General features: G+C 51.4%; 3 protein-coding genes across 7 annotated transcripts in view; 1 reads left to right on the top strand and 2 right to left on the bottom strand.

Moving 5' to 3' along the window:
* Positions 1–2,217: 2,217 nt before the first annotated feature.
* On the top strand, positions 2,218–79,594 carry CAMK2A (calcium/calmodulin dependent protein kinase II alpha). Of its 3 annotated transcripts, XM_038740313.1 has the most exons (19): positions 2,218–2,466; positions 18,488–18,582; positions 31,062–31,121; positions 38,729–38,783; positions 39,593–39,658; positions 40,104–40,176; positions 45,139–45,241; positions 46,756–46,839; positions 48,569–48,663; positions 49,444–49,566; positions 50,041–50,124; positions 51,725–51,767; positions 56,219–56,259; positions 60,971–61,003; positions 62,201–62,249; positions 69,392–69,467; positions 73,137–73,231; positions 75,566–75,794; positions 77,528–79,594. In XM_038740313.1, the coding sequence occupies exons 1-19, from the start codon at positions 2,405–2,407 to the stop codon at positions 77,529–77,531; spliced, it is 1,470 nt and encodes a 489-aa protein (XP_038596241.1). In that variant the 5' UTR covers positions 2,218–2,404; the 3' UTR covers positions 77,532–79,594. The 3 variants fall into 3 exon arrangements, with proteins under 3 accessions (XP_038596241.1, XP_038596242.1, XP_038596244.1); XM_038740314.1 differs by lacking the exon at positions 60,971–61,003 and having other exon boundaries at positions 2,220–2,466; XM_038740316.1 differs by lacking the exons at positions 60,971–61,003; positions 77,528–79,594 and having other exon boundaries at positions 2,220–2,466; positions 75,566–75,798.
* Positions 79,595–98,025: 18,431 nt separating this feature from the next.
* Positions 98,026–121,351, bottom strand: SLC6A7 (solute carrier family 6 member 7). 3 transcript variants are annotated; one of them, XM_038740735.1, is made up of 16 exons: positions 120,950–120,982; positions 114,352–114,535; positions 113,903–114,034; positions 112,795–113,029; positions 111,906–112,044; positions 111,149–111,283; positions 109,847–109,950; positions 109,301–109,425; positions 106,291–106,403; positions 106,037–106,168; positions 105,497–105,596; positions 105,302–105,402; positions 104,172–104,339; positions 99,720–99,925; positions 98,968–99,044; positions 98,026–98,370 (listed from the first exon to the last, which is right to left on the bottom strand). In XM_038740735.1, exons 1-15 carry the CDS (start codon positions 120,980–120,982, stop codon positions 98,972–98,974), a joined length of 1,980 nt encoding a protein of 659 aa, XP_038596663.1. In that variant the 3' UTR covers positions 98,026–98,370; positions 98,968–98,971. The 3 variants fall into 3 exon arrangements, with proteins under 3 accessions (XP_038596663.1, XP_038596666.1, XP_038596665.1); XM_038740738.1 differs by lacking the exon at positions 114,352–114,535 and having other exon boundaries at positions 120,950–121,351; XM_038740737.1 differs by lacking the exons at positions 98,026–98,370; positions 98,968–99,044 and having other exon boundaries at positions 99,716–99,925.
* Positions 121,352–132,351: 11,000 nt separating this feature from the next.
* CDX1 (caudal type homeobox 1) overlaps positions 132,352–141,442 on the bottom strand; it is a 37,270-nt gene continuing 28,179 nt past the window's right edge. The window contains exons 3-4 of the mRNA XM_038772265.1: positions 134,916–135,061; positions 132,352–132,668 (exon numbers count right to left, since the gene is read on the bottom strand). Of these exons, the coding sequence (XP_038628193.1) occupies positions 132,462–132,668; positions 134,916–135,061 (353 nt within the window). The 3' untranslated portion in view covers positions 132,352–132,461. The remainder of the gene's footprint in view (positions 132,669–134,915; positions 135,062–141,442) is intronic.

Here is a 141,442-nt window from a genome sequence, read left to right on the forward strand (position 1 = left end):
GCAAAGGTGACGTCTTCCAGACTTGAAAGAAGTGCCTGGGAGTTAAGAGCAGGGTCGTCTTATCTGGGGCTCACCATGCCCGTTCCGGGCTTCATTTTGCCCAGGTATTAAAAGAGGAAATTGCACTCATTTTCCCAGCTCAGCTTTATCACACCACCTCTGTCCCCCTCCTGCCCGATTCCATCAAAGCTCTCCCCAAAAGCCACCTCCTCCAGGCTGATTAGCTCTGCTTCTTTTCCAGGCTCACCAGCCCCCTCAGAACTCCATCCTGGGAAAGCAGCATGGCATAGCTGATAGAGAACAGGCTTGTGAATCAGAAGGTCATAGGTTCTAATTCTGGCTCTGCCACTTGTCTGCTGTGTGACCTTGGGCAAGTCACTTCACTTGTCTGGGCCTCAGTTATCTGTAAAATCTCATCTGTAAAATAACTCATCTGTAAATGGGGATTGAGACTGTGAGCCTCATGTGGGACACAGACTGTATCTAACCTGATTTGCTTGTATCCACCCCAGTGCTTAGCACTGTGCCTGGCACATAGTAAGCACTTAAAAAATAGCATAATTAAATATGCCCTTATCATGCCATTATGGCTTATTTATGCCCCTTATGCTTTTGTTGTTTATTTATTTGTTATTCATACATTATACAAAAGGGTATAATTGACATCTAGTCTCCCTCTCTCTTTGCTAGGGCATAGTCATAATTTTATGCCTCTTGTTTCTCCCATTTGATTTGATTGCCTGTGGGCAGGAAGCACATCTTCAGGTTGTTCCCTCCCAAGCACTTGGTGTTCAGGCCATGCTGTTTCTGCTGCTGGGACTGATATTGAGAAGGGAAATTCTTTCCTCCGGGTGATGATGACCCACCCAGGTCAGTGGCATCTTCAACAGCTTCCTGGGCCTGGGTCCTACCAGAGTCTAGGGTTAGAGGTCACAGGGCTCCCAGCCCATGGTACTACAGTTGATGTGGCAGTGGGCTAAACAAGCCTGGCACTGGCGGGGCTGAGTTCTAATCGTGGTTCAGCTGCTCACATGCTTTGTGATCCGGACAAGTCAAGAGCCTGCACCTCCCTGCAGCCGGGTGAATGAGCCAGGGTCAAGGGGTGAGTGGGAAACCAAGAGTGAGACTTTTGGACTGGTCGGGGCCTGAAATCAATCAATCATCAATCAGTGGTATTTTCTGAGCACTTCTATTATGTGCAGATTACTGCATTAAAAGTGCACAGAGAGTACAACGGAATTAGCGGACACAGTTTGTCAGTTTGTGGGGTCAGCCCCTGCCCCTGCCTCAATCCAGACAGAGGCTCTGATCCCGCCTGCATCAGCGGCTCCAACCTTTTCCCCTTTTCCCTCTGCTCTGGTTGTTTGCACACCCGAGGCTTTTGCAGATCTGAGCTCACCACAGAAGCGGAAACTAGGGCAGGGACCCCACGGGGAACAGAGCTGAATGGTTCCCGTAGGCAAGGGGCTGGTGGAGGGGGTGTGGAGTTGGAATCCCCCAAAGGATCAGGAAGGGGCCCAGCTTCGAAGTTTCAAAATTGCTCCTCCATTACATTCCGATGGAGAGACAAGTTTCACTCTTCCCAACCCCCTTTATCTCACGGTCTTCGCCTCCTCGAGGGCTGAACAGCCCTTGAGCGAACGGCACCTTAATAAAGCAGAAATCCAGAGAAAAGAAATGTGGGTCTGGATGAATTAGACATCGTCTCCCTCTAAAATGGAACTACGCGGTTGCCAGGGCAACCGGGCACTACCTGTCTTTCTGGAGGAAGAGCTGCGGTTGCCAGGGTAACGGCATCCTGTCTTTTTCCAAGGACCGTCCCAGAATGGGGGAATTGTCATTGCCATGGTAACTTCTATTGTCTCTCCCTCTCCCCTGCCCCCTCCACACCCCCTTTAAAATCCCACGGTCCGTTCTAATAGCTGCAGATCGAGAGGAGGTGGGTGCGTTGAGTGGGGCCGGCGGGGGCGGGGTGGGGAAGGGGCGGGTGTCATTTCTTTCTTATTTAGGACTCAACTTCCCCATCGTTCCCCTCCCCCTCGAGCGTTTGTTCGGGCAGAGTGGTCCTGCTGCAGTATCTCGAGCGGCAGAATCAGGGCGGCAGAGAGCAGGTTGCAGCAGAAGGCAGGTGTTTGGGTAGCAGTTGCCGGGGCAACGGAAACAGGGCGTTTCAGAGGTGGTTGCCATGGAGACCTGGATGCTGACGAAGGCTTGCGAGGCTGAGGAGACAAATTGCCCTCATCATTATCTCCAAGCTTGCCAATCAAACCGATCCCCTCATTTACCTCTCCGAGAAGAACGGCCCCCGGGTGCCCGAAGGGACGGCAGAGCAGAGAGCGCCAGCCGACCCCGAGCCCACTCCGAGCTGCTTGCCCCATAGGGACGCCCCCCGCCGCTGCCCAGGATGGCCACGATCACCTGTACCCGCTTCACGGAGGAGTACCAGCTCTTCGAAGAACTGGGCAAGTGAGTGGACGGGCCGGGGGCAGCGCAGAGGGTCTGGGGAGAAAAGTGCCCGGGCGCGGCGGGGGGCGGGAGGATGCCCAGCTGGGCGGCTGGTGGTGCAGAGGTACCCAGCTGGGCGGCGAAGGGAGCCTCGGGCTGCCAGGGAGGGCGGCGAGGAGCCCAGGATGGGATGTACTGGAGGAGGAGATGAGGGCAGAGGCGGCGGAGAGCGAGGGACCAAGTTTCAAGCTAGGACTCTTCCCCCCGTTTCCCCCGTCCTTCCATCCCCAATCCACTCCCTCCAGTCCCCCCGGGCAGAGTTTCCAGAGAGAGAGGCCGGGGCGTCTCCTTGGTAACGGGAAGGTACGCCCGGAGCGGGTTGGAAAGCACCCCAAAAGTCCAGCCACAGTGGTCTCCTCGGGATCACCTCCGACTGGGGCTGTCCCGGACTGGGGCTGGGGTCAGGGACGGGGCAGGATTGAGACGAGGGCATTTCTGGGGCAGGGAAGGGGCTGGGGAAATGGCCAAGGAACCCGCGGGAACTGTAGGAAGTTGTGCCGGCCCTTGGGATTTCGCGGCTCTGGGAGGGAACAGGGGGAGGACACGTGGCAGTCCTTGGTGGCGTCTGCCCCGAGGGCCCGGACAATCTGGGGTCCCCCCTCCACCAACCCCAAACTCTCCGGAGGAAGTAGCCCAGGTGGATTGGCCCTCACAGGACCTGGGGAGAGCGGGTCGGCTGCAGAGGTGCTGGGGAGCGAGGACGCTTGGTCATCTCGGGGCTCGGCTCCCCGGACAGGGTCCCGGGGAAAGGAAGCCTTGCTTTGTACACGTTTGGGTGCTGATTCTGGGGCTAGGGGCCGAGGGGCACCCGGTGGCCAGAAACCCCTTCCAGCTGAGAGAACTGGATGGGGGAGAGAGCGAGAGAAAGAGAGAAAGAGAGAGAGGGGAGTGAGCATGGACTTGGTGTGTCCAAATGAGTACATGTGTCTTTGTATGTAACCTCTCTTGTGTGTGCTGGTTTTGGACCTTCAGATGTGAGGAGCATTTGTGGATGAATGAGTGGGCTTTATCTGTATGTGTGAATATGGGCTCCGTCGGGGCTGAGTGTACGTATGTGGAAAGGTGGGCTCTGCCTGGCTATATGTGGAAGTGAAGGTCCAGTATGAAATGTAGGAGCGAGCCTTGTGCGGGCTTGATATGTGTGTGAAGGCAAGTGTGGGGAAGTGCAGGATGTGAGTGAAGGAGAGAAGGTGGAAAAAGTGCCGGGGTGGGGGGGTAGTGCACAGATCGCAGGGTGAGTGTGCAAGTCTATGAGAGGGGAAGCGTCTGCATGCATGTGCTTGTGTGTGTGTGTGTGTGTGTGTGTGTGTTTGTGTGGTGAGTCTGGTTATGCCTGCAGATCCTGTGCCCGCTCGTGTTTCGCTTGTTGGGGGGGGGAGGAAGTCCCTCTCTGCATCTTGCTTGGCTTTCATTCATTCATTCATTCACTCAATCGTATTTATTGAGCGCTATCCGTGCGCAGAGCACTGTACTAAGCGCTTGGGAGAGTGCAATACAACAATAAACAGACACATTCCCTGCTCACAGCGAGGGCAGCCCCACAGTCCCCAGGAACGACAAGCCTGCTCTGGTCTCCGACTTGACCGTAGGTAGCCTCAAAGTCTTTCCTCAAAGTCTTCAGCTTGGAGGAAGGGGAAGCTGGTAGGAGGAAAGTCGATCCTTTACTGTCTATTAATAAACAGATGAAATAATACAGCTATTAATAAGCAAATGCCTTTTGGGGTGCACTCCATATTTAATTTCCCTGAGTTTGATGGCTGCGTCATGAATAAATAGTGAAATGAAAACGGAGATGTGACTCAGTCACTCTAAGTGAAAGTAAAAGTGTTTGGCCCCAAGAGGAGATGGATATTATTTAATCCTGGGCGTCTGTGGGGGTGTTCTGGGAGGCTTCTAGAGACTTCTTTTTTTCTGGTCGCTGGCGTCCGGGGGCGGGAGCCTGATGTGTGGGAGCGACTGGGTGAAGGGGATGGCTGGGGAGCTGGGAATGCAGAGAGGATGGGTTTGGGGATGGGAAGAGCTGGACGGGGCTTCAAAGCAGGTTGTGAGGATAGGGAGGAGGCCAGGATGACAGGCGACAACTCAAGCTGGGGCAAGGCTGGCAGTGAGCGGTCTGAGTTGCTGGCCAGGACACTGACTTCCCCGCTGGGTTTCCTCCCGAAGGGACACCCCAATCTCTTGGGTAAACAGGAGGAATTTCATAACCTTCTGCGCAGAACACCAGAGGTTATTTTTCTGTTTGCATCCAGCTGCATCCAGCTGCATCCCTGACATCTCCCAAGAGACCGATTCCCTGCGGCTGGTCAACCCTCACCCCGACTTTGTCCAAGACCTCATGAGGCAGAGGGCTTTAGGGGAAGGGTGAATGTGACGGAGGGGGGTGGGGGAGGTGTCGCATGGAGGAAATAATCTGGGTTTTCTTGGGAATTCCGGAAGGCATTTCAGAGAGGTGATCGATTCCACGCTCCCAGGGAGGCCCAGTGAAGCCCAGCCCGCTTAGCTTGTCCAGCTCAGGAGGCCCTGATGGCATTTCTCTCTGGGATCCCCTTGCCAGGGTCTGAGTGAATCCCACCTATTGTCCTGCAAGGAGAGACACAACCATCAAGGCCGGCCCTGGTGCCAAACCACTTGGGCTCCAGAGGATGAGGAAGTTCAGCCCCTGCCCCTGGCTGGGTTTGGCGGGGGCTCCTGTCCTGGAAGGGGTGCTGCAGTACAGCCTCCAGGCACAGCTGACAGACAGGAGGTAACAGCCTCAATGAGAAAGAGCGCCCACGCCGGGCTGGCCAAACTGTTGTGGTTTGGCCCCTCAGAATGGCAGAGGGTGCTGCAGGAGCTGGAGGCGGGGAGGAGCAGAGGATGCCTCCTGTTAATCACAATGGACCAATCAGGAGATGCAGGTGGGGCAGCCTGGGGACAGAGAAAAAGCCAGGTGGACTTGTCCAGGATTTCCACGCAGAATGGAGGAATGATCTGGGGGGAAACTGAGGAAAGGCTGGTCACTCCCTCTCTTTCTTTCCTCCACTTGAACACTAGTGATTCCCTAGGTGGCCAACGATGACACTCCAAAAAACCAGAGCCGTAGGCCCAGGCGAGGTCGCATATACTGCGCCAGGGATCAGGGTGATGAGATGATGTCACATGGTAGCCATTTTGCGAAAGTCGGCTTGATCCGGACTGAACCTAGAGCGTTTCTCTTGGTTGTCCTGAACACCCTCCCCACCACTTCCAATGCTCTAGAATACCACGACTGTGTAGTCCCACACAGTGCCTGAGATATGGAACTTGATAGCTGAGAGTGGCTCACTCCTCAACTAAAATAATGGCATAAACCTGCCTGGGGTCATATCAGACATGGAGACAGGACAGTCCAGCTCAAAACTGCACTGTCCAGGATAATAACAGATGCTGCCAACCTAGTGATCCCCCTCAGCTCTCTTGCCACCGCCTCCCTCCATCTCTGGTTTCATTATTGAGCGTGAGCTGTGGGCAGAGCGTGGTAGAAGCCTGTTGGAAACCTACAGCAGAAGTAAGACACAGTTTCTGCCCTCATGGAACTTAGGATCTAATGGGCTCGAGGTCCCTAGGAAAGAGCCATTCCCCCGCCAATAGACCTAGGTAAAGTCAGACTAGAGCAGTGCCAGTGGTAGGGGATGGGAAAACCTAGAGCGAGGTCAGAGGCCAGTAATACCACCCACTCCCAGTCCAGTGGGTAAGTGAGGCTTCCCCAGGGAACCTGGACTTCTTGAGAGTGGTAGGAGGGAGAGCTAATCTTTCCCAATCTTGGGGCCTGCCAGTGGGCAGCTTCTGCTCTCCAGACTGGAGAAGCAACAGCAGCCCAAGCTACTTTGGTGATCACTTCTCCCTTCCACTTCTCCTGCTCAAGTTCTTAGGGGACTGTCCATCCTGCACCGCTGGCATGCAAACCTGCCATCCTGCAGAGACTTCAAGGGCATGGCTAGGTTGACTGGTGGAGCCGGGAAGGGGCTGGGGAAGAGCAGAGGGGAAGGAGGCGCAGTCAGGACAGGGTGGGGAAGTTGGGGGGGGGGGGGCAGGGAAAGGACCGCAGTAGGAGGGATGCTGGGAAGCTGGAAAATTAGAGTGAGATGGATGACAGGAACGCCTCCTTCTGGCTCTGAGATTCTCTGGGGCTCTCGAATCCACCCCCACGGCAGGTTAAGGGAGGGACGGAGGAAATTATCATGCAGTACTGTATAATCATCAGCGCTTCTCCAAAAGATCTTCAGAAGTGGATTTTATTTAAGAGAGAAAAAAAAATACAACCCACACTTTTCTCTCTAGAAACAAGAGATTCTTAAACCGACGGGGCGGAGGTGGGAAGGGGAGGGAGCATCTGCAGGGGCTGCCGTTGGCTGGGAAGGTGGGAAAGAGAAGCAGAAAACGTGGATTTCCTTATGGCGAGAGGCGGAGGGGAGGGGGTGTCTTTCCACTGTGAGGCTTGGTGCCAGCTCTCCTCCCCCAGCCTCAACATATTGGCATCCAGGATGCTCCTCCCCCGCCCGGGGACACTCAGTTTCTAACTTTCAAGCTCAGGTCAGTGGGTGGGAGGAGGATTGAGAGAAGAGCCTACTGATCTGGGAATTAGAAGACCTGGATTGCAAGGTCAGCTGTGTCTCCGACCTGCTAGGGACCTTGACTCTCTCTGCCTCAATTTCCCCATCAAAATGGGAGGATAGTCCCTGTGAAAATGGGACATTAGCACTTCAGAACCACATGCGGTACAAACCTTGGATAGAATTATGATCTTCCGGCTGCCAAGAGAAGACAAATGGACTGAGGATAGGAGAACTGTCCAGTGCCCCTTGCCCATTGGACTCTAAGCCAGTCTCCTTCCTGGGTTTCATGTGGTTTGAGCTCCGGACCCTGGAGGAGAAAATTGACTTGGGTATGGGCAGAGTGGGAGGATAGGGGATGAGAGGGCTATATACGGATTTCTGTTCCCATTCCCCAGGTTCGGAGCCATAAAAGACCGGGTCACATTAACTCTCTTTCTAATGGGCTCTTGGGGAGGCTGCACAAGTGAAGAATGGAGAGACCCCAAAGATGCAATCAGTTAAGGCTGTGGGTATCTTGGCAGAGTACACAGCTTGGGCTAATTCAACGCTACTTCGCAGGGACTTGGACAGAACTAGGGATTTTCTACTTCCTAAAAGGAAACCAATCCTGGTTTCCACTGGTCAAGAGCTAGGATGGAAAGGAGAAGGGCCTGGGGCAAGGGCGGACCTGGGGTTCGTTTTGCCTGCTGACAGAAAACCAATCCTGGTTTCCACCGGTTATGAGCTTGGACATTTTTCTTTAGCAATGGGCCTAAAGTTTGCAGGGCAGCAAAATGGATTAAGACTTTGTCTCTTCCTCCTCCTCCTGTCCAGCCCAGGGGGACTTAAGTGACTTTTTTTTATGGTATTTGTTAAGTGCTTACTATGTGCCAGGCACTCTACTAAGCACTAGGGTATATACAAGACACAGTCCCCATCCCTCGTGGGGCTCACAGGCTTCAGAAGCAAGTTCTCCACTCACTCTGGAGGTGGGCATCCTGTGGGCTTGAACCGGTTTGGGCGTTTGTTGAATGCGGCTTATCCCTAGACCATTTGGCAGCCTGGGACTCTGGCCTGTCATGGCCCCTACTCGATGCCCATGTGGTGGTGAGGAGCTGGGGAGGTTGAGGGGTGGTGGGAAAGGCAGAGGGAAATCGTTCCAAAGGAAAAGACATGTTTCCTCTCAAGCTGTGCACATGCTCTGGTATGTGCACAAAGGCCCAGGACCCACTCAGCCACCCACACACAGACTGAAACACACTGACACTCTGCAGATCCCCCGCAAAACACACACACACACACAAACACACACACACACACACACACACACACTGGCACCACTGCCAACCCCCTCTGCAATCTGGGACACCCAGACCGCTCCCCCTGCTAGAAGCACATGCTAGGTGCCTCTGACAACACACTCTAGTTGTACCTCATGGGGCATCTGAGAAGGGTATGTGCAGTGTGGGACCACTGACAACCTGCACCAGAGACAAACAGCCCTAACACTTCTAGCACACTTGTAATACTGGGAGTCATCCCCACCCCTAACCCTCCTTGCTACAAAGCAAGAAACACCACTCGCCGAACTCTGTACGCACAGCCACAGAGTGGCACCCCTCCCCTCGCACACCCATTAAAGAGCCCCCCTCATCACTGTTGGTAGATACAGCCTGTCCTGCATAGGAGGGGGCTAGGTGATGGAGAGCCTTGAAGCCGAGAGTGAGGAGTTTTTGCTTGATTCAAAGGTTGACAGCAACCACTGGAGATTTTTGAGGAGGGGAGTGACATGCCCAGGGCGTTTCTGTACAGAGATAATCTGGGCAGCAGAGTGAAGTATAGACTGAAGTGGGGAGAGACAGGAGGATGGGAGATCAGAGAGGAGGCTGATGCGGTAATCCAGTTGGGATAAGATGAGAGATTGAACCAGCAAGGTAGCGGTTTGGAAGGAAAGGAAAGGGCGGATCTTGGCATGTTGTGGAGGTGAGACCGGCAGGTTTTGGTGACGGATTGGATGTGTGGGGTGAATGAGAGAGCGGAGTCAAGGATGACACAAAGGTTGCAGGCTTGTGAGACGGGAAGGATGGTAGTGCCATCACTTCGCCCCCTCCTACCTCACCTCCCTCCTCTCCTTCTACAGCCCAGACCGTACACTCCGCTCTTCTGCCGCCGCTAACCTCCTCACTGTGCTTCGTTCTCATCTGTCCTTTTATCGACCCCTGGCCCATGTCCTTCCTCTGGCCTGGAATGCCCTCCCTCCACACACCCGCCAAACTAGCTCTCTTCCTCCCTTCAAAGCCCTGCTGAGAGCTCATCTCCTCCAGGAGGCCTTCCCAGACTGAGCCCCCCCTTTCCCTCCTTCTCCTCCTCCCCTCCCCATCGCCCCCACCACCTCCTTCCCCTCCCCACAGCACTTGTATATATTTGTACATATTTATTACTCTATTTTATTTGTACATATTTACTATATTTATTTTACTAATGATGAATATATAGCTACATTTCTATTTATTCTGATGGTATGGACACCTATCTACTTGTTTTGTTTTGTTGTCTGTCTCCCCCTTCTAGACTGTGAGCTCACTGTTGGGTAGGGACTGTCTCTATATGTTGCTGATTTGTACTTCCCAAGCACTTAGTGCAATGCTCTGCACACAGTAAGCGCTCAATAAATACGACTGAATGAATGAATTCAGCTGAGTGATATGGAATGCAATCCAGGTGGATGCTTAGGGTCAGGGAGTAGAGATCCTGTATATAGTTGACTCCCTGTAAAATGGTGAGTGCAGTATTTGCCGCAGTAAGTACATTTCAGGGGGTAGCAAACGTCATTTCCTATGTGCGTGGTGCGCAGAGAAAAATGGCTTCATCGCACTCACACACCCAACCCAGACACAACACACACTCCCCAAGCCTTGATTCTCTGAATATCGTCTCTTTCACTCGTTCTCATTCTCTGGTGAAAGATCTGTGTATTTTGGGGGTCCCGAGACCCCCATTTAGCCAGAGACTTATCTCTGGCTAACTGACTTCCTTCCTCTGGGTGTCAGATTCCTTTCCTGTCAGATGGGGTAAAGAATACCCTTCCAGATGGGGCTGAGTTTGGATCTGGGCTCTGCCTCTTGGTCCAGAGGAAAGAGCATGGCTCTGGGATACCTAGGTTCTAGCCGTTCAGTCAATTGCACTTCTTGTGCGCTTACCGGGTGCAGAACTCTGTACTAAGCACTTGGGAGAGTACGCTATAACAATATAAGAGACATATTTGTTGCCGACTTGTACTTCCCAAGTGCTTAGTACGGTGCTCTGCACGCAGTAAGTGCTCCATAAATATGATTGAATAAATGAATGGATGAATATTCCCTGTCCACAAGGAGCTTACAGCCTAGAGGAGAAGACAGACATTAATATAGATCAATAAATTACAGATATGTATGTAAGTGCTTTGGGGCTGGAAGGGGACATGAATAAAGAGAGCAAGTCAGGGTGATGCAGAAGGGAATTGAAGAAAGGGAAAAGAGGGCTTAGTCCAGGAAGGTCTCTTGGAGAAGATGGAGGAGATGGTCCAAATTCTATCCTTTGGGGCTGTTAGTGGTGAAGGGGTCTGGCCCAAACCATAGAGGGTGTTGGGTGAGGTGATCAGGGCCGGCAGGAACCCCAAAAGACAACGGGCTAATGCAGACGGCACAGATCAGTGTGGCTTCAGGGCAACTCCTGGCCCGGGCCGTGGCTCCTTGGCTCAGTGTCGGCACTCTGCTTTGGCTGTAAGCCAGTCAAACACCCGAGAGTGCACTTTGTGATGTGCGTGCTGCACCTCAGGAGGAACATAGGGCTGGAAGGAGAGAGGCTCATCCTTCATTTTCAATGGACATTTGTCAGCATCTGTTAGCATCGTTTAGATCTATCTATATGACACTTGGGGCTCACAGACCTGGAGACAGAGAGCTATTTTCTCCCCCAAGGACACGTCCCCTTATCACAGAAACCCTGGACACTGTGGCCATTGAGAAAAAGCATAAACATTCATTAGGAAACAAGCTGAGATCTTGCACTCAGTACTTAAAATGACTTTTACCTTAGTAACCCCTCCACTTTACCTTCTGCGTCTCCCTGAGACCTTGCAATTTTTTTGCCCTTTTGCAAATTTTTTTTTAGTCTGTTCAAAGAAAACCAACAGCAGCCAAAATCTAGAATATGTTGAAGCTTCTGTTGGTTCAATGTTCTTCCCAACAAAACAGAATATTCCGTCTTCCTGGCTTCTGCTCCAGCACCTCCTGTGTACCCCCAGGCTTCTGTTGTTTTTGGCATTTGGGACGCCTGGGGCTTCTGCAGTCACAGCCTACCTCATCCTAGTGGCCTCTCCTGCTGATTCTGGAGCCTCAGGGCCGAGGCTGAAGTGGGGTCCTGGGGGGGGCCAAAGGTTATAGCCTGAAAGATCAGCAAGAGGAGGCTTTGGAGACAATTCAAAGCCAAGTTTCAAATATACAATGCATTGAATGCCAGTGGGGGCTCAGAAAATTCCATCCCCACTATTCAGGTGAAGGAGGATCCCGGACTGGTCCTCCACTTCTGGGGCATGGATAATAATAATGATGGCATTTGTTAAGCACTTACTATGTGCCAAGCACTGTTCTAAGCACTGGATGGACCACGTTTGCTCTGAAAACCCCACTGTCTTGGCCAAGCTGGGGGCAGGCCAGTGGGGAGAGTGTGGAAATTGGGCAGTGTGGCCCATGTTCCCGGGAGCTCAGTGAGGGGATGATGGAGGAGTGGTCTGGTGGGTGGCAGCTAAGGTGTCCTTTCCCTGACCTGCGGAGGATGGTGAGGAATATCATGTTGCCAACTTGTACTTCCCAAGCGCTTAGTACAGTGCTCTGCACACAGTAAGCGCTCAATAAATACGATTGAATGAATGAATGAATGAACGAATGTTCCTTTTCCCCGTCACCTCTCATCTCCCAGGCCCCAGGCTGCCCCTCTCCTCTGTGGCTCTCTGGCCACATCATCTGCACCATAGCACTGTGGTGAGGGGCCTCCAATGCTGTCATTTCCATTAGTGTGACAGCTGCTCGCATTCCCTGGCCTCTCTCTTCCCATCCTGCCACCCCTACCCCAGCCTTCTTGGCCGTTGCATCCCTTTTCCAAGCCCTTGCTCCTCATCTCCCAGGGAAATGTCAGTCATTCCCCTTCCATCTCAGAGTGGTGGTCACCACCCGGTGTTCTAGGGCAGGGGGAAAGTGCAGTGAGTGGAAGGTGGGGTTTGAAAGTAGGGTGGGCTGGGAGTGCGGCAGCTCCCTACCCCTACTTCGTTGTAGAGGGAGCAGGAAGGAGACTAGACCCTGGGCAAGCGTCTCAGACCGCCTGGGGGATGAATTCAATAGAGATTGTGTTGTCAGGCTAGTGTATTCTCCCTGCAGGGAGAACCACAGGGAGACCCTCGATGGGAGGAAGGATGGGGGCGAGTTGGGCGCTGGAGCAGGCTGCCAGATGCTGTGTGGGGTGGGTGGGTGGGGTGGGTGTATATGGGATTGTCCCTAATTTCATCATCGGGTTCTTTCTGCCCAATCAATAATAATAATAGTCGTGACATTTATTAAGCATTTTCTATGTTTCAAGCACTGTGCTAAAATCAATCAATAGCATTTATTAGAGCGCTTGCTCTGTGCGGAGGAGGGTACTAAATGCTTAGAAAGTACAATAGACTTAGTAGACAGGATCTCCGCCCTGGAGGAGTTTACTGTAGTGGAGACAGAGAGCGGTGTCCAGTTTCTGAGTGCCAAGCCTGCCCATTGACTCCCTACCCACCCAGGAGCAAGCTGAGTCAAGCTGGTATGAGCTGGGTCCCCTCATCCCAGTTGGAAAACTGTGAGCTCCATGTGGGACAGGGCTCGGGTCTGATCCGATTATCTTGTACCTACCCCAGTGCTTAGAACAGTGCTTGGCACAGAGTAAGTGCTTAATGAATGCCACAATTATTAATTATTTATTATTAGAATAATAATGATGGCATTTGTTAAGCGCTTAGTATGTGCAAAGCACTGTTTTAAGCGCTGGGAGGAATACAAGGTGATCAGGTTGTCCCACGTGGGGCTCACAGTCTTAATCCTCATTTTACAGATGAGGTAACTGAGGCTCAGAAAAGTGAAGTGACTTGCCCCCGGTCACACAGCAGACATGTGGCGGAGCTGGGATTAGAACCCATGACCTCTGACTCTGCTTGAGGAAGTCCTTGGCCCGTGGGCTTTGATAGGTGGGTGGGGTTGGGCCCAGTCGGCTACCCACCCGCTCCCTTCATGTGCTGCCATTGGCACCAGGCCCCTGCCAGGAGTCCTGAGCAGGCCGACCTAGTCTTAGATAATTATCCACGCACACTGACTGGGTACAGAAGCTGTCAGAGAAGTCCTCACCCACTCCAATTCCTTCCCTGATGGCGGGAGAGAGGGAGCCAGCCCTGCCTTGATTCTACCCCTGGATCTTTACTGTCCAAAGTCTTTTGTACTCCAGGCCACTGGTGCTTGGCCGCCTCCGCTGAAACCTCGTTGGAACTGGGCTTTCATTCATTCATTCGTTCATTCAGTCGTATTTATTGAGCGTTTACTGTGTGCAGAGCACTGTACTAAGCGCTTGGAAAGTGCAATTCAGCAGCAAATAGAGACAGTCCCTACCCAACAACGGGCTCACAGTCTAGAAGGGGGAGGCAGGCAGCAAAACAAAACAGATCGACAGGTGTCAATACCATCAAAATAAATAGAATTATAGATATATAACACAGTTCCTGATGCCCTTCTGCCATTCACCAAGGGTATATGTCGGGGCGGGAGGGGACAGGTTTGTACACACTGCATACATACATGGGGTGGGAGGGTTGGAGGGTCTGCAGAGGAGGTGCAGGGCCTGAGATACGCAAGGTTAAGACAGCAGATAGGTGGGGGGGTGGCGGGGTTGCGGGGAGGAGGAACTCATTCCAAGAGACTGGAGAGCAAGTTTCCCGATGAATTGCTCCTGCACAAGTGCAGATGTTTGTCACATTTCACAGGCCATTAGCAGGTTCCCACCTTCTCAGCTTAATTACCTGCCATCTGTCTGGGCCTGGCCTTCTCTAGGGCAACTAAGGAAACCATCCTCATCCCCAGTGGATATGGAGGAAGGAGTGGAACCAGGGCATGGGGGACTTCAGGTCCCACAGAATCTGCAGGTGCCACACTGCAACAGGAACTTTCTCATTCCTTGTTCCTCACCTCCCTCTTCCCCTTTCGTTCTCTGTCTTCCAGCCAGCCCCTCTGGCTCTCTGTCCCCTGGTTCTCCACCCCTACCCCAGATCCTCCACCTCTCCCCTTTCTCCTTTTCTCCCAAGCTCTGCACACTGTAAACGCTCAATCAATACCATTGATTGATCAATTCGTTCCCCTTTTTGCCCAGTCCCTGCATGGATCAATTACCCCAAAGCCAATGCAGCTTTCCCTAATGATCGCTTCCCCACTTCTCTGAGCTCATCCCAGCAACATCATCTTCCAGATTGTCTCTTGGCAGTGAGACCGTCCCCAAAGGTGTACATGCAGGAAAACACCCACGCAAACTCAACTAGGCCGACCAGGCTAACTAGACTCTGACCTCTAACTTCCACAATTACCCTCAGTTGTCCTCACATCCCTAATAATTAATAATAATAACTGTGGTATTTGTTAAGCCTCCACTATGTGCCAAGCACTGTACTCAGCCCCGGGGTAATAATAATAATAATAATGTTGGTATTTGTTAAGCGCTGGGGTAGATACAAGGCAATTAGGTTGTCCCACATGGGGCTCACAGTCTTAATCCCCATTTTACAGATGAGGTAACTGAAGCACAGAGAAGTGAAGTGACTTGTCCAAAGTCTCACAGCTGACAAGTGGTGGAGCCAGGATTAGAACCCACAACCTCTGGCTCCTAAGCCCAGGCTCTTTCCACCAAGCCACACTGTTTCTCTGGGTAGATATCTGTTAGGTCAGACACAGTCCCTGTCCCACAAGAAGCAGCATGGCTCAGTGGAAGAAGCAGCGTGCCTCAGTGGAAAAGAGCATGGGCTTTGGAGTCAGAGGTCATGGGTTCAAATCCCAGCCCTGCCAATTGTCAGCTGTGTGACTTTGGGCAAGTCACTTAACTTCTCTGTGCCTCAGTTACCTCATCTGTAAAAGGGGATTAAGACTGTGAGCCCCCCATGGGACAACCTGATCACCTTGTAACCTCCCCTGTGCTTAGAACAGTGCTTTGCACATAGCAAGCGCTTAATGAATGCCATTATTATTAAGGAGTCACAATCTAAAGGGAAAGAATGACAGGTATTGAACCCCCATTTTAAAGATGAGGCAGCAGAGGCACAGAGTCGTTAAGTGACTTGCCCAAGGCCACACAGCAGACAAGTGGCAGAGCTGAGATTAGAACCCAAGTCCTCTGACTCCCAAGCCAATGCACTTTCCACTAGGCATGCTGTTTCCGGTGCTCCCTCCTCTGATTTCTTGACTCCCCCAGTCTTCATTCGGAGTCTTTGGCCCTTTCCTCCCTAGGACCTTTCTCTCTGGCCACCTTGTGAGGCGGGCCCAATCCCCACCCCCGCTCCTTCGCTAGATCCTGGGCTCCCGCGGGCCATCTGCTCCTCTGCCAGTGAGGAGGAGGGGGCTGAGTGTTCTGCTTTCCATGGCCTCCGTGCCGCAGACTCGGTTGCTCGGAGAAAAGGCAGTAAACACGCCTTTTTTTAAACAAAGAAGGAAAAAAAAAAGTGAGAACCTGAGAAGAAGGTTCCAAGGGCTCCATTATTCTTGCATGAGAAGCATTGTCTTTACACAGTTTTGCTTTTTACGCTCTGCCACGCAGCCCACCGCCTCCGTCAGACAACTTTCTCAACTCCATCCACCCAGGCAACCCGTTGACAGAGCCTGGGGAAGGAGCCAGGGCTCTCACTGCCTTGGGGATTGGATTGTAAGCTCCTGGAGGGCAGGGACCTAGTCAGTCCTAGGTGCCGTCTCCCTACTTCCCCGTTAGACCTCAGCTCCTAGCACAGGACTGGGCCACCAGAAACATTCCCAAAAATATTCATTTTAGAGTGTAAGTACAGAGAGGACCAATCAGTCCGTCAGTCAGTCATATTTATTGCACTCTTACTGTGTGCAGAGCACTGTACCACGCGGTTGGGAGAGTACAATATAATAATATAACAATATAACGTTCCCTGCCCACAACAAGCTTACAATCCAGAGGGGGAGACAGACATAAAGGGTGGGACCCAGGCCTATTCCGCTTGCAGGCAAAGCTCCCTCAGCGTGGGATACTCTTGGGAATACTTGCCCCAGTGGAAACGATGATGTCTTGACCTCCATCTATAATGTGATTTACTTTTTATTTTACTTTATTTTTATCTACCAGATAGGAAAGAAAATGTCAACAGTTTCCCCTTGTCTGCCTCCAGGGCCCTTTCCAGCTTTAGCAATGTCCAAACCTCTCTGCTCTCTGCCATGAGAATCATAACTGAGTTTAAACCGAGTCAAGCCCCAAAGTCCTGGTGGTATCAACTTCCAGGCGTCAACCAAACCCAGCCTGCTGGGACTTGCTGTGGATTACTGGAACTAGAGAGTCCATGAAGCTCCTAGGGATTTCTGCTCTTCTTTCACCAATGCCCAGGCTTCCCCAGGGACACTAGTTCCCTGTGGCTTGGAGGAGGTCTGAAGCAAGGGTCAAAATCACTGAATCCAGTCCTTGCCTCGGCACAGTGTGGCAGCCAGCCTGAAAAATTGTCCATCTCCTGAAGCACTCCAGAGAGGGGGATTCTATGGAGTCCCTTGAGAGCCCACATTGCAGCCACTGTCTGAAAGTCCTTTGTCTAAACTAATTCCTTTCTGTTGCAGTTGGACCTATTTCTTCCTCCTCCATTCCCCCTGATGGAGAACACACAACAACCTTTGAGACACTTAAAGGCAGTTCTGGAGAACATACAACAACCTTTGAGACACTTAAAGGCAGTTCTACTAAAGTCTCCAGTCAATCTGCCAATAGCATTCATTAAGCGCCTCCTGAGTGCCGAGCCCCGTACTGAATGCTTGAAGCTCTTCCTCTTCTCTAGGCTGAAATCATTCCAGTTCCTGCAACTCCTGGACCGTCTCTATATGTTGCCAACTTGTCCTTCCCAAGCGCTTAGTACAGTGCTCTGCACACAGTAAGCGCTCAATAAATACGATTGAATGAATGAATGAATGAATTTTCCCATCCTCTAGTCATGTTCACTGGGAATTTTTCTGCATCGCTTCTCAGTTTCCTCATACATTTTTCCCAGTAGACTGTGAGTCCCAACTGGGACAGGGACTGGGTCTGATCTGATTGTATTTTATCCACCCCAGCATTTAGTACAGTGCTTGATACATAGTAAGTACTTAACAATACCACAGTTATTATTATTGTTATGGATGGACCTCTCAGTGGCTAAGAACAGGACCACATTTTGATCTACTGAAGCAGAGGGGCTCAGTGGAAAGAGCAGGGGCTTTAGCATCAGAGGTCATGGGTTCAAATCCCGGCTCCACCAATTGTCAGCTGTGTGACTTTGGGCAAGCCACTTCACTTGTTTGTGCCTCAGTTACCTCATCCGTAAAATGGGGATTAAAAAAAAACTGTGAGCTCCCCGTGGGACAACCTGATCGCCTTGTAACCTCCCCAGCACTTAGAACAGTGCTTTGCACATAGTAAGTGCTTAATAAATGCCATTATTATTATTATCCATGGCCCTGGAAGTCAGAAGGTCATGGGTTCTAAGCCCTGCTCTGCTACTTGTATGCTGTGTGACCTTGGGCAAGTCACTTCACTTCTCTGGTCCTCAGTTACCTCATCTGTAAAATGGGGATTTTTAAATGGTATTTGTTAAGCGCTTACTATGTGCAAAGCACTGTTCTAAGCGCTGGAGGGATACAAGGTGATCAGGTTGTCCCACGTGGGGCTCACAGTCTTAATCCCCATTTTACAGATGAGGGAACTGGGGCCCAGAGAATTGAAGTGACTTGCTCAAAGTCACACAGCTGACAATTGGCGAAGCTAGGACTTGAACCCATGACCTCTGACTCCAAAGCCCAGGCTCTTTCCACTGAGCCACGCTGCTTCTCACTCAAAGTGGGACAGAGACTGTGTCCAACCTGATTTGTTTGTAATCACCCCAGTGCTTAGTAGAGTGCCCGGCACATAGTAAGGTCTTAACAAATACCATTATTATTATTGTTATTACGCAGCCTTATGTCAGTTCATTGTCCCAGTAACACTTCCTTGATTCAGTTATTGCCTCTAGCACATTTTCATGAGCCTTGGACTACTAAATCCTTTCCCTCTCTTGCCCTTCCTAGGCTCCTGGAGCTTCTTGAGCTGGGTTTTGGCACCTGAACCTCTCACACCTCTCTGGGTTTTCTTCTCATTCTCAGGGGCGCCTTTTCCATCGTGCGCAGGTGCGTGAAGGTGCTTGCAGGGCAGGAATATGCTGCCAAGATCATCAACACCAAGAAGTTGTCTGCTAGAGGTGAGTGACCCCCTCCCCACCCCGCTTCATCCTGACTCCCTCTCTCTCCTTTCTCTTAGGATCTGCCCTTTCGTGGGCCTGCTGGGATTGGTCCATGACAACGACTGGGCAAGCAAAAGGGAGCTCAGGGGATTGTAAGGGAATGTATCGGGATGACTCTCCTGGGGCTTCCTGATTCCCTCTCTACCTTCCACCCAGGGTACCTCTGCAGGGGTTTGGGGAAAGAGGCGGGCTCCCCTGTAACCAGAGCCTGACACTGCCCAGGCCTCAGAGTTGCCTCCGAGCTGTGGGCAGGGTGGAAAAGGGAGTGTGGGAAGACCCGACAGAATCTGTGTTACGGTCACCGGGGCAACGGATCTGCTGCTGCTCTCGGGAGCACAGAGATGACTGCCAAGGTCGGCATCAGCCTCCAGGCACAGGCACCATGGCACCAGAGTGGCCATAGCTCTGGCCTGAGAACTAGAAGACTCTTCGTGGATGTGCCCTGAGGCCTTCAGACACCCTGGGGCAGGCCGCGTCTCTGCCAGCCTCTGCGTATACACCTGTGGCCCTAGGTTGGGCTGGTGGCCCCTCAGTGGGTTTACGTGAAGTACTGAGCGTCAGTCACACAATGTGTGATTTCACAATAGCATTCAATAACCATGCTATGGTGTTTGATAGAGCACGGGTCATGGGTTCTAATGCAGGATCCTCCATTTGTCCGCTGCATGGCCTTGGGCAAGTCACTTTACTTCTCTGTGCCTCAGTTACTTCATCTGTAAAATGGGAATGAGCCCTATGCAGGGCAGGGGGTGTGTCCAACTCCATTTGCTTGTATCCACTCAAGGGCTTACTACAATACCTGCCACATAGTAGGCGTTTTACAAATATCATAATAATTATTATTATTGTTGTTCAGATGGGACACATGCTGCACCCCAGAGAGGCTGGGCTTCGACTCTCATGGGCCAAAACAGCATTTGTGTTGGGCAGAGTGGAAGGGTGGGCCAGGATGAATCTGACGATGAGTGGATGTGGTCCTTGGCTGTATTCATGCACCTGGCCTTGGCCTGTGTGTCTTGGGGCTTGAAAGACCCAAACGGCTCAGGTCTCCACAAGCAAAGCCACCTGTGCTTGCTCTGGCCACCCCTAGGCCCATTCCTCCGCTGGCACCCCTCCCACTCCCTACCCCCAGTGCCCCGATTAGGTCCATCCTGAAGGTTGAGCACCCGGTCCACAGCATGCCTGCTGCAGAGAGACAAGTGGTCTGCTTCCCCTGTCCTTGAGGGAGTGACTGCCTCCAAAAATTGGTGGCTCTGCCCCTGGCTGTGCCCTCAGCTGTGCCCTCGGCTGTCTTTAGAGCCCCAGCCTGCCTTCCGGCCCGGTTGCTCAGTCAGCCCCAAAGCCGTCAGGAGAGATACAGGTCCCAACCAGCTGCTGCCTGAAGGCCGTGTCTTCCCCGGGCAGGTGCAAAGCTTGGGTGAAGAACTTTCCTGCCAAAGTCACATCTCGGCTCTAAATCTGCATGGAGTACTGCTGGTGACGGAGGGGTTTCTCTGGATAGCTGCAGCTCAGTGGAGTCAGGATGCGGACAACGGCTCATGGGCCTGACTGGACTGTGTCAGACCTCTCTATCCCCCCTGCTCTGTTCTCTGCCTTCCGTCCTCTGATGGCATCCTAAGGGTGGGCACTTTGGACACCCTCCAGAGAATGGGTGGGCTGGTGATGAGGCAGTTTAAGGGGGTGGTGTGGAGCCTCTAGCACTCTGGCTATCACAGCTGCGAACTGAACCAGTGAGGAGGTCGGTTCACGTAGCATCCTTAACCCAACACTCTCGTCTGCCCGGCCTGGATGGTGATGGACTATTAACATTTTGTTAGCCTCCTGACGAGAGTGATGTTTTTAGCCCTATTGAAAGCGAGACACAATCAGTGACCCGGGTTCAACCCACGTCAACTGGCCCCATGCCAATATAGACTGGGCTCACACTCTCTCCCCCACCTTTCCCCTCCAGCTTGACCGCTTGTTTCCCCTGCGGTTTCCTGGAGTTCGACTCTCAGTTGTGGTTTGGCACTCAGCTCTCTTTCTCTTCATCAGGCTTCCTGATCTACAAATGTGGCTTTTTCTTGCCTCTGGACCCATTGCAGTATGAGAGGGCATTCTGAGTTGAATCAACGCTTGCTAGGATAATAATGATGGTATTTGTTAAGTGCTTACTATGTGCAAAGCACTGTTCTAAGCGCTGGGGAGGTTACAAGGTGATCAGGTTGTCCCACGGGGGGCTCACAGTCTTCATCCCCATTTTACAGATGAGGTAACTGAGGCACAGAGAAGTGAAGTGACTTGCCTAAAGTCACACAGCTGACAATTGGCAGAGCCGGGATTTGAACCCATGACCTCTGACTCCAAAGCCCGTGCCCTTTCCCCTGAGCCACGCTGCTTCTCGGCTCTCCCCCGATCTCTGGGATATGTCCTCCCCCGATCTCTGGTGGTGACAAAAAGGGTTAGACTTGGTACCTTTTGATACTGATGTCTAATGCTCACCGCCAAGGTAGAAACACAGGTATTTGCTCCCTTGACTGGCTTGGAACAGCCTTGCACATAAGGATAAATATTTGCCGGGCTAATCTCCCCATCCGAAGGATTAAATCCAAAATCACCTCCATGTGCTCTATCACTATTTGTGTGGATGAAATTGTGTTGGTCCTCGGCACCTGGGCACGAAAGGACATGTTCCCTCTAAAATCTCTAACAGAGCCAGATGGGACTCATAAGGGTGGGAAAGGAGCAGGTAGACTGAACTTACTTTAAACAGCACCATGTGGGTGGTTCACAGATGCTGTCATCGGAGGATTTTGCTTCATAGGAATGGAGGGGCCAGGAGCCCAGAGTGAACTGAAATTAAGATCATGTTATCTGGCTGGTTATTCTCCATCTGAGTGACAGTCAACCCTTCCTTTCCATTGTGGCACCCCAGACCTGCACCCTGCATGACAGCAGAAGCTTGCCCATCCCAGTTCCAAGACATTATTAATAATAATAATAATGGCATTTATTAAGTGCTTACAATGTGCAAAGCACTTTTCTAAGAGCCGGAGAGGTTACAAGGTGATCAGGTTGTCCCACGGGGGCTCACTATTAATATTAACTTATTAATATTAACTGTGGTATTTGTTAAGTAATTGCTCTGTGGCAAACACTGTGCTAACATAGAATGATTCAACATAGGATCTGACTTCCAGGCGTGTGTTCTTTCCACAGGGCCATGTGCTTTCTGGGCAAATCACTTCACTTTTTTATGCCTCAGTTTTGTTTTCTGTAAAATGAGGATTCAATGTCTGTTCTACCCCCCCTACTTAAATTGAGAGACCCATGTGGGACAGAGGCTGTGTCTGACTGACAGCATTACCTAGTGGAAAGAGCCTGAGCATCAGAGGACATGGGTTCTAATCCTAACTCTGCCACATGTCTGCTATTTGACCCTAGGCAAGTCTTTTCACTTCTCTGTACCTCAGTCCCCTCATCTGTAAAATGGGGATCAAAACTGTGAGCCCCATGTGGGACAGGGACTGTGTCCAACCTGATTACCTTGTATCTATCCCAGTGCTTAAAACAGTGCTTGGCACATAGTAAGTGCTTAACAAATACCACAATTATTATTATTATTAACTTGTATCTACCCTAGCACTTATAGCAGTGCTTGACACATAGTAAGCACTTAACAACAACAAGAACAATAATAATAATAAATGTGTTATAATAATGATAATGGTAATAATAATAAATGTGCTAGGTTACAGCATCAGCATTGTCCTGTGGACACTTGGGCTGAAAATGGTCTTGAATTAAAATTCAGAGTGCAAGTGTCCCTGTGCAAACAAATCCCCAGAACCATCAGCATCACCTTCACCGTTAGAAGATCAGTTCCTCCCGAAGACTGTGAGCTCCTGGAGGGCAGGGTATATACCTCTTGCTTCTGTTGTAAGAGATGTGTTCTCTTCTACTGGGGAGACAGAGTGGTAGAGTAGGTGTGCACCATTCTGGACCTGGGTTTGAGTCTGAGCTCTGCCACCAGCCAGGTGTGTGATCTTGGGCAAATCACTTAACCTTGTTGAAAATCAGTTTCCTCATCTGCAAAATGGGGATAATAATACCTGCCCTTCCTATCTACCTCACAGGATTGTTGTGAGGGCAAAAATGAGATAATTAACACAAGAGCACTTTGGGAATAAAAATGCTATGCAAGAACCAAGGCATCATTGTAGTTTTCCAACAGTGCACTAACCCAGTTGGAGCCCAATACCTACCAATAGTACCACTCTGAGACAGAGACTGAGACAGAGTCTGGATGCCTATTTATTTATTTTATTTGTACATATTTATTCTATTTATTTTATTTTGTTAATATGTTTTGTTTTGTTGTCTGTCTCCCCCTTCTAGACTGTGAGCCCATTGTTGGGTAGGGACAGTCTCTATATGTTGTCAACTTGTACTTCCCAAGCACTTAGTACAGTGCTCTGCACACAGTAAGCACTCAATAAATATAATTAATGAATGAATGCCTAAAAGGAACAGCATGGCCTGGTGACTAGAGCACAGGCTTGGGAGTTAAAAGGACTTGGGTTCCCATCCTGGCCCTGCCACTTGTCTTCTGTGTGACCTTGAGCAAGTCACTTCTCTGTATCTTAGTTACCTTATCTGTAAAATGGGAATTAAGACTTCAAGCCTCATTTGGGACATGGACTGTGTCCAACCTGATTAGCTTGTATCTATCTCATGTTTAGTATAGTGTCTGACACACAGTAAAGCACTTAACAAATACCTTGAAAAAAAGTCAAAGTCTCCATGTCTGGATTGAAGCTTACTGTCATTTGTGGCAGGAGACTCCATCTTCAAACTTGTCAGGTAGTCTTTAAGCTGTTAGTCTGGCCTCTCTGGGCCACGATGCCCCGTCTACAGCTCTGAGATCCCCAGGTGAGTAAGTCTTCACTAATGCGAAGGGTTGGAGCTTACCGGGCTCTCCAGCCTAAGAGACTTGACGTGAGCCCTCGACTCAGGTGTTTCAGACCCAGAAGCTTCAGCTGCTGGGCCGCCTTTCATTCATTCATTCATTCAATCATATTCATTGAGCGCATATTGTGGGCAGACAGCTGGGGGGCTCTTCTCTCCTCTCTGAGGCAGAGTAGGGCCCAAAACTGTCCCCGGATTCCACTCCCCTGGCATTTGTTCTGGCTTCCTTTACCTTGACTCTGTGCCAAGGGCCTCTGACAAGTGGCAGGTAAGGCTTTGGATACTCCTGCCCTCTTGGCAGTCTTCCCCAGGTGGGGCTGACCTGAGGGTGATGAGGTGGTAAGAAGAGGGGAGGAGACCAGGGATGGGGTTTCCCTGGTCAACCGCTACACCCAGCTGCTCTTATCCAGGGATTCGACCTCTTACAAATGACATTTTTGGGTGGCCGGAGAGAGGACCCTCAGGACTTCTGCCATCAGCCGTTATCTAGACTTGTAAGCTCATTGTGAGCAGCAAATGTGTCTACCAACTCTGTTGCACTGTACCCTGCCAATGATAATAATAATAATAATAATAATAATAATAATAATAATAATAACTGTGGTATTGTTCCAGGCACTTTACTAAGTGCTGGGGTGGTTACAAGCAAATCAGGTTGGATACAGTCCCTATCCATTGTGAGATTTATAGTTTCAAGGCCAGATGAGGTAACTGAGGCCCAGAGAAGTGAAGTGACTGTAAAATGTGTATTAAATCCTCCTCCCTCCAATTTAGACTGTGAGCTCTATGTGAGACAGGGACTGTGTTCAGCCTGATAAACTGCTCGACACACAGTAAATGCTTAAAAAATACCATTTAAAAAATAAGATCGGCGGACACTCTCCCTCTCCTTCCCTTCAAATAGACCCATCACTAAGTCACCTTCAAGTTCTCCTCTAGTTGGGTGAAGGGGAATGGATTCTAATTTTAACAGATTCTTTGATTTGCCAGGGGCTTTCGATGCTGCATATTTGGCAGCAACCAAAAAAGATTCTCCACGTTGAGTTTTAAACAATTCTCAAGCATTATCCATCTCCCATCACACATGCACAAACACACCAACACGCAAACACAACCACACTCTGAGAGCAGCCCAGGTGTTGGCACAGTTGCGTACAAGCGTCATGCCAATCAGTCAGTCAGTCAATCGTATTTATTGAGCACTTACTGTGTGCAAGAGCGCTGTACTAAGCACTTGGGAGAGGACAATCATGACTGCCGCAGACACCCATTTAAGGGAGCGGATGGCTCAGAAGAGGGTCATGGGTGATGATGAGCCTCACTCACTACCTCCCAGCAGGTTAGCAGCAGTCCTGTGCAGTGATGGAGAAAGTCCTTCCCAGTGCAGTGACATGCCCGGGCTTCCTCCCATGACCCGGGCTTGCATTCAGGAAACGTTCGCCTCGATGCCGTTCACCGGAACCATCTGAGCAGTTGTACACTGCAACGATGGCTGTCTTCCATCCCTGAAGTGGTGGCACTTCAGAGAGGTCAACCTCTGCTTGCAAGGAGCCTCCCGAGTCTACTTGCCCCCGCAAAACGGAAGTGCTGATAATGCTCTTACGCTCAGCCTCACCCACAGAGCGGGAAAAGGATCGGAACCATGTAGAAAGAGGAAATGGGGCTTGGGCGGAAGGACCCTAATGGGGTTGGATCCAAGAAAGACCAACGAGTCCAGTCCCAGTTCTGCTTTTGAGTCTGGTTAGCTCTAGGCAAGGCCCCTCCTGTGCCACCTGCCCTCTGGGCAAGTGACGGCCAAACCTAATAATAATCGTGGTATTCATTAAGCACCTACTATGTTCCAAGCACTGTTCTGAGCACTTGGGTAGACACAAGCTAATCAAGTCCCACGTGGGGTTCACAGTCTAAGTAGGAGGGAGAACAGGTATTGGATCCCCATTTTGCAGATGAGGCCACTGAGGCGCAGAGAAGCTAAGTGACTTGCCCAAGGTCACACAACAGGAAAGTGATGGAGCCAGAATTAGAACCCAGAGCCTCTGATTCCCAGGTTCCTGCTCTTTCCACAAAGCCGGGGTGCTTCCCGCCTCTCTCAATCAGAATAGAAGACCTCTAAAACTGTAGGCTCATTATTAGCAGGGAACATTGATGCTGATTCTGTTGTGTTGTACTCTCCCAAGCACTTAGTACAGTGCTCTGCACATGATAATCACTCAATAAATAAATGATAAGTAAATAAATAAATACACCCCCCCCCCCCCCCGTCATGCACTGAAGCATCACCAGAACAGCCTCATCTAAAAAAGGTGGTGAATGTCTTGATAGGTTTGAAGAGTTAATTCCCAGGGCTGGGTTAATATCTGGAGGCAACACAGGAAATGAGTGACCTCACAAAGCCTCTCCGCTCCCCTCCTCTCCTCTCCCTCTCTGGGCCTTCTCTGAGGCAGGCTCTCTGACTAAAAAAGTGACTTTGTCTCCTGTCCTCGTTAGAAGTCCCTTCCCTCTCCTTTGGCAGTTCCGCCTCCCCCCCAGCCAAGCATTAAAGAAAGCAGCTCCAAATAGAGACTTTTTTCCTTGCACATTGCACTGAAATGCCACCCAGATGGAGAGAGGCAGGAGGAAGGAAGGCAGGGAGGGAGGGGGCGAGGGAGGGAGGAAGGGGCAGTGGTGATGTCTCTGGGTTCCGTTAATCATATGCCGACGAGCCCCAAGCCTGCGACATTGTCGCAACGACACATTTGCTCCCAAAATGAGTCATTTAAATAGCATCAACATTCCGAAAGCGTTTGTATTTGCCAACAAGCGGCCATGGCGAGGGGGCTGCTATGTGTCGCTTGTGGGGTTTGTGGCTGAACTCACAGAAAAAGGGCCCAGAGAGGCCGGACATGCATGAGCCTGTGCCAGCCGCAGGCTCACTGGAGCAGCACGTGGTTCGGTCGCTAGTTTCTGCATTGGGGGCGAATCAGGACGGGCTTCCTCCTTGGGAAAAATCAGCAGGCTGGGCAGAGGTCTAACACGACTGTTCACTTCTTCCCTGGGGCTGGGGTTCAGAGACTCACCCAGAGTGGGCACCTCCCTAAGGGAAGCGGGTTGGGGAGCGCTCCATGCAGGGGGCAGAGAGGTCTGGGCTCTCATTCCCACATTGTTCAGCCAGGATTTGCCTCAGGGAAGAAGGAAAGGAAGCTTGTCTCAATTCCTGGGTATGTGGCCGGAGTTCGTGTGTCCACCGGCCATTCTTGAGGCGATGATTTCCTCTTCCACTGTGGCTTAGGCAGGGACAGGAGGGAAGCTGTGGGTTGTTGCATCATGGATCAACTTCTGCGATAAAGCCTTTTCCCGCTGCCTCCTTGTGGATCTCCTGGGGGCTCTCAGCCTCCCTCCCTTTCTCTCTCCCCACTTTTTGCCACCCACAAACAAGCTTGCGGCCTCTCAGTACAACAGTGCTCACAGTGATGTGGGCTCTAGAACCCCCAGGAGCAGTCCAGCGTGCCTTAGTGGAAAGAGCTCGGGCTTGGGAGTCAGAGGTCGTGGGTTCTAATCCCGGCTCCGTTACTTGTCAGCTGTGTGACTCTGGTCAAGTCACTTAACTTCTCTGTGCCTCAGTTACCTCACCTGTAAAACGGGAATGAAGACTGTGAGCCCCACGTGGAACAACCTGATTACCTTGTATCTACACCAGCGCTTAGAACGGGCACATAGTAAGTGCTTAACAAATTCCATCATTATTATTAATATAATAACTGGACCAAATTTATGTTTATGTCTATCTCCTCCACCAGACTATATTAATAATAATAATAATGGCATTTATTAAGTGCTTACTATGGGCAAAGCACTGTTCTAAGCGCTGGGGAGGTTACAAGGTAATCAGGTTGTTCCATGTGGGGCTCACAGTCTTAACCCCCATTTTACAGATGAGGTAACTGGGGCACAGAGAAGTTAAGTGACTTGCCCAAAGTCACACAGCTGACAATTGGCGGAGAAGGGATTTGAACCTATGACCCCTGACTCCAAAGCCCCAGCTCTTTCCACTGAGCCATGCTGCTTCTCCAGCTTGTGATGAGCAGGGAATGTGTCTGTTTACTGTTATATTCTACTCTCCCAAACGCTTAGTACAGTACTCTGCCCACAGTTAGCCATCAATAAATACCATGACTGACTGACTGACAAGTTAAAGTGGCCAGATTCCTCAATTTTGGGGGGTGAGGATGGAGTGGGAGGCCATAAAGGAGGGAGCGGAGAGAAGTGGGGCAAGGAGAGGAGGAAGAAAGAGGAAGAAAGGGAAGAAGAAGAAAAAGAAGAGAAGAAGGGGCAAAGGAGAGAGTACTTAGTTTCGCTGTTGCTCTCGTTCACTGATGTCAACCCCAGGATGGACTTATGGGGCTGAGGTCACCAACACTGCTGCTGCCACCTGGGAAGAAGTGGCAATAATTGTCCCTCGTAGGACAGGCTGTCCAGTCAAACCAACCAAGGCCGAGCCCACTCGAAGGGGAAATCTGAGGTGGCCGATCATTCTGCAGGTCCTTAGATACCAGGGAAGAGGGAGGATGGGGGCAGGAGGCAATGAGAAACAACGCAGACCTCAAAAGACAGCCTCACATGGGACATCCCTCTCCCCCAAGGCCTTTCCCCACCGGGCCTCTCTGTGTCCCGAGCCTTGGGAGCTCAGGGGGTTGCTGTGGAAGCTCTTCCTCTCTCTAGGAAGTTGCCTTCTCAGGAAGTTACCAAAGGCAGTACAGAGGGGATGCCCAGAGGAGACATCCCCTCCCTCTGAGCAACACCTCCTCCCCTCAAATGGAGAGTTCATTCGCAGGAAACATAATTAGCTGTAATTGCTTTACTGGTGAAAAGGCAACATCTCAATATCGATCCACATTCAACCAGAAACCAGAGGGAAGCCAGCTGGCAGGGCTACTGCCTGGGTGGCTGCAGGGAATGGATGGTTTGGAGGGGAAGGGGAAAGGGAAGGGGCAGGGGTCCTTTCTGGGAAAAGGAGAAGCAGCATGGCCTAGTGGATAGGGTATAGGCACGGGAGTCAGAAGGACCTGAGTTGAAAACCCAGCTCTACCACTTGTCTGCCACCTGACCTAGGGCAAGTTACTTACCTTCTCTGTGTCTCAGTTACCTTATCTGTAAAATGGGGATTAAGTCTGTGAGCCCCATGAGGAATAGGGACTGTGTCCAACCTGATTAGCTTGTTTTTACCCCAGCACTTAGTAAAGTGCACACAGTAAGCACTTAACAAATACCACAAAAAGAAAAGGAGCGGGAGAGGAGACAGAGCTGCCTCTCCCAAGCCTCTTCCCCAATTCCAGTTTCCCTGTGCCTGGGGCTAGGAGTCAGTCCCCAGAGGACTGCTAGGAGAAGATGAGCTGTCTGAATAAGCCATGGCTGACATGTGTCACAGTCATTCATTCATTCATTCATTCATTCATTCATTCATATTTATTGAGCGCTTACTGTGTGCAGAGCACTGTACTAAGCGCTTGGGAAGTACAAGTTGGCAATATATAGAGATGGTCCCTACCCAACAGCGGGCTCACAGTCTAGAAGGGGGAGACAGACAACAGAACAAAACATATTAACAAAATAAAACAAATACAATAAATATGTACAAATAAATAAATAAATAAATAAATAAATAGAGTAATAAATACGTCAGACAGGGCCTCTGACAGGGCACTGGAGGAGTGGCTATCCTGGAAAACTAATGGTCTAGCAGAATAAGCACCAGGCTGGGAGCCAAGAGACTCAGGTTCTAGCCCTGGCTCGGCCACTTTGATCCATCAGTGAGAAGCAGCATGGTGTAATGGATAGAGCATGAGCGTGGACATCAGAAGGTCATGGGTTCTAATCCCGGCTCCACCACTTGTCTGCTGTGTGAACATGGGCAAGTCATTTCACTTCCCTGTGCCTCAGTTCCCTTATCTGTAAAATGGGGGTAGAGACTGAGAGTCCCATGTGGGACAAGGGGCTGTGTCCAGCCCAATTTACTTAGATCCACCCCAGTGCTTAGTACAGTGCTTGGCACATGGTAAGTGCTTTACAAAAAACATAATTATTATTATAATCAATCACATTTAACTTGTACTTCCCAAGCGCTTAGTACAGTGCTCTGCACACAGTAAGCGCTCAATAAATGTGATTGAATGAATGAATGAATGAATGAGCATTTACTGTATGCAGAGCACTGTACTCAGGACTTACAGTATAACAGAATTGGTAGGCACGCTCCCTGGCCACAAAGAGTTTACAGTCTAGAAAAGGAGACAGACATTAAAATCAATTATGGATTAAAGCTGAGGGAGGGGAGAATAAAGCATTCAGATCGACGTGCAAGGGTGACACAGAAGGGAGTGAAAGTAGGGGAAATGAGGGCTTGGTCATGCAAAGCCTCTTGGAGGAGATGTGATATTAAGGTCTCATGGATTGGGTCTTGCTTTGCCACTTGCCTCCTGCGGGACTTCGGGCAAGTCGCTTAACTTCTCTGGGCCTCAGTTTATTCATCTGTAAAGTTGGAATTCCATTCCTATCCTCCCTCCCCTTTCGACTGTGAGCCCCATTTGGAGCAAAGACTTTCTGATCCGATTGTATTATATTGACCCCAGTTTCTTGGCACATAACAAGTACTTAACGAACACAATTATGATTATGGATGTTAACCAGCTTGGTACTACAGCTCAGGCCAAGCTGTTCTGTCCCCATCCCATTTCCCAGTTAAAGGAACAAGATCTCTGTTTACTTTACCATCCCGAGGAAGCAGTGCGGTCTAGTGGAGACAGCATGGGTCTGAGCCAGAGGAGATAATAATAATAATGATGGCATTTATTAAGCGCTTACTATGTGCAAAGCACTGTTCTAAGCGCTGGGGAGGTTACAAGGTGATCAAGTTGTCCCACAGGGGGCTCACAGTCTTTGTCCCCATTTTACAGATGAGGGAACCGAGGCACAGAAAAGTTAAATGACTTGCCCAAAGTCACACACCTGACAAGTGGCAGAGCTGGGATTTGAACCCATGACCTCTGACTCCAAAGCCCGGGCTCTTCCCACTGAGCCACGCTGCTTCCCATTAAGAGATGGGTTCTAATCCTGGCTCCTCCACTTGCCTGTTGTGTGATCTCGGGCAAGTCGCCTAACTTCTTTGTGCCTCAGTTTCCTCAACCACAAAATGGGGATTCAATGCCTGTTCTCCCTCCTACTTGACTGTGAGCCCCATGTGGGACAGGGACTGTATCTGGTCTGATTAACTTGTCTGTACCCCAATGCTTAGAACAGTACTTGACACACAGTCAGCACTTAACAAATACCATTTTAAAAAAGGGGCCCCAAATTCTGCTCCCCAGGGCCTCAACTGGCTCCTGCTACTGCCATGTCTCTGCCCCACAGTCCCCGGGTGCTGCCTTCTTTGACTGGGTAGGTGGGAATGAGCAGGAGTCATCAACTTGCAGGAGGGCTCACCTTTCCACTCTGACCTGTGACCTTGTGTGTTTCAGATCATCAGAAGCTGGAGCGAGAGGCCCGGATCTGCCGCCTTCTGAAGCACCCCAACATAGGTAGGGAAATTCACCTTCCGTCTTGGGAGCTGGAGAGCGCAGACACAGGAGGGAGGGAGGCAGGGCTGGCCATGGCCATCACTCCTCTTGCAGACTGGGGGCTTGAGAGTGAGGCAGAGGGGGACAAGAAGGTGAGTCTTACCCCTTGCAGGTTGGTTGGGAGACAGAAGAGCAGGCTCGGGGATTGTGCAGTGGCCAGAGGATGCTTGGAGAGGCCCCTGGGTGATTGCTGTCCCCCTTGGCGTCCATCCCCATCCCTAATTTTCCCACTGGTTTTCCATTACGGACCACTCAATCAGGAATTCATTCAAATCCTTCTTGAACCCCCCCGCCCTTATTTTCTTCCTGCCCAACCTTCCACAGGAATGAATTCCATATGCTTATTCCCCACTATGAGAAGAAATGGCTCAGTCAGTCAGTCAATCATATTTATTGAGGGCTGACTGTGCCCAGAGCACTGTATTAAGTACTTGGGAGAGTACACTATACCAAAATAAGGGGCGCCCCTTATCACCTCAGTTCCATTCCGTTCCATCTCCAGATCTTTTATGTCCTCCCTTAGATGAAGTGACCAGAACTACACATAGTATTCCAGGAGCTTTCACAGAGGGGCAAGTCGAGACCATCATTTGGTTTTCATTTTGCTTCCCTCTTCCTGTCCTGGAATTCCCTGATCCAGGCCGAGGGGGTGGCATATTGGAAAAGGTCTTTGGTTTCCTCAGGGGTCAGAGAGGATTGGAAAAGGGGAAATGTCTCTCCAAGGGGCTCCACACCTCTTAGGGACCAGCTGTGGGGAAAGGGAGAGGCAAGGGAGGGAGATGGGAAGAGGAGGGGGAAGAGAACTTTTCCACCCATCCCCCGTCCACTGGTAGCCTCCTTCGGAAAAGCTGTTTCAGGAGAACTCCTGAAGCTTCAAGAGAGATAAAAATAGTCCAGAAGGGAAGAAGAAAACACACACACATGCACACACACACACACACACACACACACACACATATGTCAAATCCACTGACAGCAGTGCTGATTTAATCTGTAATCTCACTCTTGTCTTCCCAAGGTGGGAGACCCCTAATCATGGAGAAGGACCCAGGAAAGGAGAGCAACCCTGGGGAAAATGGGGGAAACTAGCATCCTTTCAAATAGTGATCCAAAGTGGCAAACGGTAGGGGATCTTTTCCCCTGGAGGGAGGAAAATCAAGAAAATTCATTATTATTATTATTATTGTTACTATGATTATTAATAATAATATATACTTAACAATAATAATAATAATATTTGTTAAACACTTACAATGTGCTCAGCACTTGGGTGGATATGAGATAATCAGGTTGGCCACAATCCCTGTGTCATTAGGGGCTTCAGTCTCAGTGGGAGGGAGAACAGGTATTTCAATCTCACTTTACAGATGAGGAAACTGAGTCCCAGAGAAGTTGAGTCACTTCCTCAGGCCGCACAAAACTCAAGTGGTGGAACTGGGATTAGAATGCAGGTCTCCAGACTCTCAGACCAGTGCTCTTTCGATTTGGTCACACTGCTTCCCAAGCTGCTTCAAGATTTGTATCTCCCAAATGCCATTTGCTCCTTTGGTTCTTATCCTCAGCAGGGTCAGAGACCTGCCCCGGTCTGTCATGGGGCATCCCTAGACCCTAGAACACCAGACACCCCTGAGCAGAGCCTCTCTCACACAGTACCAGGCAGGGGACAGGTCAGCTGGAAGTCAGACTGCCCAGTATAAAACCAGATGAATGCCCCCTCCTCCCACCTCAGACAGTCGGCCTTCTATCCTGGGACATGAAGCTTTCTTTGGCTGATGAGGAGGGCAGGGAGTCCCATTGACCTGGGGGCTGGCTACTCAGCAGGGTGTCCATCTCCCAGGAAGTCCTGTCCTGGGTCACTTTTGGAAGGCTGAAGCCGTTTCCAAAGGTAGAGGAGAGGACTGCCCTCCAGTCCATAGTCTGGCCCCTATCAGGCTCTGCTTTTTGTACCTTGGTCTCTGCCAGTCCCCGACACCTTCCCACTCACCCAGGACTCCCTCCACCCCTGGATTCATCAGGTTTCCAGCTCATGGAGCACTCTGTCAGGTTTAATCCCAGTTATTAAAGCCACCGGCCCCACAGAAATGGGCCTGTTCTGGAATGCTGGAGGCGCCCACTGCCCTGGACCAAACTATTGCCATGGCAACAGAGGTCTTGCTTTTTCTTCCCCCCTTTTCTCCTCTTCCTCTTTTCAGACTGGCTTGAACTGTGTCCCTACCTCAGAGATAGATGAAAAAAAAAACCCTTTCATTCTCTCCTTTGGCCAGGATGGAGAGGAACAGTAGAATCGTGTAGCGAGCATGTGGGGATGGGGATGGAGAGAGCAGTATGGGTGGAGGGGCAGGGAAGGGGCACAGAGCAGCTGGCGGAGCAGCCAAGCGCCTTGCAGACTGCGGGCTGAGACGTGCTGCACTCACGGAACATCTCTCATGGAACAGGGAGCTTCTCCTTACAAAAGAGGATTCCCTCCCTCCCAGGCCACCCAAGTCTCTACCGGCCCAGCCCTCTCCCATCTGTGACATAATAATAATAATGATGGTATTTGTTAAGCGCTTGTTATGTGCAAAGCACTGTTCTAAGCGCTGGGGGGATACAAGGTGATCAGGTTGCCCCACATGGGGCTCACAATCTTAATCCCCATTTTCCATCTAAGGGAACCGAGGGCCAGAGAAGTGAAGTGACCAGCCCAAAGTCACACAGCTGACCATTAGCGGAGCCGGGATTTGAACCCACGGCTTCTGACTCCAAAGCCCGGGTTCTTTCCACTAAGCCACACTACTTCTCTAGCAGTTCCCTCTAGGCGGAACACACCCGTGGGAAAAATCGTCCTTCCCTCCCCTTCCCTGTCCCGCTCTGTGGGGCCTGACTCCATCCACTCTCTCCTTTGATTCTCCCCATTCTCTCACCCCAGGCCCCCAGCATCCCACCTGCCCCATCCCTCTTCCCCAATTCCTATAAGGAACGTCCTGACTAGTGGGCAGGCATCTGAAGCGGGAGGAGGAGGGAAGTGCGAACTAAGGAGCTAAGAAGGGTTAACCGCCTGCAATGTTCAACTGAGACAACTCTGGCTGCTATTTTTACCCAGAATGCACTGCCCCCTCTCCTTACCACCCCCCTTTCCCTCCCCCCCCAACTGTTCCCTGCTGCTTGGAAACTGGGGAGCGCAGTTTCCCTGAATGCAGCACAAACAGGCTAATTACCCATTGATGATCTGGAAGCAGCAGAGATGCCACAGACTGGAATTAAAGAGGACAAGAAAGAATCGAGACTGTCAGGAGGGCAAGGAAGAGAGACCTGGATGCGACAAGTCCCTTGCAGGGCGGGGAGGAGGGGTAGGGATCCCCTGTGGTTTCGGGAAGGCTGGCCCAGAAGGGGCCGGATGCAGGGACTTCAACCAGAAGTGCTCGTACTCTTCATTGGATCCACTTGGAGTGGCGGAGCCGGGATTAAAATCCAGATTTCCTCCCTCCCAGTGTTAATAATAATAACACTTTTAGTACTTGTTAAGCTTGCTCATTATGCGCCAAGCACTGTTCTAAGCTCTGGTGCACGTACAAGTTAATCAGGTTGGACAATTTCCCTGCCCACTGAGCAGAGTCTAATAATCAGGGTTCTGAATTCTTGCCCCAGCTCCAACACAGCCCCTAAGCAGAGTCTAATAATCAGGATTCTGAATTCTTGCCCCAGCTCCAACACAGCCTTGGAGCTAAATACCATCCTTGCCCCTATGCCTTTACTGCCTGGATACCCAGAATCAATCAATCAATCAATCAATCATATTTATTGAGCACTTACTGTGTGCAGAGCACTGTACTAAGCGCTTGGGAAGTACAAGTTGGCAACATATAGAGACAGTCCCTACCCAACAGTGGGCTCACAGTCTAAAAGGGCCACAGAATAGAGGCTTAGGTTAGATACAAAATCCACCGGGGCATGGACCGTATCCAGGCACTAGATAGAGCTTAATAAAAATTGTTGACTTGGGGGGTAAAAGGATTAGGAAGTGGGGAAATAGTGAGTGGAACAGGGGGCTGCTTCTAGACTGTGAGCCCGCTGTTGGGTAGGGACCGTCTCCATATGTTGCAAGCGCTTAGTACAGTGCTCTGCACACAGTAAGTGCTCAATAAGTACGATTGAATGAATGAATGAATGAAAAAGTAGCAGTGCCAGTGGGCCTCAAATGTTTTGTCCCATGGGGTAGAATTTCTTCAGTGTGGAGGTTAGATTCAGGGTGTACTGGATAAGAAGCAAGTCTGGGGTGGATGAAGAGGTTTAGAGGGTCTGCTCTCTTGCTGGAAAGGCAGATAGAGAAAGCACTCCTTCCCCCTTTACTGGGAGGCCAGAGCGCCGAGAAAAATGCAGCAGTGAATCCTTCTACTTCTCTGGGTTTCTGGGCTGGACTGGGAGCAGCGCCATTTTAACTTGCCAAACCAGGTCAGGACTAAATGATAGGAAGGCAGGCTAAGGGCTGGAAAAGAGTTTGCTGAGCTGGGAGGGCTGGAGAGAGGGACAGACAAAGGAATGGGTCTGGGGTGAGAAATGGCCAGTGGAATGCAGGGGAGTTGGAGAACGAGGCAGGCCAAGCCCTCCCCTGCCGCAGCACCTAGGTAATTTGTTCCTGCCACTCACTCCAGTGAGCTGGCAGCATGGAGACTCCATGCAGTTGTGCTTTCCAAAGGAGTCACAGGGATTGGAGAGATTAGCGGCAGCTGGAGTCCCCCAAGAGAGGGCAAGACAAAGCAGCCAGAATCTCCTTTAGAGGAGGCTAGCCCAGCATCTGAAAGGAAAATGTTCTTGGCTAAGGTTTAAATGAGATAACTGAACCGCTAGTCATCTAAACACACTCACACCCTCTCATTCTCCCTCTCTCTCCTTAGCTCCCTTTCTCTCTCTCTCTCTCTCTCTCTCTCTCTCTCTCTCTCACACACACACACACACACGAGCGCACACACACACACACACACACACACACACACACACACACACTCTCTCTCTCACAGTGGGATTGCCCATGAATAGATCGGCAGATGCCAAAGAGAGGGAGTGAGAGAAAGATCCCAGGCATTCTCCCAACTTCTTCTCCTCACCCCTCCCCTGACACCACCATACTGGGAAAGGAGCTGGTGGAACCTGGAACCAGCTGCCTTCAGCTCAGGTGCAAGAACCTGAGTGGTTGACATTGGATGAGGAAGGCCCAAAGACATTCCCACATGAGGCAGGTTCTCTGGTGGGAAGGGAGCCGGAACAGAAATTGGGGGAGTCATTGGCCATCAGGAGTAGGCATTGGAAGGAGGCCCTGGCCTTTGAGATTTGGCTGAGGAGCTGCATGACTTAGACCAGTGATTGCTGAACCCTTCTGACCCAAGAATACTAGCTTTCAAATCTTATAGAACACCTCAGATGGCACAAACTCTTCTGAATTCTGGGAATAATGTCATACTGGGTTAGGCCAGTCAGTGGTTCATCCGGTTCAATCATCATCATCATCAATCGTATTTATTGAGCGCTTACTGTGTGCAGAGCACTGTACTAAGCGCTTGGGAAGTACAAGTTGGCAACATATAGACACAGTCCCTACCCAATAGTGGGCTCACAGTCTAAAAGCTGTCCATGACAGGGGCCCCACAGGATGCTGGGATGAATGGAATGATGGCCATCCTCCTTGACATCCAACCATATGTATCTTCTGATTTCCTTTACTTTTCTCTCCTTTCCTCTCATCTATAAGTTTATCTCACCTCTTCATTCTCCTCTGCAGTAGCTAATCTTTATCCCCCTTCCTTTCCATCAATGTTTGGCCTAGAAAACCTGCACGTACCCTCACCCTCCTTCCCACCCCACAAAGGCTCCCTAGGAGTCCCATGACCAGCCATTAGCCTAATATGAGGGGAAGCAGCATGGTGTAGTGTACAGAGAGCAAGCCTGGTATCAGAAGGTCATGAGTTCTAAACACGACTCCACTGCTTGTCTGCTGTGTGACCTTACATAAACCCAATTCACTTCTCTGTGTCTCAGTTCCCTCAACTGTAAAATGGGGATTGAGACTGTGAGCCCCCCATGGGATAGGGACTATATCCAACTCAACTTGCTTGCATCCACCCCAGTGCTTAGTACAGTGCCTGACACATATTAAGTTAACAATATGATAATAATATCATTATTATTATTATTAATGTTAAAATCCTAGGCACAGGGATACAGAAGGAGGCAACTTGCAGTATGACAAGCCCCTTTCAGGCCTCAGTTTTCCCATCACACTGACCGAAACCTCAGGGGCTAAGGGGAAGAAAAAACTGCAGGACACAAACACAACTGAGCAACCCAAAGAAAATGAACACTTACCAGTCTTCTCACTGGCCCTGCCTCCATCTCCATCCGAAGCAGCATGACATAGTGGAAAGAGCATGGGCCTGGGAATCAGAGGATGTGGGTTCTGATCCTGGCTCTGCCACCTGTGTGCTGTGTAATCTTGAGCAAGTCACTTTACTTCTATGAGCCTCAACTGTAAATGGAAAAAAAATGGAGATTGACTATGAGGCCCAGGTGGAATGGGGACTTGGTCCAACCAGGTTAACTTGTATCTGCCCCAGCACTGAAAACAGTGCTTAAAATATAGACTCATTTAATAAACATAATAACAATAATAACAACAATAAATAATCTGTTTGGCTCAAAGATCAGCAGGGCTTTGAGCCTCCAACTGCTTCAGTTATCCTAATGCCTTTTTGTTCTGTGCTGGCCTGAGGAGGTTTGGGTAAGGGGTTTCCATCTCTGTGGTAATGGGAGTCAAGGAACAATGGGAGCAGAGAGAGCACAGGGAGGCTCCCTCCCCATAAAGTTTCCCCAGTTGTCATCCTCTGCCAGGGATAAAAGACCCTGGGACTGCAGTGGATCAGCTGGGGGGACCAGGTGTGGAGGGGTGCAGTTGGAACTTTCTTCACCCGAAACTGGGAACATGAATACTAATCACCAGTTCTTTCTGTTTGATTTCCTCTGCCATTGGCAGGCAGAGGGTCGGAAAGCTCCTGGAGGGGAGAAAGAAACAGGATGGGTTATAGCTACTGCCATAGCTCCGGGCTGTGGTAACCCAGGGGGGAAGAGGGATGGCTTGGAAAGCAGTAGAGCTGGGAAAACCTTGCCAAGACATGGAATCCATCCCCCACAACCCTGTTCCACAATCCCTGCACTGCTTTGGGATCCAATGGAAAGGCAGAGGATGAACTTTTACTATGCAGAGACTGCAGACAGTGAAGCCAAATGTGTAAAGCCCATCCCTTAGTATCATGGTCTTCCCTCAAGGGAGCTCAAGAAATATTAATGTTGAGGAATGTGCCCTCAGATTAGAATGGCTTGAAACAGAGACTGCATCTTCGTTTTTATTCTGTTACACCACCTCAGCCCCAGCACTTGGTGCAGAGCCCTGCACACAGTGTGTTTGCAGTCTGTGCATTTAGATGATCAAGAGGAGAAGGAAAAGGAGGAGGCGAGGGTGGAGGGGGAGGAGGAGGAGGAGAGTAAGGAGGAAGGCAGCATTTGGGTGTGATTTTTCAATCCTTTGATCCTTCCTGCAGTCAGACTCCATGACAGCATATCAGAGGAGGGGCACCACTACCTGATATTTGACCTGTGAGTACACCCAGAATCCTTGCTTCTGTTTTTTCATTAATCTAGCAGGCCATGGGGTTGCCCAGGGCAGTGATGGGAGGTTGCCCTAATCCCCGGCCAGACTAGGTCCCTGGGAAGAAGGTTTCCAGGGGCAGAATGAAGACATCAGGATGTACGCTCCATTTCCAGTTAGAGCTCTTACATTCTATGCAAATCAGCCCTTCAGGCGTCTTGGAACAACAATTAGCATTTTTAATGTGGTTTCCCCTGAGGTTTAGAAGCTGCTGCTACTGCTGTTCCTCACCCTATCTTTGCAGCCCCTGTCCTAATCTTTTGGAGAGAGAGAGAGAGGATTCCTGTAACCCAGAAACTCCTCTCTAGATTGGCCTCTTCTAGAGCTGACCTGGATTCTATATCTCTCCCTCTGGAAATGAGAGTTTAGGCTGAAATTGGGATGGAATGGAAAGAACCTGGGAAGCCAACCCCGGAATGGGATGCAAGGAAGACCCTCATCCAGGGAATGAAATGGGCGTGGGATGAATTAGGAAGACCCAAAGATTGGGTGGGGTGGGGGGCAGTGTTGCTGTTTTTCCATGATGCCTAGCACTTGTCTTCATCCCAGATTCTACTGCAGCATAACCCTTTTATTCTTTGGCCCTCTGGGTTCCAATTCCGATACTTTTGCGTAACTGAAGAAGCTTGTTTCAGTAGCCCCGCTGACTGCAGCTAGGCTTAGCCCTTGGAATTAGCTCTGGCAAGTTGGTTCCCTGGTAGATTCACAGAAGCGAAGCTGCCAGGCGTGAGTAACTCTGAGTCCATTCCCTCCCCAGGGTCACAGGTGGGGAGCTTTTTGAGGACATCGTGGCCAGAGAATACTACAGTGAAGCGGATGCCAGGTGAGTGATGGAAGACTCAGGTCAAGCTTGCAGGCCCTGGGCAGCCATGCCCAACCTCAGCCTCAGAAAGCTGAATTCCTCTGCTATCTCCCAATGGCTTATCTCTTGCCCTCTCAGATCTTCCTTCCCCACCCCCAGACCCAGGCACTCAACCAAGAGTCCTGTTCACCTCTGACAGTGCCCTGCTCAATTGACACTGGGAGAAGCAGAACCCGGCCAGCCACCAGGTCAGAGAAGGCCAAATATCAGCTTGCTCCGACTTGGCTGTCTGAATCAGCTGTCGCCCTCTGCCAGGCAGCAGGCTGGGTGCTCGTCCTCTCCCAAGCGCTGTGATATCCTCAAAGGCTTCTGTGGGGCTGGGCCACAGAGCTGGCAGGGAGGGTAGTCTGAACAAGCCTTGGCCGTCTTCCCAGGGTCTTCATGTCACTGCCTCTTCTCTCTCCAGTCACTGCATCCAGCAAATCCTGGAGGCTGTCTTACATTGCCACCAAATGGGTGTGGTGCACAGAGACTTGAAGGTAAGAGCCATGGGGAGGGCACTTGGGAAGGTCCTGGGGGAGCCTGGGTAAGGGTATGCTCCCTCTGGGCCCGAGGGTCCCCCCAACAAACCCTCAGTCTGGGATGAGAAACCTAGAGCTCTCTGTGGTGTAAGCGGGTTAAGATGCTTAAAGTGAATTGTAGGCTTTGGCCAAGAGCAATGTCGGAAACTCACATAACCAGTCCCTGAGGATGCGATATATCTCTTGGCTCAATGCACCCGGAGGGGACCGATAATGATCACTGTGGTCTTCGATAAATGCTTACTATGTGCCAAGATACCAACAGATCAGACTCGGTTACTGTCCCACACTGGATGTGTGTCCAGTTTGAGGGGGAGGGAGAACTGGTTTTTAATTCCTGTTCTACAGATGAGGAAGCTGCAGCAGAGATAATTGAGGTGAGCTCCTCGAGGTCATGTGGCAGGAAAGTGGTGGAACCAGAAAAAGAATCCAGGTCTCCTGACACTCAGACCTGGAGTCTTTGCACTTAATAATAATAATAATAATAATAATGATAATGATAATAATAATAATAACATTTATTAAGTGCTTACAATGTGCAAAGCACTGTTCTAAGCACTGGAGAGGTTGCAAGATCAGGTTGTCCCATGGGGGGCTCACAGTCTTAATCCCCATTTTACAGATGAGGGAACTGAGGCCCAGAGAAGTTAAATGACTTGCCCAAAGTCACACAGCTGACAAGTGGCAGAGGCAGAATTCGAACCCATGACCCCTGACTCCAAAGCCTGTTGCTTCTCTAGGCTGACTTAATGCATCTTGTCTGCCTGGACCTGTCTCCAGGGGTCTTCCAGCCTCAGAATCTGGGTGAGAAGCCCTGGTCTGCTAGGATCAACAGGTCAGGCCCCCTCCCCTTTAAGAGTGTCTCATTGCACCCCAAGTTCAGCCTCAGGTCTCAACAGAGGCAGGATAAATCTGTTTGGTCCACAGATCCAGGCCCTCCCGACTAGCCTTTTAGTTTCAGCTCCTGAAGCCCTAGCAATTCCCTCACCAGAGCAGGACCCAGATTTAGGCCACACCGGATAATTAGTGACACATTCATCAAATCAGGGCAGAGCGTGCCGAGAGCGCCGCGCTCGGGAACACTGTCCAGGGAGAACAAATGAGTGTTTAATGAGCCCAAACGGCTGGGCTATATTTGGTCGGGACCGGTCTATATTGGGCAGCTGGGAGTCAGACACCCATCCAGCAGAAGTCCTGGATGGGAGGAATAGGCCATCCTGGGGGAGTCAGTTATCCTTCTCGCGCTCAGGGCCCTTCTTCTGGGGCGAAGAGAGGAAGAGGTTCCAGAGGAATTTGGAAACCTTGGTCGCTGGTGCGACCTCGTTGGACTCAGAAGGGAGAGCTGCCGTTCCGCCTGGAGGTGACCTAGTTTCTCTGAAGCTTCAGTCGTGGACTCTACCCTCACGTTAACTCTTCAGCTGACAGAGTCAGTGTCAACTCAAAGGAGGCCTTTAGAGGAGGGGGCTGTGTTGGTTCTGAACCCTCCTGCAGAGTGGAACAGAGAATCAATCAATCATTCGTACTGATTGATTGCTTACTGTGTGCAGAGAACTATACTAAGCACTTGGGAGAGTATAATACAACAGTTGGTACACACACTTCCTGCCCACAATGAGCTTACCGAAGAGGGGTCTGTCCCTGGTTGGTGTTTGGCCTCTAGAGCAGAAGTTGGCTCATCCTCTTTCTCTTGACCTTCTGGGGAGCGGAACTGTGAAAACTCCTTCAGAAACATGGTTGGAAAGGGAGAGGTGGGGCTGAGAGGAATCCACACGAGAGATGGGAACACAAGCTGAAGGAGGCCTACTCCATGGAGAGATCAATCAATCAATCAATCGTATTTATTGAGCGCTTACTGTGTGCAGAGCACTGTACTAAGCGCTTGGGAAGTACAAGTCGGCAACATATAGAGACAGTCCCTACCCAACAGTGGGCTCACAGTCTAAAAGGGGGAGACAGAGAACAAAACTCACCCGTGCTGGGCAGCAGATGTCTCCGGAACTATGGAAGGAGAAGAGCTGGGAGAATCCAGAGAGAGGAGCAACTACTTCAGAGCAATGAGAGCATAAGGGCTGGAAAACAAGACTAAGGAACTGAGCTTGAAGCAGAGAGCCAAATCAATCATCAATCGGTGCTATTTATTAAGTACTTACCATGTGCAGATCAGTGTACTAAGCACTTGGAGTAGACAGCATTGGTAGACACATTCCCTGCTCACAAAGAGCTTACAGTCTAGAAGCTGGAGGCTCACTACCACAGAGTATACTGCTTGGAGAAGCAGCGTGGACTAGTGGATAGAACACAGGCCTGGGAATCAGTAGGACCTGGGTTCTAATCCCAGCTCCAACATTTGTCTGCTGCGTGACCTTGGGCAAGTCTCTTCACTTCTCTGTGCCTCAGTTACCACATCTGTAAAATGGAGACTGACTGTGAGTTCCATGCGGGACACGGACTGTGTCCAACCAGATGAGCCTGTATCTTCCCTAGCACTTAGTACAGTGCCTGGCACTTAGTAAGTGCTTAGCAGATACCATAAAAAAAAAAAAACCAGATCATCAGCAATATCAGCAACAGTGAAAGTTCCTTCAGAAGGTTATTTTGGAGATTGACTGGGGCTGGCCTGAACTTGGTGAACAATTCCTTTAGATATTTTGCTCCCTGGAAAGGAAGGGAAGCCTATTGGTGGAAAGAGCATGGGCTTTGAAGTCAGAGGTCATGGGTTCAAATCCCAGCTCCACCAACCGTCAGCTGTGTGACTTTGGGCAAGTCACTTAACTTATCTGTGCCTCAGTTACCTCATCTGTATAATGGGGATTAAAACTGTGAGCCCCGCCGTGGGACAATCTGATCACCTTTTAACAAACACCATCATTATTATTCAGGGCTAGGCGATGTGTTGCAGAAGGTGAGAGCCCCTGAACTGAGCCTTCCCTGTGTCACTCTAATCAATCAATCAATCAATGGTATTTACTGAGCATTTACTGTGTGCAGAGCACTGTACCAAGCACTTGGTAGAGTGCAATATGACAGAGTTGGTAGACATGTTCCCTGCCTACAAAGAGCTTACAGTCTAGAGGGACTCCAGGAACTCATCCTTGTCAGTCAATCAGGAATATTTACTGAGCATCTACTGGGCTCAGAGCACTGAGCACCTACTGGGCTCAGAGCACCAAGCTAGGGCTTGGGAGAGACTACAGGTTAGACTCCTTTGTTCCCGGGACTTTCTCTTCCAGCCGCCCTAGCATTGAAATCATGGAAATTTTTTTTCACACCTCCCTGGCCCACAAACCCAAGTAGGATAGAACAAGCCCCCACACTTCTGGCAGGCAGGAGGCGGAGCCCAGAATCGATCCTGCTCACTGGTTCCCAACAGCTCCTTCTTCCATCTGTGTCCCCAATCTCTCAATCCTTTCCGGCCCCTGGCTCTCCTCCAGGGGCAGCTCCACCCAGGCCCAAGCCCGGGGTGGAATAGCTTTTCTAAGACCTGAAGTGGAAATTAAAGAAGACGTGTCCAGAAACCCAAGAGACCGTCACCCTTTTCTTTCTGGCCATCTGCCTTGAGTTGACTGCGCTGGCAGAAAGCTCTCTGCCGGTCATCCAAAGCCTAAAGTCAGCCAAATCCGGCTCCCTGCTGCTGTCCCCCTTTCCCTCCAACCCCCAAGGCAGTGACTCCTCAGGGTGGAATAACTGAAGGATGCCAATGAGCGGACTTTCTAGGGGAGCCGCTCAAGAGCCTCATTCAGAAAGACCCGTATGAGAGGAAAGCTAACAACCAACCTCTGGTCTGTAATATGAGAGAGTCCATGTGATGGGAAGGAGCAAGGTATGGACTCAGGGAAGCCAAGTTCTAGTTCCTGCTCTATCACTGACCTGCTGCGAGGCCCTGGGCAAGCCACTTCACCCCTCTGAGCCTGTTTTCTCATCTGTAAAATGGGGATAAGATGCTTCCTCTCCCTTGTGAATCCTGCGTGGGATAGGGCCTGAGTCTGATCTCATCACATAGGAGCTATACAGGTCTGCTAATTCTGTTGTATTCTTCCAAGCTCTTAGTACAAGGCTCTGTACACAGTAAGCACTCAATAAATACCATTGATTGATCTACCCCAGCTCATGGCATATAATAAATAGCATAATCACTAGTATTGTTATTTCCATTTCCTGTCTTACTGGGGAGCGCAGAACTGAGAATCTCTAAGTCATTTGATTAAAGTTGTTTGGATAGAGGAGGTACATAATGGGTATTAGCTAATGGAGTGCTGCCAGGACAGTGTGCCTTGCACAGAATGGGCACTCGGTTAATGGTGTTGATGAGGTATTGGCCAAGTCTCGATGTCAGGACCCTTGAGTTCTGTTCTCACTTAGGGGCACCGACCAGTGCCATCAATGTCCTGTGCCCGCCTCTGCAAAGCCAGGTCACGGGAGCTAGAATAATGATGCTATTTGTTAAGTGCTACCTCTGTGTCAAGCACTGTTCTAAGCATTGGGGTAGATACAGGCTAATCAAGTTGGACTCAATCCCTGTCCCACATGGGGCTCTCAGTCTTAATCCCCATTTCCAGATGAGGTAACTGAAGCAAAGAGAAGTTAAGTGACTTGCCCAAGGTCACGCAGCAGACAAGTGGCGGAGCCAAGATTAGAACCCAGGCCCTTCTGGCCCCCAGGCCCATGCTCTAATAAGGGTATTGGCAGTGAATCTGACCTCCCCCGTGACCTGTAGGATCTCCCTGACCATATTTCACTTGCCGGCCTTTTCTTTAGAGGCCCAGGCTTGCCGCCAGTGACCAGAGTGGGTACTCCTTCCTCCTCTCTCGTTCTGTCTCTTTCTGCATTGGACTCTCCTTCCTTTCACTTCTCCAGCTGTCCCTGTGCCATTTTGTCTCACTCATTCCCATCTCCATCTTCTCTTCTTTCTCCCTCACAAAGCCGGAGAACCTCCTGCTAGCTTCCAAGCTCAAGGGAGCAGCCGTGAAGCTGGCTGACTTTGGCCTGGCGATTGAAGTGGAAGGGGAACAGCAGGCCTGGTTTGGTGAGTTGGGGGTTGGGGGGCGGAAATGGTTGGGGGCTAGAAGTAAAGATGGGAAGACAAGGGTCTGAAGGTCTTCAGCACCAAGCTAGAACCTTAGGAGAGAGGAGAGAAGAGAGAGAGGATGGGGCTCAGCACTTTGGAAACTGCCTTGACTTCTAGATTGTGAGCCCACTGTTGGGTAGGGACCGTCTCTATATGTTGCCAAATTGTACTTCCCAAGCGCTCAGTACAGTGCTCTGCACACAGTAAGCACTCAATACATGCGATTGAATGAATGAATGAATGAAGGTCTTCAGCACAGAGCTGGAACCTCAGGAGAGAGGAGAGAAGAGAGAAGAGAGAGAGGATGGGGCTCAGCACTTTGGAAACTGCCTTGACTTCTAGATTGTGAGCCCACTGTTGGGTAGGGACCATCTCTATATGTTGCCAAATTGTACTTCCCAAGCGCTTAGTACAGTGCTCTGCACACAGTAAGCGCTCAGTAAATACGATTGAATGAATCTATTTTGGGACAGAGGCCACATTCAGAGCTCTTTCAAGGACCCTTGCACGCGCAAAGTCAGCAAGGGAGCTTTGTGGGAATTGAAGAGAGGCAACGGACCAAGAGCTGCCTGGCTCACCTTAGTGGGGTGACCTTAGTAGCCAGGGGCCTGCAGGCTGAATTGCCAGTCCACCTCCTCCTGAGCCTTTGGATGTGCCAAGCAAGCTTCTTGTGGGTCATTGAGGGCATCAGGCTGAATCTGACTGCATGCTTTGGATCATGCCAGGGAAGGAGTGTGGATTAGAGAAGCAGCATTGCCTAGAGCCAAGAGCATGGGTTTGGGAGAAAGAGGACATGGATTCTAATCCCAGCTCTGCCACTTGCCTGCTGTGTGACCTTGGGCAAGTCACTTCACTTCTCTGTGCCTCAGTTCCCTCATCTGTAAAATGGGGATTAAGACTTTGAACCCCATGTAGGACAACCTGATTACCTTGTATCTATCCCAGTGCTTAGAACAATGCTTGGTGCATAGTAAGCACTTAACCAATACCATAATTATCAATAATTGTTATTAGAGGAAAGAGCCCAGAACTGGGAGTCAGGCCTTCTGCACTCACAAATCTCCCCTCATCCCTGTTCTAGACTTCCAATCTGGGATTCTCCTTCCATTCCAGGAGAAGACAGATCCTAAGGGGAAGAAGATGGGTGGGATTTGAACCCAGGTTCCGGGTGGCCCCTTGGGTTGGTGCAAACTGCTTCTCTGCCCTGCGTGACTCACTTGGCCCCATCATACCCCATCAGGTCAGGGCTTCCTGTCTCGGCAGTGTTGTTAATGAACCGGTACCAAAGCTTGGAGACTGTATAATTTAATAATGTGCATGTTAGTCCTGAGGAAATAAACTGAAAATGGGCAATCATCTGTTCGCCCATCATTCCCACTGGCTGTCCATCTAGAACGCACTGCGGGTGACGGGTCAGATGCTAACTGGCTCTGTCTGTCTGTCCGTCTGTCTGTCTTTCTGGGGGTCAACAGGTTTTGCAGGGACTCCAGGGTACCTCTCTCCAGAAGTGCTCAGGAAGGACCCTTACGGGAAGCCGGTGGATCTGTGGGCGTGTGGTGAGTCTGAACTCGGGTTCAGGAACGGGGCAGAAAGTGGTCAAGCTGGAGAAGAGTATTCTGGGAGAGTGGCCCAAGTAGCCAGGAGCCTGCCGTCTGAGTTGCCAGGCCAGCTCCTCCTGGGCCCTTAGATGTGCCAGGCTACCTTCTTGTGGGTCACTGAGGGCACCGGGTCAAACTCGCCTGCATGCTTTCGATCGTGCCATGGGAATCAGGGTAGATTAGTGGAAAGAGTACAGGCCTGGGATTCAGGGAACCTGGGTTCTAATCTTGTTCCTGCTGCTTGCCTGTTGTGTGGCTTGGGGAAGCTACTTAACTTTTCTGTGTCTCAGTTTCCTCAACTGTTAAATAGGGATAAAATACCTGTTCTTCCTTTCCCTTAGACCATGGGTCCCTTGTGGGACAGGGACTATGTCTGATCTGGTTTATGTCTGATCTATCCCAGCCCTCGGTTCAGTGCTTGGCAGATAGTAATCGCTTAACAAATGTCCCGGTTGTCCTGGCCTTTCGCACATCTTGTTTGCAGAGGAAATTGTGGGTCAGTTGGGTTCACTGTGACTTTAGCCCCACCCAGAGGGCCTAGCTGGTGCTTCTCTGTGTGCCCCTTTTGGGATCACGACTGTGCCCACGTGTCCCTTCAGGCATCTCACAGCTCTGGCTGGGGGCTTTGGGAGCCGATTAGACGATTGCCCACTTGGTCAGGGGACGCTTAGAGCCAGCAGAGGGTGGGTGTGCTCTGACTCCAACCATGCCTGGCTCCCTCCCTTGTCTGGGGGAACCCCCTGCCCACTCCTGGTCTTAGTCCAAAACTGGGATGGGACCCTGTCTCAGGACTTTGGGAGAGGCAGTGGACAGGGGAGAGCAAAGGAAGGTGCAGACAGCTAAGGATTCTGGGCATCCCTTTCTCTCCCAGCAGTGGGAGCAGGGCATCTTTCTCCAACCCAGAGTGGGGGAGATTAAATAATGCTTGGCCAAGTCCCCAGAATCGCTGGTTTAACCCTTCCCCTGACTGGCTCAGTGCCAGTCCACAGTGATTGGCCAAGGCTAGTGATGCTCTGCTGAGAATTGGCCCATGTGGGAGCAAACCCCATCCCCATGAAGCTTCTCTGGCTTCCCAAGTGTCCACTAAGCAAGGGCCCAGGGAACTGGCAGTTCCCCGCCCCCCCTCCCATGCCCTCCATGTTGAGGGGACCACAGCCAGGGGAGGTTCCCATTGCGCAGAGGCCTCCAGAAGTGAGCCCCTCTTCCTCCCAATCCTGGCTTGGGGAGTGATGGGGAGAGGTTTGAGGAGTGTGTGGTAGGCCTCGGTGAAGCCTCTGGGAAACGTGATCTTAGATCAGCCAATATGCGCTAATCCCAGGTAGCAGAGGGAAAGGAAATATTTTCTGTCCTGAGCCTAGTTGGCTAAGACAAATATATGTAAGTGTTCCTGTCTGGTATTCCCTTTTTCCTTTCCTGTCCCTTTCGCCCCTTTCCTCTCCTTCTCTCCCCTCCCATTCCTGCTCTTTTCCTCTCCTCCCCTCTCCTCTCCTTCCCTCCTCTTCTCTTACCCCCTCCCCCTCTCCTCTTCACTCCCCTCTTCTCTCTTTTTCCCTCCCCTCTCTTTCTCTCTCCTCCCCTTACCCCTTTCCCTCCCTTCTTCCTTCCTCTCCCTCCTCCAGCTTCAGGCTGAGAGAAGGATTTTAGACCCACAGCTGGGGGTGATGGTCCCCTGGTTTCCTTTCCCCAGGTGTGATCCTGTACATCCTATTGGTTGGGTATCCCCCATTCTGGGATGAAGACCAACATCGACTGTACCAGCAGATCAAAGCTGGGGCCTATGATGTGAGTGGTTTCCTCTTTTCCTCTCCTCCTCTCCCGTCTCTTGCTCCCTCCTCCCCACTACTGGCCCTAGATGGAGTCTTTCCCTGGTTTCTCGCAACCAGAGAGACCAAAAATACCTCAGTTGTTCTCCCTGAGAGGGCCTGGACCAAAGGCCTCCCCTGCCTCCCTTCATCCCTCAGACTCACTTTCTCCTCAAGCCCTCTGGTACTGAGACTGGGTCCAGGGAAGATAGAGCCCAGCATGAGGTTCCTGATATTGAACACCAAAAACCAGGTGCAGCGTTCTGCCCATTGTCGATGCCCAGGAAATAGTCACCCATTATGATGGGGAGGCTGAGGCAAACCCAGATGGACCAGGAAATCCCCAGGTATCCCTTTCGGGGGGATGCTTGGTGAGGGAAGCTCAGTAGCAGGCGATTCAGGCCACCCGACACAGCTCCTGAGTTGGATCACAGTCAACGGTCTCTCCCCACTGAAGGGTCAGCCAGCCTAAGAGTGGGGAGTCAATTTCTGGGAACGTGAGTACCATCATCTCTATGGGCTTTTATAGTGCGCCTGTTTTCTGCAGGGGATCCCTCCCTGTCCTCAGACTCACTTCTTCCACTCAGGAAGGGGCTTCTCACACCAGCTGTGTGTCCTCTTTCATCTCTAGTGGGCCACAAGCTATAACAAGGGCCAGGCTGCGGGACTCCCCTGTCCTTCTCCAGAGGAGCAAGAGCCCTGCTGATGGCAGGGGCTGCCAGGGGCTCCCTGAGCAGGTCTGACTCCTCTTCCCTTACAGTTCCCATCCCCCGAGTGGGACACGGTCACTCCCGAAGCAAAAGACCTCATTAACAAGATGCTGACTATCAACCCCTCCAAGCGCATTGCGGCCGCTGAAGCCCTGAAACACCCCTGGATATCGGTGAGTAAGGAGTCTGTCAGCGACCCTGGGATTTCAGAAACTGCAGCAAAGGAGACTTGCACAAGGCCTGGGGACTCACTGTGCCCAGCTCAGACCCCACTGTGGCTCTGAACTCTGCCCACTGGGACTCCCCAGGGTTCAAGAGCAGAGTCTGCAGGGAGGACGACCAACGGACCAGCCCCACCTAGATCCTATCTAGCAAGATCATGTCAGGGTTCAGTTGAGTTTTCACAGCATCCTTCCGGTAGTTGTCTTTGCTTCTTTGACTTGCTCAGGGGCTTCTGCCCACACGTATTTGGCCATGAGCCAGCTACCCGCCTCAGAAGGAGAAAGCCAAGACCGGAAGATTTTCAGGATGGCTCTCGAATTCAATCCGAAACCAACTCCTTAAAGGTTCTCCCATGGCTAAAAGCCCCACCAGGGCTCCTGGCTCTCCCTCTTGCTGACTATCTTCTTCTCTCCCCTCTGTTCTAGCATCGCTCCACTGTGGCTTCATGCATGCACAGGCAAGAGACGGTGGACTGCCTGAAGAAATTCAATGCTCGGAGGAAACTGAAGGTACCGGTCGCCTGTCATCCACACTGACTATCCCGACCTCTTGGTTTGGACTGGATTTCTGCTCTTGAGCAGAGTGGGAAATCCTGGGCCAGGGAGCTGGCTCAGCTGGGCCCTGATGGGAACACAAGATGTTCACAAGGTGCTCAGCCTTGCTGAAGGAAAGGACAGGGAGAATAATGCTCAGTCTCAACAAAGTAGTGAGCATCCCCTCCTCCCTTCTGCTCCTCTGGCCCACCTCCCCCCACACCATACCAGGAACTCTGGAATCTGCAGGGCAGCAGCTCCGTGTCCCAGACCAGAGTGGGCACAGGACCCCAAACCCTTTTAGGTGGCACCCACTTCATTTAAGTTATGAGAAACATGGCCTAGTGGAAAGAACGTGGGCCTGGGTGTTAGAGGACCTGGGTTCTAATCCTGCCTCTGCCAATTGCTTTCTCTGTGACTTTGGGGAAGTCACTTCACTTCTCTGTGCCTTAATTTCCTCAACTGTAAAACTGAGATTAAAATCTGTTCTCCCTCCTACTTAGACTGTGAGCCCCATGTGGGACAGAAACTGTGTCCAACCTAATTAACTCGTATCTACCCCAGCACTTAGAGCAGTGTTTGACACATATTAACAAATTCCATAGGAAAAAAGCTATCTGAGCAGCAGTATGGCCCCTGCCCCATAGCTTCCCCCTGCGCCCTCCTGCACAAGCTCCCCCCACCCCCACCCAATTCCTGGGGCAAACAATGGAGCTGCTGGTTCTCCCAGTGCCTGCTTCAGCCCTGCCATCTAGACACATTATTGCTCCAGGATGCCCAGAGTAGAAGAATCAGGGAGTACCTGTATCCACCTATGGCTCAAAGGTTCCCCTATTACCCTCTGCCTCCTGATCCAGGGAGCTGTTCCTCTCCTGTGAGTTGAGGCAGTGAAACAGGTTCTATTTAAAGGAAAGTTGGCTCAGGGGACCCAGGAAGCCCAGAGAGAGGGGGCTGCAGGATGTCCAGGGTGAGGGGGATGCAGGAAGTCCAGGGAGAGGGGACCACCTCCTAGTTAATTCCTGCTTTATTTGAGAAGGGCTGGGGCCAAGAGGCAGGCTCAGGGAGGGCCTCTCAAGGGAAGAGAACTCCAGAAGTACTGAGTTCTGGACCTCTGGAAGGGAGACTCGCTCCAACTAGACTCTGGATTGTAGTTCAGAGTGCTTTGGGAGGGATGGTGGGGGTGGGTGTAGGGGGGCAGGGGCCTGGCCTGAATGCTTTGATGGATCCTTGGAGCCCTAATTAGCTGGTAGGATCCTTCCTGGAGTCCAGCCTCGACTGGCCTGTCCGGCATGGAGATATCTGTCACTGTTCACTCAGCCCGTCCCATCCCTGAAGCCATGCTGCTAGAGAAACACCCCTTTTCCTCTCCATCCAGACCCACATCCATTTTCTCCAGGGCTCCATCGGGCTGAGGGGCAGGTAGCTGGGTAGAAAGGGCAAAACCGATTTCAGAACAGAGTGATCTTTCTTCCCTTCCCTCTCTGTTCCCCTATCCCTCCCTTCCTCTCCCTTTTCTTTCCTCCATCTCTCCCTCTCCCCTCCTTTTTTTTGCCTCTCTGTCTTTTCTCTGTTTCAGGGGGCTATCCTCACCACCATGCTGGCCACCCGAAACTTCTCTGGTAGGTGGTGTTGGCTCCTGCACTCCTGGGGCCTGGGGCACTTTGCTCGCTTAGCCGGTGGCTTATCCAGGGTTAGATGTATATACATACATGATATATATGCAAATGTATATATATACACCCATATATATACATGTATATATATACACATACACACACACATATATATACCTATATATATATATACATGTGTATATATATACACATGGATCTCTCAGGTAGGGCCTGGGGTCAGGTAAGAAAGGAATTGGGGAATGGAACTGGCCACTCTTCCTTGCCCAAGAAACCCATGCTACATGATTCTGGTCTCCACCCTGTTCCCAGGAGCACCTGGCTTATGCCCAGAGGGAGCTTGACATAAGGGGAGGCTCCGGGCCCAACAGCTGAGTGGTGGGTGGAGGGGGAAGGGGAACATCGGGCCGGCAAGGAGCAGAGGGCTGAAAAAAATCTCATTGGCTCGACAGCTATTTGGGCCAGAACAAACAGTCCTGTTGTTAGAGTGTGCGATGGAATCTGCCCCACACTGCGGAGTGGAGGGGAGCCCCAGGCTAAGCTGCGTTAGATTTCAGCACCCCAATATCCTAGGTCGGGGGGGTTTGGGCGTGGGAGGGCAGGACCAGACCTGGCGGGTTATTGGCCAGCATCTCAGTTATGGTCAGGAGGCTGAGAAGGATGTTCTCCCCAGCCCAGTTAGCCGAGACTGACCTGTGAGGGAGAAGGAAGGCGAGGGGAGATAAAAGGTGGGAAACTGTTTAAAGTTGCTGACCTGGTTGCATTACATGGATAAATGGTAATCTAGGAAAAGATGTTTATTGTTTCAGCTAACTCCTCTCCCCATAGAAGTAGCAGCTGGGTCTGTCAAAGGAGCCTTGGGCCTGTTCCCCAAGGCATGCTGGCAGGGCCTCACCTTGAAGAAACTACCCACTTTAAAGTCCTACATTTAGGTCCATTATCTTAAAAGGAAGCCTTCAGGAGAGTCACTGGGGAATCAAGAGCTGGGAAGAAGCATTGCTGATTGTGGTGGGAGGTATGGGGGAGGCAAGTTTGAGGGGAGACTAGAGATAGCGGGGACTGACCCTATCCTGCGCTGCTGAGGGTTTGGGATGCATGAGTTATCCAGAAACTCCAGTTGGCTGGCAAGGGAGGGAAGACCCTGGCAGAGAGTCGGAGATTCCCCCCTCTGCTGGAGGTGGGGAATTGGTTCATTTTGGGAAAGCTCACTCCCAGAGAACTTTAGCGAAGGAACCCTCCATCTTTCAGATGGGCTCCAGCCAGGCTGTTGGCTGGGGACATTCTACAGGATTCTGTGCCCTCTTCCCACCCTCTTCTCTTTTCCCATTTCTCCATGGTGAAGGGCTCTGCAGTCAGCACTGCAGGATGGATTCAACTCTGGGAATTCTGGTCTGCATCTCAAATCTGAGGACCTGAGACAACAGCTCCTCCCTTCCCTCCCTCCCTTCCTCCTTCTCTTTCTCCCTTCTTCCCTCACTCCTTGCAGCCAGCTGCATTCTGGCTGCCTGGGAGCTGGGGAAGGGGCCTGAACTTCTGCCCTCCACAGGAAACTTGTTTGCCAGTGCATTTGGCCAGGCCTCACTGTTCCCCATAGCTTCATTATTGCAGCAGGTTCCATCTCCTGTGTGCAAATCTCCACATTGGGCACTGGGAGTGAGCATCAGCAAACCTCCTATCCCAACTGGGGTCATCCTTTGTGCCATTTGCCAATCCTGGGGATGCCCTGATTGCCTTGTCATCCTCCTCTTCCTCCTCCTTGTCCTCCCTCCTCCTCACTTTATCTTCCTCATCTTCCTTCTCATCCTCCTCACCCCCTGCTCCTCATCCTCACACTCCATCTCATCGTCTGCCTCACCCTCTTCCTACTCACCATCCTTCTTGCCCTCCTTCTCACCCTCCTCCTTGCCTCTTCCTCCTCATCCTCCTCCTTCTCATCCACCACCTCACCTTCCTCCTCTTCATTATCCTCCTCCTCATTATCCTCCTTGCCCTCCTCCTCACCCTCCTTCCTCCTCGCCCTCCTCCTCATCATCCTCTTCTTCCTGCCTCTCATCCTCTACTGGGAAGGGCTTGGGACAGGCACCTGAAGCCTTGATGCTTAGCACTGACAACAGTTCACTTAACCATGGCAGGTTGAGGTCAAAGACTGGGCACTGGAGCCCAGCTTAGCAGTTGCTTCTTTCTCACCCCTCAGCCCCCTCTCCAAGTCCCCTAGTCCCTGAGTGGCCACGGAGGTGATAGGTTCCAAGCAGGGCACAGAATGCCAACTGTTCTGTTTGCTGAAAATGTCTCTGGCTGAGATATATGTCAGTGTCCAGCTATCGCTGTGCCTGAATTAAGACTATGAAGCACAGGCAAGCTTACAGACAACACGCTTCTGTTTCTGGGGCATCGTGGAATGAACCGGCTGAGCTTTGAAGAATGCTTTGAAGGAGATGTTCAGAACCTGGCAGACTTGGTACTCTCCGTAGCCTCCCATTTTTCTGCCTAAATAGTTGCTTAGGCAACAGATAGCTCCTCATGGGACAAAAGGAACTAGGGGAGAAGGTAAAGGAGGAAAGGGAAGGATCAGAGTTTCGATCTGAGGCTTGGATCAGAGATTTGTGGAGAGAAGTACCGGGAATCAATAGATTGTCAACTTCTAAAGGGCAATCAATAAATCAGTGGTATTTATTGGGTACTTACTATGTGCAGAGTGCTGTGCTAAGCACTTGAGACGCAGGGTGGCCTAGTGGAGAGAGCACAGGCCTGAGAATCAGAAAGACCTGGGTTCTAATCCTGCCTTTGCCAATTGTTTGCTATCTGACCTTGGGCAAGTCACTTGACATCTCTGTGCCTCCGTTTCCTCAATTGTAAAATGGGTTACCTGTTCTCCCTCCTAATTAGACTGGGAGCTCCATGTGGGACAGGGTCTATTTCTGATCTAATTAATTTGAATCTACCCCAGCATTTAGAAAAGTGTTGGATGCATAGTAAGCGCTTAGCAAATACCATAAACAAAAGCACTTGGGACAGTATAGTACAATGGGGTTGATAAGCACGTTCCTGGCCCCCAGTGAGTTTACAGGCATCTTGGTCCCAGACTCTGAGTTCAGTGCTTGGCATGCAGTAGGGGAATCTGTCACTCTGCATGAATGAAAGAATAACTTGAGGGTGAGATTGCTGAGAGAGAGAGATTCAGAGGGCACCCTCAGCTGGGAGAAGCAAAATTGGCTGGAAGGAGTGTTAAGGTCTAAGAGGTGTATGTAGGTGGGGCGAGATGGGGCAGTCCATCCCCACTGGAGATGCCTTCCGGGTTAGCTTGGGACCTTCGGGGCGGCTTGAAGTTGATAAGATTATAATTGTGATCGATCGACTATCTAGAGCTTAAACCTGTGCAATATCCTTTCTTCCTGCTCTCCTCCCCTAAGCTTTCACAGGACACCAGGAGAGATTCAAGGCAGAGTGCCAGACTGGGCTGGGAGCTCCCTGGCATGCTCTGGCTGAGGCCCAGATCCGGAATCCCTGCCAGGCTGTGTCCAGGGGGCCAAGGTGGCCTGAGGATCAGCAAGGCAGAGGCCTCAGCAGGCCGGACAGGATCCAAGCAGCTGCTTATCTGCCTTCTGGCCCAATTGCTGAGATATGGCAGATTCTTGCCCCTGCTTGCCTTAGGCGTGTTTTCTACGGCCCAGGAGGGTCCAGGAATGGGCACCGCGTTCCCCTTGGCATCCTTTCTCTGAGACGGAGGGGCCGAAGCACCCTTCTGCCAGAGGAGGGCCTGGGACGGTGGCAGCGACGGCGGCGGCTGGGCTGGGGGGAGCGGGGTGGGGGGGCGGGAGCCGGAAGGGGGCATCTGCTCCTCGTCATCGCCAAAACGGGGGCTGCAGCTGTCTGGGGGGGAGGATCGCCTGACATATGACCACAGCAGCATGGGGCTAAAATTAGAGTGAGAGAGAGAGAGAGAGAGAGAGGGAGACAGACAGACAGACAGGGCGTGAGCTCCGGCCGCCCGCTGGCCCACCCATCCGTCCGTCTGTCTGCCAGAGCCCTCGACCCTCTGGATCGTCCCCCCTGCTCCTCCGGGGCGAATGGGATCCTCGGGGAGCCCTCCAGAACTGGACCGAGAGCCTTCCTGCCCTGACATCGGCCCCTGGCTCTCCTGAGCAGTGTAGATTGTCCCTGGCCCGCAGGGAGTCACCCCACCCGGAAGAAGCCGGGCACCCTGATGCCTTCCAGGGAGGGAAGGCGGGGTACTGCGGAGCCGCCCAGGAAGAGGCCCTGGGGCCCAGCTCGAGAGGCAGCAGAGGAGGCAGAAGGCTCAGCGGAGGAGTCCTGACTGGGTTTTGCCCTCTGTTGGCCTCCCCTCTCCTCCCACCCCTCTCCGATGCTGCTGATCCTCACGCTGTGGGCCCTGGTGCCCTGCCTGGTGCTGCTAACCCTCTACTTTGTCTCCTTCACAGGAGGGAAGAGCGGGGGTAATAAGAAGAACGATGGCGTGAAGGTATGACCCCCTCCCCACTCCCTGCCCCCATCCCCATTCCATCCCCCCCATCCCGCCCCGACCAGCTGGCCGTTTTTCAGGGTTCCCAGCCTCCGGGACCTCTGTGGGGCTTTGGCTCCTGTACTCCCCTAAGAGTATCAGTCCACTCTCTTCCCAGCCCTTGGGACATGGGGAGTACTAGGCCATGTCTGGTTGCGGGAGAAAATCTGGCTACTCCTCTCTAAGGGAGAAGGCACAAAGATGTAGCCGTCAGCTCCCCATGCCGGACCTTTGCCCACGGGCCAGTAAGAGTGGAGAGGTCACTGTGGTTGCTCCCCACCCCAGCCTGCTCTCTCTCCCCTCACTGCCCAACTTCTGGGGTAGGGAAAGAAGGAGACTCCAGGAGGAAAGGAGGGTGATGAGGGAAGAGGCCAAGGGAGGAGAAGGACTGGGGTGGTTCAGCTGGCAGAGCAGGGAAGGGACTAGCTAGAAAGAAAGGAATAGCAGCCTGAGCTGCTTGGGGACCGGCATTTTACAGACTCCTTCTTGGAGGTAGGAGGGGCCTGATGGAGCCCTGAGGCTTCCTTTATTAGACTCCCATATGCCCTTGGCAGGGAGGAATAAGACCCCTGTCCCCTGCTCCAATCCTTCTGGGAGAGGGAGATTCTGAAACATGGGGCCAACAGGTATGGAACCAGGCCCATCTTCCTCATAGCTGGCCTTGGGAGCGGGCCCAGTCCCTTCTCCCAGCAGCCACCAGAACCGAGATCTTGAGAGAAACCACCCAAATTCAGCCATCGCAGGCTCCCGAGCCCCCACCTTTCCTCTATGGATCTCTGGGGAGTGGGTCACTGAGGGGGAATCACCTTCCTCTGTGGAAGAATAGCTGGAGGGAGTCACTCTGCCCATCTGCTGGAGGAGACCAGCTGTCTTTATACCCGTCCAGCCAGGGCCGGCCCACACTGGGCCATCTGATGACAAATTCCACCTCCTCCCCACCCCACGCACCCCTCCTGCCCGCTCCCCAACTTACCCCATCTTCCCGTAGACTCTCCCCTTCTCTTCTCTCCCCTTCCTTTTCTCTGTGGTGATGGTGCTTAAGATGATTCTGTTGGAATCAGAATCCTCCCTTGGTGCTCTTCTTCTTCTTCTCTCTCTCTCTCTCTCTCTCTCTCTCTCTCTCTCTCTCTTCCTCTCTCTCACTTTCTGTGCTGCTGCTGGCTATTGTTGCCTTCAGAAACTCGCATCTCCAGCCCGAAGTCATTGTGCGGCCACATTCTGACATGGGGATTGCAGGTCCCAACTGGTGCTTCCTGTCGGGTTATTGTGATATTGCAGGGCAGTGTTCCGATGTTGTCCCTGCCCAACCCCCTGTAGAAGTGGGTGCTGCTTGCTTCAGATGGGGAATGGCCACTGAGTTGGTGACAGTAGACCAGGCCTGACCAGGGCCATGCCAGGGGTGGCTGTTGTGGAGGCCCCAAAAGGCCAAATGCCAGAAGGTCTTTGAACCGGAGTTTGGGAGCTGGTGGGATGGGGTTGGATGGCTCCCTTGGTGTTGGGAGGTGGGCAGGGGTGGTTGGATGAGTGGGGAATAGGAGGGAAAGATGCAATCCTTGACCTTGAGATCAGAATGACCAAGCATGGCCTTGCCCAGGACCCTGAAGGAGCCCAACCTATGTCTGAGGTGAATCCCCCTGCCAAGAAGCTTCTGGAGCCACTGGGGCAGGAAGGCGCTATTCAGAGAGAGCCTGGATGACTGGGACCAGGGTGGAAGTCAGACATCCACCTCCTGGGAGTGAGCCAGCTCTAGGAGGACTCTCTCCGGGAAAGGGTGTAGGGAGAAGCTGGCCACTGATCACACTGGCTGGGTAGATTGGTAATTAGCCCGAGGTCCACAGCTCTAGGCTTGTGAGAAAGGGCAAGGCCAGAGACTCTCAGGTCTGGTGGTCACCATCACTTTGGGAGTAGGCAGAGGGTTTCAGGCCGGGAGGTGGTATGACCCCTCAGGGATCTTGATCTGGGAGGAGACAACTGGCACCCATGAGAGCTGGGGCTCTGGGAGGAGAGTGGCCCAGGCTGCTCTCTCCACCTGACCCCAGAGTCTGGCTCTGGCCACCGCAGTGGGCAGAGTAAGAAAGGAGACAGCACATTTCACTGTGTGGTGTTGGAGCCAGCCGGGGGCCCTGGGGGCTTCACACTGTAACCCCTCGTGGGCACCAGTGTGGGCATTGCCCCTGGAGTAAAGACCTCTCCCTCTTTGTGAGCCTCAGAAGACACTTCCGGTATTCATATTCTCCTCTCCACAGAGGGGGAGAATTGGAGTCAGGCTTTGCGGTGGGAGGAGGGCTGATCTATCCACGTATTTTCCTCCTATGTGATTCTGTCTTTAGCTAATGGCCTTCTGTACTCCACAGTGGTCTCGTTCTCCTTCCCCTTGCAGTCTCGGGACTGGGCCTCCACCAGGTGAAGGGGTTACCAGTTCATTAGTGAGATGTCCCCACTACAGGGCTCATCTTGGTGGCTTCAGCAGGACAGAAGTCTGGTCTGCCTTTGAAAAGCGGGAGGGACCCAATTTTCATTGACAGCCGGAACCGTGGGTGGGTGGGGAGATCTGGTGTCTACAGGAAGGCTGTTGAGGTCATTCAGGTAATGAAATTCCCATCTTCAGGAGCCTGCTGGAGGTGAGCCAATAGGGAGAAACAGCCTCATCCTCCTCCAATCAAGTCCCTTTCTCTCCTCTCCCCCTCCCATTCCCTTAAAGCTTCTACAGCTGTAATTTCCCAGGATCCTTTTCTCACCAGCTGGGTTTGGTAGGGCCCAAGTTTTCCTCCCTTATCCCTCCTCTCTTCCCCGTCCCTCTTTTCTCCCCTTCCTCCCACTTCTCTCCACTCTGTCAGCAGACGGTGGGGACGCTGAGGCCTCACTCTCCAGTGGATCCAAGCCTCTCCCTGCCCTGTGTGTGGTGTCACATCCTGTTACATTGTAAACAAATGCACTCACTGCCCCGTGTCCCCATCCTGTTACTGTGTGTCCTAAATTGAATGCAGTCACTCTCTGTGTCGCATCATGTTCCGTCTGAGACCCCTGCCCTTGTGCCCTGAGGGCCAACCCGAGCTAGCGAGACTCTGAACCCTCAGTTCACTGGATTACATCTCAAGGCTGGGCAGCTGCCAGCATCCTGACTCCCAGCCTCACCAGACTGGCTCAGGTGGCACTCTTGGCTAGCCTGGCCACTGGCCACTGGCCTGTGGGGTGCCCCAGAGGGAGGAGGGCCCGGGAGGGCCCTCGCCTTGGAGAGAGAGTCTGTGCCAGGAGAAGTCTGGTAGGGGTGAGAGCAGGGAGGCCGCTGCCTTCACTTCAGATGGAAACCAAACCCCAGCAACCAGGAACCAAGGGCCCGGGTGTTCTGGAAGGGGCTTTGGTCCAGCCTGGGGCCAACCCTGCTGCCGGAGAACACCTGGCTTCTTCTGGCAAAGGGTTCACCTTGCTGTGATGACATCCTTCCATGAGTCATCAGCGAGCCTGGCACTTCTGCATTCTGCATTGCAGCGCCCTGGTGTATCTGGCATCTGTGTTTCAGAGAATTCCCAAACCGCCTCTCCTCCCAAGGGCCAAGGGGCCATGCCCATTCAGTGGACTCCTACAGACTATTGAGGGAGAAGACCAGACAGGTGGTCCTCAATGCTGCTTCCCACGGTGTTCAACCTGAACGCTCTGTGGGTGGGGGGAGGACAAGGGGCCAAAATCCCAGAGAAGCAGTGAGCAAGAATGAAGTCCCAGTCCCTGGCTTCAGCTCTGGCTACATGACCTTGGATAAGTCATTTCCCCACCCCAGGCCCCAGTTTCCCCATCTTAAATTGGGAATGATCCTCCCCGCTACTCCCTGCTTCATGGGGACGTTGCCAAGCTCAATCCATCAGTGGTATTTATTGAGCTACCAGATTCTTCAAGTGCTTAGCACAGTGCTGTGCATACAATCAGTACTCAATAAATACTATTGATTGAGGAGCACGTCCTGTGTGCAGAGCACTGTACTAAGCGCTCGGGAGAATACAATAGAGTTCGTAGACACCATCCCTGCCTTGGTTAATCCAATTAGATGTAAGAGCAATGAGACCTGTAGCTGGCCAGCAGTCTGACCATTGTAATCTGGGCCCTGAGCCCCATCAGCAGAGGCCTCCTCCTGGAGCTCTTCCAGGGAAGAATGAGAAGGCTGGCACCTGAGCCGTCTCACCCTAGTCTTTGGGGCACTGTCCAGACTCGTTCTCGGGTATCCAGATCCCGAGAACTGAGCCTTAGCTCCTTAACCATCCCCAGGCCTCGTTGGGGTAGGGAACATCAGTGCTCAGCTATGAGCTCTCCAGTTTCCACCGGAAATGGCGGGAGCTTCCGAGGTTTCCCAGTGAACGCCTCATCTCCGAGTCCTCTTCCTCCCCTCCCCGAAACTTGGCAGAGTGGGAAGACTTGGCCTAGGTCAGGCTTATGCCGGAGTTGGAGGGTGGACCGAAGAGGCCCAAGCAGGGTTGTGACAGGCCCCTGATGGCGTTGTGCTCTACAGCAGGAGCCTGCTCAGTGCTCTCTCTGCCCAAATCTCTGTGAGTGCCAGGCCTCCTCCCTGTCCCAGGACAGCCCAGGATGTCTCTGGAGCCTCTGCTTCCTACTCTCAGTCCTGCTCCCTACCGTTTTCACTCTGTGTCTCTTCCTGTCCCATCTCTTCTCCTTGTTTTTCCAGAAAAGAAAGTCCAGTTCCAGCGTTCAGTTAATGGTGAGTGTCCTCCGTCTTCCTAAACGCCGGTAATTCGGGGGCACCTTTGCTTGCCCCACACCTGGTGGTTACGCTGGGGACTTGGGTGGGGAGCGGGGCCTTGGGTGTGTGTGATATCTGTGTGTGTTGTGTGTGTGTGTGTGTGTGGGTGTGCGTGTGTTGGTGTTAACACCTCTAAACCAGTGGCCCCGGGCTGATACAATCCATCATCAGCTAGGGCTGATGCCAGCTCCACCTTCCCAATAATGAATTCAGACCCAGCTCAGCAGCCCCATTGGCTTCCTGAGGAGTTCCTACCCCCACCCCCTGCCCTGTTGGAGGTCTCCAGTTGGCTGGAGTCTCCACTTCCTGAGGCCCTGCTTGCACAGTTCCCTTGGAACCGTGCTTGTGTGGTAGCGAGGGGGGTGCCCAGGCCAGTCAAGCTGAGGGCCAGGGACTGTGGGTTAGGAACCCCTGAGCCTCTGGTGGAGCCACACCTGGAATGCAGCAACCCACGTCACTCACCTGAGGGCCTCAGGCACACAGTGGGTTTCTCCTCCAAGGCCAGCCTGGTTTCCAGTGTCTCGATGGTGCCAGCTGGATGGGCCACTGGAATGTGTGGGGCTCGGAAGCCCTCTGCGTCTGATTGTGCCATCTCTTTCCCGACTATGCAGCAGTCCAATGTGGTCTCTTTCACCCCTGCACAACCCCACTCACACCCTCATCTTAGTTCCCTCTCCCACGCTCACTCTTTCTGTTAATTTGTCCATTTCTTTCCTATTGTACAGTCAACATGGTGTGTCTCTCTCCTCCTTGCCACAGCCCCTTCTCTCCTTCCTCTGGTTAGAGTCCCAGGGCCTCCCACACCTCCCAGCAGAGGGTAGGGTTTTCCATATGTCCATTCCTACAAGGCACTTCTGTAGCCAGCTCTTCCTCCTTCTCCTTCTGCCCTCCTCCCCCTCTCTTGCTTCCTTTTCCTCCTCTTGCTCCTCTTTCTTCTCTTCATTGCTCCTAGGATTGAAAGTCAGGAGGGGTATACAGAAATGGCAGTCCATCTCTGAGCTCTGGTAGGATGCTGGCAGTTGGTCTGTCCTCACCCAGAATGCCTTGGGTGCCGAGGGACGAAAGCCACAGTGTAAGCAGTCAACCGGCCACAATCCTAGGCCTCCCACACTTCTCTGAGCCTCACTTTTCCCATCTCCTCTGTTCTTTGTCCAGGAATCCTCTGAGAGTACGAACACCACCATCGAGGATGAAGACACCAAAGGTAGGAGGTCTCCTCGGCCCCCAGCATCCCTTGCTGGGGGGAGATGATCAGCATTTGGTGACACAGACAAGAATGCAAGTTCCCACCATGTTTTTGGTGGGGTCCCTAGGTATCGTCCTTGCTGACAGTTGGATTGAAACAGGGCCCGGAACTTGGATGCAAACCCACTGGATTCAGCTGCTGGGGATCGACTTCCGCTCCCCTTTAAACATGCTGATCCTCTTGAAATGCCCTTCAAATCCCCCTTTGATAATGAAAGAGCCACTGGTTCTACTGTAGCAAAACCGATAGATGCCCTTCTGTGCCTCACATAGTGTAGACACGAGATGTTTTGATGGCAAGAAGTCTGAAGAACCAGGAACTCATTATGAATCAAGCAAATCTCCATGGAGGGATAGAACACCTTTCCTAGAGCATGGATTTACCCCTGTCTTCTAGGAAAGAGGCACATGGGAAGTGGTGGAAGAGCATTGCCATATATAGTCATATGGCCATTGGTGACGAGTCACTTCAACCAGTCAATCAACAGTATGCACTGAACTTCCCTAGTGTGCAGAGCACTGTATTAAGTGTTTGGCAGGGCACAACAGTAGTAGAAGACATAATCCCTGCCCACAGTATTTATAAACGGATGTAGTCCAGCCCTCAAGAAGCTTCCAGACAGGCTCCAAAGTCCCATCCTGAACTGGACTGATGTTATCAAGGAGTTTCATTGCCTGGTAACCTGCTTGGAATGCAATTCTACAGACCAGCCCAATGCATCTCTCCGTCTTCGATATGGCTAAGATCTTGGAAGCCTGCTGCCTTGACTCAACCTCCCTGTCCAGCTCTGCCCTGCCTAGTCCAAGCTAAATCCTGGGACTATGGTGACCAGGACCCCTGGGCTTCTGATTGGGCCCAGGAAAGAGGCCTGGAACTCACCTCTCACTGTTGGCAGGGGCAGAGGGGGTTTTAAGACCCAGACGGTTGCCTCTGACCACCTTGCTTACATTTGTGTCAGTGTGCCCTAGCTGATGCAACAGTTTCCCAGCCCTAAATGTGCTGGGGGAAACCTAGGGTTCCCATGGGACTGTGGGAGCTTGGCTCAAGCCCTGTGGGAGTCTGCCGTGGCCTGCCCCACTCAGGTCTGTGGCTGTGAGAGTCGTGGATTGACTGTAGTCATGCATGGCTCTCCCACACCTCAATTAACATGCCCCTTTGTGCCTCACCTGAGACAAGTTAAGGATTCTGGGTTCTTACGTGCTCTCTTCAGCTGGGATGGTCGGTGACTGCTGCCCAGGCTCTGGGGAAGACTATGAAGGGGTTGTGGGAAGGAAGGGAGGGGGGAAGGAAGGGAGGGAGGGGGGATCCTGACCTCCACCTAGAGGGAAGGGAGAAAGGAGCTGAGGGCCCCGCAGCCCTGAGGGATTGCAGACCTCAAGGGAATTTATCTACAGACTCCTCAGAGACACCAAATCCTCGTGGAAACCCCCCTCCCAGATCCTTCAAATGTGGCACCAGGCCAGGTGGAATGGAAGCCCCTTGGCAGAAGGCAGGGAAGACAAGCTCCCCTCCTCCCTGGGCTCAGATCCCTCCCAGCGGAGGCAACAGCCTCCAGTTCTCAGGAGGGCAGTGGTACCCTTTTCTTAGAGAAAAAAGGGGGGTGGGGGGAAGAGAGGGGAGGAAATGGGGGTGTCAGGGCCAGCTGGATGGAAAGAGAGAGAGGGACAAGCAGCTTCACATGCAGCTAAAAAGGGTCTCTACCAACAGCTGAGAGGAAGACAGCCAAATTTCAAGTTATAAAAAGCAGCAGTGTGAAATGGGGCTCTTTAAAATGCTGAAAGAAAAGCCAGTCCTCCCCCACCCACCTCTCTCCAGCCCACCTGGGCAGAGGCTTGCCTAATGGAGAGAGCCAGATTGCTTCATCTCTGGTTCGTCCATCCATTCCCCAGCCGCCTCAGGCGGGCCCCTCTCCTACCTTAGTTTCTCCAACTGGAACAGGGGGAATGAAGTTGCTCATGGTCTCAGTGCCCTGCAGAGGAGGAGGGGCAGGGACCTAGTGAGGAACAGACTCTTCCCCAAGAAACCTACAGGAAGTGCAAGCTCTTTGCCCCCTCTTCTCTCTTTCTCTCCTCCCTCATCACATCTGAGCTTCTGAGGCACAGGCTGAGGCTATCTTTCTGGGGTTAATTTGTGAAGACTCCACTCTAAGTGAGAGGAGCAACAAATGAGGTGGACTCTGACCCATCATTAAAGTAAATTGAAAATGTCATCCTCCTGGGGATGGTTTCCCCAGAGCAAAGGACTGATGATTAATATATTAAAGGCCCCTGACCCAATGCACAGGCCAGGTTCCAAGCTGTAGATTGGATTATTTTTTTTTTACCCCCCTCCTCCCTGTTTCCTCACTTTCCTCTCTCCCCTCTTTTAATATCATGGAAATTTGAAATCTCCTCTGAGACTTGAGAAAGACTGGAGAACTAGGGCCCAGGTGTCAGTGGACAGGCAGCTGATCTCAGTCCTGCTTCATTCAGCCACTCCAGTCAGATAGCTTATTTCTCTGAGCCTCAGTTTCCCCAAGTGTTAACAAGGAGAGCTCAGGAGGAGTGGTGGAAAAGCAGGGAACTATGAGCTCTGGGAGCCCAGTGTGGCAGCATTGGGCATCCCTGGCCAGCCGGACCTGCTGGTGAGGGCTCTCTCTCACCCTGAAGTCTTGGGCCAGAGGCCAGGGCTGACGGATTTCCTGTAGGGCTCCCAAAGATAAACTCCTCAGCCTACAGAAGTTCCATTTCACCTCGACTGAAGAATCTTCCTCCTTGGTGCCAAAAAGAAATTTAAATTTTTCATTATCTTTAAGAGGCAGCAGAAAGGCAGGGAAGGGGACAAGGGAAAAGGGAGGGACAAAAACAAACAAATGACAGAATCAGTCAGCAGCTGGGAGCCAGCCTGTTCTTCTGTCCTGAAGGACTTTTAATCTCAGCATTCTGGATCTCGGGTCCTCAGGAGAACGGTGTTAAGTTGATGGTGTAGAACCTTGCTCCTTCCCCTGTAGGCTTTGACTCCATTATTTTCTAAGGAGTCAAAGATCAATGCCCTTCTTGAGCACAGATAGCAAACTCCCAGTAAATGAAGATTTGGGCAGAGCAAAACAAGTCTGAACCCAGCTCAGACCTAGTCTCCCAAGAGAATGGCAATAGAGGTGTTCTCTTTGGGCCATCTGGTTAATCAGGAGGATTCAGCCAATCAGTTGTATTTATTGAGTACTTACTGTGTGCAGAACCCTGTACTAAGCACATGGGAGAGTACCATACAAGTCAAGCATTAGATAAATGTTAGCTCCTGGGCTGGAGACTGTGTCTGTGGCATGCTCTCTGCCCAAACCTGCATCCTTCTCCCAAAAGTATGGCCTCTTCCCTTCTCTTCCTCTACATTTGAGTTCCAAGAATGAGGAAGGGGATGGAGGGAACTGGAGATCACTCCTATTAGTTTCAGAAGTTTTTGCTTCCTGAGATTGAAATTGGCACAGCCTAGCTGTAGAATTCCAAACTAGAACCAAAATCAGCCATATGAGTTTAGTGAGATCCAAGAAAAATATGACATTTGGTGCTCCAGTAACGATCCAGCTGAGAGTTCTCTGAGGGCCCCAGAAGCCACAGCTGAACCAAACTCCCAGTAATATAATGACTGAGGTCCAGTCACAAATTGAGAAGGATAAACAACAGGAAATCCCTAAATTGAGGTTTACAGGGTAGTAATCTAAGTCACCGAGGTTCAAACCCACAAGGCCAGATGGGTGATCTGATAACTAAAAACCTACTATATGCATATTGGCCATGGAGCTGCCTGAAGCGTTTACTTGGGGAAGCGGCAAAGAAAAGGGTTTAGTCTCATATAGCCCCAAACTAAACTGACCCTAGCTCACTCTAATTCCACATATAGCTCAAGCAAAGAGAAACTCTTCATCTCATTGAATTTCTGAATTTCTCCCAGGAGCCAATTAGAAGACTTCAGTCCAGGAAACCAAACTGCCTGGGTTCTCCTAGCTTCTGTCTCTGGAGAACGCAGCCCCTCCCTTGGCAGAGCGAGGTTTTCCCACTATTGGCCAAGGAGCCAGGCTCCCTCCAAAATGTCTCAGTAGCTTTTGGGGGATGATGTCTGGTCCCTTCCCTGCCACACTTCTTTGCCAGGCCTGCCACCTTGCCGTCTAGCTTCCCCGGCTGCAGAGAGAGTCAGAGGGTCAGCTGCTAACCCTGGCTCTGCGGTTCCATGAAGCTCAAGCAAGGGATTGGGGGAACAACTCTGGCTCTAATAATAATAACTGTGGTATTTGTTAAGTGCTTATTATGTGCCAGGCACTGTACTGAGCAGAGGGGGAGATACAAGCAAATCAGGTTGAATACAGTCCCTGTCCCACATGGGCCTCACTGTCTTAATCTCCATTTGACAGATGAGGCAACTGAGGCACAGAGAAGTGAAGTGACTTGCCCAAAGCCACACAGCAGACGAATGGCAGAGCTGGGATTAGAACCCATCACCTTCTGACTCCCAAGCCCATGATCTATCCACTTCGCCAAGCTGCTTCCAGCATGGTTCTGTCTTCCAGGCACTGTCTCAGGGACATTCTGGGGTTTCATACGTTCAAATCCTGTATCCGTCAGAGAGCAGTGACCTGAGCTGGAGGCTGCTGCTTCCTGGGTGCAGGTTGGCCCCAGGCTGGGATGGTCGGGTGAGAAGCAGCCCTGCAGCTCCTGTGGATCTGCCGTGAATGGTCATTGCAAATCTGGGAGGAGGGATAATAATAATAATAATGGTGGTATTTGTTAAGCACTTACTATGTGCCAAGCACTGTTCTAAACACTGGGAAGGTTGCAAGGTGATCAGGTTGTCCCATGGGGGCTCACAGTCTTCATCCCCATTTGACAGATGAGGGAACTGAGGCCCAGAGAAGTTAAATGACTTGCCCAAAGTCACACAGCTGACAATTGGCAGAGCCAGGATTTGGACCCATGACCTCTGACTCCAAAGCCCGGGTTCTTTCCACTGAGCCATGCTGCTTCTCTACACTCCAGTTGCCCTCATTGGGCCCAATGCCGACTCCTCACCCAGATTCTCAGTCTCCCTTTCAGTGTGTGGCCCCTGTTTAGAACTGCTGAAGGTAGGATATTTAATAGGGGTGGCCCTGGTCATTTGAACTTTCCAGGGCTATCCTCTGTCCTTTCACAGGGTTGGACTTTCCAAGTAACCCACGGAGCCAAGCTCTCTCTTTTTCCTGAGACCTAGCATGGGTCCTTACTATCTCTGCACCTGCAAACTAGGGGAAAGGCGGCTACAGTGAGATGTTGCTTCATTGCTACACTCCACCCAGCTGTGACAAAAGTATCACTAGCCCCTGAGAATTCTGCCAGCCTGGAAAATTGGTTTGAAGAAAGATCTAGGCACCCACCAAAATCACTCCTAACCTTACGGACCCAAAACGTCCCTCACGGATCAGGGCCTCAAAGATGGCGTAACCAGTGGCTGTGGGTATCTGCACCATGAAGGACCAGTTTTAGGGCTCCACCAGGTCTCTTACCTACTTTCTATTCAAGTTCTCATTTACTCCCAGGTTGATTTCTTTGTGGTCCAGACTAATTCCTGGGAGTCTTTCCAGCAACTCCCGTGCAAGGTATATTGACTCCCTTGCACACACAGGGAGCAGGAGAGTTGTGGAGGACACAAGGACTCTAAAAGCATCAACCTGAGACCAGGAACAATCTCAGTCGGGATTTTCCTGAAGGCCACATCCAGGAGGATGGAATGGGGGCTACCAATGTGACTTTAATAATAATAATACCGTAGTTGCAAGCTAATTAATAATAATAATAGCATTTATTAGGTGCTTACTATGTGCAAAGCACTGTTCTAAGCACTGGGGAGGTTACAAGGTGATCAGGTTATCCCACAGGGGGCTCACAGTCTTAATCCCCATTTTACAGATGAGGGAACTGAGACCCAGAGAAGTTGTGACTTGCCCAAAGTCACACAGCTGACAACTGGCAGAGCTGGGATTTGAACCCATGACCTCTGACTCCAAAGCCCGGGCTCTTTCCACTGAACCACGCTGCTTCTAATCAGGTTGCATGTTCCACATCCCAAGCGCTTTGTACTTCCCAAGCGCTTAGTACAGTGCTCTGCACACAGTAAGCGCTCAATAAATATGATTGAATGAATGAATGAATAATAATAATAGTACTTGTTAAGTGCTTACTATGCTCCCAGCACTGTTCTGAACACTAGGGTAGATACAAGTTCATCAGGTTGGACAGAGTCCCTGTCCCATATGGGGTTCACACTCTTAATTCCCATTTTGCAGATGAGGTAACTGAGGCTCAGAGAAGTTAAGTGACTTACCCAACGTCACACAGCAGACATGTGGCAGAGCTGGAATTAGAACCTAGGTCCTTCCAACTCCCAGGCCCATGCTACATCCACTAAGCCACAACTTCGAAATCTGCCTGTCTTTTGAACCTAATTCCTGCTGTTTACATAGTTCGAGCTATTTAAAGGCCAATAAGAATTGGTCCCCAGAAGGCTGGCATGCCTGAATTTTCTCTCTGCTCCTTCTCATCCACCCAATCTCATTGACCCAGATCGCCTATTCTGAAAGTGAATGGCAGAGAGGGAGAGACAGCATAAGTGAATTCAGTGTCTGAGCACATACTGTAATGTGCGGGGCACCCTCACTGTGAAGGGAAGAAGAGAGGGCCTCAGACAGAAGTCAGTGCTTGGCTACAAGGGACCTTAGCTACAGTGGGGGATCCAAAGTGATACAGGTCCACGAACCCTGAGATCTCTGCCCTGTTCACCTGTCCAGAAGCCCCATTCTGGTCCTGATTCCAATCAGTGTATTTATTGAGCACTTTCTGTGTGCAGAGCTCTCTACTAAGCCACAGGGAGTACAGTAAAATAGAGGCGGCAGACACGTTCCCTTCTCACAAGGATCATACAAACTAGTATTTTGCCCCAACGCCAGACCCACCTCAAAGTTCGCTTCATGCTGATGCCACCGAGCAACAGAGACGGAGTCCCCGGCTCCACGGGTTGGGTCTTGATCCCGGGTGGGGAGACCTCATCTCCTTTTGTGTTTGTTTGTGTTCGTGTGTGTTTCTCCCCTTGCCCTTCAGTGAGAAAACAGGAAATTATTAAGGTGACCGAACAGCTGATTGAAGCAATAAGCAACGGTGATTTTGAGTCCTACACGTGAGTGTTCCGGGGTTGCCTTACTGGTGGTGACATTTCTCAACCTGGGTCCCAGCGCTGTGTCTTACTTAGCAAGCCCTCCTGATGACTGGGGGGAGTTATTTTATTTGCATGATCATTGGCACAGATTTGAATAAGTCATCAGTCTGCCTGAACACCTCTTGACGGGATACGTTTAAAGTCATTTGCTCTCTTGAAATCTGATCTAGATTTTTTCTTTCTCCACAGTTAGCCTCATTTTCTCCATGGTGCAGGAAGCTCCCGATGCTCCTGAACCCCTGGTTGAGAATGCCTGGAGGGGTGGCAGTGGGAGGAGGGTGGGAGGGAGGGAAAGAGAGGGAGTCCGAGAGAGGACATTCTGCTCCAAGCTACCCAGTGATCCCAGGCTGACCCTAGGTCCCACATTTTGGCTGGTCTCCTTGATCGTGAACCCAGTTTGAGAAAGATTCCCTCAAGACCCCATAGCTGTTACAGGCAGTCCTCACTGAGCTGAGCCAAAAAAAGGGAGAAGTAGCCCCCCAAAATGCCCACAATAGAAAGTGCAAAGTGGCCAAACAGCTTGGATCCAGGCTTGGTGGCCAGGGGATAACTCCAAGCCCTAATTAGGTGATGGGGGAGTGAGCATCCTCCCCTCTGCCCCACCCTCCATAATAATAATAATAATAATAATAATAATAATAATGGTATTTATTAAGCACTTACTATGTGCCAGGCATTGTACTAAGTGCTGGGGTGGATATAAGCATATTGGGTTGGACACAGTCTCTGTCCCACGTGGGGCTCAAGGTCTCAATCCCCAGTTTACAAATGAGGTAACTGAGGCACAGAGAAGTGAAATGACTTGTCCAAGGCCACACAACAGACAAGTGGCAGAGCGGAATTAGAACCCATGACCTTCTGATTCCCAGGCCCGTGCTCCAAGCATAATGCCATTCTCCATCCCCTGGACAGAAGGGCTTTGAGAAAGCAGAGCTGCTTCCCTTACGGACTGCAGGGGACTTGGGGACAGAAGGAGTTTGGAGGGAAAGCGAGCTGTTTCTGAGAGCTGAAAAAAAGAAATTTGCCATAGGAATTAGCTCACAGATAATTGAGACCTGCCTGTGCCTTCTAGTTGGTGATGTGAGCTCAAGGGGCTGACTCAGTCAATCAATTGTAGCAGTAATAATAATACTAATCAGTCAATCGACCATATTTGTTGAGTGCTTACTGTGTGCAGGGCACTGTACTAAGCACTTGGGAATACAACACAACAATATAACAGACACATTTTCTGCCCACAGTGAGCTTACGATAATACCAATACTAATAATAAGCATGCCAAGCACTGTACTAAGATATGGGGTAGATACATGATAATCCAATTGGACATAGTCCCTGTCCCACTTAGGGTTCACAGTCTCAGGGACTGCAGTATTTACTGAGTACCTAATGAGGACAGAGCAATGTATTAAGCATTTGGAAGAATACAAAAGAATTTAGTAGACACGATCTCAGCCCTCAAGGAGCTTACAAACTGGTGGGGGAGACAGACACTAAAATAAATAACAGGTAGGAGGAAATAATAGAGTATGAACATATGGACAAAAGTGCTACGCATCCTCAATCCTCTCCTTGCTCCTCTCCCACCTCACTCCCAGCTTGCAAGCTACACTTCTCTCAAGCCCACCTACTTATTGTGCCTCTTGCTTCTCTTTCTGCTGATCTCATACTCACAGCCTTCCATTCTGCTTGGAACTTCGTCCCCACTCACACCCAGCAGACCGGTGGCTTCCCCAACTTCAAGACCCTTCTGAAATCACATCTCCCCCAGGAGGTTTTCCTTGATTAATCTGTCACCTCTCCAAATTTATATTCCCCCACTAATGCCACTTCCTGTCTCTGACCCCTCCCCCCGACTGTAGCACCTTTGTACATCGCTTTATGCTCTATTGATTTCTCCTGCCAGCACCTTATTCCCATGTCCTTCTCCCCAGCTAGATTGTCCCCCCGGCTAGGTTGTAAATTCCTCCAGGGCAGGAATCCAATCTGCCAGTTCTATTGCACTCTTCTGAGGGCTTGGTACAGTGCTCTGCAGAGAGTAAGTGATCAATAAAGACTATTGATTGATCACCTTTGGGGCACTGTGAGTACTTAAGTGCCTAGGTGGTGCTAAAGTGACAGCAGGGGGGACTTGGGGAGATTCAAAATCAATCAGGAAATCTATTGGAGGAGATGTGATTTAAGAAGGGATTTAAAGATGGGGAGAGCAGTGGTCTGCCAGATGTAAAGGGGGAGAGAATTCCAGGCAGGAGAAAGTGGGTCCCAACCAGGTGGTGGGGCTGACCGAGACTGGGAGTCCCAACAGTCTGGCTGCAATTTTGGTCCGGGCCTCAAACATGTGGGAGCAGATGAGTTTGGGTTAGGCGTGGTGTGGCATTTATGAGGGTGATTTCTCTAGGATTGTTTCTGGCTACTGCCCCAGGCTGTTGGGCAGCAGAGGGATGGAAAGCCAGTGTGGTGGGACTGGATCTGTTCAAGTGCTTGGGCCCGGGCTATTGAGGGCCTTTTGTCTGACTTGGTCTGACATGTCCTGTATGTTCAACATGTCCACTGATCTACTGATCTGCTGATGACATACATGTCTACTTATCATGGACAGGCTGTGAGATGAAGCGAGGGCAGAGGACTGGGGAATTAGAGGGGGGGGGATGTCACTAGGGCCAGTGAGATTGTCATCAGGGCATGGTGTATGCCACTCTAGGGAGGTGCCAGGCAGAGCAAGTGGCAACTGTGGAGATAAGGGGCAGCCCACCGTGTTGGGAGCTCAGTGGGGAGGGGAAGCAGGCGTCTCTCCAGTGCAGAGAGTTGCCAATTTGTACTTCCCAAGCGCTTAGTACAGTGCTCTGCACATAGTAAGCGCTCAATAAATACGATTGATGATGCAGAGGTTGGGGGAGTCACTGCGGAGGGCTATTGTGCCAATGGGGAAAGCGTCGAGGAGAGAGGTGAGAGCCATGGGCCTAGCCGGGCCCAGGAGGTTGGGGATTTCCTGTTCCCCCTTTGGCAGAGTAAATTATTTTTGATATTAGAAATGTGTGGCCAGGAATCCAAAGAGGAAGTTCAACAACTGGCTTTGGATGCTAGGTGTCTGGGTGAAGTCAATGCTGTGACCCTGGGTTATGGCCAAACCACTGGGGCAGCAGAGGGGTCAGGGCTCATTGTCCTCACTTGTCCATTCTTTGTCCCTTGAGGGCCGGATGAAGTCAGGCTCCATTTGAGTGGGCGCTGTGCCCTCCTGCCTGGTTGCGGCTTCTGGTTGCATCCTTCTGAGTCAGAAATTGGTCCGGTTCTGACACTTAACTCCCCTCAGCACCCAGGCCCAGTCAGGGACCCCTGCCATTCAGTCAGTCAGTTAATCGTATTTATTGAGTGCTTACTGTGGGCAGAGCACTGTATTAAGCATTTGGGAGAGTACAATCAGAACCCTGGGCTCGGTTCCCAGATCATCATGGACTCAGGACAGCCGGGCCCAGTCCGGCTGGTCGAGGATTGGAGCGAGGAGGGTTGACGCTCTCAGTGATGTGGGTTTGCGCCATGTGTCCTGGCCCGAGACCCTGATGGTCCCAGAGTCGCTCTTCCAGCCAGCCGAGATGGCTAACTCCGGGCCCTCTCTGCTCCTCCTTCCCCCAGGAAGATGTGCGATCCTGGTATGACGGCCTTTGAACCCGAGGCTCTAGGGAACCTGGTTGAGGGCCTGGATTTCCATCGATTCTACTTTGAAAACCGTGAGCAATCCATTCCCTCCGGGGTGCCTGTTGTCTCCTCCTCTCGTTGCTTGTCCTGCCCGCTGCTGTGTCTCAGCGTCCCGGGAGTGGCAGTGGGACGGGGTCCAGGGCTCAGGACCCCCGAGAAGCCTGAAGGAGTCCAGTGCAAAGAGTGGGTCGGTACCATCTCAGATCCGTCTCCTAACCCCAACCGAGCGGGCAACCCTCTCCCCCGGCCCATTAAGTAGCTGGAGTGGCTGGAGGCCGGGAACGGCCAGCTCTTAAAAAGGAACGGGGGCAAAAAGTTCCCTGGCCTGGGACTGATTTGGGGCAGCGGGTATAATTGGAACCATTAGGGGAGGCCAGCCACTGCCCATCTCAGTTGTGCCCTGATTATTGCCATCACAACAGCCCCCATGACTTAAGCCCCGCTCGTCTGGTCAGAACTAGCCCGGAACCAGGGGCTGAAGTTTTGGGTGTGGTGGTGGTGGCGGTGGTGGCCCAGGGAGGGGCATGGAGGGGAGGAGGTGGGAGTCTGACATTGCTGTTAAATAATCTCCGTCTTCATGTTCTCCTCGTATGGCCGCTCTCTGTTCTTTGTGTCTGTTGGTTGAACGCTACCCTCCAGCGGGGGGGCTGGAGGCGTCTACTGGGGGATGGAGGCGTTAGATTGGGGTCGATGTGGGGTTCTATCTTATGTTTGTCCACACCCCACATCGGGGGTGGGACCCCAAGCCTCACTGTGCTTCAGGGGCCTCCTCCCACCTGCCAGGATAATGGGGCACCTGGTCTTTGCATCCCTGAGCATCTGTTGGGGTGAAGGCATCCCTTTCCCCAGATCTCTGGGTCTTACCCAGTGTCCGAGTGGTCCAGGACCCCGAAGCAGGACCACTTTCATGCTATCCATCAATTCTCAGTCCTATTTATTGAGCATCTACTATATGTGTGCAAGGCACGGCACCCTTAGGAGAGTATTTTGGAGTTAGGAACATGATCCCTGCCCTCAAGGAGTTACAATCTAACACCAATGCTTCCACTTCTATTATATTACTTGTCCGCGGTCTCATGTATTATGATTATCATTAATAATAATATTTGTTAAGCAATTTTATGTGTCAAGCAGCATGGCCTAGTGGGAAGAGCACAAGCCTGGGAGTCAGAGGATCTGGGTTCTAATCCAGGCTCTTTCAATTGTTTGCTTTATGACCTTTGGGTAAGTCACTTAACGTCTCTGTGCCTCAGTTACCTGATCTGTAAAATGGGGATAAAATCCTCCTCCCTTCAAGTTAGACTGTGTGTCCCATGTCAGGCAGAGACTGTGTCCAAATTGATAAACTTGCATCTACCCCACACTTAGAAAGTGCTTGACCCATAGTAAATGCTTAAACACCATAAAAGAAAAAAAAAGCACTGTCCTAGGTGTTGAAATGATACAAGGTAATCAGGTTGGACACAATCCCCGTCCCTCATGGGGCTCACAATCCAAGGGGGAGGAAGAACACTTTATGAGGAAACTGAAATAAGAGAAGTTGAGTGACTTGCCCAACGTCACACAGAAAGCAAATAGAGGAACTGGGACATGAATTTAGGTCCCCCGATTCCCACGTCCGAACTCTTTCCACTAGGCCACGCTGTCTGATTTTTTTTTTTTACAGGCATATAATATTTCTCTTATTGTCTGATCTTGTGTATCCAAGTTGCCTTTTTCTAATTCAGCACTGCCTCTAGATGATGCCCAGAAACTAGTTTTCTGGTAGGGTTTTTTTCACCACCTGGGACAGACCCACTCCAAGCAGCTAACCTCTCTGAGCCTGCAATTGAAAACAACAATGGTATTTATGAAACACTTACTAGGCTCCAAACCCCTGTGTTCAGCACTGAGGTCGATATAAGACGATCAGATCAGACACAGTCCTTGTCCCACCTGGGCTTACGATCTAAATGGTAGAGAGAGCACTAGTTATCTTCTCCCCATTTTATAAACGAGGCAACTGAGACTCAGAAAGGGTAGGCATCTTACCCAGGCTCTGACCAAGCTCAAGGGTTGGAGTTTCTCTGAAGACCCAGAGAATGGGTCTACATTGAGCTCCTCATTTCTGTTCCTCATCATGCTGGGTTCCATTTCCCAAGACTGTCTCCATCCTGGGAAACACAAGTCCCGTTCCCCAGATGCCTCACCTGAGGACTCCAAGGCCTGAGGCAGGCAGGGGCCGCGGACTTACCCGACAGCTGGGCTTTCCGAGCAGGCCAGCGAAGGGAGAGGGTTCCGTCCATTGTGGGGAAAGAGCTGGTTAAGTTGTGGCAGGGGCCTGCAGTTGATTCCATCTGCTTCTCTCCTTCCTTCCCCGCCACCAGTGTGGTCCAGGAACAGCAAGCCCGTCCACACCACCATCCTGAACCCGCACATCCACCTGATGGGCGACGAGTCGGCCTGTATCGCCTACATCCGCATCACGCAGTACGTGGATGCGGGTGGCGTGCCCCGCACCGCGCAATCTGAGGAAAGCCGCATCTGGCACCGCCGAGATGGCAAGTGGCAGATCGTCCATTTCCACAGATCTGGAGCGCCCTCCGTCCTGCCACAGTAAGCCTTCTCCTGTCTTCCCCTTTTAGACTGTGAGCCCACTGTTGGGTAGGGACTGTCTCTAGATGTTGCCAATTTGTACTTCCCAAGCGCTTAGTACAGTGCTCTGCACACAGTAAGCGCTCAATAAATACGATTGATGATGATGATGATGATGATGGGGCCCCACCCCTCGTGGCTAGCCATGACCCTCAGCCGCCCCAGTGCCTCTCCACCGAAGCTTTGGGTCGTAATCGATCAAGGGTATCTATGGAGCACCAGCGTGTCTCGGTGGAAAGAGCCCGGGCTTTGGAGTCAGAGGTCATGGGTTCCAATCCAGGCTCCACCACTTGTCCGCTGTGTGACTTTGGGCAAGTTACTTAACTTCTCTGGGTCTCAGTTCCCTCATCTGTAAAATGGGGATGAAGACTGCAAGTCCCCCGTGGGACAACCTCATCACCTTGTAACCTCCCCAGCGCTTAGAACAGTGTTTTGCACATAGTAAGCGCTTAATAAATGCTATTATTATTATTACCGCGTACAGAGCACTGGACTAAGCATTTCGCTACGTGGTCTAGTGTATAGAGCATGAGCCTGGGAGTCTCTGTCACTTGTCTGCTGCGTGACCCTGGGCAAGTCACTTTATTTCTCTGTGCCTCAGTTACCTCAGCTGTAAAATGGGGATTAAGACTGTGAGCAGTGCCTACCACAGAGTGAGCGCTTAACAGATACCATAATAATAATATTATTATTATTAATAACTACAACTGATTGTTTGATTGATGGAGCAGCCCACAGTGATCTAATAGCTCACCCTCACCTTCCTGTGTTGTCCTTTCAGCCTGACTTTTAAAAGCACTTGTCCATCCCCTTGTTCTAACATCCACTTGTTCTAAGCATTGGGGTAATAATAATAATAATAATTTTGGTATCTGTTAAGCACTTACTATGTGCAAAGCACTGTTCTAAGCGCTGGGGAGGATACAAGATGATCAAGTTGTCCCATGTGGGGCTTACAATCTTAATCCTTCCCAAGCGCTTAGTACAGTGCTCTGCACACCATAAGCGCTCAATAAATATGATTGAATGAATGAATGAATTTACAGATGAGGTAACTGAGGCCCACAGAAGTTAAGTGACTTGCCCAAAGTCACACAGCTGACAAGCGACGGAGCCGGGATTTGAACCCTTGACCTCTGACTCCCAAGCCCATGCTCTTTCCACTGAGCCATGCTGCTTCTCAAGGTCATCAGGTTGTCCCACGTGGGACTCACGGTCTTAATTGCCATTTTACAGATGAGGTCACTGAGGCACAGAGAAGGGAAGCAGCTTGCCCAAGGTCACACAGCAGACAAGTGGCGGAGTCGGGATTAGAATCCACGTCCTCTGACTCCCAAGCCCGGGCTTTTTCCACTAAGCCACGCTGCTTCTCATTTTCTGTGTTTCTCCCTGGGAGCGGTAGCGACACCTGAAGAGGTTTCTGGTTTGACAGTGCGCCCTTTAACTCTGCTGCTGGGAGATCACCCAGCGTTGACTACCCGCTTTACAGTCCCCGGGCCGGACACTGGGCAAATCCAGCAAGCTCCGGGCCAGGATTAATTCACTTGCCCTGGAGCAAGTAGGAGGAAGAGAGAGATGTGGGGAGAGACAAGCTCAGGAGCAATTTGGAAGAGAAGCCAGGAAGGAGATGAAATCTGTAGCAAGTGATCCTGAGACCTCCTAACTTCCTCTCTTCCCCACCTTGTGTCTTGCAGCTGAAGCGTTTTGCCTGTGATTGGCCGGGTTTGTCACTGCCTTGCTGCATTGTGAAGACCCCATCCTCTTCACCAATGGAACGTGGCTGCCGGTTCTACCACTTGGATCTTGCTGGAATTCCCACCGTCACCTCCATCACAGCTGCCGCCACCGCCACCAGCGCCTCTCCTCCAAGCCAGGAAAGCTTTACCCTCCCCATCAAACCACCGCACACCCAGAGAGCAAACGACAACAACCTTTTCTTTGTCTTTTGGGGTTTTTTTTTCTTTCTCTCCCTTTAGCTTTCCAATAGGCTTCTGATTGTGTTGACTAGCTGGGCCCACAGCTCACGCCTGCTGCTTTCCACTCAAGACTGTCAGCCCAAACTCCAAAAGAAGAGAACACTGGGAAGAGAATGCCTTCTTCCCAGAATGCATCCCCTCCCCCAAACACACACACACACACACACACACACACGTCCTAAAGGCTATCCGGATGATATCACCTAGGTTCCAGTCTAGTTCTGCTTTGTTTGAAGACCCCATCTCTATCCTTTCACTGGAGATGGAGCAAGAATGAGGAAATGGAGCCCATTGGAGCCTCAAGACTGTCTCACATTGGATCCAAGGATGACATCGAGACTAGGTGACACCCAGCCTTCATCCATTATCCCAACCACTCTCCTCTCCAACTGGGAGAGGATATCTGGCAACTGATGAAGCATCTGTTCCCTTCATCTCCTTCCTCTAAGTTCCCAAGGACAGAGCCAATGGGCAGGGAAATCTGCCTGTCCACCCAAGCCGGGCCCACATCCCTCTCTAGGGCTGTTAAACCCAAACTGCATTTTTCCTGACCCTAAAAGAGCAGTTCATCTTTCTTTCTTCTAGAACCTGCTCTGGACCATCCCACTTGCCCTACCCTCTCTTTCCTGGTGGCCTCAATTTCTTTCCCATTGTCCATCGGGGCTCGGTTGAATTTTGTCTTCAGGAAACTAACAGAATGCTGGTGCTAAAGAGGGGGCCTTCTTTTTTCTTTTTCTTTTTTCTTTTTTCAATTGAACTGTTTGCTTCAACAGTTATCCACTGAACCATCGTTCCAGCAAAGATTGAGAATTCAAGCTATAGTAACCCTGGAGAGGAAATCTGATTGTGTTTTGAAAAAGAGAAAAGCGACATTTAGGTATCTCTTCTACTTTGACCGCATGCCTTTTTATAGCCAAACTTCCGTGTATTTCGTCAATTGATTCCGCGTATTTGCTGAAATGGATCTTTATGTAATAACTAGAAATCTCAAATGATTGCGGGGAGGGGAGGGCGACAGGGAGGGGAGTTGTTTTTTCAGTTCTTTTTTCTTAATCTCTGGAGCTGAATTGGTAGACTCTCTGGGGAGGAGGTGAACTCCGAGCCCAGGGTTAAAGAAGAACTCGGACCTTCCCAGCTCCACTCTGGGTTACCTTGCGGGTGCCATTTTGGGCCAGTCAAAGAGGGTTGAAATGTCAGATGTCAATATTGACTCAGAAAAAACCAGACTGGAGGCATTTTCTGAACGGAGATGGGGCTGTGTGCCCCTCCACCCAGGGCTCAGCAGTCATCAGGTGGACAGTGAGAGGAACCAACCGAACTTCCTCATTCCCGCAGGCTTGTCCAAGCCCTTGACCTATGTCACGAGGCAACATGGGGCATGGGTGGGGGTGTGGCCCTTCTCTAGCTCCACATCCTGATGGGGGAAGGGATAGGGCAGAGAGCACTAAGCCTTGCCATTAGCTCTTTCCCTTTGGGTTGAGCACTTGGAGATATAGTGTTGAATATTTCTGTTCTTTATCTATCCTTTGGTAACCCCCAAGTTCTATCTTTCTCTCTCTCCCTCTCCCTCTTCTGCCCATTCCCATTTTCCCTTCTCTCTCTTTCTCTGTCTCCCCTTCTCTCTCTATCTCTTTTTCCTATTTCTTTTCCACCTGGGGTTGACTCTTTGACGTGAGGTGCTTTTGGGCTGCTGCTATCTGCATTTGTCCCTTGCATGCCTTTCCACTTTATATGCAGTAAGTATAACTGAAAAAAAAACAACAACAAAAAACAACAACAACAAAACCATCTGATGTGTTTTGGACAAAAACAAAAAAGAGGATGTATTCTCAGTGTCAGCCTTTGAATTGTGTTGCTGCCTTTTCTGTGGTTCTCAAAGTGCTTCACTGACTCTGTGCTGCCATGTTTTGCCGATGGGAGAAGAATTCCCAAGGGCCTTGGGAGGGAGTCCCGGCCAATGGGGGACATTGGGCAGGTTCCAGGGACATCCCCGGGCTCATCCGTGGGAGTTCAAGGGTGGAGAGAGCAGAGGAAGGATAAGGGATTTCTCTGATGGGGAAAACATTTCAAGTAACTCAGAGTCGATAAGAGAAATTTGGAAAAGCTGAGTGCTTTCCAATTCTCCTCTTCCCCCGACTTCCCTCTGCATGGGCCCTCCTCCCTCATGCCCTCCCTCATCATGCTCCTGTCTTGGGGCTGTGTGTTTGGATGGGGGTGAAAGACAGCACTGGTCTGAGCTGGAAAGTAGAGGACGAGGCCGCAGCCTTGAGCTGCCAACAAAGTCATTGTGAGGAATGATGATAGCAGTGGAGGCTGTTGGTTTGACGGGGCCACTGTATCTGGTGGTTCAAGACCTCCTCATCCCTCCAGCTTTGGGGAAGTGCCCTTGGTGTTATCCAGGCTCACTGCCCACCCACCTCCCCCACGAGGGCCTTGGGACCCAGAACGCTTAAGCAGTTCTGGTAGATGTGAGTATCCCTTAGTGGACAGTGTCTTCCATGGCATCCAGATGAATCCTGCCCCCGGGGTAGGGTCCTCTGGCTAGCTTTCTGTGCAGCTCCCTTACAGCTCCCCTGATTGGACTCCAAGCTGTGCACCCTGAGAGAGGCCTAGGCCTGGTTTCTCTTGTCTTCCACTGATGTCCCCTCTTCCTCCTGCCACCCCATTCCTTTCCTCCCTCCCTGCACACCCTCCGACCACCGTGTATCACATCCATTTTTCATATCTGGGCACTTGGCCTCCGAAAACAGCTGGTCCTACAGCCGCAGGTCTTCCCTAAGCATTACCAAACCTGGCACCCTGCACAACCCACCAGGGGTGCCTTCTGACACTTCCCCTCACGACCCCATCCCCCTCGGAGGTGTTCCTGAGCTGCCCCCACTCCCTGAATTTCCTATGCCCCCCGCACAGCCCCTACCTTTTCATTACGCCCGCTTCCCCCCCAAGGATCCAACTCTTCCTGTCAGAGCCACCCTTGAGTTCTGCTTCTGCCCCAAACCCAAGGAGCTAAGTAGGGTGGGTCAGTCCCGGGGGTTACAGACCTTAATCTGTACCCTAAGGTAGGATGGGGAAGATGGGGAAGCACCCCCTTCCTCATGTCCTTCCTTTTCCACGCAAGGGCAGCAGCATCATCTGATCTGCTAGTGGGGCAGGGACTCCCAGGTTATCTCTGGGGTAGATAAATGAGCTGGCAGACTCCCGTCATCCCCTCCTCCTCAGGCTCCACCATCTAAGCTGCACACTAGCCAACCGCATCAGTTCCAAGATGCACAGAAGCAGCAAGGTCTCACAGCTCTGACCTCTTGCCTGCAAATCCCTACCTGGGGGCACCTCACCTATTTCCCTCTCTCACCTCTCCTTCCCCCTCCCCTTTGGGATAGACTACTTGAAAGCACCTAATATCACCCATGGTTGGTCTTTAAATGGCAGCACCTGGGATGAGGTCAGAGGAACTCAATGGGAACAGTTGCTGCCCAAGAGTGGAAAGTGGGTGGCCATTGTATCCTTGCCCTATGGCCAAGGAGTCCTGAAGAGGTGAGGGCTTTAGAGAGCTGGTGTGAGGGTTGGGGGTGCAGTGTGCCCTCCAAAGGCTAACCTCTGCTCCTTGGATTGGGGCTACCGAAGCAGGTCAGGTCCTCTCAGAACATCTCTCTGCTGGATACTGGGAGCCCAAAGCAAGAACTTGAACTCCAAGTTAGGGCCTCTTTCCATTCTTCCCTAGCTCTGGTCTTGTTCCCTCCCTATCGTCCCATCTTCCTTCCTCCTTTCTCCCCTCCCCACTGGGCTCCCGTGATCTGGTGGTTCCCAGATCGGGTTCCTTGTTATAGCAAAAAAGGGTGCAGGGGCTTCCCAGGCCACTCTAGGGAAGCACTGGGCTCCCTTCCCTAGTCTGCCGGGGCAGGGGGCCAAGCTGCCCAGCTGCCAGTGGGCCAGCCCAGCTCTGGCCAAGCTCCTGGCTGTGGTGGGCAGGACAGCTCAAAGCCTGTCATGTGGATTGGGGTGCCAGCCTAGACCCCTCCCCTGTGCCCACAGAGAGCAGCCAGGGCTGGACGGGCATGCGTGCCCCTCCCTGATGCCCATCTGCCCCCATCCCAGTGAGCTTCCTTCTAACCTCAGCATTCATGCTCTGACTCCCTCCTTCCCTTTTCCTTCTCCCCTGCCCCTAGAGAGGTCAGCCTCCCCCCTCCTGAGGAGGGCTGGAAGGGTCTTGGGGTCTCTATGGGTCCTTTTTATAGCTGCTACCCACCGGAGGGCTTCTGCAATGACTCTGGGACATCAGGAACTGGGACGTGGAGAAACACAAAACCCTCAGAAGACACAGCCAGTCTCTGTGGGGCCTCTTGATTTCATGTGGCTGCAAAAAACCCGGCCTGGGTAGTGTAAAAAGAGTGGGTGGTCCCAAGCCCCCCTACTCTCTCCTATTTGGAGCTGGCGGCTGTCCACCATGGGGCCGCAGGGAATCTCTTCTGCACAGGGAGTGAACAAGCCCTGTTTCCCCAGCGGCCCCGTGTGAACCTGTGGCCTGGCTGCCTGCCAACTGGACGATCTCTGCTCGGATTTTCTGCTATCGGGGCGGCGGGTGGGGTGGGGGGAGTGGGGAGGGAAGGGTTGTCAGTTTTATTCTTCGTGTTTCCAGTGCAATAAATAGCTACAAACTTCTGTGCATGACAAGTCCTGATTTTCTCTAAATGTCTCGGGCAGTCCCACCTCTTGGCCCCCTATCCTTGGCCGTGATTCGTCGGGGCTGGGACGGGGTAGAAGGCAATGGGAAGGGGGAAGGAGTGAAGTGGGAGGGGGAGATGGGAGATGGGAGGGGGGAAGGTCAAAAACCTCAAGACGTGAGCACTGTACTGTACTTCTCAATCAATCCTTCAATCAGTGGGATTTGAGAACCTACTGTGCAGAGCACTGTACTAAGCACTTAGGAGAATACAGTACAACAGAGTTGGTTGAAATGTTCCCTACCTATAGGTCAGCAATATAATAACCGCCTCTTTTCCCGGACCCAAGAGTCTACACTATGAAGACAAGGGAGGTTTTTAGGGGAGAAGAACCACATCAACCCTGCCAGCCCCAATCCCATTTTTGGCTTTTCATTTCCTTGCAAGGAGGTAGATCTACTTTCAGAGAAGCCCCTGAGGACTTAGCTTCCTACTGACATGATCAGTTCCCTTGAAAAGCTCGAAACTCCATATTTGGAGAAGATGCTACTGATGATAAAGTTCACCTACGTGTGTCTGTGTGGCTGAAAAGGCCAACCTGGGAACCACAGTCTCGGCCACATGGTGCACACATTAAAAGGCTGGCCTTTGTTGCGCTGTCATGCTTGAAGCTTGGAGCACCTAGGCACTGGTTTCAGTTTTGCCTCCTTGCTCAAAAAAAGCCACTCCTTTCTTGATGGCATTGCACTATGTTATCTTTTGTCAGCAACTGACTCCCAATTTTCCAGACTCTGTATCCCCATGTTCTTAAAACATTTCCTCTGCCCTCCTTGCTTTCAGTTTCCCCATTCCCACTCTCCATACAGCAACTGTTTGGGTCTCCTGCTGTTGCTCATTTCCTCATATGTCCATCCCATGTAGCTGTATTTAGGTGAGCAGAGCTTAGAGTGAGCAGCGTGGCTCAGTGGAAAGAGCACGGGCTTTGGAGTCAGAGTTCATGGGTTCAAATCCTGGCTCTGCCAATTGTCAGCTGTGTGACTTTGGGCAAGTCACTTAACTTCTCTGGGCCTCAGTTCCCTCATCTGGAAAATGGGGATTAAAACTGTGAGCCCCCCGTGGGACAACCTGATCACCTTGTAACCTCCCCAGCGCTTAGAACAGTGCTTTGCACATAGTAAGTGCTTAATAAATGCCATCATTATTATTATTATTTTTATCCTGGGAGGCTGACTACACCCCAGAACTTCATTGTTTGTGATCTTGCCTTGCCACGTGATCCTGAGCCTGGCTGGATATGGTGCCCCTTTGGAAATCAGGCCTCATAGCAGTAGAGAATGTTGGGCATTTGCAAAGCTATGGATGCTGGGGTATATTTTGGCCGTAGGTGCATGGTACAGGAGTGGGCTGGTTATAGGGGGGCGGATTTCTCAGACTCCATTGCCCAGGACTCTGAATTGGCTGAAAATTTTTCGTGGGCTTCCTGGTGGAGCGCAGTATGAGGGGTACCTCCCAACCCCACCTGCTGACCACAGGAGGTGGAGAATAACCTGGACTTGGAGACTGCTGCGATTTACCCGATGTGAGTCAAAATGAATGCGCTTCCAAGGTTTTTGCACCCCTTGTTGAGTCCTGCCCCCGCCAGTTCTGGGCTGCAGATCTCAAAGGGCCCAAGCCTGAAGGACTGAAACAGCCAGCATGGGCAATGGGAATGGGAATCAAGGTTGGCATAGGGTTGGGTGAGGTTGAGCCCCTGCCAACTCTCCATCCTTCCCCCCTCTCATTTTGGAAACTTCAATCCATGACCGAGTGGCTTGTGGGGGGTGCCGTGTTGCACGATTGCCCCTGGAATGCTGGGACTACAACTCCCAACAATGCCTGGAGTAGCAAAGTAGATCACAGCTGCTAACCTTCTAGAGCTCACACCAACTTGAAGTAGCCTCGCTTACTGATACTGGGTTGAGACTGAGGCCAAAAGAATTCATTCATTCAGTGCAGAGCACAGTACTAAGCGCTTGGGAGGATACAATACCACAATAAACTGTCACATTCCCTTCTCAAAAGGAGCTTGCAGTCTTGAGTTGGGGAGAGAGATATAAATACCAATAAATAAAGTGACAGACATGTACACAAGTGCCGTGGGGCTGGGAGGGGGTAAGAGCAAAGAGAACATGTCACCTTCCAAATTTCACAAGAATCCCATGTCCCCAAACTGGAACTCCTCTCCCTCCCTCCCTCCCACTTCCCCTCCCTTCCCCATAGTAGAAAGCTCACTATTCCCTGAATTTAGCCTAGTTGGGTGAGATTGGACCTGGAATTCCATCCTGCCCTGATCCCAACAGATGGCAGCATAAGACAAGCAGTTCCCTGGGTGTTCAACACTGAGGGGAGGTTAGCCGCCCACGGCCACTTCAGAGCAACAACCCGAAAGGAGAGAGGGGCAGAGGAAGGGAAATAGAGATAGGGAAACAATAGCAGAAAGGAGAGAGAACCTGTATATAAAGGGGAGAGAAAACAAACTACGGGACACCGGAAATCATGGTAACAGAGGGAAACCCAGTGAGCTGATAACCAGGACAGTTTCCTCTGGGGATCCTGCTTACCTTAGGTTCCCTCCAGATCATCCTTCCTTCATTCCTTTCTCTCTTTCCCTGAAGAACATGTTTCCCTTCTGTCTGACTCCCCAACTCACCTCCCATAAACCCCACTGCTCTGCCCAGCTTTAATAGATAAAACCAATTTAGAGGATTTGATTTTGCTTCAGTTGCTTTTTATCAATCATTTAACTGAGTGCTTACTGTTTACAGAGCACTGTATTAAGCGCTTGGGAGAGTACAATATAACAGAATTGGTAGAAAAGTTCCCTGTCCACAATGAGCTTATGGTCTAGAGGGCAAGACAGGCATTAATATGAATAAATGAACTGCAGATGTTACATAAGTGCTGTGGGGCTGAGGGAAAGGTGATTAAAGAATGCGAATCCAAGTGCAAGTGTTTCTTATATAACGTAGAATGGAGTTGATGTTGATTACAAAATTGGGGCTGTCAGGAGACCTGGGCCCAAATCCCAGCTCTGCCCCCTGCATGCTGGGTGACCTTGGGCAAGTCACTTCACTTCTTTATGCCTCAGTTTCCTCATCTATAGAATGGGGAACCTATTGTTCCTCCTCTTTAGACTGTGAGCTCCATGTGGGACAAGGACTACGCCTGATCTAACTGTATTATTTCTACCCCGGAACGAAGTAGAATGATTGGCACATAGTTATCATTTATCAAATTTCATTATTATTAATAGTAGTAACAGTAGTAGTAGTAGTTGTACTATTAGAGAAGCAGCATGGCATAGTGGAAAGAGCACAGGCTTGGGAATCAGAGGTCATGGGTTCTAATCCCGGCTCTGCCACTGACCAGCTGTGTGACTTTGGTCAAGTTACTTGACTTCTCTGTGCCTCAGTTCCCTCGTCTTTAAAATGGGGACTAAGACTGTGAGCCCCACATGGGACAACCTACCTTGTATCTACCTCAGCACTTAGAACAGTGCTCGGCACATAGTAAGCGCTTAACAAATGCTACATTATTATTATTATTCATATTTATTTCTAACACAGAGCCTCATCTCAGTGGCATAGAGGAGGGAAGTTTGGAGAAGGGGAACTGGGGGCTATGGGTAAGAACCTGTTAGAGGTGTGGTCCAGAACAAAGGCAAAGAGAGAAGAAAATTCACTCTTGCTTAGTGCTAGCGCCTCATCGCTCCTCCTCCTCCATTGGATTCCTTCCTTCTCCAGCCTCACTCGATAGTACCTCCATTCAAAGTACCAGAACCCACACAGGAATTTGGACCTACAATGTCCACCTGACCTTCTCCCCCACCCATCTTCTCCTCCAATCCCACCTGGAGCACGGACACTGGTGGACTGAGCAAGATGATCCACTGCTATTCTGAAGAGCCCAGGAAGGCTGCAAGGCTTGGGAAAAGCAGCAGAGCCTCCAGGAAATGGCTGTCAGTCGGGTGGACTACCAGTCAACTGGGAGCAAGGCAAGGAAACATCACCTCGTGGCCAAAACCCTCGTGTGTATGGGCCGAAGCCAGCCTCTTCCAACCTGATCCCCCAAACTGACCCAATTTTATTCTTTTCTGAGCCTCTTTTGATTTGCTTGAAAACGTCGTTTGGGGTGGGTCTGCTGTTAATCAGCTCCACCAGCTCAACTGCTAACCAGGGTTGAGGAATTACCTTTACAAGAACCCTGGCTTTGACCCAGAGAGGCTGGACAGAGAGGCTTTACTATTCTATTTATTTTATTTTGTTAATGTGTTTTGTTTTGTTGTCTGTCTCCCCCTTCTAGACTGTGAGTCCGTTGTTGGGTAGGGACTGTCTCTATATGTTGCCAACTTGTACTTCCCAAGTGCTTAGTACAGTGCTCTGCACAATGTAAGCGCTCAATAAATACGAATGAATGAATGAATGAATGAATAGATAGGCTGAAGCTTAAATGAAAAATACCAGGTGTAAAGGCCTTAGTGCCAGAATGATTCTGAACAGGGGTCAGGAGCAGCTGAAAAACAGACTGTCCTATCGCAAATCAGATGAATGGCCACTATAGTAAGAATAATAATAATAGTAGTAATTGCAGTATTTGTTAAGGGCTTACTATATGCCAGGCACTGAACTAAGCGCTGGGGTGCATGTAAGCAAATCGAGTCAGACAGTCCAACGTGGGGCTCATAGTGGTGTCAGAAGGACATAGGCACACAAGTGTGGCATGGGGGCACATGAGGGAATTGTTGAGGCTGGGGCCTCCATTGTGCAATCAGTGAAATGGGTGTGAATGTAAAGCAGGGGTGAAAAGATGAGATGTGGCCATCAGCCCTGCCTCAGTCTCTCCCCATTGGCTCCTTCGGCCCCTCCCGGTTAAAGAAAGTGGAAGTTGTCAGGGTGTGGTTTAGCCCGGGACCCTTGCCCTTCATAAACACTTTACTGTTCTTTCCTGGCTGGCCTGGAAGTGTTTGTTTAAGCCAGAGCAGGGTATGCCCAGCCCATTCCCATGGGAATAGCCTTACATCCAAAGCCTTGGTGGGTTTTCCCCCTCTTGCCAACTCTCCTATCAATCAATGAATCAATCGGCCAATCAGTTGTATATATTGAACTCTTTCTGTGTACACTGCATTGTACTAAGCTTGGGAGAGTATAATATGACAATATAACAGAAGTTCACATCCTCCCCACTTTATTTTTCCTACCCACCCAAAGAGGCTTGGGGAGTCCCTCTTCCCATTTCTCGGCATTTCTAGGCGATGAGGCAGGCCGGGAATCTTGCTTGCCTCAGGCTGCAGAAACACCTGAGCCTCAGGAGGGGCTGGGGAAGCCCTGGGAAAGCTCCCAGGCCATCAGTGAGAGAAAGCTCCCTCATTTCCAAGAGGAGAAGGTGAAAGGTCAGCTCCTTCCATGAGCTGCCCAACAGGCATTATGACTTTCCTGTTCCTCACCATCCTGGCCCCATTCCTGCTCCAGACCCCTCACTGGCTAAGCAAGATCAATCCTGGCCAAAAAGGACGCATCACCTCAGCCACCAATCCAACTGTTCTCTTCTCTGGCCCCCCAGCACACCCTCTCAGCCAATTGTTTTCTCTGTCATATATGTCCAATCCGCTCTGTTACTCAGTGACCCTACGCCCAATCCTTGAGGGCAGGGTACCAAAGCCTCCATTTTAGGTAAACAGTGTCAAGGTGAGAGCAAGTCATGGAGACCATAAACCTTTATTGCACCCCTGCCCTTCCTCCAGCAAACTAAACTTTCCATAAGCCCTGGGCCTTTATGAGCTGGCAGAGTATAATGATTAACCCAGTGGAGTGGCAGCCATGAAAACTTCCCTTCGGGTCTCTGAGGCAGGGGAGGCAAGCCAAAGCTGTACTGGGAGGGAGCTAGAGGGGAAATACAGAAAGTCTGTGAGGCCTCTTTTATTATCATTATGTATTATTTATAGTAGTTAAGTGCTTACTCTGTGTCAAGGACTGCTCTAAGTGCTGGGGTAGATACAAGTTAATCAATCAATCAATCGTATTTATTGAGTACTGTGTGCGGAGCACTGTACTAAGCACTTGGGAAAGTACAATAGAACAATATAACAGGCACATTCCCATCCCACGATGAGCTTAACCAGGCTAGACACGGTCCCTGTTATAGTAGTAGTGGCAGTAGAAATAATAGAAGCAGAAGGAATAGTAGTAGTATCAGTACCAGTACTTCCTCTCCTTACCCCTTCTACTCTTGATTCTGCCAAACAGTTTAGATCAATTCCTGAGAGACCAACTCTCCCTCCTTCTCTCCCTCTTTCTGTGGAGAAATGCCCCCCCGCCCCCATACACACACACACTCACTAATCCTTAATTCCCTTGAGTGAGGAATGTCCCAGCTCCAAAGTTTCATGGCCTAATGGGAAAAGCATAGTCCTAATAGTCAGAGGACCTGGGTTCTAATCCTGAATTGTAATCCACTTGTCTGCTGGGAGACCTCAGGCAAGTCAATTGATAACTCTGTGGCTCAGTTTCATCATCTGTTAAATGGGGATTTAATGCTTGTCTTCGCCCCCCAACTTGGACTGTGAGCTCCAGGTGAGCAGGGACTGTGTCAAACATTATTAATTTGTATCTACCGCAATGATTAGTAATAATAATAATAATAATGATGGCATTTATTAAGCACTTACTATGTGCAAAGCACTGGGGAGGTACAAGGTGATCGGGTTATCCCATGGAGGGCTCACAGTCTTAATCCCCATTTTACAGATGTGGTAACTGAGGCACAGAGGTTAAGTGACTTGCCCAAAGTCACAGAGCTGACAAGTGACGGAGCCAGGATTTGTACCCGTGACTTCTGACTCCAAAACCTGTGCTCTTTCCACTGAGCCACACAGCTTCTCACTTAGTACAGTGCAAGCACATAGTAAGCTCTGAACAACTACCACCATTGTAGTAATTACACCTTCTTAGCCGTCCCCAGAGTCCCCAGCCCCTACACCCAGGACTCCCTGGTTTCTTCCTCCCACAAAATGGAGCTGCCAGTTGGCTTCGCCGGAGCCAGCCCACTGTAGAGAAGAGAGGGCCCTTGGATTTGTCGCAATTTGTCACAGCTTCAGAGATTACTGCTTAGGAAGCTAGTGCAGCTCCTTAGAGTTCCCCAATCATTGGTATTTATTGGACGCCTAAGGTGTGCTTCCAGGAGGCCTTCCCTGATTCAACCCTCTTTCCCCAACTCCCTCTCCCTTCTACGTCAGCTATGCACATGGATCTGTACCCTCAGCCCTATAGTACTTATGGACATATCTGTAATTTATTTATTTTAACTAATGTCTGTCTCCCTCTCTAGCCTGTACAATCGTTGTGTGAAGGGAAAGTGAATACCAACTCCTTCGTACTGTACTTTCTCAAGTGCTTAATACATTGCTCTGCACATGGTACAGCATTCAGTAAATACTATTAATGATTGCAGAGAGCACTCAATCAATGGTATTTACTCATTCAATTCAGTCAATGGCATTTATTGAGCACTTATTGTGTGCAAAGCACTGCACTAAGCACTTGGGAGAGTACAGTATAACAACAGACACATTCCTGCCCACAGTGAGCTCACAGTGCTTACTCTGTGCAGAGCACTGTTCTAAACACTTGGAAGAGTACAAAACAACAGAGTTGGTAGACACGTTTCCTGCCACAAGGAGCTCACAATCTAGAGGGAGGGATGGATATGAATATAAATAAGTAAATTATGGATATCTCAAGAACCAGTCTTATCCAAACTTGGGATCTGAGTCCAGAGGTGTGAGGCCCGAGGGTCTTGGAGTCCTCACTGACCCCCAGACGTCACCCCACGACAGCCTCCATCGTTCCCCACACACAGCCTTGATAATAATAGTAATTGTGGTATTTGTTAAGTGCTTACTATGTGCCAGGCACTGTACTAAGTGCTGGGGGATACAAGAAAATCAGGTTGGACACAGTCCCTGTCCCAGGTGGGGCTCACAGCTTTTGAACTCTGACTGTCCTACTCCTCTCAGACCTTGCCCAACTGAGAAGCAGCGAGACCTAGTAGATAGAACAAGGGCCTGGGAGTGAGAAGGATCTCAGTTCTAGTCCCACCTCCTCAATTTGTCTGCTGTGTGACCTTGGTCAAGTCACTTCACTTCTCTGTGCTTCAGTTTCCTCACCTACAAAATGGAGATTAAGACTGTAATCCCCTTATGGGACAAGGACTGTGTTTAACCTGATTAGCTTGTATCTGCCCCAGCACTTAATATAGTGCCTGGCAAACACACAGTAAGCATTAAAAACCATTAAAAAATGCAAATGAAACCTAGCTCTGAGTCTTAACTAGGGAACAGTACTGGTGGTGAGGCCCTGGTGCTGACATGGCCTGAATTTCTCACCTGAAGTCAGCTTGCTATTGCACCCACAAAGAGGGATCCTGTATATATGTTTATACATATTTATTACTCTATTTATTTATTTTACTTGTACATATCTATTCTATTTATTTTATTTTGTTAGTATGTTTGGTTTTGTTCTCTGTCTCCCCCTTTTAGACTGTGAGCCCACTGTTGGGTAGGGACTGTCTCTATCTGTTGCCAACTTGTACTTCCCAAGCGCTTAGTACAGTGCTCTGCACACAGTAAGTGCTCAATAAATACGATTGATTGATTGATTGATCCAGGGAGCTTCTACCAACTGTGTAATTCTACTGCTTGTCTTCTAGAGGACTGAAGAACGGAACTCAATATCTGTTCTCTCTCCTACTTAGACTGTGAGCCCCATGTGGGACGAAGACTGTGTCCTACTTATTATCTTGTGTCTACCCTAGGGCATAGTACAGTGGTTGGCACATAAGTGCTTAAGTACCTTTAATATTACTATTATTATTATTATTGTTTCCTAGGGTCAAGCCTTGTTAATAACGATGGAATTTATTAATTGCTTTCTGTGTGCTGGGGTCGAGACAAGATAATTGGGTCGGACATAGAACCTGTCCAACACAGGTGGGTTCATGATCTAATGGGAAGGAAGAACATGCATTGTTTCCCCCATTTGACAAATGAGGAAATGGAGGCACAGCTTCCAATTAGCTTCCCATTTTCACAAGGTGTCAGAGTCCCAGAGAAGTCAAGTGACTTGCCCAAGCTCACGGAAGGGACAAGCATCCCAGACAGGTGCCGGATTCCTTAGGTGGAAGTGTTGCCTCCACCAGGAGTTTAGTCAAATCACGGGCCCACTGAGTCTCCCACCTGCAATTCCTGGGATGAAGGGGGAGCCTTGGAGAGGGCTCGGTGAGGTTAGGGGATGGAGGGGTTGGATCAGGAGTGATTCTCTGATTAGGGGATCTGTCAGAGCAGGCGGGAAGTTACACGGCTGGCTAGATATTCTGGGGGTGGGGGACGTGGTGGGAGGTGGAAATGAAGACGGAAGGTTGCTGTTCTTTGCCCATGTCCCTTGGGGGTTGTGAGAGGGGAATTCTGAGAAGTCTGCATAGAATGGAGCTGTTCCAAGAGCTAGGGCCCAGGGGAGGGCGGGCAGGGACCACAAGAGCCAAACTTTCCGTGATGCAGTCACACAAATTGGGCTGTAGTCTTTGACTGATGTAGAAATTCAAACCGCAGACCTAGAGGCTCTGGCCAGTATTGGGACGAAAGGCCACTTGGGATTCCAAGGAGAGCAAGTTTTCTTTTTAACACTTTATCTGGGCTCATCCTCTCTGGCTGCTAGTTAGCAATGACTAGTTCAGCTTAGAAAAAAAGTAGGAGCCATCTCCCCGCCGCCACCCATCTTCTTTCCCTCTCCTGCCTGCTGAGGTTTCAATCCCTCTTAGAAGGAAATGAATGGGAGGAGTGTTGGGTATGTTTAATGATTGATAGGTCTGAGGGCACCAATATGTATTGGCAACTTGGGGAGGGTCCCTGGACCTTGGCACTGGCTCTTACTGTGACAGAACACTGGTGGTTTCCATTCTTAATTTTCCATTAAGCGCTTAGCACAGTGCTCTGCACACAGTAAGTGCTCAATAAATACGATTGAATGAATTGAATGAATTGTTCCTCCTCAAGACCCCCCCCCACTTTTTTTTTTGGTAACCGTTAAGTACTGACTGTGCGTCTGGCATTGTAGTAAGCTATAGAATAGACCCAAGGTTGTAAGATTGGACACAGTCCATGTCCCACGTGGACTCAGTTTTACAGATTTTACTGAAGAGATAAATGAAGCACAGAGAAGTGAAGCAACTTGCCCAAGGTCACCCAGCAGACAAGTGGCGGAGTTGGGACTAGAACCCAAGTCCTTCTGACTCCCAAGTCCATGCTCTATCCACTAGATCATATTCTTTTGGATTCTTGTCTCCCCCAACCTCATTTGGGCCTCGATCAAAATTTTGCAAGCTTGCGTGCCCTAGTGGCTATTGTTTCTCTGAGGAACTGGCCTTTTGGCCCAGGCCCTCCTGGCATGGTTTTGTCCAGAATGTCTTCAAGCTTCAAGGAGCCAGCAGGGATTTCCTGTTGCTGAGCACACACAAATTGAATGCAAATAGACGGGTTTCCCAAGCCAATGCTACCACGAAGCCAAGGTTGTGGGATGAGGTGCCCTAGGGACCGGCAGCCAAAGGTAGCTAACCTTCAGGAGGGAAGATCATGAAATGGCAAGGAGGCCTGGTGGATTATCTTGGCAGAGAGGAAATGGAAAGAGCAGGACTTGGGTCTAGGGCAGAGATGGCAAGGCAGGCATGGGGTTTAAAATCTGGCTACTATGAGAAGAAGTTGAGGAAAAGGGATGAGGAAAGGGGAGAGAAATAAAAATGGAAGGAAAGAGGGAGGAAGGATGGAAAGAAGGAAGAAGGAGGGAAAGAGGAAGATGCTTATGGCAGGGATTGGGTCTATGACTATTGCAAGTGCTTAGTACAGTGCTCAGCACACAGTAAGCACTGAAATACCACTGACTGATTAATAGAGGAAAAGTGAAGAGGAAAAATAATATAAATAAAATAAATAAATAATATAATAAAATAAAAATAATGTCAAGTGCTTATTATGTGCTAAGCACTGGTGCAGATACAATTTAATAAGACACAGTCCCTGTCCAACATGGGGCTAACAGTCTTAGTAGGAAGGAGAACAGGTATTTCCTTCCCGTTTTAAGATGTGGAAATGGGGACTCAAAGAAGTGAAGTAACTTATTAATAATAATAATGATGGCATTTGTTAAGTGCTGACTATGTGCAAAGCACTGTTCTAAACGCTGGGGAGGATACAAGGTGATCAGATTGTCCCACGTGGAGCTCACAGTCTTCATCCCCATTTTACAGATGAGGTAACAGGCACAGAGAAGTGAAGCGACTTGCCCAAAGTCCCACAGCTGACAAACGGCAGAGCTGGGATTAGAACCCACGACCTCTGACTTCCAAGCCCGGGCTCTTTCCACTGAGCCACACTGCTTCCCAAGGCACCAGGCAAGTGGCCCAGCTGTGATTAGAACCCCGGTCTTCTAACTCCCAGTCCTGTGTCCAGTCCACTAGACCCGGCTGTTTCTCCATAGGAACGAACTGTCCAATTTGGGGGCTTTAAAAATGAACAGGGTTTTAAAAGGGGGAAACAAGCCGGATAATGTTGGAGAATGGCCTTCCATGGTTTAACGGGTGAGAAAGGCCTGATCTGGGGCTCTTGGGTTTGTTCAGAAAGATGTAGGTCTCTCCAGCCCTGCTGCTTTGTAAGGGGGCCACGCTGGGTGAGAATATTCTTTGGGTTTTCCTCAGGGGAAGAGACCCAATCTCTTTGCTATGTTAAAGGGGCAAGGCGACAGGGGAACTGCCTCTGTAGGGGAATCTCTCTCTGCAAGAAAGGATCAGTGTTGCCTAGTGGACAGAGCACAGGTCCGAGAGTCAGAGGACCTGAGTTCTAATCCCAGCCACGTACCTGCCGTGTGACCTTGGTCAAGTCACTTCACTTCTCTGGGCCTGTAAAATGGGGTTTCAGCACCTGTTTTCCCTCCCAGTTAGATTGGGAGCCCTGCGGGAGATCGGGACTGTGTCTGTCCTGATTATCTTGTATCTTCCCCAGCACTTAGAACAGTGCTTGACCCATAATAAGTGCATAAGGGATACTATTATTATTATCTGCTTCTCTGGGGGTCCCAGTGAAAGGAGCATAAACCTCACTTTGGAGGGGAATAATAATAATAAATAATAATAATAATGGCATTTGTTAAGCGCTTACTGGGGAAGAGGCCAGGAAGACAGTGGCGAAAGTAACAGGATAGGCCAGGGCAGTCTTTCTCTTCTAAACTCTTCTAAACCCATACTTCATGCTGCTGCCCGGATTATCTTTGTCCAGAAACGCTCTGGACATATTACTCCCCTCCTCAAAAACCTCCAATGGCTACCGATCAATCTGCGCATCAGGCAGAAACTCCTCACCCTGGGCTTCAAGGCTGTCCATCACCTCGCCCCCTCCTACCTCACCTCCCTTCTCTCCTTCTACTGCCCAGCCCGCACCCTCCGCTCCTCCACCACTAATCTCCTCACTGTACCTCGCTCTCGCCTGTCCCGCCATCGACCCCCGGCCCACGTCATCCCCCGGGCCTGGAATGCCCTCCCTCTGCCCATCCGCCAAGCTAGCTCTCTTCCTCCCTTCAAGGCCCTGCTGAGAGCTCACCTCCTCCAGGAGGCCTTCCCAGACTGAGCCCCTTCTTTCCTCTCCCCCTCGTCCCCCTCTCCATCCCCCCGTCTTACCTCCTTCCCTTCCCCACAGCACCTGTATATATGTATATATGGTTGTACATATTTATTACTCTATTTATTTATTTTACTTGTACATTTCTATCCTACTTATTTTATTTTGTTGGTATGTTTGGTTCTGTTCTCTGTCTCCCCCTTTTAGACTGTGAGCCCACTGTTGGGTAGGGACTGTCTCTATGTGATGCCAATTTGTACTTCCCAAGCGCTTAGTACAGTGCTCTGCACATAGTAAGCGCTCAATAAATACGATTGATTGATTGATTGATTGATTCTAAACATTGCCATTCCCCGGTCATTGAAAGAGAAGCACAGTCCTGAGAAGCTGGTCACAATAGAGTGATTCCACCTACTCTCCCCACACCGGGTCCCCCTCAGCCATAATCCCCATCCACTAATGTGTTGGGAGATAGTCGAGCCTCAGCACAACTGTCCACTAAGCCAGGCTTCCTGACTCTGGGTGAGTGGAGAGAAGCACTCTTGTCCTGACGTTAGTCTGTCCCCTTTCCCTCTGGGCACTTGCTCTCTGCCCGCTGTGCTTGGAAACCATGGATTCTCATCTCATCTCATTGAAGAAGCGTGGCTCAGTGGAAAGAGCCTGGGCTTTGGAATCAGAGGTCATGGGGTCGAATCCCAGACCCACCACATGTCTGCTGTGTGACCTTGGGCAAGTCACTTAACTTCTCTGAGCCTCAGTTACCTCATCTGTAAAATGGGGATAAAGACTGTGAGCCCCACGTGGGACAACTTGATCACTTTGTATTCCCCCCCAGCACTTAGAACAGTGCTTTGCACATAGTAAGCGCTTAACAAATGCCAACATTATTATTATTATTATTCTCCATGCCTGGGCTGATTCTTCTTTGTCCTGCTGTTTGTCCCAACCTGCACGGTCTGCCTTGTACTTTCTGGGAGGGGTAATAATAATGATGGCATTTATTAAGCGCTTACTATTTGCAAAGCACCGTTCTAAGCTCTGGGGACGTTACAAGGTGATCAGGTTGTCCCACGGAGGGCTCAGTCTTAATCCCCATTTTGCAGATGAGGTAACTGAGGCACAGAGAAGTTGTGACTTGCCCAAAGTCACACAGCTGACAAGTGGTGGAGCCGGGATTTGAACCCATGATCTCTGACTCCAAAGCCCGTGCTCTTTTCACTGAGCCATGTTGGGAGAGTCTGTGTGTGCAAGGAGATGGAGGGTGTATGTGTGTGTATGTGCAAGCGTGGGAGTACAAAGCCCTGGGAGGTGACAGCAGGTTGGGAAGGAGAGACCCGGTGGTCGGTGGATAGTCCTGGCATTATTTGCTTTGGGAGCTGGCGCCCTACCTTTACTTCCTCTTGGCCGGGCAAATGGAAAGACAGAACTTTAGGCTTTGGACTCTCTCCCCGGCACCTGTTCCGTAGGGCCCGAAAACCCGCTGGAAAGGGGGCACTTGTGGTGAGAGCAGCCTGGGCAGGGGGAGTGGGAGGGCCTATCTGCACATCCCCCTGCCAATTAACAAATAGAGCTCTCTTCCCAGCAGAGGCTCAACAAAGAGAGAGTTGGGGGGGGGGGGGGCAGGAGGAGGAGGGCCCTTTGTTCAAGGGGAATTTATTAATATCCGAAATATGCAAGGGCCTGGTCGTTCCCATCCCCAATCAAAGCCTCAACAAACACCTTGGTGTTAGCATTTGAAAGACCCTGGGCCCTTTCTATGAAGTCTCCCAGCTGAGCGGGGGTGGGGCCGGGCCCCCGTCCCGCAGCCCATTTCAATACCCTCAGGCCCCGGAAATCCGCTTTCAGCCACCTCTCTGCTGCTGCCGACGCCCCCAGGGAGGTCAGAAAGGCTAGGGTAGCCTCCTCTCCCCTCCCCAAGCAAAAAAGAAAAAAAAAACACTTTTTGGATTTGTAGAGCGGGAAGGGGCATCTCCCCATTCACCTCAGGGACATTTCTTTCACTTCCTGGGTCACCCGATCCTAGACTTCTAGACTGTGAGCCCACTGTTGGGTAGGGACCATCTCTATATGATGCCAACTTGTACTTCCCAAGCGCTTAGTACAGTGCTCTGCACACAGTAAGCGCTCAATAAATATGATTGAAAGAATGAATGAATGAAGCAAGTAAGCTAGACTGTTAACTCATATGTATATATGTTTGTACATATTTGTTACTCTATTTTACTTGTACATATCTATTCTATTTATTTTATTTTGTTAGTATGTTTGGTTTTGTTCTCTGTCTCCCCCTTTTAGACTGCGAGCCCACTGTTGGGTAGGGACTGTCTCTATATGTTGCCAACTTGTACTTCCCAAGCGCTTAGTACAGTGCTCTGCACACAGTAAGTGCTCAATAAATACGATTGATGATGATGATGATGATGGTAGGGAATGTGCCTACCACTCTATAGAATACCAACTCTATTGTATTCTCTGAAGTGCTTAGTAGGGTATTCTGCACACCGTAAGCTTTCAATAAATACTATTGATGATGACACTAAGAGATCAATTGGTCCAGTCTCCTGCCTCCAGGAAGGTGACTCTAAGGCACGAGAGTTATCTGCTTCTTTCTGCAGGGTGCTCTTGACTAAGTTAGTGGGCAGGGAATATGTCTACCAAACCTGTTATATTTGTACTCTCCCATAACACCATAAGTGTTCAATAAATACGGTTGATTGATTAATTGAATGACCTCTCATATGCTGCCCGGCCAGCATTTTGTCGATCTCTCACCTCGATTGGCTGACTGACCCTCTGACCACCCTGTGGGAGCTAGTGACAGTCCATCCGGGATCACCGAAGAGAAGAGCCCTGAATCGGAAGACTTCTCACAGAGGGTTTAATAATGTTGAACCACTGACAGCACAAAAAACAGCCGAGGGCACATCAGGGCCAGGGGCCGGGGAGGAGGAAGCCACGCTGAGGCCTGCAGTCAGGCTGCACAACTACACCTTAAAAAAAGGGTGCCCCGCACCCTCTACACAACACCTTTTTACAGGAGACAAGCCACCCGACACACACACACATATACACACACGCACTACACCCGATGTTCACACGCACACACGCACGCACACACGTGCACACGTAGGGCTGAGGAGATTCATTGCCGCTGGCTGAGCCTCACCCCTGGCGTGGGACAGGGTTGTTCCAGCTTCTTCTGGCTGGAGGGTCAAGAGAGGGAGTTACCCGCAGCAAGATGAGCTGATGGGATTGTGAGAGTGGATTCCCTCCCCTTTTCGCTCTCCCTTCCCTCCCACCCCATCCTTTGCCCACGCAAACCCTCGTCACTCTGGCACCAGAGTCCAAGGTCTCAAGGCCTGCCAGGGCGGAAGGTGGAGGAGAATTGCTCTGCCATGGGCTCGGGCACGTGGGCGTTGGCCCAGGCTCGAGGTTCCTCCAGGGTCGCCCTGCCTAGGAGAGCTGGAGGAAGTGTCTCCCCCAGGGACCCCAACAGGGGTGGCAACGTTCCTTGAACAATAGCAATAGTTACTGCCCCCGGGGCCCTGTTTTGGCTTTTGGGAGATACAGCCCTCTCTAGACTAAGATATTGATTGGGGTGGGCACCCCCAACACAGTGGGCCCCCGGAGAAATCGGGCAGTGGAGCATGAGCAGATGAGACCCCACCCACGGCACTCCCTTGCTCTGCGGCCTCCCACCCCTGGGCTTGAGATGAATCAGGGTTCTCCCTGGGCTTAGGGCCAGGACACCCAAGAGAGAGCATGTGCAAAGCTTCCCATGCCTGACCCCCTCTTCTTACCCTCTCAGACAGGAGCCCTCTGCCCCTCGCTGAAGAAATCAGTGGTCTCCTCTCCGGCTCCTCCCCGGGACTTCCGGCTGGGGTGGCGGGAAAGGGGAATGAGAGGGCAGAGTCCAAGGAGAGAGCAGGGAAGAAAGCGGGGGCGTGGTATTCCACCTGCCTCCCTTGGCCCTGGGCCTTGATCCAGGACAGGTGGGTGGCCCAGGCTGTCAGGTGAGGTGAGGGAAGGATCCTTCGCATCTCCACTGCCTCTTGAGCTGGTGACCCAACCCTGCCTTGCTCTGGGAGGAAAGGGGGCTCTGCCTGTCCCCCACCCTCTCTGACATGGGTGGGGAGGTGGAGAGGGAAGAGAAGGGAGGGAGGACCACGAGGCTATCTGGTGTCAGAGGTGTTTGTGGGAGCGGGCCCGTAAGGACCAAAAAGCCAGAAGGATTGGGGTGACTGGTGCCAGGGCTGGTTGGAGAGCTCTGGAGGGCGGAGGCTGGACAGATTTGCTCACCACACAGAAAGATCTTAAGGGTTGACCCCCCCCCAACACCAATGGATACAACACAGTCACTGATAACAGCAAGGTGCTGTATCCATCCGTTGGGGGGGAGGAGGAGGAGACCACCATGGACCCGCAGCCCTGTCCCCTCAACCCGGGGGGAGGATTCCACATGCCCACGCATCTGCCTGGGCATCCATCTGTCCCTGGACCGTGCTGAGGGGAAGTTGTTTCCCCCCCTCCCTCCACCCCACTCCGCCCTCACATCATTGACTCCTCCTCTTCCTCCATCTCCTTGTCCACCTCGATGGCTGTGTTCTCATAGCTGGTGATTCCCCCGTACTTCCTCATGTGGACCATCAGCGGTCTGGGAGACTGGCTCCCGGCCAGGGTGGCCACGTACATGCCAGTCCGGTTCTCCTCCAGGGACGGACCCCAGTCCATAGCGGGACGGCTGGCCTGCCGGATCCTCTGAGGACAGAGAGGAGGAAGAGGTTGGAGGACAGGGGAGGGCAGAGGAGAGTGGAGGAGAAGAGAGGAGGGAAAGAGAGAGGAGGAAAAAAGAAGGGAGGAGAGGAGTAGGGAGGACAGAAAAGGGGAGAAGGGGGAAGGAGTCGGGGAGGAAAAGGAGGGAAGGGAGGGGAGCCACTTTGAAGGTGACTCGGCCAATAGAGAAGCAGAGAAGCAGCGTGGCTCAGTGGAAAGAGCACAGGCTTTGGAGTCGGAGGTCATAGGTTCAAATCCCGGCTCTGCCACTTGTCAGCTGTGTGACTTTGGGCAAGTCACTTCACTTCTCTGGGCCTCAGTCACCTCATCTGTAAAATGGGGATGAAGACTGTGAGCCCCCTGTGGGACAAATTGTTCACCTTGTAACCTCCCCAGCGCTTAGGACAGTGCTTGGCACATAGTAAGCGCTTAATAAATACCATAATTATTATTATTATTATTCTCTGTGCCTCAGTTACCTCATCTGTAAAATGGGGATTAAGACTGTGAGCCCCACATGGGACAACCTGATCACCTTGTAACTTCCCCAGCGCTTAGAACGGTGCATTGCACATAGTAAGCACTTAATAAATGCCATAATTATTATTATTATTATTGTTATTCTCTGTGCCAGTTACCTCATCCGTAAAATGAGGATTAAGACTGTGAGCCCCACATGGGACAACCTGATCACCTTGTAACTTCCCCAGCGCTTAGAACGGTGCATTGCACATAGTAAGCAGTTAATAAATGCCATTATAATAATAATAATAATTATTATTATTATTAAGCAGCATGTCCTAATGGATAGAGCACGGGCCTCTGAGTCAGGTCATGGGTTCTAATCCCGGCTCCACTGCTTGTCTGCTCTGTGACCTTGGACAAGTCACTTCCCTTCTCCGTGCCTCAGGTACCTCCTTTGGGGATTGAGAAGTGGGGATTGAGACTGTGAACCCCACATGGGGCAGGGACTGTGTCCAGCCCGATTTGCTTATAAATACCCCAGCGCTTAGTACAGCACCTGACACCTAGTAAAGGCTTAACAAATACCATAATTATTATTATTATAATTATCCCTGCTATGTCCACTGTTGCCATTCTGACCCTGGGGAGCGGGGGATGTTCCACCCCTCCCAGAACTCTAACCACCCTGCAGTAGAGGCGGGAAAGGAGATTTACATGTGTGAACTCTGCTGATGAGTGTTTCCCCAGCAGCTCATTAACTTGAGGCTCAACACGAGGAGAGCCATTAGCGGCACTTGGGACATCTGCGGCCTCCCAGCTCCCTACACAGTCTTTGCTCCCTGCTCCTTAGCTCCTGGGAAGAAACAAACCCCCAGGAGTTCACTGGCTTGGACTCTGGGGCGACCTGGAAATGGCCATTCCTGGATAATAATAATAATGATGATAACAATCGTGATATTTTAATAATGATAATTTTGGTATTCGTTAAGCGCTCACTATGTGCCCATCACTGTTCTAAGCGGTGGGATAGATGCGTGGTTATTAGGTTGCCCACTTGGGGCTCACAGTCTTGACCCCCATTTTACAGGTGGGGTAACTGAGGCACAGAGAAGTGAAGTGACTTTCCCAAAGTCACACAGCTGACAAGGGGTGGAGCCGGAATTAGAACCCATGACCTCTGACTCCCAAGCCCGTGCCCTTTCCACTAAGCCATGCTGCATTTTGTTAAGTGTTTATTATGTGTCAAGCACTGTAATAATAATAATGATGATGTTGGCATTTGTTAAGTGCTTACTATGTGCAGAGCACTGTTCTAAGCCCGGGGTGGGGGGGTGGATAAAAGGTGATCAGGTTGTCCCACGTGGGGCTCCCAGTCTTCATCCCCACTTTACAGGTACAGGCTCAGAGAAGTTAAGTGACTTGCCCAAGGTCACACAGCAGACACGTGGTGGAATCTGGATTAGAACCTATGACCTCCAACTCCTGGGCTCTTTCCATTGAGCCACTGTACTAAGCGCTGGGGTAGGGACAAGAGAATCAGGTCCCCCATGAGGCTCACAGTCTAAGTAGGAGGGAGAACAGGGATTGAAGCCCCATTTTGCAGAGGAAGGAACTGAGACACCGAGCAGTGAAGTGAGTTGCCCAAGGTCACACAGCAGACCATTAGAGAAGCAGCGTGGCTCAATGGAAAGAGCCTGGGCTTTGGAGTCAAAGGTCACGGGTTGAAATCCCGGCTCTGCCATCTGTCGGCTGTGTGACTCCGGGCAAGTCACTTCACTTCTCTGTGCCTCAGTTCCCTCGTCTGTAAAATGGGGATGAAGAATGCGAGCCCCCCGTGGGACAACCTGATCACCTTGTAACCTCCCCAGTGCTTAGAACAGTGCTTTGCACATACTAAGCGCTTAACAAATACCATTATTATTATTATTAAGTCCTTTATTATTTTATTATTATAAATAAAATAATTATTATAAATAAAATAATTATTTTATTATTTCTTTCCTTTTATCATTATTAAGTCTAATCGTTTAGACTGTGAGCCCACTGTTGGGTAGGGACTGTCTCTATATGTTGCCAAATTGTACTTCCCAAGCGCTTAGTACAGTGCTCTGCACACAGTAAGCGCTCAGTAAATACGATTGATGATGAAGTGGCTGGAGGTGGGATTGGAACCCAGGTCATCTTCCTTCCACGCCTCTTCTCCAGCCATTGTCTGGCTGTTCACCACCGGAGAGGCCTCCCCACCCGGGCACAGCCAGGCTGGGCTGGGCTCCAGACCACGGTTATCCAGGGAAGGGAACCCAGGAGGGCCCAGAGCTTTTAGACTGTGAGCCCACTGTTGGGTAGGGACTGTCTCTATATGTTGCCAATTTGTACTTCCCAAGCGCTTAGTACAGTGCTCTGCACACAGTAAGCGCTCAATAAATACGATTGATGATGAGTCAAGCTCCAACCCTACCCAGCCCGAGCCACGGCGGGCACACCGAGGGGCACTGGGGGGCGCCCCACTCCCAACCAACCGGGATGCCAAGGCCGGGCGGGAATCTGCTCCTTCCCGGGACAGGACCTGCCAATCTCTCCCAGAGGATCAGCTCAGTCGACGACCCGAACCCCAATTCCCTGGGACTGCCCGACTCCCCACCACGGGAACCTAAGCGCTTAGTTCAGTGCAAGCACGTAGAACAGTGCTCTCAAGCCTGAATGGTCCCCAGGTATTCTCTGTCATCGAGGCTCAGTGGAAAGAGCAAGGGCTTTGGAGTCAGGCGTCATGGGTTCATACCCCGACTCTGCCAATTGTCAGCTGTGTGACTTGGGGCAAGTCACTTCACTTCTCTGGGCCTCAGTTACCTGATCTGTAAAATGGGGATGAATCAATCAATCAATCGTATTTACTGAGCGCTTACTGGGTGCAGAGCACTGTACTAAGTGCTTGGGAAGTACAAGTTGGCAACATATAGAGACAGTCAGTCCCTACCCAACAGTGGGCTCACAGTCTAAAAGACTGTGAGCCCCACGTGGGACAACCTGATCACCTTGTATTCCCCCCAGCACTTAGCGCGTAGTTCAGTGCAAGCACATAGAACAGTGCTCTGTCTCCCCCTTCTAGACTGTGAGCCTGCTGTTGGGTAGGGACCGTCTCTATATGTTGCCAACTTGTACTTCCTAAGCGCTTAGTACAGTGCTCTGCACACAGTAAGTGCTCAATAAATACGAATGAATGAATGAACTGAATGCATGAATGGTTCCCGGTATTCTCTTCCATCCACTACCCTCCATTCATTATATCGTATTTATTGAGCGCTTACTGTGTGCACCGCACTGTACTAAGCGCTTGGAAAGTACAATTTGGCAATAGATAAGAGACAATCCCTACACAACAACGGGCTCACAGTCTAGAAGGGGGAGACAGACAACAAAGGGGGCACCACCCCATTTTCCCCACAAAAGGTCAGAGTTGGTCTCCTATTTCTCCCCCCACAAACAGCCCTCAGTCGGGCGCCTTGCGGGGTCCTTGGTTCCCTGTAGTAGCTCCGTAAAGCATCAGGTTGAGGCCCATTAGCCAGGTTGAAACCAGGGCTGGCTCTTCCTCTACCACTTGCCCCCCAGATAGCCTGCTAACCAGGGGTCTCTGGGAGGAGGAGAGTCTAGGGGGCAGCCTGATGGCTTGGGAAGGGGGGGTGGGAGATGAGCAGGCAGCGTTGGTGGGCAGCTGGACAGATAGCAGGGCAGGTGGCAGGGCGGGCAGCAGACGGGCAAAGGGTCTCACCTCCCACAGAGGCCCCTCTTCCCTGAGCACGGCGACCACCATCCCAGCGGGGATCATGAGGCAAGAGAGGAGCCCCATCAGGATGCCCAGCAGCTCGGCCCAGAAGGGGAAGTGGTAGTTCCCGTACTCAGAGGGCTGGTACTTGACGATGCTGTACACCAGCAAGGCCTGCAAGGGGAGCGAAGGGGGAGCAGCTGGGGAATGAAGGAAGGCAAGCAGGCAGGCGACCGGCCAGCCCAAGGCACCCCAGTGCCCCCCACTGTCCGGACATCAATGCCAGGACTCGCCCGGGCAGGGCCCTGCCCCTTTTCCCTTCACTCCCCTCTGCTGCTGACCCACTTCGCCCCTCTAATGCTAACCTGCTCACTGTACCTCAATCTCATCGTCACTGTTTTCTTGCCCAGATCCTGCCTCTGGCCTGGAATGCTTTCCCTCCTCTAATCTGACAGACAATGATGCTCCCCTCCTTCAAAGCTTTATTGAAGGCACGTCTCCTCCAAGAGGCCTTCCCTGACTAAACCTTCCTTTCTTCTTCTCCCACTCCCTCCTGCATCGCCCTGACTTGCTCCCTTTATTCATCATCATCATCAGTCGTATTTATTGAGCGCTTACTATGTGCAGAGCACTGTAATAAGCGCTTGGGAAGTACAAATTGGCAACATATATTCATACCCCCTCCCAGCCCCACAGCACTTACGTACATATCTGTAATTTATTTACTTATTTCTATTAATATCTGTCTCCTTCTCTCGACTGTAAGCTTGTTGTGGGCAGGGGATGTGACCGTAATATAGTTATATTGTATTCTCCCCAGCACACACTAAACGCTCAATAAATGCATTTGACTGACTGACAGATTGGAAAGGAACTTTCAGGTGCTTATCTCCCTGTGGGGCCCTGGTCCACAGTTGACCCTTCCATGGAGAGAGACAGCAGGAGCAGTCCCAGAAGGATTCCCTTCTCCTCCTCCCCTTCTGACCCTAACCCATCTCCTGCCCCTACTCTTGTCCTGCCCCAGTCCACCTCACTTATTGCCCCTCCTTCCCCCCCACCAACATCTCCTGTCCCCTCTCCTGCCCCTGCCTCCTGCTCTGAGGACATTCCATCTCCTGCCGCCGTATCCCAGTTACCATCATCGTCACCGGAGACAGGCAGGCCCAGCAGGCCTTGAAGTAGAAGCCTGGTTTGAAGCCCAGCATCATGTGGATGTCCCGGCAGAACCTCTGTATGCCTGCATGGAGGAGACAGTGGACAAGCTGGGAGTCTCACCTCCCCTGCACCCTCTGCCCTCTCCCGCCCTCTCCACCCACCGGGACCGGCCTTACCGTACACACGGGTGACTACGAGGCAGGAAGTGATGACCACCACCATGAGACCAAAGCCGGCACTGTAATCATCCAGTAGAACCAGCCAGTACATTCCCCCCTGGAAAACAAGGCAGTGTACCCTCTCCCCATTCCCCCCTGCAGCTGCACCAGGAGTGTCTGCCCTTCCCTTTCTGGGTGGGCCCATCTGGGAGAAAACCCACTCCTTAGGGGCCTGGCAGGATGCACCCCAGGGATGTTGGTGGGGTGTACCCTAAGGTGGGCCCATCTGGCAGGATGAGCGGCTGGAAGAGGACAGTGAAAGGGGATAGTGGCAGGTTCCCCTGGGAATAGGAACCCAGCTTTCCTCAGAGATGCCCTGGGTCCACCAGTGGGGTTCGGTAGTGCCACACCCACTAGCATTTTGTACCATAGCTGTGCCTGGGAAATCAAAGATGCTTGCATCTTTGAGCCCCCAGAAGTGTCAGGGAGAGTGGGAGCTGATTTCTACATCCCCTTTCCCCATCCCCTCCCACCAAACCGGGAGTCCGGGCAGCTTACATCAGTGGTGAGGATGAGTCCCATGAGGAACATAGCCACACAGATGACCCCCGAAAAGAAGGCCTTCTTGGGGCGCAGGTAGTAAGGAAACTCATCCGTCACAGCCGTCACAATGGTCTCCATGAAGGCGAACTGTAGGAGGGGATCCGGGAGCAAGCCGGCAGACAGGGAGGGAGTTGGAGGGAAGGGAGCTGTCAGGGCGGTGGGGACCCCTGGACCTTCATCCCCAGTCCTCCCGTCCCATGTGGCCTCACCTGGCTGTCCAGGCCCAGCGTCAGCAGCATGAAGAAGAAGAGGAAGGACCAGAATGGAGAGAGGGGAAGCATCGTCATGGCCTGGGGGTACACCACGAATGCCAGGCCGGGCCCTGGGGACAGGCACAGGATCAGGACCCAGGGCAGCATGGGCCGAACAAAGTGATGTGAGGGAAACCCTCTCCCTGCCCACCTCAGGCGGGGCTCCAGAGCCAGAATTGGTAAGCTCGTTGTGGGCAGGGGAAGTATCTACCAGCTTAATCGTATTGAACTCTCCCAAGTACTTAGTACAGTGGTCTGCACACAGTAAGCACTTAAATACCATTGATCAATTGATTTGGGGGTGTGGGAGGAAGCAGGAGGCCTCACGGATCACTGTGAGGGTTGGCAGCTGCGTAGCCCAAACCACTGGCTGGCAGGGAGGGAGCTCCCAGGAGCAGACGCTTGTGTCACCCCGTGTCCCGATGCCCTTTCCCAGCTGATCTCCCGCCGAGCCACTGCCCCCGCTTCAGCGTAGGAGGGTGGGGAACAGGATTTTGTCCTGGGTGGTGGAAACCAGGATGGGTGTGTTTGGAGAAGACCAGACCTGATATCCTGTGGGCAGAGCACTGCAGATGTGTGTTCTCCTGGTGTTGCCCTTTGGCTTCCCAAACTGTGAATGATTCAGGAGCCCAGTGTGCACACCATCAAGGCTGTCAGCGCATGACTGAGGGCAGAGAGCTGCTTGGGTATCAGCCTCACTTCCAGCCCACTCTTCTCTCGGCCCCTGCTGGCACTGGGGTGGTCCCAAAGATGTTGGGCCCCAGGGTTGGGAGGGGTGGGAGGAGGGGCTTAGCTGGCCAGGAGCTCTTGTTGGGCCCCACCGGAGGCCGGTGTGCCAGAGTGGGACATGGACCGTGTCTCACCTGATCAGCTTATATCCACCCCAGTGCTTAGTACAGTGCCTGGCACATAGTAGGCACTTAAATACCATAACAAAAAGAGGGCAAGATGGGGTCACTTTACAGTCTCCTGCCAATCTCCTGCCCAGGGCTGGTGTATTATGCCCTCTCACCCCATCCCACTGCCCAAGGCCCAGCTTCCCTTCTCATCCCAGAGATTTCCTCTTTTTTACACACATATGTACACACACATACACAAACACACACCCACATGCACACACATCCTCCTCTTTCCATTTGCCAGTGCAGAAGTATCAGATGTCTTTATATTACAGATACAAGCCCGTAACCTTGACATTTTCCTCCACTCCTTTATTTCATTCAACCCACATATTCAATCTGTCACCAAATCCTATTGGTTCTAGCTTCACATCTCCAGAATTTACCCTTTCCTTTCCATCCAGACTGCTATAATGCTGATCCAAGCACTAATCCTATCCTGCTTTGACTATGGCATCAGCATCCTTGCTGACCATCCAGTTTCCTGTCTCTCCCCATTCCAGCCCATACTTTACTCTGCTGCCCACGTCATTTTTTTCTGAAAAAATAGTTCAGTCCACATCTCTCCTTGCCTCAAAACCTCCACTGGTTGCCCATCCCACCTCTGCATCAAACAGAAGCTTATTACCATTGGCTTTAAAGCATTCGATCACTTCTTCCTCCACATCTTACGTCACATGATAATAATGATGGCATTGGTTAAGCACTTACCATGTGCAAAGCACTGTTCTAAGCGCTGGGGAGGATACAAGTTGATCAGGTTGTTCCACATGGGGCTCACAGTCTTAATCCCCATTTTACAGATGAGGTAACTGAGGCACAGAGGAGTTAAGTGACTTGCCCAAAGTCACACAGCTGACGGTTGGTGGAGCTGGGATTTGAACCCATGACCTCTGACTCCCAAGCCCGGGCTTTTTCCATTGAGCCATGCTGCTTCTCATAACTTATCTATTACTATCCACAATGTATGGTGGTCGGCTGGAAAGAGCCTGGACCTAGGAGTTAGGATACCAGGCTCCAGTCCCAGCTCTGCCACTTGTCTGTTGTGTGACCCTAGGAAAGTCATTTAACTTCTCTGTTCCTCAGTTTCCTCCTCTGTAAAATGAGGATTAGACTGTGAGCCCCATGTGAGACAGGAATCTTGCTGAATCTAATTATCTTGTATCTACCCCAGTGTTTATGCACAGTACATAACACATAGTAAGTGTTTAATAAATGCCATCATTGTATTGAGGATATATTATTGTAATAATTATCCAGCAGAACTTCTTCCTCACAGAGCAGGAGGCTTTGTGAAATGAGCTGTGAGCTAGAGAATAGAAAGGAAAGGAAAAAAAAGGAAGCAAGGGGGAGAAAAGAAAGGGAGAGAGGAAAGGAGAGTCAGAAATCAGTGAAGGAAGAGGAGTATGGGAGAGTAAAGAAACCGAAATCTGTGGGAGAAAAAGGAGAAAAGGAAGAATGGAGAGAGGGCAGGAGGAAGAAGGAATAAGAGGAGAGTTTGGGAGAGAAGAACTGAGATGTAAAAGAGAAAGGAGGGAGGGAGACCAGATGGATGAGCTGATGAGATGGCATGCAGAGATTCTTAATAACTGAGGTATTTGTTAAGCGCTTACTATGTGCCAAGCAGTGTATTAAGTACTGGAGTAGGTACAAGGTTAATCAGTTCCCATAAGGGACTAGCAACCTAAGTGGGAGGAAGAACAGGAATTGAACCCCTATTTGGCAGATGAGGGAATTAAGGCACAAGTGAAGTGACTTGTCCAAGGTCACACAGTAGGGAAGTGGCAGAGGTGGAATTAGAACCCAGGTCCTTTGACTCTCAGTCCCAGGGTCTTTCCACTAGGCCACGCTGCTTCTCAACTGATTCAGATTCTTGAAATGATTCGGGTGGCAGCGTCTCCTCAGTGAGCTGTGAACATGTTCCAGGTTCCCAGGCATGCTTCCTGTCCTCCCGCCGTCCCTCCCCAAGACTGGTCTGCAGGAGTGGACAGAGAAGCCACTCAGCCCCCATGCCCACCAGTCACCCCCCACACACACACCGCTCTGATCCCCACAAGTCACTCTCTAACCTGCTTTGGCCACTTGGTTGACAGGGACGCCCAGCTCCTGGGACATGTAGCCCAGCACGGAGAAGATGGCGAAGCCGGCCAGGATGCTGGTGACGGCGTTGCCCAAGGTGACGATGAATGTGTCTCTGGGAACAGAAAGGGACAGAACCCTTGGGATGCTCTCTCCCGCTCCATACTCCCCTCCTGATTGGGGGTGGAAGGCAGGCTGGCAACCCCAAGGACAGGGTCCCAACCTGAGGTGCCCAGGTTCTCTATGGGCAGCCCTAAACCTCGGGCAGGGGAGAGTATGCACAGAGAACAGGGGCCGGGTCAGCCCGGCCTTTAGACCAACAAAGTCCAAGCCCTGGGGAATGGAGCCCCTTTCTAACGGGCAGCGGGGTGGAGGTGGTTTTATTTCCTCCAGGAGGAACATTCCCAAATGACCTTGGCCTCCCCCTTTGACTTGCCCACCCTCCCCTCTGTTCCTAGGTTTAATCGATCCTGTTATCCCCCTTCTCCAGCCCCTCCCTGCCCCACCCACCTCCAGATGGGCTCCAGGGGCCTCACCTGTAGATATTCTGGTGAAAAGTGTTGTAAGAGGCAAAAGTGAGGAGCCCTCCAAAGCCCACTCCCAGGGAATAGAAGATCTGCAGGGCTGCCTCAATCCACACCTACAAGGGGAGGGAGAGCAGAATGGAAAGGGGGGAGGACAGGGGAAAGGAAGGGAGGACAAAGGGGAGGGAGGGGAAGGAAGAAGAAAGGAATGGGGGGTTGAAAGAAGAGGCAGGATGGCCTGAATTAGGAATGTCTTTTATTCATTCATTCAATCATATTTATTGAGTGCTTACTGTGTGCAGAGCACTGTACTAAGTGCTTGGGAAGTACAAGTTGGCAACATATAGAGACGGTCCCTACCCAACAACGGGCTCACAGTCCCCAGGCAGCATCCTCTTTCCTTTCTCCCCAGACTGGGAAATTCCTGTGGAAACCCTACCCTGCTCCATCCAAGCTCAGATTCATGGATTTTGACTTTTAGAGAGAGGAGGTGCGCTGCCCAATTGTTCACCAGTGCCCTGGCCTCACTTGGGCAGACATTTGTGTGCTCCCATGTGAATATCAAATCACACACACACACACACACACACACACACACACACACACACACTCTTGTTGGGGGTATATCTACATATGTATATATGTAGATATATATATTCATTCATTCAATTGTATTTATTGAGCGCTTACTGTGTGCAGAGCACTGTTATAAGACCAACAAAGACTTAGGAAGACAAGACTTAGGAAGTACAAGTTGGCACCATATAGAGACGGTCCCTACCCAACAGTGGGCTCACAGTGTATATATAATATATATATACACACACACATACACACACACACAGGGTATAGATATGTTCTCACTGTCTCCCTCTTGCCCCTTTCTCAAGTCCTCCAGACCTCCCCTCTAAGACGACGTTAATCCTTTTCACCCTCTCTCATCCACATTTGGCTAATGAAGTCAACTTCCTCTTAGTTCTAAGAAGTTTTCTCCCAGGAGAGAGGGCATTCCCTCTTCCACCCACTCATCCACCCCACCATCCTGGTTGGGAAGGTCTCCTCCGAGGAGGAGGCAGAATGCTGACCTAGAGCAGATACTGCTGACAGCCTGGGGCAGCCCTGCTCAAGGTGAACTCAGGGCAGCGGAGCCCCGAAAATGAAAACCATCTTTCTGTTTTCCCTGCGTTCTTCTCCCTCTCTCCGTCACCTTCCCTACCAGCATTGAGGGTCCGGCCTCTCCAGGAGGAGAGAACACTCCTCCCTCTCCCAGACCCCACATTCACACCCAATCTCCTGGATACCCTCCATGCTCACCTTGGAAGTCAGCAGGTGCTCAAATTGGGGGGTGAGGTAGAACCGGATGCCCCTCCAGGCTCCCTGCAGCGTCACACCACGGACCAACAGCATCAGGAGGATGACATAGGGAAAGGTGGCTGTGAAGTACACCACCTGGGGAGCGGGAGGGAGGGGCTGAGAAGCTGAAAGGGCTGGGGTCTCCTACCTCTTCTGTCTCAGCAGGCCTGGAGATTGCCTGGGGGGTGGGGATGGTAGGGGTTGTGGAAGGCTGCCCTTTTTAATAACAATAATGATAATAATAATAATAATAATAGCATTTGTTAAGTGCTTACTGTGTGCCGAGCACTGTTCCAAGCACTGGGGTAGATACGAGGTCATCAGGTTGTCCCACGTGGGGCTCACAGACTTAATCCCCATTTTACAGATGCGGTAACTGAGGCCCAGAGAAGTCAAGTGACTTGCCCAAAATCACACAGCTGATCAGTGACAGAGCCGGGATTAGAACCCACGACCTCTGACTCTCAAGTCCCTGCTCTTTCCACTAAGCCACGCTGCTTCCTGAGCTGGGGCTGGGGCAACTCAGCTGGGGCCCTGAGCAGCCAAGCTGCCCACCCTCCAGGCTCGCCTGGGACCCACATCCTTCCCGCTTTGCCCTCCACTTGTTCTGTCAAGGCAAAGACTTCCTCTCCCAGGCATCCAGGCCCCAGTTCTCTCCACCCACCAGCCCATTCTGGGCCAGGGCAGCAGAGGACCGAGGGGTAGGGCTGAGACTCACCTTGCCGGACGACTTGACCCCCTTGAGGATGCAGAGGAACACGATGACCCAAGAGAGCAGGAGGCAGAGGCACAGGTTCCAGCGGATCCCGCCGGGGTCTCCAATCCCTGCGCTGCCTTGGATGTGAAGGACGTAGCGGCTGCAGGGAGAGAGAGATCCCTCGCCCCCTCAACACCTGCAGAGCCCTCCCCAGCAGGGACTCATTGGAGAGCACACAGACCTCCTGAGGGGAGGGGACTCCCCAGCCCCTGGGGCATCTACTCTGATGCCCGTATCTGCCCCAGCCTCCAGAGGAGGGAAGACATACCCAGTTCCTTCCCTAGAGCTCAGCTTCCGGCATCTGCTGGGAGTCACTCACTAGTTTCAGTTGCCCTTCTCAGGTCCCTCCATCCTCTCCCAAGTGCAAGTCCACCAGACATTGAACTCTCACCCGCAGGATGCCCAACTGACTCGGGGCACCCCCCCAACCCTTCGATCACCTTCATTTCCCCTACTCCCTCCCTGCTTCTGCATTGCCTATGCATTAGATCTGTTCCCTCTAAGATCTTGGCACTCACCCCACCCTCAATCCCACAGCGCTTATGGACATAACAGAAATTCAGTTTAATGTCTACCTCCCCCTCTAGACTGTAAGCTCCTTGTGGGCAAGGATTGTGTCTTCCAACTGGTTTATTGTACTCTCCCAAGTGCTTACTACAGTACTCGGCACACAGTAAGCACCCAATAAATACCTTTGATTGATTGATTAATTGTCCCATGACCCCTTACTCCAGAGGGACACAGGCAGGGTCCTGGAGGGGGGACGGGGGCAGGCCTCGGGCATCAGCGGGGTTACTGGGTGCCTCTTTCTCCCCTCCTGCACCCTGACCCGTGCCCCGGCCGGCCCCACCTCCAGTACTCCTCGCTGGGGCTGACGGTGCCGCTCAGGTTGAGCGGCAGGGCCACGTTGGCCTCCCGCATGGCATGGTGGTCCAGGCAGAGCTCCGTGTTCCACCAGTTGCCACAATGCTGCCAGGGCAGGTCGCTGGTCAGAGAGGCGAAGAGGTAGAAGAGGACGTAGGCGATGATCATGTTGTAGTAAATGGCCACCAGCGACACGATTAGCAGCATGCCGGCCCCAACCCCTGGCGGGCACACCAAGCGGACATCAGGGCAGACTCTGCTCCTGCCTGGCCTGGCCTAGTTGCTTCCCACCTCCTTCTCCTCCTCTTCCTCCTCCTTTTTTTCCTCCTCCTCCCTCTCCCCACCTTCCTTCCTCCTTCTCTTCCTCCTCCTCCATGCGGAATTAAGACAAGAACCTAGACTGTAAGCATGCCGTGGGCAGGGAATGTGTTTGCTAATGCTGTTGTACTCTCCTGAGTGTTCTGCACATAATAAGTGCTCAATAAATACCATTGATTGAATGATCGATTGACCCTGCCGTGGAGGAGCTTACAATCTGATGATAATGCCTCTCCCCACCGTGGTGGGGGTCCGTGAATAGTCTAGTCTCCCACACCTTTACCACATTTCTCCAGACCTCCCTGGTCACCGAGGGCCAGCAAGGCTGTAGGCCTCCAGTGGGTAGAGACCAGCGATCCATGCTTGAGGAGGAGAAGGATAAGCAGGAGGAAAAGGAGGAGCAGGAGGAGGAGGAACAAGGAGGTAGGGATGAGACATTCAGGAATAAGAGCCCCCATTGATGGTCTAGCCTGGCCCTGGATCTGAGGATCTCTAGGTGACCCCTGCCAGAGTAGAACCACCAATTTGGGTGACCCAAGGGGAAGGAATGCTGCCCAACCTGGCCCAGGGCTGGGCTGGCAGCAAGGCAGGAAAAGGAGACCAAGTTTGGTGACTGGAATGACTCCATACCCACCTACCCACCCAGAGGTTGAGGGTTCTTGGCCTGCCTCCATCTTACTGTGTGACTTTGGGCAATCACTTAACCTCTTTTTGCTTAGCTCTGGAGTCCTGAGGGACATAGAGATGGTGCGAGGGCAGGGGGCCGCAGGACTCACCTTTGAAGAGGGGACTGATCTTCCAGACAGCCAGGGGCCCCAGGCTGGAGAACTGGCCCAGAGACAGCTCCATGAAGAAGATAGGGATCCCGCAGATGGCCAGCATGATGAAGTAGGGCACGAGGAAGGCACCTAGCAAGGCAAAGACCGAGAGGAAGTCAAGCAGAAGGACTGGTGCTGGAGGAAGATGAGGAGCAGGAGGAGGAGAAGGTGGCAGGGAGGTCTAGGCCAGGGCCAGGAGACCTCTTGGGGTCCTCCCAGCTCCATGCAGTCCTGAACCCCAAGGCCGCACCTATGCTAGGGAAAATTCAAGCCAGATCCCTGAACCCAGTGGGGCAGTAAGGGGGCAGTGCTGTGGAAGGGTGGGGGAAGGGAAGGATGGGGCTGGAGGGAGGGATGGGGAAGAGTGGGAAAGACTGGGGGAGGTGGACGGGGCTGGCGAATGGTACCTCCCCCGTTGGTGTAAGCCCGGTAAGGAAACCTCCAGACGTTGCCTAGCCCCACACAGTAGCCAATGCAGGAGAGCAGGAAGTCCAGCTTCCCTGTCCAGTTTCCCCGGTCGGCGGAGTAGTCCATCTCCAGGTCCCCATCGCCCTGGTCGCTGGGGGTCATCAGCAGGTCTGGAGTGACCGGCTACCAGAGAGAGAAAGTTGGAGAGGAATCCAAGGAGGAGATGGGGAGAGGGAGAGAGAGAGAGAGAGAGAGAGAGAGAGAGAGAGAGAGAGAGAGAGAGAGAGAGAGAGAGAGAGAGAGAGCACGCACACCAGGGCAAAAAGAGGAAGCCAAAGGGAAGATGACTGGGCATCCCTGACCCACCCTTACCCCCAGTGACAGGGTCCCCAGCTTGTGGAACTGACAGTGAGCAACCATGGGGCTGGAGGCTCTTCTCAATCAATCAATCAGTCAATCAATCAATCGTATTTATTGAGCGCTTACTGTGTGCAGAGCACTGTACTAAGCGCTTGGGAAGTACAAGTTGGCAACATATAGAGACAGTCCCTACCCAACAGTGGGCTCACAGTCTAGAAGGGGGAGACAGAGAACAAAACCAAACATATTGACCAAACATTCTCGCCAGCTCTTCCTGTTCCCAGGGGAGAAAGTTCAGAAGAAGGAGATGCAGAGGTGTGGAGGTAGAGTAGACACTTGCACTGGGGGCAGAAGGGAAGGGAAACCAGAGCAGGGCACTGCCCCCGAGGTGAAGGAGTGTGCTCACTGCTTCCTGCTGAAAACTCCTGATTGAATGGGGAACATCCAGCAAAATAGCCCAGCATACCGGTCAATCAATCAATCAATCATATTTCCTGAGTGCTTACTGTGTGCAGAGCAGTACTAAGTGCTTGTGAGAGTATCATATAACAGAGTTGTTAGGCATGTTTCCTGCCCACAAGGGGAAGCAGCGTGGCTCAGTGGAAAGAGCCCGGGCTTTGGAGTCAGAGGTCATGGGTTCGAATCCCAGCTCTGCCACATGTCTGCTTTGTGACTTTGGGCAAGTCACTTAAATTCTCTGAGCCTCAGTTCCCTCATCTGTAAAATGGGGATGAAGACTGTGAGCCCCCTGTGGGACAACCTGATCACCTTGCGCTTAGAACAGTGCTTTGCACATAGTAAGCGCTTAACAAATGCCATCATTATTATAGAGGGGGATACTGTCCCAAGCACATCCACTAGACTGTGAGCTACTTGAGGGCAGGAATTGTGCCTGCTAACACGATTGTATTGTAATCTCCCAAGTGCTTAGAATAGTGCTCTGCGCATAGTGAGAGCTCAATAAATACCTTTGATTGATTTATCAGGAGACCAATGCACCAGGGCCCAGCACACTGACCCCCAGTACTCCAGCACATTTGCCCCACATACACCGGCAAACCCAAGGCACCGCTCCTCACAGGGTAGAGAGAATCAGCATCAAGTAGATGGAGTGAAATTTGCCACATTGCCCATCAGACAGAAGCTTTCCAAAGCCCAGGAAAACTGAGCTGCCTCTTCAGAGAGGACACTCCTGTACCACAGCACCTGGCCCTTGGCATTTCTTTTCTTTTTTTCCTCTAAGAGTATTTGTTAAGGGCTTACTATGTGCCAGGCACTGTTCTAAGTGCTGAAGTAGATACTAGGTAATCAGTCAAGTTGAACGCAGTCCATGTCCCACATGGGGCTCACATTGTACAGACAAGGGAACTGAGGCACAGGGAAGTGAAGTGACTTGCCCAAGGTCACAAAGCAGAGAATTGGCAGAGCGGAGACTAGAACCTAGGTCCTTCTGATGCCCGGGCCTGTGCTCTATTCACTAGGCCATGTTGCTTCTGATGGGTGTAGTGATTCACACGGGGCTGAGACACCCTGGTTCCTTAATTCACAGAAGGCATTTGAGGACAGGGAGTCGGAGGAAGACGTGGAAGGGAAGTGGGAGGGGGATGGGACCGGAAGAAAGGGCAGTGATGATAATAATAATAATGATGGCATTTGTTAAGCGCTTACAAAGCACTGTTCTAAGTGCTGGGGAGGACACAAGGTGATCAGATTGTCCCAAGGGCTCACAGTATTCATCCCCAGTTTACAGATGAGGTAACTGAGGCACAGAGAAGTGAAGTGACTTGCCCAAAGCCACACAGCTGACAAGTGGCAGAGCCGGGACTTGAACCCATGACCTCTGACTCCCAAGTCTGGGCTCTTTCTATTGAGCCACACTGATGATGATAATGATGGAAGTGGTCCTGTAAAGGTGGCAGAAGTGGAGCCTGCTAATGATGGAGAGGGGTCGGAGGCAACAGTTGAGGGAATGAACTGCTTTTTAGCTTGTTCCCTATATGTGTATATCATATATGTCAGGACAGCTCATCAGGGGTTCATTCATTTAAGAAATCAGGCTTCCTGGGGCTTATCATAGGCTCTGGGTAAGGTGGCTTTAGCCGGATCCAGCCAGTTCCCACCCAGAAGAGAAAGAACAATTCTTTTTCTCCAGGCCCAACACCATGATCCCCCCAAAACCTGCCGCTGAGGAGTCCCAGTTCTCCCACTTCCCACTCCACCAACCCTCAGCTCCCTGCAGCCCTTCTCCTCTTGGTCTCTTTCAGCTCTCCCTGGATCTTTCCCTGTCAGGTGAGGTAGGAAACATCTGGTCACAGTCGGGCAATGTCAGTCCAAGAAGACCACTTCCGATCAAAATGCTGTCCAGGCCCACTCCCCATCTTTATTGCCTCCAGGGTGAGGACCCTGTAAGCCCACCCAAGGGGTGGTGGCGCCTGGCCTCTGCTCCCCCTGGGTTCCAGCTTGGAGCGTGGCGGGGACACAGCCGCTCCCCGCTCCGCCTGCCCCTCTGAAGCCGCAGAGCAGGGAAGCTCCTGATGCTCGGTTTCCATGGAGATGGGAAGTTCGGAGGGGGAGAGGAGAGAGAGCAGGTTGCCGGCGCTCCGGAAGACATGAAGGGCTGGCGCGGGGAGGGGGTCCTTCCCTAGAGTTTCCAGAGAGACGAAACTGGGCCCAATGACCAAGAGAAAGGGGTCAGTCCCATGTGGGTCCCAGCCCACCCCCCTGGATTTGGCTCCATCAGTGACCTCCTAGTCCTGGGCCCGAGGCCCTCTCTGCTTGGAAAGGGGCAAATCACAAATCCCTGGGGAGGGAGGTTTGGGGTTAAGGTGATGATGTATGAGGCACTGGACTCCCAGAGGAAGGGTGCTAGGTAAACTGGAGAAGGGAAGATGGCTCACTAATGAATCAATTAACACACAGCACTCACACGAAGTCACACACACACACAGAGTCACAAGGGACGGCCACAGGAGCCTCCCATGACAAGGCACCAATGTCCCTGCGCTTGGGCTTCTGGGACTGCCCCGAAAACCCCCTCAAGTCTACTTCATCTGGCCTCAGGCAACCAAGAACTCCTTCCTCTCCTTCTGCCCATCTTCATTTCCTATGAGCCACCTGCTGTAGACTATACTCCTCTAGATTGTAAGCTCCTTGTGGGCTGGGAACTTGTCTACCAATTCGGTTATATTGTGCTCTCCCAAATGCTTAGTACACAGCTCTGCACCCTGCAAGTGCTCTATAAATATGGTCGATTGATTGTTTCATTGATTGTTGGCCTCTTCCCTTCAGAGGCCAAACCTTCTGGGGACAGGATGGGCTAGGGCGGGAGGCTTTGAGAAACTGGCTCCACCATGGCCTTGCCTCCTGGGCACCCAGGGGAGAGAGAGGAGATGGAGGGAGAGTGTTACGGTCCTTCCCGTTTCCTCTCCCCCTTTCCCTTTCCTGCTCCTTCCTTTCTTCTCATGCCTGGCTCAGCCTAGTCTTATTCCTGCTTCCCCTCTTCCCACGGACCACAGTCTAGCCCAAACATGGCCCCCACCGACCCTCTGAGCCAGCTCGAGCAGCCCACATGGGCAGGCTCTAGCAGGGACTGAAATGGACTGGCCCCGGACCAGAGCTGTGGAGAATTAACGCCTGGCAGACCCTGCTGCTCTTCCATCTTTCACAAGGCTGGGAGGGGCTAAGGAAAGGGTGGAGGGATAGGCTAAGGGATGGAGTTCTGGCTGGTCTTCTTCCATATGCCAATGCCTCCACCCCAAGTGGTACTGCCCATTGCAGTACACAACAATCAGGGACAGGAATTTCAGGAGCTGGCAGGAATTCAAACCCTGGGAATGGGGCAGAGATAGGCTGGAAGTTCAGCAGAGGGGCTGGGAGGTTGAGCAGGAGATGCAAACTGGACCTGGGACTTTCTGGGACCCCATGCCATAGGTATATGTAGCAGTACCCGGGGGAATCCTGTGCCCAGGGTGCCAGTGGGGCAAGGGCATCGAGCAGGGCGAGGGCTTGGGGAATGGACGGAGGAAGTAGGGGGAGAAACGTCCAGATAGAAGGAAAGGCAGGAGCATGAACGGTGTTTTGTGGCCTAGTGGACAGAGCACGGACCTGAGGACTTGGGTGCTAATCCAAGTTTTACCACTTGACTGCTGGGTCACCTTGGGCAAGTCATTTAACTTCTCAGTGTCAGTTACTTCATCTGTAAAATGGGGGGTTAAATATCTGCTGTGTGAACTTGGGTAAGTCACTTAACTTCTCTGTGCCTCATTTAACCTCATCTGTAAAATGGGGATTAAGAGTGTGAGCCCCACATGGGACAGGGACTGTGTTCAACCTGATCAACTTGTATCTACCCCAATGCTTAGAATAGTGCTTGGCACATAGTAAGTGCTTAATTAGTACCATTTAAAAAAATAAGGATTAAGGGAGAAACAGGAAGGATGCCCGAGGGGAGGGTGTTTAGCCAGTTTACTCGTAGAAGTGGGCAGGGGAAATGCATCTATCCCAGGAGCTCAGGAAACAGTGGTCTTGAATTCTTCCAGACTCCAGAAATGAATTTGCCTCCTGGACAGATGCACCCATCTCCTTCTCCTTGATCCCAGTAAACCCACTCACCTCCTTTGAGCTGGGAGTTCCTCTCAAGGGACAGGGACAGTTCCAGGTTGGAGCCCAGCCCTGGCTAGGTGGTCCCCAAGCCCCAACTCTGCCTTCCCAGTAGGGACTGCAGGAAAATCGGCCCTGAGCTGTGGGAGCTGTCAGGGGGAGGGCAGGCCCAGCATCTCCCACAGAGGCCCTGTCAGCACTCTGCTTTGCGGAGGTAGGATGGTCCCTGGCTGAGCTCAGAGCCGCTGATGGGGCTGAGGTGAGGTGTTTTCTCCACGCTGATAAGGTTTATTCCCTCAGTGGCACTTGGGGCTTGGAGCCCTCAGTGGAGGAGGATGGGGAAGGGGAAAATGACGGAGGATGGAGGAGGAGGAGGTGGGGTGGAGAAAAGAGGATCCCCCCAGAAAGCAAGGGGTAAGGATTCACACAGGGGACTGCGCTGGCCTTTCCCTCCTCCCTCTGTAACACTTCAGATCCCTCACCAACAGCAAAGCAGGGTTTCTCCCATGGGAGTCTTGGCACCCCAGTACCAGGTCTCTGACCTCCCCAGGGTCCCCCCAGCTGTCCCCAAATTAGATACTCCCAGACAAAATTGTTTTCCTCTTTCTGTGTGCCCAAAAAAACAAGGGCTAGAATGCCAGAAAAGCCTGGGGTGGGGTCTCAGGGGGCTTGTGGTGGGGAAGGGGCATCCCAGCCACAGGTAATGAACAGGGGAAGGGATAGGAAGGGTAACTGAGGCAGAGGATGGGGGATTCCCTAAGCAGGGAGTCTAGGTGCTTGCCTCAAGCCCTTTGCCTAGGACACTAAGCCCAGCCTGGTTCTGGCTGCAGAAATCTCTGCTCTCTCTCCTCCCAACCCTCCAGAGTGGGGTCTGATAGCAGAACGCCCCTTGGCTCATGCCCAGAGGGAAGGAGCTGAGATGCCTTCTCCTGAGACCCCACCCCTCTGACCCAGATGGGCTAGAGAACCCTTCCTAGAGTCCCCTCCCTCTGACCCAGTGGGGCCAACTGGGATCTCCTTTGGGATTCCTCCCTCCTGATCTCCAAGCCACCTAGCTCCCTTCCCTCTGAGACTTCTGGGCCAGCCTAGATGCCTCTCCTCCACCCCATAGGGTGAGGCCTCCCTACTTAAAACACCTGTTCACTGGAAAAAGGAGGAGGGAACCTGGAAGAGTCAATTAGCCCTTGGGTGCAGGGTGGTGGTGTTTACTGATTTTACTAATTAAAAAAAGCAGGAGGAACCCATTAAGAGCTGACAGGTACCCACCTACCTGCCAGCCACCCACCTTGCCCAGCCTGCCACCGATCCATCATCGCATCTCTGCGTAAAAAGCCCCTTTTCCCCACCTTTCTGGCACAGCTGGCGGATGATAGGCTAAGCAGCCGCAGAGAGCGACAAAGGGAATGGATTGCGGGGGGGCTACGCAGAGCTTTCCGGTGGTCCATGAGGCCCCCCGCCCCCAGCTCGATAGCAGCCTTCCCTACCTCCTGTTCTTACTGCTATAACATTCCTCTCTGGGCATCCCCAAGCCATGGGATGCTGGGGGTCGGCTTCCCCTTCCCCCTCCCTGCACAGACACATGCGTGCAAACACACACACGCACACTTACCACCATCACAGGTCTATGTTGTCTCTTACCTCCCGGAGGTGATCGGCCTGCAACTTCCTCATCCCAGATCCCTGTGGCTACACACAGCGCTCCTCGGAGACCTTCTTCACGCTGTCCCCTCCAAGCACCGTGGTTGGACCGGAGAGGCTGCCGCACAGGCAGGAAGGGCCTGTCCAGAGGGAGGGTCTCTGCTGGTGGGGAATCTGGACAGGTCTCCTCTCCTTCCCCCCCTCCCGCCACTCCCCCGTCTCCAGCTCTGCCTCCCGCTCACTAGCTCGCTTGAGCCCAGCTCACGCTACAGCCTGGGTGTTACTGGCACCGTCAGAGGAGATGTTAACCCTATCCAGTGTGAGGCAGGCAGAAGGAAGTTGAGGAGTGGGCCTAGAGGAATTGAGGGAGGCAGGGCGGAGAGATGGGGGAAGACCGCAGCCCTGAATTTGCATCTCTGCCCATCAGGGCCACTCATCCCAAAGGCAGAGGAGGGGCCTCGGCACTACTGGGGAGCGGGTTTCCCTCAGAGAGTGGAAACAGCCCACTAAGTATGCTGGAAGTCAGGGCGACCTGTATCCCCGTTAGATGCAGTGTGGCTTTGTGGGAACAGCACAGGCCTGGGAGTCCAAGGACCTGCCTTCTAATTCTGGCTCTGCCTGCTGTGTGACGTTGGGCAAATCATTTAACTTCTCTGTGCCTCAGTTCCCCCATCTGCAAAATGGGTAATCATTACCCATTACCCATTCATTCGGGAAGCAGTGTGACTCAGTGGAAAGAGCACTGGCTTGGGAGTCAGAGGTCATGGGTTCTAATCCCAGCTCTGCCCCTTGTCAGTTGTGTGACTTTGGGCAAGTCACTTAACTTCTCTGGGCCTCAGTTGCCTCATCTGTAAAATGGGGATTAAGACTGTGAGCCCCTCGTGGGACAATCTGATTGCTTTATATCCCCCCAATGCGTAGAACAGTGCTTGGCACATAGTAAGCGCTTAACAAATACTATCATCATTATTACTTCTTCTCCCTCCTATGTAGACAGTGAGCCCCATGTGGGACCTAATTAAGGTGTATCTATCCCAGAGCTTAGTATTTGTTTAATACTAAGTGTCAAACAAATACCTTAACAAATACCACAATTATTACCCAGGGGAGTGGGCATTGGGTAGAGAACTGCAGGGTCTGCCTGCCCTTGGGAACCCTCCTGGGCTGGAGCTGTGGAGGACCCCCACACCTACCATCATGCCCTCTGCCCCCACTCTTTGGGAGACCACTAGCCAGAAAGGTTTCTGAAGTGTGTTCCCCAAGCTACATTGGGGACACCCTGGGGAGGAGGGCTGTGGCTCTGGAGAAGGAAGGAAGAAAGGGAGTCTGTGTACTGATTTTGAACACCACTACTGGTAGTGAGGTGACCACTTGGGTTGCCTCCAGAGGAGAACTGCCCCCGCAGACTGGGGGGCAGCGTAGGCATCAGGGGTGGGGGGAGGAAAGGGGACCAGGTGGTCCGTCTCCTTCCATTTGGTGTGAAGACAATTCATCCCCCTACTCCCACCCACGGCCGGCTCCCTGTTAATGGCCAGCCCACCTAAAGTCGCTTACCTCTCCCCCTGTCCTTCCTCTGCCTGTCCTCTCTGGGCCTTTCCCTTCTCACTTTTCTGCCCCGTCGGATACCTCACCAGGGCTTCCAGGAGCTAGTCCTTCAAGGAGGGGGAAACAGCAGCTGGTGTCTGGGCTCTCCCCTCCCCCAGACTCCTCATCCTCCTCTCTCCATTCTCTAGTTCAGGATGAGATGAGATCATTTCAGAGGCAGGTCTATTTCAAACCAGCTTCACAGGCTGCCTGTGTTGTTAGGTGGGGGCCGATTTAATTGGGCCACCTTGCTTATTCCTGGCTTCCGCTCCCCAGTCTCAGAACCTGTAAGCTTCTCCCCTCCCTGTCCCCGGAAAGTGACGGGAGACATTCCAGATTTTGTCTGTGAGACCGTGGGAGGGATTCTGGACCACAGACTAATGTGGAGGAAACGGGAGAGAAAGCCCAACCCAAGCAATACATAAAATAAAAAAAATCAATGAATAGAGCGGAGGAGAGGACAGGCCATCAGCAATAAGGGTTCCGGAAACAAAATTAAAAGCATAGCTCTGCCTCTAAATAAACCACGGTACCTCGTAACTGGGATACGGGAGACTGTTGCAGCCAAGGCATAGGAGATGGTGCAGCCTAGTGGAAAGTTCAAGGGACTAAGTGAAAGAAGACCCTGGTTCCAATCCCAGCTCTGCCACTACCCTGTTATATGACCTGAAGCAAGTCACTTTCCGCTCTGTGTTCCAGTTTCCCCACCCAGAAAATGGGGATGACACCTATTGTCTCCCAACCCACTAGGATTGTGAACCCCAAGTGGAGCAGAGACTGTGACCTCATTTTCTTGAATCCTTCTAAACTGCAAGTTCGTTGCAGTCAGGGAACGTGTCTACCAACTCTGTTATATTACTATATCGGCTCCTCCACTTGTCTGCTGTGTGGTTTTGGGCAAGTCACTTAACTTCTCTGGGCCTCAGTTCCCTCATCCGTCAAATGGGGATAAAGACTGTGAGCCCCACAGGGGACAACCTGATTACCTCCATCTCCCGCAGTGCTTAGAACCATGCTTGGCACATAGTTAGTGCTTAACAAATACCTACATCATCATCATTATTATTATTATTATATTGTACTCTCCCAAGCACTTAGTACAGTGCTGTGCACACAGTAAGTGCTCAGTAAATACAATTGATTGACTGATTACATGGAGCAGCACGACCTAGAGTGCTGTGCACACAGTAAGCGCTCATTAAATATGATTGTTGGTTGATTACATGGAGCAATGTGCAAGGCTCACTGGAAAGAACACGGGCTTGGGAGTCAGAGGTCATGGGTTCTAATCCCGCCTCCACCACTTGTCAGCTGTGTGACTTTGGGCAAGTCACTTAACTTCTCTGGGCCTCAGTTACCTCATCTGTAAAATGGGGATGAAGACTGAGCCCCATGTGGGACAACCTGATCACCTTGTATTCCCCCCCCCCCAACCCCAGTGCTTAGAACAATGCTTGGCACATAGCAAGCGCTTAACAAATGCCATCATTTCTTTTCCATGGGAAGAGCACGGGCCTGGGAGTAGAGCACGGGCCTGGGGGTCGGAGGACCCACTTGCAGCCCCCAACTCTCCATGCCCCGGTCTCTAACCCAACTAGAGGTTGGGGAGGGCCAGTAGTGGCTGAATGGAAAAGGGGAGATAGTGCGAGGACAAGGGGAGGATAATAATAATAATAATAATAATAGCATTTGTTAAGCGCTTACTATGTGCAAAGCACTGTTCTAAGTGCTGGGGAGGATACAAGGTGATCAGGTTGTCCCACTTGGGGCTCACAGTCTTAATCCCCATTTTACAGATGAGGTAACTGAGGCCCAGAGAAGTTAAATGACTTCACAAGATCTTCACAAGGATCACTTCTTGTGTTTCCCAACTTGGGGCTCAGAGCCTTACATCTTAATCCTGGGGTGGCCCAGGCAGCCTGCTCATGACCCCCTGGGAGACCCCTTAATAATAATAACGGTGGTATTTGTTGAGTGCTTACTATGTACCAGGTACTAAGCGCTGGGGTGAAAACAAGCCAATCTGGCTGGACATAGTCCCTGTCCCACGTGGGGCTCACAGTCTCAATCCCCATTTTACTGATGAGGTAATTGAGGCAAAGAGAAGTGAAGTGACTTCCCAAGGCCACGGCAAGTGGCGGAGCCTGGATTAGAACCTATGACCTTCTGACTCTATACCATGATGCTTCCTGGGAATTGGGTCATGTGAGGGAGAACCAACCACCTGAGCAGGTAGGTTCATTTACTCACCTGCCTGGTGGCAGGGAGCTGGACTGAATAATAATAACAATAATAATGGCATTTTTTAAGCGCTTACTATGTGCAAAGCGCTGTTCTAAGCACTGGAGAGGTTACAAGGTGATCAGGTTGTCCCACAGTCTTCATCCAGCGCTTAGAACAGTGCTTTGCACATAGTAAGCGCTTAATAAATGCCATTATTATTATTATTATTATCCCCATTTTACAGATGAGGTAACTGAAGCCCATAGAAGTGAAGTGACTTGCCCAAAGTCACACAGCTGACAAGTGCCGGAGCTGGGATTTGAACCCACGACTTCTGACTCCGAAGCCCGTGCTCTTTCTACTGAACCACGCTGCTTCTGGAGTCAAAAGACTTGGGTTCTAAACACAGCTCTGCCACTTCCCTGTTGTGTGACCATGGGCAAGTCACTTAGCTTCAGTAGGTCTCAGTTTCCTCATCTGTAAGACCGGAATTAAACACCTGTCACCTTCCCCTTTAGATCGGGAGCCTCACATGGGACAGGGCCCCGGTCCACAGTCCGGGTCCCACGTGGGACTCACAGTCTCAACCCCCATTTTACAGATGAAGTAACTGAGGCATAGAGAAGTGAAGTGACTTACCAAAGGGCAAACATCAGACAGGTGGTGGAGTCCCAGCCCCGAGCTCCAGCCACTATCCCATGCTGCTTCCTGGGAGTTGGGTCATGTGCAAGAGAACCTGGGCATGTCACTCCCCTCCTCAAAAATTTCCAGTGGTTGCCTATCAACCTTTGTATGAAGCAAAAACTCCTCACTATTGGCTTCAAAGCTCTCCTTCATCCCTCCTACCTCACCTCCCTTCTCTCCTTCTCCAGCCCAGCCTGCACCCTCCGCTCCTCTGCCACTAATCTCCTCACTGGGCCTCGTTCTCGCCTGTCCTGCCTTCGACCCCTAGCCCACGTCAATCAATCAATCAATCAATCAATCGTATTTATTGAGCGCTTACTGTGTGCAGAGCACTGTACTAAGCGCTTGGGAAGTACGAGTTGGTAACATATAGAGACAGTCCTACCTCTGGCCTGGAATGCCCTCCCTCCTCACATCCTCCAAACTAGCTCACTTCCCCCCTTCAAAGCCCTACTGAGAGCTCACCTCCTCCAGGAGGCCTTTCCAGACTGAGCCCCCCTTTTCCTCTGCTCCTCCTCCCCTCCCCATCACCTCTACTCCCTCCCTCTGCTCCACCCTCCTCCCCTCCCTACAGCACTTGTGTAGATATGTACTTATTTATTAATCTATATATTTTATTAATGATGTGTATATACCTATAATTCTATTTATTTATATTGATGCCTGTCTACTTGTTTTGTTTTGTTGTCTGTCTCCCCCACTTCTAGACTGTGAGCCCATTGTTGGGTAGGGATTGTCTCTGTTGCCGAATTGTACTCTTTCCAAGCACTTAGTACAGTGCTCTGCACACAGTAAGCGCTCAATAAATACAATTGAATGAATAAATGAATGAATGACTGAATCCACTACTGCTGCTGCTGCTGATCCCTGACAGTCCTCTTCCAGCTTTAGGGTTCCAGAAGTTTGGGACAGTTTAGGGTCCAGGACCACCAAGGTGGAGATCCCTTGGCTCCGCCACTTACTGTCTACCAGAGCACAGAAGTTGGTGGCAGGAGAATCAGCCGGAGGAGGCTCAGGGACAAAAATGGACAAAACAGACATGAGTGTCCAATCCTGAATTGGAACAGGGCAGGGACAGGCCACTGAAAATCACATAAAATTGGACGGGTGGCCACCCACTTATGGCTGGCAGCTATCTGAATCTCTCACCCTCCCAACAGACTCTTCCTGTTTCCCAGGCTGGCTGGGGCCTCCTCAGCCACCAGCAAAACCTTTTTTCACTTTTGCCCCTTTGGAAGCAGCACAACCAGAAGGCCTCTGGAGAGCACAGGGGCTGTTGCCCTGCAAGGGATAGAGGTTCCCGTCCTGTCCCTGACATGTCCACTGCCCAGGCTGAGGGTGGGGCACACTCCTGTGCCTTTCCCCATCACCTGAATTCCCAGGGGAAAAGTCCAAGGGATGAGGATGGTTCCCCAGTGATGGTCACATTGCCCTTTTCAGTGGAGAGTTGGGGCGGCAGACAGTGAGGGAGGAAGAGAAAGAGAAGAAAAAGGAAGAGGAAGACAAAGAGGAAGAGGAGAAAGAGGAGGAGCAGGACGGGGAGGGCATGGATTCTCCTGCGGGCTCTTTCGAAGCAGCGTGGCTCAGTGGAAAAGAGCACAGGCTTTGGAGTCAGAGGTCATGAGTTCAAATCCCGGCTCCTCAAATGATCAGCTGTGTGACTTTGGGCAAGTCACTTAACTTCTCTGTGCCTCAGTTACCTCATCTGTAAAATGGAGCTTAAGACTGTGAGCCCCCCATGGGACAACCTGATCACCTTGTAACCTCCCCAGCGCTTAGAACAGTGCTTTGCACATAGTAAGCGCTTAATAAATGCCATCATTATTATTATTTTACGGGACCAAGGTGTCTGGCTCTCAGTCAGTCAGTGGAATTTATTGAGTATTTACTACGTGCAGAGCACTACACCAAGCACGTGGGAGAGAACAATGTAGCACAACTGGTCGACATGTTCCCGGCCCAAAAGGATCTGGGAAAGGGAGGGCTGCCACTAGGTCTTCCCAGGCACAAAATCCATCTCCTATGTCCAGATTCAAAAGACAACTTTGGTTTTGAACAGGGTTAATTCATTATGGTACTGATTAGACTCTTACAAGTTGCCGAAGTAGAGGTATGAGACCCAGGTCGGACACAGTCCCTGCCCCACGTGGAACTCATAATCTAAGCGGGAAGGAGAGCAGGGATTTTATCCTCATTTTACAGATGAAGAAACTGAGGCAGAGAGATTTAGTGATTTGCCCAAGCTGACACGCAACAGGCCAATGGCTGGAACCAGAATCTGGGTCTCCTGACTCCCAATCGCAAGCTCTTTCCACTAGACCACACTACCCGATCCTAACAAGCAGGCCACCCCTGCCCATCTGGAACTTCCCTGCCCCTGCCAAGCCCTGTAAAGTCTCGTCCTCTCCCCTAGGCACCCTTGGAGGGGTAAGGGGCAGTGCCCGGAACCACCACGCTGCTGGTTTTTTTTTCTGTCTTGGGGCTGGCGCCCCTGCCAGACGCCAGTCGGCACAGAACCTGGAATCGAAAGTCACACGCACCGAATGCCTGCTTCTAGGGCAACCGTCAGGAACCTGAGGCCTGAGGAGCAGGATTGGGCATCGGGTCCCTGGTCCCTGGCAAGAAGCGGCGCGGGATTCTCCCCACCCACCGTGCTGTGTGGAGTAGAACCTGACAGCAGATGGAAAGAGGGGGCCCGGCTGTGGGTGGGGGATGGAGTTGGGGGAGAGGGAAGACAGGTGAGTCAGCCTCCAATGACAGACGCATTGCGAAAGTCGGGGGCAAGGTGGGGCACGGGGATGCTGGCCTGGGCACCTTTATGGCTGCTTCCCATCAGCACCTGCTCCCTGTGCATACACACACACACCCTGGGGGCCCAAACTCTGCCCTCAGCACTGTGGACTTTTACCCGCTGTGCAAACAGAGCCTGGCCTGATAGAGTATCAGTTGGAATTTCATCCTGTCCAGGTTGGGCAGCAACGTTTGTGTGAAAACGCATCTCTTCCCCTCGCCGGAGGTGCACCACCTCCATCCCCGCTCTTAATCCTGATGAGCCTTTTGTCCTGCCCCCACGCCCCGGGACCCCAGCTCCTCTGCTTCTTGCTGATCACCTTCCCTAGCCCTCTTCCTCCCCTGGGGATGGAACCCAAGCTGATTGCCTCTTATTCGAGCCCAACCAGCCATTCAGTCCAGTGCTCTGCACACAGTAAGCGCTCAATAAATACGACTGAATGAATGAATAAATCAACCAATCAATCAATCGTATTTATTGAGTGCTTACTGTGTGCAGAGCACTGTACTAAGCGCTTGGGAAGTACTAGTAGGCAACATATAGAGACAGTCCCTACCCAACAGTGGGCTCAAGCTGGCCCACATGACCAGCAGGGACTAGCGAAACTAAGAGCATGAGAAGGGGCCAGAGTGGGGAGAGGAATTCTGTGCCTTTAAATATCAATCGATAAATCGTATTTATTGAGAGCTTACTGTGTGCAGAGCACTGTACTAAGCACTTGGAAGAGTCCAATACAACAGAGATGGTAGACACATTCTGAAAAATGACCCAGGGGATGATGCACAATCAGCATTCACGGCCCTGCCCTTTCAGCCCTTTTCCTCAGCCATCTGCCAACACATTGCTGGCTCTGTCCCTGGGCATGCCTATGCCCACTGAGTGGACACTGAGGTCTCTGTCAGGTCCCTAGGGCTCCTCTGCCACGTGCCAACAGGAGACTGTTGGCAAAGATAAGAGGAGGAAGTAGGAATATAACCCATGATTCTCCCAGGAGCAGGCAGAGGACTGGGTTCGAGACTCCATAGCAGTCACCACCTCACTTTTAGCAGTACAAAAGGGGCCACACTGCTCCTCTGGGGAAACCAGAACTCAGCTGACTGGTATCATCTGCAAGACCTGGCTTGCCCATCCCCAGAAATCGAGACCAGCTGCATCGTTGGAGGACGGAGGAGGAAGTGGAAAGAGGGTGTGAAGGCAAAGGAGAGAAAAGTGAGAGGAGCATCTTGGGGCCCCCACTGTGATTCCCAGGCTTAGAGGCCCCAGTGCCTACTTATTCCATGTGGCAGGAGCACTCTGCCAGCTGGATCTAGTGTGCTATCTGGCCACTTCTCTCTCTGTTTATTGTTCTGGGATGAGGCGGCTATTCTGCCTGCTTGAGGCCATAAAAGAGATTAGAGGGCAGTCAGAGAACCCCTGGGTTTATGAGAGGCTGGCCTTGCCCTTCGCTCTCCTAGCACACAGCCCTCCTTTCCCGCCCCTCCGCCACCCCCAGGATCCCATGGGAGGGCCAGCCAACAGCCTGGCAATGGGAGAGGGGTGGGACGGAGTGAGGGGAGGCTCGTGGCTCCCCGAGGCTCATGATGCAAGGAAGTCTAGCTTGTGAACAAGGGAGATAAAAGCCTTCTTTCTGGAAGCCACAGTCAAGTGGCCAGGCCAGGTTCTTTCTGGGCTTGCCTCCTACTGCAAGTTGCTGGGGTCCCCTAAGCGCCAGCCCACCCTACCTCCCTGGCATGGGATGACCACAACAGCAGATCCCTCTGAGAGATTGGGGTGAGAAAGGGGCAGGTAGGGGCTAGGGGCTAGGAGGACTAGCTACTGGAAGGATTTCGGCCATGCAATCACTACAAGAAAGGCCAGCCCTTCACTCCATAGGGCTGACACCAGACCAGACAAGCCCTGCTACTGCAAGGTCCTATTTCCACTTCCCATTGGTTCAGTCCCCTCGGAATCTGCGCCTATCACAAGGAACTTGATCACAAGGATTTTTTACAAATTTATTCAAGCTGTGTCCAAAAAATCCCACATTATATACAAACAGCCATCATGGGCCTCAGCTCTGCAGAAACAGGTCTGGGAGCTGGCCACTCGCACCTCCTGATGCCTCTTGGCCCTGGGGACCCTACACACTCTGGGGTCAGAGCACTGAGGCTGGTTCGCCTGATTCTGGCTCTCACTTGTCAGGCACACAGGTTCTGGGTGCCAAGGGGAGGGTTTCCTGGGGCAGGAACCGCCTCACTGTGAGTGTGGCGGAGAGGCAAGGAGGCCTGAATCTCGGCCTTGCCTGGGCCCTGGCTGGAGGTGGCAGGGTCAGGCTAGACCCTTCTGGAGCCAGGCCCAGAGCTATGGATGGTGTGGGGGCTGGAGCACCAGGGGGAAGACGGTAGGGGGGCATGTGTGGAACCTCATCAATCAGCACAGGGTCCACCAGAAAGGAGTAAGGTGGTTAAAGAACAGAACTATTGCTGACACTTCCCCTGGACTGACATTCCAGGCTTCCCTCCTCCCAGGGAGAACAAAGACTCTGGCATTCCAGTGCTCTAGGATACCCTCTTCCTCTCCAGGGAGCTACCTCCATATAGGATAGAAAAGGGAAAACTGGCATCCAGTCGTTGCTGCCCTCCCCCTGAGCCTTGTGTGGCAGCAGCCTGCTGCACACCTGTTCCTTGGGTGGAGACCCCAAGGCCCTGGGGCCAGTGGGGGAGGTGGGCAGACTGGGCACGAGGGACCATTCTCTGTGGCTGGTTTCAGCTGCCAGCAAGGCAGAGGCCCCCGACTGGCGGCTCCTCCGCAATCCACAGGGAGCTCCAGGTGGGGGGGAGGAGCTGGGCCCACAACCACAAATGCACACAGAAATCATGTGTGCCTGTAGCACAGCTCTTATTGGTAAACACCGCCAATCCCCTGGGAGTCAGAGGGTTCAACCCTGGGTGACAGGTGGGGGCTGCAGCAGGAGGGGCCTCCCCTCCCTGACGTCTTTTTTCAGCTCTCCCTACTGTGGGAGATTGAGCCTGGACAGGGATTTCTGACCTCTGTTCAGTGCCTGGAGTGTGGACAGGCTCAATCACTGAGGAGGAAGGTGGGGAGAGGAGGGACAGTTTGTGGGGGCTTGGGTGGGTCTCTCCAGCACCTGGGTCCACAGGGCAGAAGCTCCCCCAGTGAGAGACCAAGGAAGATGCAGCCCAGGACCAGGGGAGGGAGAGGCTGAGGTACTGGGGAGCAGAGGAGGCCTGCGGGTATATATTAGAAAAATAGGGTGGGTACAAGATGATCCCAGATTCCTTGTCACGGAAGGAACCTTTAGAGGTCATCTAATCCCTTCTCCCGTCCCTGGGCAAGAGCCCTAACTTCCTCTTAAGCGATGGAAGTCTCCCTTGGGTGTTCAGTAGATTTCACAGCCTCCCTTGGGCCTCCCAAACTTTGTGAATGGAAGCTCTTTCAGACCCTGCCCTCTTCAAGCTTGGCCCTTTGGCCCTCTCCAGGTTCAGCTTGCCTCTACCCCCTTCTGGGGCCTCGTGTTTACCTCAGCCCTTCTTCGCCCCGTAATTCTCCGGGAAGCTCCTCAAGCTGGAGATGCTACTTCCTCCACTCCTAGAATCAGCCCTCTCTCCCAGATCCCTCCACACCCTGGGCCTCTTGCACCACCCCGACCCTCGGCTCCCTCAGCAATTCCCTGCAGGGCAATGTTCATTTATTTGCCTTTTGGCTCCCCACGGGCAAGTCAGCGTTCCTCATGCCAGAGGTTCCTCGTGCACCCACGTCTCCTCCCCCTCTGACCCTTTAGCTTGGGCTCCAATGTGAAGCTACCTCGTAGGCTTGGTAGGGGAGGGAGGAGAGGGGCATCACCCCTCCCAGTCCTGACCTTGCCTCCTTGGGCCTGGACTCCCTCCCGAGGGGGGTGATTTCCCAGCGTCAGTCCCAGGGAGCCTTCACATTAAATAATTGCCACGAGGCAAGCAGATTATTTCCGGACACAGTCCCCTGCTTGTCTTAGTGCTCCATGCAGCACTTGCCCACAAGGCTGGGGGAGGCCAAGAGTGTAGCCACCCTCCTCCTCCTCCTCCCCGTGCCCTCCCCCGCCACCAGCACCCTCCCACCCCGGCCCCTTTGGGACAAGCTCCAACCCCAAAGTCCTCCTTCCAGTGAGCCGGGGGTGGCCTGAGGCAGCGGGCAAGACAAAGTCTGCACAGTGGCAACCCCGCGGCTCAGTCTCGGGGGCGGGGGGGGCGAGGGCTACGGCAGGTATTCTTCCTTGATAGTCATTGGGGAGGAAGAGACGAGGTTGGTGGTGCTACTGCAGATGCCCCCGATTGGGGTGGCGGGGGTCCCCGCGCCGGGCGGGGTGGGGGTGGTGGTACTGGCTGGCTGGCTTTGCTGCTGCATCTTCTTCTTGTTCACTTTCCTCTCTTTCGCTCTTCGATTCTGGAACCAGATTTTCACCTGGAGAGACACAAAGAGTGGAGCTCGTGAAGAGAGTCGGCCAGGAAGCAGGGGAATGGAGGGCAGTACCAGAGGGGTGACAGAGGCACTGACCACAGAAGGGCATGAGAGGGGGAGGAGGGAGGAGACAAACAGAGGAAGACAGAAAAAGGGCAAGGGAGATTTAATGGGTCTGGGGAGGAAGGGAAATAAAGAAAATCCAGGCAGAGAGGCAACGGAAATAGAGATAATAACAGGGAGGGAGAAAGCTGTCAGCTCAAGGGTCTAAGGAGGAGGGTGGGAACTCAAGGGAAAGCTGTGTCCAGCTATAAGAGATTGAGGAGCTGAGGGAAAGAGAGCGCAGGCAGAGCAGTAGATGCAGCTGGGCTTTGGAGCAGGGCTCAAATCTTTACTGTAAGCTGAATGATCACAATCCAAGGACAGCAACATTTTCTGGGCTCCCCTTTCTACTGATGACCCTTGGGGGAGCATCAAGGATATCAGAATTGCCTTTCTGAGTCAGACCAGTGGTCCACCCCGCGAGGATTCATTACATATCCAGGAGGGACCCTAGGGAATGCTTTGAGGAACAATGTGATAATTGTTTTTCTTACATCCGTTCTCACGGTCAGGGATGTTGCAGCTAACCTCCTGAATTTTTTCCTCTCCCAGTCATCTGGAATTTGGTCCATGAATCCATCTAAACCCCTCTTATACCACCTACCTTTCCCTTCCATGTTTCCCTCCAGTGGCCCCTTATGGATCTCTCATCTGTGAATTTACCCAAATCCCTTTTGAACCGACTTATGGTTTCTGACCTGACAACTGCCCAGGTAACTGAACTCCATTTGCTTACCACCAGCTGGTAAGAGTCCATTAGACTGTAAACTCCAGAAGGGCAGGGAACATCTGTTCTTCTCCCCTGAGTGCTTGCTACAGTGCTTAGCCCTCAGTAGGTGCACAATAAATACCAGTGCTCAATTGAAGAAGGGTTTCTATCTTTGTTAATAATAATTCACAATTGTGGTATTTGTTAAAGTGCTTACTATGTGTCAAGAATTTGTACTAAGCGCTGGGATAGAGTCAAGATACTTGGGTCCCACATGGGGCTCACAGTCTAAGTAGGAGGGAGAAATAGGTATTGAATCCCCATTTTGCAGATGAGGGAACTGAGGCACAGAGATGTTAAGTAACTTGCTCAAGGTTACCCTTTAGACAAGAGGTAGAGCCAGGATTAAAACTCCCAAACCCAGGCTCTTTCCGCTAGGCCATGCTGTTGTTAAGCACTTACTCTGTGTCAAGCACTGTTCTTAGTGCTGGGGCAGATACAAGTTTATCTGGTTGGACACAGTCCCTGTCCCTCATGGAGTTCACAGTCGAAGTTAGATTGTGAGCTGTCTCCTTCGGTTTGTATTGCACCTATCAATCAACTGATCAGTGGCATTTATTAAACACTTACTATGCGCACAGCACGTACTAAGCACTTGGGAGAATACAGTACAACAGAGATAGTGCACACTTTCCAATCAACCAATGGCATTTATTGAGCACTTACTATGTGCAGAGCACTGTACTAAGCACTTGGGAGAGTACAGTACAAAAGAAATAGTGGACACGTTCCAATCAATTAATGATATTTACTGAGTGCTTACTTTGTGCAGAGCACTGAACTAAGCTTTTGGGAGAGGGCAATACAATAGATAATATACAGTACAGTCTTCTAGGCACTGTACTAAGCACTTGAGAGAGTACAGTACAAAAGAAATAGTGGACACGTTCCAATCAATTAATGATATTTACTGAGTGCTTACTTTGTGCAGAGCACTGAACTAAGCTTTTGGGAGAGGGCAATACAATAGATAATATACAATACAGTCTTCTAGGCACTGTACTAACGACTTGGGAGAGTACAGTGCAAAAGAAATAGTGGACACGTTCCAATCAATTAATGATATTTACTGAGTGCTTACTTTGTGCAGAGCACTGAACTAAGCTTTTGGGAGAGGGCAATACAATAGATAATATACAATACAGTCTTCTAGACTGTGAGCCTGCTGTTGGGTAGGGACCGTCTCTATATGTTGCCAACTTGTACTTCCCAAGTGCTTAGTACAGTGCTCTGCACACAGTAAGCACTCAGTAAATACGATTGATTGAATGAATGAATGAATAGAATAAGCTGAGACGTTCCCTGCCCATAATGAACAGGCCTTCCCACCCTGGGCATTTTTCACTGTTCCCTTCCAGGCTGGGCCGGGACCCACCCACCTGTCGCTCAGTGAGTCCCAGGTTGGCTGCCAGCTCCGCTTTCCGCCGGATCGTGATGTAGCGGCTGTAGTGGAACTCCTTCTCCAGCTCAAGACGCTGATGGTCTGTGTACACCACTCGGTACTTGTCCTTCGTTCGGGTTTTACCTGGCGGAGACACCAACGAGGGGAAAGGACAGTGAGTTGGAGCCGGGGGTGCAGGAGGGGAAGGGAGCTCCCCAATACTCACGAAGAAACTCCCTGCCTGACCAACAGCCGGGAAGGGGAGCATCCCCCTGCTTGTCCCCCTACCCCGGATGGGAAAACACCCACCGCTAAAACCTCAGGAGGAACATAACAAAAGTTGGGAATGCCCTGGATGAGGAACAGGGTCAGAAACACGGGAATCAGAAACACTAAATCCATTGCCACCTTTGAACTTTTTCACCGTTTGGATAGAAGAACCTGGCCTACAGTAGACACACATATGACCCACTCATGTATACAAGCACACACTACCTGCATGTTATCCCGAGTCCCTCTCCCATTGTGACCCAGCAAGAAGTACTACAACTTGACTTCCCACGTGAATAAAGGTTCTCAGAGGTGAGCAACCAATTATCGCTCCGGGGGTGCCAGGCTGAAAAGGCAGACGTGCCCTTGGCATCCAAGGCCTAGCCCCAGCATGAATACCCTGCTGCGGGGGGAGAGTCGGGGGGTGGTTTTGCACTCTGGTCCCAGACACGCAGGTAGGATCCTAAAATGATCCCTGCCCATCTCATCTGCTTTTCCCAGTACCACCGTCGATGTGGTGCCACGGGGCCCTAGCCAGGACTCCGTCATGCCAGGATACACTGCGACATCTGACTGCAACTAATGACCCCAGAGTTCTCCCCCACCCAACAAAAAGGACTGGAAAGCCCAGGCTGAATTTCCTACATTCCCTTTTTGAAATATTATTGATTCTCTTAATGAAAATACTAACAACAATTGATGTATTTGTCAAATAAGCACTGTACTAAGCACTGGGATAAATGCAAGATTATCAGGTCAGGCACAGTCCCTCTCCTGCATGAGGCTCATGGAAGGGGGAGAGGGAAAAGAGGTATTTAAACCCCCATTTTACAGATAAGGAAAGTGAGGGCCACAGAAGTTAAATGCCTTGCCCAAGGTAATAGAGCAGGTATGTGGCAGAGCCAGAATTAGAACCTAGGTCCCCTGACCCTCAGGCCTGGGTTATTTCCACTAAGCCATGCCTCCTGATTTCTACCGGGCTAACTGCCTGATTTCTGATTAATATCCCATTTCTCTTTTGGCCCTGAGCCCAGTTGATTTACTTGGTTTTTGGTTCACAGCTTAGAAAAAGACCTGAACTTTTTGGGACGCTTTTCCGAAACGCCAGCGTGGCGTGACTGGTCACTGGCCACCCCACATGATCACTATGTGGAAAAGACTTTTCCAAAGGAAAGTCTGAGTCAACCACTGAACTCAGGCATGAAAAATGTAATAATCACTGCTACTCATCCCTCCCCATTTTAGCTTCTTATCTGCTTGCACAATGCTCTCAGGGGTCAATGGGTGTGGCCTGGGCACCAAGCCCCTCCAACCCCTTCCCCAATAATGATAACAACAATAATAATAATGATAATTGTGTATTTGTTAAGCTCTTACTATGTACCAAGCACTATACTAAGTGCTGGGGGGCGGGGAAGGGGGGCGGTGGATACAAGCAGATCGGGTTGGACAGAGTCCCTGCCCTACATGGGGCTCAGAGTCTTAATCCCTATTTTACAGATGAAGTAACTGAGGCACAGAGAAGTTAAGTGACTTGCTCAGGGTCACACAGCAGACAAGTGCTGAGCAGGGATTAGAACCCAGGTCCTTCTTAGTCCCAGGCCCGTGCTCCCTGCTAAGCCCGTTCATTCATTCAATTGTATTTATTGAGCACCTACTGTGTGCAGAGCACTGAACTAAGCGCTTTGGAAGTACAAGTCGGTAACATATAGAGACGGTCCCTACCCAACAATGGGCTCACAGTCTAGAAAGGGGAGACAGACAACAAAACAAAACATGTAGACAAAACAAAAAGCTTCCTGGTTTGTGCTGGTAAAATTTCCCCTCATGTCTGACCACAGTCTGCATCGCTTCTCCGGCCAGAACCAGAGTCAGTGGACTGCTGGCTGCCGTGACAGCAGGACATAACACTGGGTGGGGACCATTGAAGAGGTCGAAGGCTCCACTGTTGTGAGTTCCCTCTGAATCAATCAATCAATCGTATTTATTGAGCGCTTACTATGTGCAGACCACTGTACTAAGCGCTTGGGAAGTACAAACTGGCAACATATAGAGACAGTCCCTACCCAACAGTGGGCTCACAGTCTAAAAGTCTGAACCTTGCAGAGAATAGGGCACTCTTACTTCGCTTGAGTTTCGGTATTTCTTAAATGCTTATTATGTGCCCAGCACCATGCTAAACACCACCACAGACCCAAGATAAGCAGATCAGGCACAGTCCCCGACCCATGCAAGTTCATGGTCAAAGAGGAAAGGCGAGCAGGTATCTTATACCCACTTAAGATGAATAGTAAAGATTATGATATTTGTGAAGCATTCACTATGGGCCCAGAACTGTACTAAGAACTGGGGTAGATTCAGGTAATCAGGTCAACAGGTCAAACGGTCTCTGACCCCCATGTGGTTTCCAATCGAAGCGGGAGGCAGATTAGTTATTGAACCCCAACTTATAGATGAGGAAACTGAGGCACAGAGGTGAAGTGACAAGGTCACACAGCAGAGAAGTGGCAGAGCCAGAATTAGAAGCCAGGTCCTCTGACCCGCAGGCCCGTGCTCTTTCCTCTAGGCCAGGCTGCTTTTCAACTGAAGTCCAGAGTGGCTGAATGAGTGGCCCCGGGTCACGCAGACTTGCAAGTTTCCCTCTGCCCTCAGTATCCCTCTGGAAGATGCTATCTGCGGCAAGTGATGGGCAGGGCTTTGTTCTCAGAGCTGAAACGTCCCTCATCTTTTTGGGGAGGCTGCCCCAAAGCCAAGGCCAAATGTAAGAGCAGGGGCCCTGGCCCCATCCTCTCTGTTTTTTAATGATGGCATTTATTAAGCACTTACTATGTGCCAAGCACTGTTCTAAGCACTGAACATCCTCTCTGTTCCAGAATGAGCCCCAGCACTGGTGTTCCAGGCTTACGCCCTAGCTCTCAGAGCTTGCGGGAGCTGAAGGATTCCACTCTGAGTGAGTCAGATGGTTTTTGTAGGAAAGAGGAGACAACAGATGTTCCTGAGAGAGCTACCCTGGCTTTGATGTCCCAACGGGGTGGGCGGAAACTGAGCCTCAGCTCTCGGCTGGCATCGCGGAGTTGGTCCGGTGTTGTCCTGATGAGCAGGGGATGGAGCCCTCTGTTCTCTGCCTCCTGGTGAGACTTAGGAAGGGGGAGATGCCCGTGTGGTGGGCAGCACTCCCCCAGTTCCCTTCCCTGGCTCCCGCCCCCTTCCCTTGAGGAAATGGAGCATTCACAACAACACCAATGTGGGAAATGCCAGCAGAAAAATCATTCTGCGGCAGAATCAATAAAAACGGGAAAGCACCCACTTAGGAAACAGCCGCGCTGCACACACAACACAGGCAATGGCTGCAGAGCCAACTGACACAGCATCAGGCAGGGATGGTGGAACTGGGAGAAGCATGACCTAGTGGATAGAGCCCAGGCCTGGGAATCAGAAGGATCTGGGTTCTAATCCTGGCTCTGCCATTTGTCTGCTGTGTGACCTTGAGAAACTCCCTTCACTTCTCTGGGCCTCAGTTCTCTTATCTGGAAAATGGGGACTAATACTCTGAGCCCCATGTGGGACAGGGGCTGTGTCCAGCCCGATTTGCTTGTCCCCACCCCAGAGTTTAGCACAGTGCCTGGAATGTAGTAGGCGCTTAACAAACACCACAATTATCATTTTTCTTATTTGGGGTTCCCCAGGGCTTACAATTCTGACACTCCCTGTCACTCTCAGGACACAGTAATAATAATAATAATAATGGCATTTATTAAGCTCTTATTATGTGCAAAGCACTGTTCTAAGCTCTGGGAAGGTTACAAGGTGATCAGGTTGTCCCACGGGGGGCTCAACAGTCTTAATCCCCATTTTACAGATGAGGTAACTGAGGCACAGAGAAGTTAAGTGACTTGCCCAAAGTCACGCAGCTGACAATTGGCGGTGCCGGGATTTGGACCCATGGACTCTGACTCCAAAGCCCATGCTCTTTCCACTGAGCCATGCTGCTTCATGCCAGGGGCCCAGGGTAGAAGGGGCTTATGGTAGGGGTGACTGGGGTAGAAGGAGCCTAGGGTGAGAGGGGTCTAGGCCTGCTCTCTTCCTACTATCCAGTGGAGAGGTAATAATAATAATAATGATAATAATAATAATTGTGGTATTTATTAAGCACTTTGTGCCAAGCACTGTATTAAATGCTGGGGAGAATACAAGAAAATCGGGATGGACATAGTCCCTTTCCCACTTGGGGCTTACAGTCTCAATCCCTATTTTACAGATGAGGTAACTGAGGCACAGAGAAGTGAAGTGATTTGCCCAAGGTCACATAGCAGCCAGGTTGCAGAGTGGCGATTAGAACCTATGACCTTCTGACTCAGAGGCCCATGCTCTATCCACTATGATATGCTGCAGAACCAAGCCCCACTTGGGGAGGCAGTGGGTGGTTTGGGGAAGCAGTGTTGCCTAGTGGATAGAGTATAGGCCTGGGAGTCGGAAGGACCTGGGTTCCAATTCTGACTCCGCCACTTAATAATAATAATAATAATAATAATAATGATGGCATTTGTTAAGCACTTACTATGTGCAAAGCACTGTTCTAAGCACTGGAGAGGATACAAGGTAATCAGGTTGTCCCACGTGGGGCTCACAATCTTAATCCCCATTTTACAGATGAGGTAACTGAGGCCCAGAGAAGTTAAGTGACTTGCCCAAAGTCACACAGCTGACAATTGTTGGAGCTGGGATTTGAACCCATGACCTCTGACTCCGAAGCCCAGGTTCTTTCCACTGAGCCATGCTGCACTTGTCTGCTGTGTGACCTTGGACAAGTCACTTCACTTCTCTATGTCTCAGTTACCTGATCTGTAAAATGGGGATTAAGATTGTGAGCTCTACGTGGGATATGGATTGTGCCCAACCTGAGTAGCTTGTATCTACCCCAGTGCTTAGTACAGTGCCTGGCACTGTCTGTGAAGGACTTTGGGACAGGGAAGGACCTGATCACGCTCTTCCCCAATTTCCCCACCAATCAATCAATCACTGCTATTTATTAAATGCTTACTGCGTGCAGAGCACCGTACTAAGCACTTGCGAGAGCCTAATACAACAGAGTTGGGAGACACATTCCCTGCCTATGACGAGTTTACAGAATAGTGAAAAGGAGACAGCTTGGCCTAGAGGAAAAAGCACGGGCCTGTGAGTTAGAGGACCTGGGTTCTAATCTTGGCTCTGCCACTTGTCAGTTGGGTGATCCTGGGCAAGTCTCTTCACTTTTCTGGGTCTCAGTTACCTCATCTGTAAAATGGGGATTAAATTCTTCTCTCTCCTGTTTAGACTGTGAGCCCCATGTGGGCAGGGACTGTGTCTAACCTGATTAGTTTATATCTCCCCAAGTCCTTAGTACAGTGCTTGGCACACAGTAAGCACTTCACAATGGACAGAGGCTCCATCTAGGTCTGGTGACTTTCCTGCAACATTTGTAGCAGCAGAACTCCTGTCTCTGGGGAAGAGGCAATATGGCCTGGTGGAAAAAGCAGAGGATTCGGAGTCAGAACATCCAAGTTTTAGTCACTGGCCTACTCAGTGACCTGGGCCTCACTTTTCTCATCTGTAAAACAGGGATGATAATGATGTCTGGCCCCTCTCTACCCCTCTGGGATGTTGTGAGGATAGAATGAGATCACTGGCATGAAAGAGTTGGGAAAAATAAAGGTACTAAACAAAAAACAGAGTATCATTATTTCTCAGGACATACCCTTTGTTCCTTCAGCCTGCAGCTGAGGCTTCTGGGCCTTAGAAGGCCACAGAGTAGAGCAGAACCCCTCTAAACAGGGAACCATCTTAGGAAAGAAGTCACATTTGGGAAACGTTAGTCTGACCCAGAGCTTGTCCCAGCGTCAACCAAGACTTTTCTAAAAGTCAATCAATTGCATTAATAGAGTGCTTACTGTGTGCAGAGCACTGTACTAAGAGAACTAGGCTCTTCCCCTCCCTCCACCGGGGAGGGCCCTGAGAATCAGCTTGTCATGAGGTGGGCTGGGGCCCGAGGCTGGCAGGACCATGCCGCACATACCCAGGGGGTGCGGGGGAGGCCGGCCAGCCGAGGGGCCTCCAAGGAATGATTCACAAGCAGATTGGCACACACAGCAGATAAGACAGGGCAAATGCAGGCCAAACAGGTGGTGAGCGGGAGTCCAGGCAAGGCCCACCTGCTTTTCTAATTAGTTACCCAGGCACAGGGCAGCCTTTCTCTACCTGGCCTAACACTGTGCCAAG

The sequence above is a fragment of the Tachyglossus aculeatus genome, chromosome X1, assembly GCF_015852505.1.
Source record: "Tachyglossus aculeatus isolate mTacAcu1 chromosome X1, mTacAcu1.pri, whole genome shotgun sequence".
NCBI lineage: Eukaryota > Metazoa > Chordata > Mammalia > Monotremata > Tachyglossidae > Tachyglossus > Tachyglossus aculeatus.

What these genes read in the sequence shown, in the direction of transcription:
- CAMK2A (XM_038740313.1), top strand. Translation starts at nt 2,405, where the DNA reads ATGGCCACGATCACCTGTACCCGCTTCACGGAGGAGTACCAGCTCTTC. An exon ending in TCTGAAGCACCCCAACATAG is followed by an intron (nt 31,122 to 38,728) that starts GTAGGGAAATTC and finishes TCCTTCCTGCAG; the next exon opens with TCAGACTCCATGACAGCATA. An exon ending in GGTGATTTTGAGTCCTACAC is followed by an intron (nt 69,468 to 73,136) that starts GTGAGTGTTCCG and finishes TCCTTCCCCCAG; the next exon opens with GAAGATGTGCGATCCTGGTA.
- SLC6A7 (XM_038740735.1), bottom strand. Translation starts at nt 120,982, where the DNA reads ATGAGGAAGTTGCAGGCCGATCACCTCCGGGAG. An exon ending in GGGTCAAGTCGTCCGGCAAG is followed by an intron (nt 111,284 to 111,905) that starts GTGAGTCTCAGC and finishes CCCGCTCCCCAG; the next exon opens with GTGGTGTACTTCACAGCCAC. An exon ending in AGCACCTGCTGACTTCCAAG is followed by an intron (nt 109,951 to 111,148) that starts GTGAGCATGGAG and finishes CTCCCCTTGTAG; the next exon opens with GTGTGGATTGAGGCAGCCCT.